The sequence below is a fragment of the Vicia villosa genome, linkage group LG2 (genome assembly GCF_029867415.1).
Source record: "Vicia villosa cultivar HV-30 ecotype Madison, WI linkage group LG2, Vvil1.0, whole genome shotgun sequence".
Taxonomy (NCBI): Eukaryota; Viridiplantae; Streptophyta; class Magnoliopsida; order Fabales; family Fabaceae; genus Vicia; species Vicia villosa.
In genome coordinates this window covers 7,640,720-7,784,898 of record NC_081181.1, presented here as the reverse complement: position 1 = coordinate 7,784,898, position 144,179 = coordinate 7,640,720, and the positions used below count along the sequence as shown (strand labels likewise).

At 33.8% G+C, this 144,179-nt stretch overlaps 7 protein-coding genes, 1 long non-coding RNA gene and 7 other non-coding genes across 17 annotated transcripts; 2 read left to right on the top strand and 13 right to left on the bottom strand.

Annotated features, from left to right (window-relative positions):
• Positions 1 to 22,338: 22,338 nt before the first annotated feature.
• LOC131645814 (uncharacterized) lies at positions 22,339 to 25,116 on the bottom strand. Its single transcript, XR_009297198.1, has 6 exons — positions 24,636 to 25,116; positions 24,443 to 24,560; positions 24,183 to 24,315; positions 23,884 to 23,940; positions 23,092 to 23,148; positions 22,339 to 22,490 (listed from the first exon to the last, which is right to left on the bottom strand). It is a non-coding gene; the product is annotated as an uncharacterized LOC131645814 (long non-coding RNA).
• Positions 25,117 to 25,634: 518 nt separating this feature from the next.
• LOC131649014 (uncharacterized) lies at positions 25,635 to 26,404 on the top strand. Its single transcript, XM_058918763.1, has one exon. It carries the CDS (start codon positions 25,704 to 25,706, stop codon positions 26,283 to 26,285), a length of 582 nt encoding a protein of 193 aa, XP_058774746.1. The 5' UTR covers positions 25,635 to 25,703; the 3' UTR covers positions 26,286 to 26,404.
• Positions 26,405 to 26,585: 181 nt separating this feature from the next.
• Positions 26,586 to 40,380, bottom strand: LOC131649013 (SAC3 family protein A-like). Its single transcript, XM_058918762.1, has 14 exons — positions 40,025 to 40,380; positions 39,857 to 39,928; positions 38,185 to 39,039; positions 37,387 to 37,878; positions 35,988 to 36,089; positions 33,655 to 33,752; positions 31,582 to 31,756; positions 29,737 to 30,222; positions 29,493 to 29,633; positions 29,165 to 29,224; positions 28,265 to 28,395; positions 27,438 to 27,571; positions 27,096 to 27,331; positions 26,586 to 26,887 (listed from the first exon to the last, which is right to left on the bottom strand). The coding sequence occupies exons 2-14, from the start codon at positions 39,914 to 39,916 to the stop codon at positions 26,786 to 26,788; spliced, it is 3,072 nt and encodes a 1,023-aa protein (XP_058774745.1). The 5' UTR covers positions 39,917 to 39,928; positions 40,025 to 40,380; the 3' UTR covers positions 26,586 to 26,785.
• Positions 40,381 to 47,131: 6,751 nt separating this feature from the next.
• LOC131649012 (nifU-like protein 4, mitochondrial) lies at positions 47,132 to 50,900 on the bottom strand. The gene is made up of 6 exons (XM_058918761.1): positions 50,590 to 50,900; positions 50,352 to 50,513; positions 50,095 to 50,270; positions 48,558 to 48,661; positions 48,128 to 48,239; positions 47,132 to 47,677 (listed from the first exon to the last, which is right to left on the bottom strand). Exons 1-6 carry the CDS (start codon positions 50,774 to 50,776, stop codon positions 47,609 to 47,611), a joined length of 810 nt encoding a protein of 269 aa, XP_058774744.1. The 5' UTR covers positions 50,777 to 50,900; the 3' UTR covers positions 47,132 to 47,608.
• Positions 50,901 to 56,590: 5,690 nt separating this feature from the next.
• On the bottom strand, positions 56,591 to 62,275 carry LOC131649011 (uncharacterized). 3 transcript variants are annotated; one of them, XM_058918760.1, is made up of 5 exons: positions 62,129 to 62,275; positions 61,336 to 61,575; positions 59,564 to 61,235; positions 58,309 to 59,404; positions 56,591 to 58,212 (listed from the first exon to the last, which is right to left on the bottom strand). In XM_058918760.1, the coding sequence occupies exons 2-5, from the start codon at positions 61,357 to 61,359 to the stop codon at positions 56,844 to 56,846; spliced, it is 4,161 nt and encodes a 1,386-aa protein (XP_058774743.1). In that variant the 5' UTR covers positions 61,360 to 61,575; positions 62,129 to 62,275; the 3' UTR covers positions 56,591 to 56,843. The 3 variants fall into 3 exon arrangements, with proteins under 3 accessions (XP_058774743.1, XP_058774741.1, XP_058774742.1); XM_058918758.1 differs by having other exon boundaries at positions 58,309 to 61,235; XM_058918759.1 differs by lacking the exon at positions 62,129 to 62,275 and adding an exon at positions 61,986 to 62,094 and having other exon boundaries at positions 58,309 to 61,235.
• Positions 62,276 to 79,210: 16,935 nt separating this feature from the next.
• On the bottom strand, positions 79,211 to 79,283 carry TRNAK-CUU (transfer RNA lysine (anticodon CUU)). The gene has a single exon. It is a non-coding gene; the product is annotated as a tRNA-Lys (tRNA).
• Positions 79,284 to 79,357: 74 nt separating this feature from the next.
• Positions 79,358 to 79,431, bottom strand: TRNAI-AAU (transfer RNA isoleucine (anticodon AAU)). Its single transcript has one exon. It is a non-coding gene; the product is annotated as a tRNA-Ile (tRNA).
• Positions 79,432 to 86,101: 6,670 nt separating this feature from the next.
• On the bottom strand, positions 86,102 to 86,174 carry TRNAK-CUU (transfer RNA lysine (anticodon CUU)). The gene has a single exon. It is a non-coding gene; the product is annotated as a tRNA-Lys (tRNA).
• Positions 86,175 to 86,248: 74 nt separating this feature from the next.
• TRNAI-AAU (transfer RNA isoleucine (anticodon AAU)) lies at positions 86,249 to 86,322 on the bottom strand. The gene has a single exon. It is a non-coding gene; the product is annotated as a tRNA-Ile (tRNA).
• A 6,671-nt stretch (positions 86,323 to 92,993) lies between these two features.
• TRNAK-CUU (transfer RNA lysine (anticodon CUU)) lies at positions 92,994 to 93,066 on the bottom strand. The gene has a single exon. It is a non-coding gene; the product is annotated as a tRNA-Lys (tRNA).
• Positions 93,067 to 93,140: 74 nt separating this feature from the next.
• On the bottom strand, positions 93,141 to 93,214 carry TRNAI-AAU (transfer RNA isoleucine (anticodon AAU)). The gene has a single exon. It is a non-coding gene; the product is annotated as a tRNA-Ile (tRNA).
• A 3,701-nt stretch (positions 93,215 to 96,915) lies between these two features.
• LOC131649010 (eukaryotic initiation factor 4A-3-like) lies at positions 96,916 to 99,561 on the bottom strand. The gene is made up of 7 exons (XM_058918757.1): positions 99,168 to 99,561; positions 98,499 to 98,739; positions 98,225 to 98,413; positions 98,014 to 98,133; positions 97,703 to 97,870; positions 97,340 to 97,426; positions 96,916 to 97,220 (listed from the first exon to the last, which is right to left on the bottom strand). Exons 1-7 carry the CDS (start codon positions 99,467 to 99,469, stop codon positions 97,107 to 97,109), a joined length of 1,221 nt encoding a protein of 406 aa, XP_058774740.1. The 5' UTR covers positions 99,470 to 99,561; the 3' UTR covers positions 96,916 to 97,106.
• Positions 99,562 to 116,036: 16,475 nt separating this feature from the next.
• On the bottom strand, positions 116,037 to 116,110 carry TRNAI-AAU (transfer RNA isoleucine (anticodon AAU)). Its single transcript has one exon. It is a non-coding gene; the product is annotated as a tRNA-Ile (tRNA).
• A 1,210-nt stretch (positions 116,111 to 117,320) lies between these two features.
• LOC131649008 (fructose-bisphosphate aldolase-lysine N-methyltransferase, chloroplastic-like) lies at positions 117,321 to 124,349 on the top strand. The gene is made up of 13 exons (XM_058918755.1): positions 117,321 to 117,661; positions 117,748 to 117,858; positions 117,957 to 118,016; positions 118,133 to 118,240; positions 118,914 to 118,983; positions 120,921 to 120,961; positions 121,040 to 121,120; positions 121,996 to 122,031; positions 122,540 to 122,623; positions 122,774 to 122,907; positions 123,519 to 123,607; positions 123,706 to 123,854; positions 123,938 to 124,349. Exons 1-13 carry the CDS (start codon positions 117,416 to 117,418, stop codon positions 124,079 to 124,081), a joined length of 1,353 nt encoding a protein of 450 aa, XP_058774738.1. The 5' UTR covers positions 117,321 to 117,415; the 3' UTR covers positions 124,082 to 124,349.
• A 172-nt stretch (positions 124,350 to 124,521) lies between these two features.
• On the bottom strand, positions 124,522 to 125,505 carry LOC131648515 (uncharacterized). The gene has a single exon (XM_058918266.1). The coding sequence runs from the start codon at positions 125,503 to 125,505 to the stop codon at positions 124,522 to 124,524; it is 984 nt and encodes a 327-aa protein (XP_058774249.1).
• Between the last annotated feature and the right edge of the window lie 18,674 nt (positions 125,506 to 144,179).

Below are 144,179 nucleotides of genomic sequence, written 5' to 3'. Positions count from 1 at the left end.
ATTATAAACTTTTTTAATTTGACTAATACAATTTTTCCAAAAAAAAAAAACTTTAGTATTTTTTTTTAAATTTCACTTTGATATTCCCATAAGTTAATTAATTATAAAGATCAATACTCCATCCAACAAATGCATGTGCTAAACTCTATTTTTATTAATTCTATTATCTTGGCCAATCTAAATGGGCAACTATATGCAACCATTATTCACCATATTTGAATGATTGGTTGGGATTAGGTAACTTTTAGCAAATCAAATGCAATAGGGTGAGCAAATGGGACAAAAAGGAAGGTCAAAAAAATGAAGAGAAAAGGACCCAAACTAATAAAATTTGTTCCATTTGAGACTCTTTTCTTCTATTGGGTGGCTTGTAGTAATGAATGGAGGACAAGATAAGAATTTTTACTTTTCTTTTATTTTGCTCAAAATAGAGTTTTACATTTTTAATAAAAAGATCACATGGCCACGCCAAATTATTTTACATAGTGTTGTTAAGTTTTAAAATTTACTTTGAATTCAATCCAAAAAAAGAATTTGAGTTTGATAAGTGCCCATAGTAGTATAAAATACTTTCAACATCATCTAACTTCTATTTGTTTAGTAAGATATCTATTATTTTCTATTTTTAAAATTTATATTTATTTTAATGTGTTGAAAAACAAAAGATGATACTCGTGAAATAAAATATTATGACGAAGAAAATATAAATTAATTATTTTTACCTGAGACGAAATAATAGTTAGAAATGATGTATTTCAATGATAAAAATAATTCTTTAGTTTTTATTTTTTAAATCTATGCAAACATTCACTTTAAAATCTTATTATCTTCATATTAAATAATAAACTATATATATTAAGTAAGACTAGTATAAATTTTAAAATATATATATTTTTATAAAATAAACTATGTATTATCTAATAAAAACTTGTAATATTGTAACGTGTAAACCAATTTTGTAATATTAATTTAATAATAAATAAAAATATTTATTTTTTATTGAACATTAATTAATTTAATTATAATTACTTATCACAAAAATAAACCTTACAAATATAAAATGTCTGATCAATTACTTTAGTAAAAAATATTTCTCATTTTTTATAGGATTGTTGTTTACACTCCCCCCTATATGGATCTCCTAAATCTTATAAATTTTTTAAATAATCTCTTTCGTCTTTTGTCTTATCTAGATAGTAAAATTTGAGTGCACCCTATATATTTGTTAGGACAATATTATTTGGATAAATACTTTAGTTAATTAATTATTATGTTTAGCTATCATATTTCATGAGGAAGATTTTCATTTTTGATCTTGACTAAGATTTTGATGAAGACAAATACATTTATAAAAAAAAGAAAAAGATTAAAAAAATATCAATGATCATTAAAGAAGATAAAGATAAGACTATGATTGATCAAAGCGTTTGGCAAAGATCTTTAATGTTTAGGTTAAAAGTCTTAATCTTTAAAATATCATAATTCATCTCTTATATTACTTAAAAGCTCATAAAAGATCACTCAAACTTCATTTTAAAATTTCTTTTAAAAAATGCATAAAAACCATAGAAGCAAAGAAATCAAAATTGATATTTTTCAACGGAAGTATGTGGTTATTGATTACCAATAAGTTGTAATCAATTACGTATATTTTCGTAAATTATGGCAGTTGAGACCGTCATAAAACACTTTCAAAATTGTCGAAATTTTCTTATTTTTTAATAGCTTTCAAAGTTCAAAAAAATCTAGTTGTTGGACATTGGTAACTGATTACCCCTTTTGGTAATCGATTACCATGCGAAAATCATCACTCTTTCATCAAGAAATGACACATTTGAGATGGAAAAGCTTCATGGAACTTTTTTATTCTTTTACATTTATTTACATGGGTTTCATAACATGTATTTAAGGCTTTCAACATTAGAACTCAAACACACCTCTTTTATACATATAATTTAATTCAATTCAAATCACTTTTCAAGTGTTTATACAACTAACGATGAAATTGTGCATAACTTTCTGACCACTTGATTATAGAAGTGTGAATAGTGATCAAGAGAAAGAGAATAATAATTTACTTGGAATACAAGATAAAACAAGTTTATTCAAATTATTAAAAGTGTATCGTGACTTAATCATCAAATTTGTAGTGATAAGTTGTTTGTGCCAAAAGTCATTTGAATTGGGTTGATTCAAAGTCTACCATAGTGTTTAGTGTTTTGTGAAAAAATTATTTTTTGAATTAGATTGATTCAAAGCCCACCATAGATTTAGTATATGTGTATGCTTTATAAGGTTGTAAAGCAGTTTTGGCGTGGGACTTGTACAATGATTTAAATATAGTGAAAAACTTTCAAGGTAATAATGGACTAAATGTACCCTTTATTGATAAGGAAAACTATTATAAATTATTGTGTTATTTATATTCTAGTACCTAAGTTTTTTCCCTATTATTATCCTAAGAACCAAAAGATCCACTACTTACATTTTAAAGAAAAATTAAGAACATTGCGCATAAACGAGAAAATTTCAGCAACACTAATTTAACCCCCTAGTTTGCCTTTTGTAGTTACATATTTTACACTTAGATTATAAGTTTGTCCAAATAATAATGTTCAAACAAATCCAATTTTGAGAAATGTGACAACTGAAACTAGCGTAATATTCACATTTAGATTACCATAATTTACTTGTTTTTTATTGTTTATCTGGATAATAGTATCCAAACAAACCCTTGACTCAATTAATAATCATGTTTAGACATCATATTTTACATTTATATGTTTATTTGTATTATATTGTATTATCATGACAAATCCCTAACTTAATTAACAATTATGTTTGGATTAACAATTGTTGTTTTTTAGTACATTGATTGTTGAAACCGCCACAATTTACTAGCTTTTTTGTAGTATTTTTTAGATAACTATTCGAACAAATCCCTGACTCAACTAATAATTTTGTTTAGACTTCATTTATTGTGCCTATATTTTGTCCGGATAATACAATCCTAACAAGTCTCTGACCAAGTTAATAATCATGTTTAGATTGAGAAGCGCCTTTTTGAAAAATTAGGGTTGTTGAAACCGCCATAATATTCACATTTAAGCCATTATAATTTATCAATATTTTATAGTGTTGTGTGGATAATACTATCAAGGTAAAACAAATTTTTGACAATTTAACGACTGAAACCGTTTTAATATTCACATTTAGATTGCCACAATTTACCTAGTTTTTTTAGTGTTTGTTCGGATAATACTATGCGGACTAACTTAGATTTTTAGTGTTTGTTCGGATGATACTATGTGGACAAACTTAGATTTTGAGAATTGTGGTTGCTAAAGCTGTCATAATATTCACATTTAGACTGCCATAATTTATCCATTCTTTTGTAGTTTTTTCCTGAATAATATTATTCGAACAAACAACTAACTCAATTAATAACCATGTTTAGACATCATGTTTTACACTTTTTATATGAACAAGACGAAAGAGATTATTTTGGAAGTTCATAGGGTTTAGGAAACACTAAAGGTATATTGAACAACTTTTTATTAATCATGATTTGGTTATCGGTGTGTCATGTAACAACGAGTGTATATCTTCAACAAAAAATGAGACATTTGTATGCTTACAAAAAATTGGAAACAATTTGGTCCGTAAATTTTTTTATTCAAAAAAATAAGGTTTATTATCGTTTTTTGTCTTGAATTTTGTATTGATGATTTATTTTAGTCTCATAACTTTAATAATAATCATTTGGATCCCCCGACTCTTTAAAATATACATATTTATCCTTTTTATTTAGACAAAGTCAAAAAGATAGTTTATGTGACAATGAAGTGAAAGTCAGAGATCTTTATTTTCAAGTATGTTTATTGAAAATTTATCGGTCTTTAAATTTTTCACAAAACCAGATATCTTTATACATATAAAAAGAGAGAGATATTTTAAACACATTTCAACTACGAATTATTATGTTATATTTAACTATTGTGTAGTGACAAAATATTTTTGAGTTTTTATTTAATTACTATTTAATTGTATATTTTAGATTTTGTTGTCTTATATTATCTCAAAGCAATCATGCAGCTATTTATTTTTAAAATATAGTTATTTATATAAAAAAAATTATCAATAATTTTACAAATTATTATTTATTAATAACATAAAAATGGGGAAATTAATTTTGTTAAGTCACTTAGTACGTAAAGAGAGATATCCAATTGCAAAATGTGAATTTGAAGACATCTCTTACTTATCCATCCTTAAAAAAAAGGTATAACTTAGTCTTTTAATACGGCTTCAAGTTCAACGCCCATCTTATTTTCCACTATGCCCATCTATAATCTTGATGATGTAAGTGTGGGTAGAAGGCAGATCTTAAATATGGTGGCTTGAGGTTTAGCAAGCTTTGTAATAAATTTGAGTAATATCAAATCAAGTTAGCCAGCGGGTGATATTAATGTGAGGGTAGGACCCTGAGAAGGAAGTATCATAAATTAGGAGAGATACACTCCAAAAGATCAAGACAAAATAGGTGATATTTCACTGTCAACCAATTATAATTATGAATTAGGATAAATTAGACTGTAAATTTTAAAAATTTATATAACATGTCAAAACAATTTATTTTTATTGGATGAGAATGTAAAACTTTTTATAATGTCAATGTGCTTTTAACCTCAAAGATCAAATATGAATAATTTGTACTTTGTATATGATAAAATTTCAACTCAATGTACTTTAAAAATCTATAACGGAGAAAATTTAAATATAATTTTTTATGTGTGATTATTAATAATTTTTAATAAAGCTTATCAAAAAAAAAATTTTAATAAAAATTTTATATATATATATATATATATATATATATATATATATATATATATATATATATATATATATATATATATATATATATATATATATATATATATATATATATATATATTTTATCTTTTAAATGATATTTAAATATATTTGTCATATTTTTATTGAAAAACAGTAAACACGACACTTAAGAAATTGAATATAAATTTTCTCTATCTAAAATCAGAGTTTTTATTTTTTATTTTAAAAAGATGATGTAATTTTTTTAAGAAATTTTAAGTTCTTTTATTCAAGAATTTAACTCACATGTATTGATAATATAAAGATATTTTATACTATTAAAATTAATTATGATTATTAAATTTTTATTATACTTGACTTTCATTTTAATTATATTTAAAATAATATTATTTATGAATAGTTGTGATGCACCGACAATGAAAAAAATATATATTATTTGAATATATCAATTAATTTTTTATTTAAATTTATTACTTGAACGAAAAAGTTAGATGAATTTATTAATGATGAGATGTTAAAGTATTTATTTTAATTTAAATTTATATGATTTAAGATAATATATAAGAATAAAGAATTTGAAGGAAAAAACATTTCATAAAATTTAATTTCCAAACTAGTTTTTAATAATACTTTAAAATTTATAAGTGGTACCCATATTTAAATATTTTTAATTTGACACATACAATTTTTTAGATTACAATTTAATATGTATATTTATTATCAAAAATTGGCCTAAAACTTTTAACATGATTCAAAAAGATCAATACTCCATTCAACAATTGCATGTGCTAAACTCTATTTTTATTAATTCTATTATCTTGGCCAATCTAAATGAGCAACCATATGCAACCATTATGCACCATTTCAATGATTGGTTGGGATTTGGTAATTTTTAGCAAATCAAATGCAATAGGGTAAGCAAATGGGACAAAAGGGGAGGTCAAAAAAATGAAGAGAAAAGGACTTAAACTAATAAAATTTGTTCCATTTGACACTCTTTTCCTCTATTGGGTGGATTGTAGTAAGGAATGGAGTACAATATAAGAGTTTTACAAACCAAAAAAAAAAAATTGTTCAAAATAGAGTTTTACATTTTTAATAAGAAGATCACGTGGCCACGCCAAATTATTTTACATGGAGTGTGTTTGTTTCGGTGTTAGAAAAAAGACATCTGGGAACTTAAGGCTAGAAATAGTTATTCCTTTGGTAGATAGGAAAGAAAAAAAAGTGCCTTGGAATAAATAATTTCCAGAAATATAAGTTATTCACAAAACTTTAACTATTTATTCTCATGTCAAATGGTGGGAATTATATATGGAAAATTCTTTGGCCACCTCCCTACCTTCTAGTCCACCTCTAGTGAAAACCCCATACTACCCCTGACTTCGGAAATGCATTTCCGAAATGCAAGAAAAAGGTGTTTTCGGAGATGCATCTCCGAAAGCGCCTTTTTTTTTGAAAAAATTGTCTTATTTCGGAAGTTCATTTCCGAAAACAGCATTTCGGAAGTTCACTTCCGAAATACTGCGCGTTCTGCAGATTTATCAAAACACTCCCCCTCCCCCATTCATTTACCCTAACTCAAATCAAAAACAAGCAAAGGCGAAAATTTGTGCAAACACACTTCCAAGGCTGCATCAAGGCTCCAATCACATTGCTATACAGCATTCAAAAGCCCTCAAATCACTCAATTTGTAAGTTTTGAATTTGTTAGATTCATTATTCAAATGCATGTTATTTAGGGTTTCAATTACATAAATGATATATGGGTAGGTTGTTAGTAGTATTTAGGCTGTTTAGAAGCATTTTGAATTGGTTTTATGTTTGGTTTTGGGGTCTGCCATGGAAGTTGCAGAAAACTCCATCGCAGGGGTGTTTCGGAAGTTCATTTCCGAAAACACCTCCATCCCAGTTTTCGGAAATGAACTTCCGAATTGTATCAGAAGTTCAAATTTTTTAGTTTTTTATTTTGTCTCGCATATTAATCGATTTCAATTGTTTACAGGAACATGTCAGGCAACCAACCAGCACGCATCAGACAGGGTAGGAAGACTAAGACTGCGTCGGCTAGACGCGAGCGAGCGGCGGCGCAGCTGGTGTCGACACAGGGACGGGGGCGGGGCCGCGGACGACGTGTGCGAGTACCCGAGGACGTGGGAGAGGGTACCTCTTCATCTGGATCTAGGAGTCGGCTGGCTCGGGTATCTTCTTCCCGCCAGCGAGAGGAGGATGAGGAGGAGCAGGAGGAGGAGGTGCCAGTGCCATACCACGAGCCGGAGGGGATACCGGATGTTGACCCTCCAGCCGGGGAGGAGGATGAGGAGGGGGACAGCTATCCGGGAGGGCCCTTTGACACTTCCGTGCTGATTCACTACCACGATCACGTCGCTCTGCGGATCTGGGGGGGAGAGGTATTTTTTTTAATTTAACCGTTTATTTGTCACCATTTTTTATAATTTAACCGTTTATTTGTCGCTTATTTAATATATGTCGCTTATTTGTTTTTTTTTTGTAACAGGAGAGAGAGCCGTTGAAAATGGTGAACCACGCCCGCAAGATTTTCAGTCTGTTTAAACCAGCAGCTGAGTGGTTTAACGACCATGTGCGAGGTTCAGGGCTTAGCGGGCTCCTAGGCCAGCACACAAGGAGATCCTGGAGAACCAGCAGGCCGAGGATGACCACGCCATTGATCTCATGCCGATCTGCCAGCGGATAAAGATGCTTGGGCGGGACGCGTTGGATTGAGGTATCGTTGATCAGGGCGGTCCAGAGGCAGTCGCTGTGATGGAGATGATCGTCACTGATGCGGACCGTGCGGCGGGGTACAGGCGGCAGAGGAGGGCCCAGGGTGAGAGGGTTAGGCACACCCAGTAGTGGTCGGGTTTATTTTGCACAGTGTTATTATTATTTTCGGTTTGTATATATTATTTGGATTGGATTTATCATATTAGTATTTTCAGTTTATCTGTTGCTTATTTTATTTGGCGTTTGCGTTTAATTAAAATGCGAGACTGTTAAGAAAAAACATAAAAAAAAATACAGTTTCTGCATAATTCGGAAGTTCATTTCCGATTCACCCCCCGTGAGGTGTTTTCGGAAGTTCATCTCCGAAGACACCCCCCATGAGGTGTTTTCGGAGATGCACTTCCGAATTGTGGAAATTTTTTTTAAAAAAAAAAAACGCTTCGGAAGTTCATTTCCGAAGCAGGGGTATTTTGGGGTTTTCGATGGGGGTGACCCCATAGGGAGGTGGCTAAAGAATTTTTCTTATATATTTCCATAGAAAAAAAAAAACCAACTCAAACTATCCACTATCATATCACTTCAACATATTATTTTATATTTTTAAAATTTTAAAATTATAAATAAAATAAAATTCAAAATTATTTCTTTGAACCTTAATTATTTATCAAGCAAATCGATAGAAATAAAACTCAGATTAGCATTCTAAAAAATAACATTTTTAGAATTGTAACAAACACGCCCATAATATTGTTAAGTTTCTAAATTGAGTTTGAATTCAGTCCAAAAAAAAATGAGTTTGGTAAGTCATTTTTCAATTGGTTATTTTTCTCATTTTTTAAAGGGGTTGCTCATTAAGGTCACTTATATACTTCTCTCAAATTTTATAAATTTTCATTTCAAAATTATATTACTCTTAAACTCTATAAATTTTAAAAATTATCTCTTTGTCTATATAGTAAAAGTTAAACAATGATGAGCAATTCTGGTCTATATGAAGTAGAAAGCAATGGGGAATATTTTACTTGGTCAAATAAACAAGGGGAGAACGCCATATACTCACGAATTGATCGAATGCTAGCAAATGTTGAATGGATACAAAATAATGAAGATGCTGTTTTAACCAACATGATTCCTAGTGTATCAGACCACTCCATGTTAGTAATGCAGGATCAGGTGCATGAAAGAGCCAGATTTACCAATTTCAAGTTTCTAAATAGCACGGCTGATTTAGACAATTTCCAGGATGCTGTCAAAGAGAACTGGAATATTCCGTTGAAGGGGAGGCCAATGTTTGTTGTGTGGAGAAAAATGCAACGACTAAAGCCCGTAATTAAGAAATTAAGTAAGCCAATTACTGATGTCAACAGGCACATTGTGGCAGCTAGAGAGGATTTGCATAAGGCGCAAACAGAATTGATCACCGATAGGATGAATGTTACAAAAATTGACAAAGTGAAGAAATACTCAGAAGAGCTAATAAAATGGCAGGGGATTGAGATTAGTGTACTGCGACAAAAATCTAAAATCGATTGGTTGCGAATGGGCGATGAAAATAACAAATACTTCCATGCTACTATTAAAATGAGACATAGATTCAAGACTATGAACAGCCTTCAGAAAGAGGATGGAACTATAGTGACAGATCCGCAAGAGATTGAAGAGGAAGTGCTGCAATTCTACAAAAATCTCATGGGGACAGCCGACACCGAACGCGAGGGGATTGACATAAGTGCCATGAGAGATGGGGCGCAAATTAGTGCTTGTCAAGGTGAACTTCTGGTTGCACCTATAACATATATTGAGATTATGACAGCGCTCAAAAGCATCGGAGATACGAAATCACCAGGGGGAGATGGTTATAATGCATGCTTTTACAAGAAAACATGGCACATCATTGGCAGAGACGTCGTAGATGCTATTCAAGATTTTTTTATTAATGGAAAGCTGTACAAAGCCGCTAACTGCTCGATTGTTACTTTAATTCCAAAGCATAGTGCTGCAAAATCAATCAAAGACTATAGGCCAATTGCTTGTTGTAGCACGTTGTATAAGATTATTTCGAAGGTGTTGGCAAATAGAATGAGTCAGGTTTTGGGCACTATCGTGGGTCAGAATCAGGCTGCATTTGTTAAAGGGCAAAAAATTCACAATCATATACTTTTGACATATGAATTGATCAAAGGATATGGTAGGATCGGTGGCACCCCAAGATGCTTTATGCAGATGGATATTCAAAAAGCTTACGACACAGTTGATTGGAATGCGTTGAAAAGTATTTTGAATGAAGTCGGTTTCCCCATAAAGTTTACGAATTGGATTATGATAGCGGTTTCATCTGTGTCATACAGATTCAATATCAATGGACAGTACACCAGTATTATGGAGGCCAAGAGAGGGTTACGGCAAGGCGATCCAATATCACCGTTACTCTTTGTTATCGTAATGGAAAGCTTGAACAGATATCTGCATAAGATGCATAAAACAGACAGAAACTTCAATTTTCATCCTAAGTGCAAAAGGCTTAACATTACTAATCTGTGCTTTGCCGATGATTTATTGTTGTTTTCCCGTGGTGATGAAATATCTGTAAGCAGGATGATGAGCACCTTCAGGAATTTCTCGAAGGCTACCGGGCTGAAAGTTAATCCGCAGAAGTGCCACACCTATTATGCAGGTATGGATGGAGAAAAGAAAGAAGTCCTGGGTAGAATCACTGATTTCAAGGAAGGCCAATTCCCATTTAAATATTTGGGAGTTCCTGTAACTAATAAGAAGTTATCAATCCATTACTACATGCCATTGATTGATCGAATTGTAGGGAAAATAAAGCATTGGAGTGCTCGTCTACTATCATATGCTGGGAGGCTACAATTGATAAACAGCATTCTCTTCGCACTTACAAATTATTGGCTACAATGTTTTCCTTTCCCCAAAGGAGTCATCCATAAGATAGAATCTATTTGTCGTATTTTCCTTTGGACAGGAGGTTTTGAGGGCAGCCGTAAAGCTCCGATAGCTTGGAAACAGGTTTGCAAACCTAAGAATTTTGGTGGCTTGAATATAATTGATATTGAAATCTGGAACAGTATAAACATGATAAAGTTGTTATGGAACTTAAGTGGCAAGGCTGATTCTTTGTGGGTCAAGTGGATCCAGGCGTACTACTTGAAAAACCGGAGTATCATGAAATTAGAGCCTAAACCTTCTCATACATGGATTGTTAAGGCTGTGCTTAAAGAAAGGGATCGCATCGAGAATATGTCAATGTGGGAGGACATCAGTAAGAAGGACACTTTCAAAATGAAGGAGGTATATAATAGTATGGTGAAATATGGCCAAAAGAAGGATTGGAGAAACTTAATGCATGGTAACATGGCGCGTCCTCGTGCAAGCTTTATTTTGTGGATGGCTTGTCATGGAAGGTTGCAAACTAAGGATAGATTAATGAGGTATGGTATGATTGATAATATGACTTGCTGCTTCTGCACAGATAACGAATCAATGGATCATATTTTCTTTATGTGTCCCACTATGAGACATATTTGGATGGAGGTGTTGAGCTGGATACAGGTTCAACATTCGCCCAAACATTGGACTCATGAGTTGCATTGGTTGATACAACAGACAAAAGGAAAAGGTAACAAGGCGGCCATAATCAAGACTGCCATTGCAGAGACCGTTTATGAACTATGGACTCTCAGAAACAGGAAGTGCTTTGGAAACAAGGTGGAAGATAAAGATATAGGAAAAAAGATTATAGATACAATTGTTTATAGGGCATGGAATAACACGAAACTTAGGAAATATTTAGCTATCCTTATGATAGACGGGTAATTTATCTCCTCGTTTCTCTTGTTCAATAGTCTTTCTATTATTTTGTTTTTTTGTTGCTGGATCCTCAGGATCGCTTGTACTTAGTGACTTTTTGAATTAATCAAAGTTTTTAATTTCAAAAAAAAAAGTTAAACTAGCATTTTATGTGTTTATTTGAATAATATTAGAAAATTTCTTTACCCACCTTCCTATAGGGGTCACCTCCAGCGAAATTCTAAAATTACCCCTGCTTTGGAGATGCATCTCCGAAGTTATTTTTTTTAAAGATTTTTCATACATTTCGAAAATGCATCTCCGAGAACACCAAAAAAGTGGTGTTTTCGGAGATGCATTTCCGAAGTCAAAAAAAATTCAAAACCGTGAATATTTCGGAAATTCATTTCCGAAAATATTCCTGCATATACAATTTTCCCTCCTTCACTATTTCATCATTTTTTCTCCAAAACTTCTCCAAACCCTCTCCAAAACTCAATCAATCTCCATCCATTTTTTCGTCTCAAAATCAAGTTTCAAACCGTTGATCACGTTAAAGGGGGCATAGAAAGCTACAATTTGAGGTAAACATCTCTCATTTCATCCCCTATTTCACTACATTGATTCAACAAATTTATGCTGAAACCTGCGATGGTTAGGAAGTTCATTTCCGAAATATATTACCTAACAAATTTCGAAAATGAACTTCCGAAATATGCCCTGGCAGTTAAAAAAAACAGTTTTGGCCAATTTTGCTAATTTTTGCATATGTTAGGTATGGTGCATCCGGACAACATTGTGCAAGACGATGACGTAGTAGTTCCGGAAGGTGTCAACGTTAATAACGATCCGGTTATCGACGTTAAATCTATGATCAATGCGGTTGATGTTCGGCAACAATTTACAAATGATCGGAGCTTCGGTAGTCGCGAACAATTGATTGATTGGGTTCGGAACGAAGCTAGTAAACTTGGATTTGGAATTGTTATTTTAAGGTCCGACAATGGAAATAGTAGGCGGAAAGCTTTCGTTGTTTTGAATTGCGAAGGGGGTGGGAGTTATGCACAATCAAACCAGGTGCTAAAACACGAAGACACGGGATCGAAAAAGTGCGGGTGTCCGTTTAAATTGCGCGCGACTCGGAGCGTTGATGATTTGTGGCGTTTAACCGTAATTTGTGGAATTCATAATCATGCCTTCGATGCCAAGTTACACGGACATCCAATGGCGTGTCGTTTATCCCGCGAAGAGAAGAATGTGATTTCGGATTTAACGATAATCAAAGTGGCGCCTCGCAACATACTTGCCGATTTGAAGCGTAAAAAACCGGATAACGTTTCAAATATCAAGCAAGTTTACAATGAACGACACAATATCAAAGTTTTGATAATAGGCCCTCGCTCGGAAATGCAACAACTTTTGAAACTATTAGGCGATAACAAATATGTGTCAAGCTTCCGAACGTCCGAGGACAAAGTTACGATACGTGATATTTTTTGGACTTATCCCGAAATTATCAAATTATTCAACACATTTCCAACCGTTCTTGTCATGGATTCGACATACAGGACAAAAAAATATAGGCTTCCTCTTCTAGAGATAGTTGGTGTGACCTCGACGGACAAGACTTATTCGGTCGGGTTTGCTTTTTTAGAGTGTGAAAAAGAAGAAAACTTTACATGGGCTTTGGGAATATGCAATTCTTTGTTAGTTTATCAAAAGGTTATGCCAGACGTCATTGTCACCGACCGGGACAATGCTTTGATGAATGCGGTTGATACCGTCTTCCCGACATCGACCGTGTTACTTTGTCGGTATCACCTAACTTGCAACGTGAGAAGTAAGTTGAAACCCGCGGTTGGGACAAAAGATAGGCCGGATGAAAACGATAAAGTTATCAAAGCCGGTGTTATGGTTGATAGGATAATGGCGGCATGGAGGGAAATTTTAGATGCATACTCCGAAGAGGTGTAAACCGAGAAATTGGTACACTTTAGGTCTTTGTGTGGTTCCATTAAGACTTTTTGTCATTACGTCGAATCCACCATTCTTAACAAAGTCAGAGAAAAAGTCGTGTGCGCTTGGACAGATCGAGTTAGACATCTTGGTTGCACCACGACTAACCGAGTTGAATCCGCACATGCGGTCTTCAAGAGGTGGTTGGGTGATAGCAAGGGAGATTTGTGTCGGGGATGGGACACCGTGAACCAAATGCTTGAAAATCAACACAATGAAATTCAAACATCGTTCGGTCTGAGCAAGACGGTTATGGAACACCGGTATAAGGGCCAAATTTTATTCTCCCAATTGATTTACAACATATCCCGATCGGGTTTGAATTTTTTGTTTCATGAAGCGAAGCGGTCGGAGACCACGGGACCGGATAGTTCTTTATGTGGGTGTACCATTAGAAAGACATACGGCCTTCCATGTGCTTGTATACTTTCAAAAAAGAAGAAGTTGAATTCACCAATATGCATGGATGAGGTAGCCGACCATTGGAAGAAGCTTCATTTTGATGATTTTGACCCGCCGAAAGAAAATGACTCCAAAATCACCATCTCCGACGAGTTGGAAGTGATAATGGAGAAGTTTGCTAAAGTGGATGACACAATGAAAATGCACATAAAAGAACAACTGCGAAAAATTGCATTTTCGAAGACCACCGATTTGAAACCGCCATCTCAACCGGTTAAAACGAAAGGTGCACCGAAAAAGTCCAAAGTTACACAAGAAGACACATCAACAAAACGATCTCCTTCCTACTTTAAACATGTTGATGCATCATTCCCGGATTCACCGACACCGAAGTCCAAGTGTAGTGGTAACAAGGGAGCCCGTATTTCGAAGCCACCTCGCACACCGCCGATCAAAAAATCACCGATTGTCTACATTGATGAGATGCCACTTTTTATGCACAAATATATAGATAACATCGTTGATGTTGGAGGCGACGGCAATTATGGAAATCGGGTCGTTGCGGGTTTGCTCGGTAAAGGGGAAAATAATCACACTTTAGTCCGACGGGAACTTATTGCGGAGTTGACTTCGTATCGGGACATCTACGGCCGACTATATGAAAATCAAAAAAAGTTTGCGAAAATTCATGATTCACTTGTTCCATCACTTACCGGTATCGCTCCGGTTTCGAAGTGGATGTCATTCCCCGATATGGATCATCTAATAGCAAGTGCATATGATATGGTGTGTGTCGATTTGACGAGGTTTGGACTAAGTGAGACTTTCTTTCCACTTCATAGTCGACCGCCATTGGACGCGTCGAGCCGCATCATATGCATCGGGTATCTACGATCGCGGCACTTCATCCAAGTGTTTTTGAAACCGGGGTGTCCTATACCGGCTACTTCTTGTCAATGGACGACACATCGTTCAAATGAGACGGAGACTTGGTCGGATCCTTTCGTTTCAAGAATGGCGGAGTTTGAAGAAATGATGAGCCAAGAGCGCGAGCAAAATAGAGAGCGGTCGAAGAACGTACCTATTTGGGACTTAGGATCCACCGATTGGTTCGGTGAATTTTAGTTTGTTCCGGATCGTTTTTTGTTTGTAATGACCATTTTTGTATGTATTGTTGTTTATCATGTAAAATCGGACCGATTCAATACATATATAATATAAGTATGTTTTATGTCATCATTGTCTAATTTATGTCTATTTTGAATTCATTTTGTATTTTTTACACAAAACATCAAGCAATCAACAAAATGCAAAATTTACATCTGTTTCTGCATAATTCGAAAATGAACTTCCGAAATATACTAGTCTGCCTCCAATTTTCGGAAGTTCATTTCCGAAAAGTCCACTGAGCAGGATAAGGGTTATTGGGCCATCATTGCTCCAATAAGTCTATAAATACAACACACTCTTATTCATCCTCTTCACACCAGAAAACACAAATGACACAGACCTACCCCTACCTAGCATTCGTCTACTTCACCACCGGCTACCCGATGCCGTTCCAATTTCGCTTCTCGCGCGACACGCCGTTTGCGGAGTTGATAACGCCGCTCAACACACTATTGCAATATCCCGAAAATCGAAAGGTTGTCAAGCTCGAGTATTGCTCGCCATCGCTTAACGACGAGGGAGACATTGAGTTCACACCTTTTGAGATCAAGAACGACGAAGATTTAGCGGTTTTGTGGACAACGTTCGACCGATTTTCTTCGAAGGGTCCGATCGAGTTGGACGCGAAACTTCAAAGATCGGGGGCCGACGTTATCAAAATGTTGACTCATCCTCACCTACCCGTGTTTAACAATATGTAACTTTAATCTTATGTGATATGATCGATGTAATCTTCATCCGATTAAATAAAGCGAATCGTTGTTGTTTGTTATTTTTCTTCTATCCAGACCTTATTTCGGAAGTACATTTCTGAATTCCTCCAAGGGGGGTGAATTCGGGGATGAACTTCCGAATACACCAATTTTCTGAAAAAACAACTTTATTTCGGAGATGCATCTTCGAAATCAATATTTTTCATTAAAATATTCACCTTTTCGGAGATACATTTCTGAAAAACACCTTTTTTTCAATAAAAGTACGTTTTCGGAAATGAACTTCCAAAACAAGGGGTATTTTAGTAAATTCACCAGAGGTGACCAAGAAGGTTAGGAGGTGAGTAAAGAAATTTCCTGATATTATTCGCACTAGACATCATATTTTGCTCTTATAAATTCTAATGTTTATCCCGATAATACTATCCGAACAAATTTATAGTTAAACTAAACATCATGTTTAGATATCATATTTCACACATATATCTGCATTATATTATCAGACAAACTCTTAACTAAATTATTAATGATGTTATTGTTGTTTTTGAGAACACTGGCGACTAAAACCGTCACAAATTTTCACATTTAAACGGCCACAATTTACAAACTTTTTATGGTATTTTTCTAGATAATTAGGGCTGACAATGAACTAAACCAACTCGAAAATAGTTCGGAATTTGATTTGACAATTAAATCGTTGAACTAGGTTCATGAACCAAATAAGTCGAATATGAGCTAAAAACTAAGTTCGTTAACTAAATGAGTCGAACTTGAACTATACATAGTTCGACTCATTAGGTTCATGAGTCAACTCGATTATATATGAGATGAATTATATTGTCTTTAAGAGTAAGTTTAAATATTTGCTCTAAATCTTAACTCTAGAGAGCAAATTATTTCAAAAAAATATTATACAAATAAAATCAATATCGTATAAATTTCAATCTTATACATTTTATTTTATTTCTATATTTTTTATTTTAAAAATATTAATTTAAAATATCATATATATATATATATATATATATATATATATATATATATATATATATATATATATATATATATATATATATATATATATATATATATATATATATAGTCTGAAAAATAAGCGAGTTGAATCTAACAAGATAAACCTAACGAGTTGAACGGAGATATTCGTGAACTCCTAACAAGTCGAGTTTGAGCTGGAAAAAAGTTTGAGATGAGCTCGAACTCGAACTCAAACTCGACCAATTCTTAACGAGTAGAGTTTGAGCTGGAAAAAAATTCGTGATGAACTCGAACTCGAACTTGATTAATTCTTAACGAATCGAACTGAGTTGAGGCGAGTTTGACTCGACTCGACTCATTTCCAGCCCTATAGATAACTATCCGAACAAACCATTGACTCAAGTAATATTTTTGTTTATATTTCATATTCATCACATATATGGTTGTCCCAATAATACTACCTAGACAAACCTCTAAACCAATTAATAATCATGTTTAATAATTAAGGAGGTTGAAAACGTCATAAGATTTGCATTTAAACCACCGTAATTTATCAATAATAGTGTTTGTCTAAATAATACTATCAAGATAAATTCAGTTTTAGAGAGTTGTGGCGGCTGAACCCGTCATCTACGAAAATTTACCAGATTTTTTTAATTTTTGTTCGAATAATATTATCCGGGCAAACTTAGTTTTTGAGAATTGTGGCAGCTAAAACCTCTATAATATTCACATTTAAACTATCATAATTTATATTTTTTCGTTGTGTTAGTGTGAATAATACTATTCGGACAAACCCCTAACTAAATTAATTAGACATCATATTTTGCACTTATATATTTGTTTGAATAATCTATATGAACGAAACAAAAGAGGTAATCTTGGAAATTTGTAGGGTTCAGGAGAAACACTAAGTGTATATTGAGCAACCCCTTTTTTAATCGTGATTTGGTAATCTGTTGTCATGTAATAATGAGTATATATTGTAAATAAAAATGTGTGACATTTATATCCTTACAAAATATTTGAAACAATTTAGTCCCTAAATTGTATTCCCAAAAATATAGATTAATATCCTTTTTCTTTTGGATCTTGTAGTAGTGTTGCGCACTTAACAAACCATCATAGTACAAAATTATTCTTTATACATTTTATGTTTTGTTATCATCAAAACTCAAGGATTAGTTACAAAACCAAACTTATTCCAACACATGTCAATATTTAACTGTATGCATCATGGTTTAAAATGTGGTTCAATGAAAAATAAATATTTAGGACTAAACTCTCTCATTTTATATTTAGGATGCTTTTATCACATGCGTTCAAGATAATAATACTTTGAGACTTTGAATCTCGAGGAATATGGAGTAGTTCGCCTTTGTGACAATAAGGATTGTGGTGTTTGTAAGGTCAAACGTAAAAAGTTTGATGATTGTGAGTTCCTTCCTTTTATACAAAGTGAGGTATTTTCTTGAGTTCAGTTAAAGTATGGTGTCCATAACCATGTTTGATGATCTAGTCTATTGCATTGAAGTTGAATGTTGAATATTTTTTATGATGGAGTGATCATGGCTAATGGGGCTAAAATATATTGTTTAAATATTTTAAAAGGTTTCAATGTTATTTGCTATTTATCATTAGCTAGTGAAGAATTTCCATGACAATAATAAGATATGGGATTTGAGATTATTGCATGGTATATGTTTGAAGGTCGTTTCAGATCACTTTATTAAGTTTTATAGGAAACAATGGATAAAAACACATTTGGCCGCTTCTGGCATGATGCTAGAAGATGAGCTGTCATGGAGTCTCTAGAGTAAGGTTGATGCCAAAGCAAATTACATGATCTACATTTGTCCATTCATATAAATAGAATTCGAAACACTTATGGAGTTTATCATTTGCGGGTTAGTTACTTTTTGTGAGTCCCAAAATGGATATGAGAGAGGAAATTATCAAAAACTATGGCGGAGAAGAATGGTGTTGGTTTATCATTTAACTCGTGATACAAAAGAAATTATACCATCTCAGGAATACGGTTATGCTAGCCTTGGTTGTTATTCTTTGTAATGGCTAAAGGGCTACAAAACTCATAAATAGGGATCTTCGGGAATACATTAAAAAAAGGATTCGAAGATGGTTGAAGAACTATACTCGGGGCCTTTTTAGACTATTGAAGAAGGAAAATGTGGTTTGAAACATGTGGATGTAAGTGGCAAGATCAATGCTCAAGCGTGACTTGGACTTTATCAAGGTTGTTGAATAGTGAATTCAATATGATAGAGATTCGCAAGGTGGTTAACGGATAAATTGGTATAATTGCATTTTAAAGTCAAGTAGGAGAATATTGGAGAATAGTAGAAATATGTTAGAATAAGAAATGTTCTGATCAATATTCTTTGTTTTGATGATAACATTATGTATGAATTTTGTATAAGACAATGTAGTACTCTAATCCTTTGCATTTTTCATTTCAGGAAATATATAAAGAGTATGCACAAATCAACGCTCAGAAGCAACTGACTCAGAAAATTCTGGATGGCTTCATCAGAACATGCTCTGGCAAGACATCAGAAGATGGTCATGTAGAATCAGAACATGAACTGGAAAGCATCAGAAGAATGGAAGTCAGAAGAACAAACTCTGAAGTTCTGATGGTATCACGCTCAAATCTCTTCAAAGTCAGAAGACAGAAGATGCTCTGCACCAAAGCTGATGGCTCTGATATTCAAACGTTGTTATCTACAAAATCTGAGTCCAGAAGAAAGTACAAGATGAAAGGTTGTAACGTCTAATCTCTGACTGACAAAAGGAACGTTAGAAGCTACAAAAGGCAAAGTCAGTAAAAGCAACAAAAGCAAGGCTCGAGGTAGTTGACAAAAGTGTGAAACATTAAATGCAGTGTTGTACTATTCACGCAAAGCATTAAATGCATCCCAACGGTCATTTCCTCTCAACGCCTATAAATAGAAGTTCTATCTAGAAGCTGAAAACAACACTTGCGCAAAATATACAGAAACGTTGTCAAATTCAAAAGCTTACGAACTTCATCTTCAACCTCACAAACTCTTGTAATATTTAGTGAGTGTTAAGTTTAGAACTTAAGAGAAATATCACAGTTATGATTACAGCTTTATTAGAAGCATTCAAACTCTTGTAAACTTTATTTTACATTGATTGTAAAAGGATTCCTAGAATGATCAAGTTGTGATCTGTAGACTCTAGAAGACTTAGAGGTTATCTAAGTGGAAAACTATTGTAATCAGTTGGATTAGTGGATTAAATCCTCAGTTGAGGTAAATCACTCTAAGGGTGTGGACTGGAGTAGTTAGGTTAACAACAAACCAGGATAAAAATCATTATGTTGATTGTTTTTATCTTCCAAGTTTTTTTGAGATACACTTATTCAATCCCCCCCCCCTTTCTAAGTGTTTTTCTATCCTTCAAAATATTCCTTAAAACCTCAAGTGATGAAGAGAAAGGAAACATATTTTAAAATTTTTAAGAAAACTAGAATACCACAAAAGTAGATGGGAAGTCGGTTGAGGATGTTGAAGCTATGGAGAGGTTGTCGAGTAGGATGGCAAGGCATCGGTAACTGTGACAGAGCTCCAGCGATCGGCAATAGTGGTTCGGTTGACGGTTAACAGGGAGGCGGTCATAGCCAAAGGACGGTGATGTGGTCACCAAAAAATAAGTCGATTAGTAGGTCGTAGTCCAGGAGCAATAGGTCTTTCTATTTATCCAGGAGCAATAGGTCTTTCTACATATCGATCTGGATTATATGTTTTTGTAGTAAAGGTACATCATAGTTTCTCTCATGCTAGAACTTTCTTATAGATAATTATTCTGGAAAAAAAATGTTGTCAGTCATTAGAGTGACAGCATTATTTGTGTTGTTTGATTTGACGACTTATAGGTGTGTTTTTAAAATAAATAAAAAAACTTCATATCCAATATTATTGCCGACTAATTCAAATTATTGTCGACTAATTCAAATAAACAAATCTCATTATCCCCTATAATCTTATTTATAAAAAAAAAATTATTTTTTAGATTCATTGAATAATCAATATATTCGAGCTATATAATAGATCAAATATATCAATTATTCAATAAATTTAAAAAAATCAACTTTCTCTTATAAATAAAATTAGAAAGAGTGTTTACTAAAAGATTTCACTATTGTACTAGTAAGAGACCCGTGCTCCCGCACGGGTAATTTAATTATAATATTATGTAATCATGAAATAAAAAAATAAAACGTAAATGTAATAATACATGAATGAGTGGTAATGTTATAACACTTAGATAGTATCAAATGGAAATGTAAAATTTTAGATATAAATACAAAATTTGAAATGATTTACTTTTTTTTAAAATGAGCAATCACATAGATTTAATTATATTAAATAATTATACACAAATAAAAAATTGTGAGATAGAGAAAAATTAATATTTAAAAATAAAGATTTTATCTCTTAAATTAAAATAATGATTGATTTAACTAAAATAAATATTATCTTGTTAGTGACCCGTGAGATATATATATTTTTAATATTATTAAAATTAAAAAATACATTTTATTATCATGCAATCGATATGGTATAAAATTATTTAAATACAAATAAATTTAAAATAAATTACTTAACTATTAAATAATTATACAAAAACAAAATTTACCTATGAGATGAAGAGAATAAAAAGAATTTTAAATTTGAAAATTAATCAAAATAAATCATCTAAGAATTTTAACAATTGATAATGGTATAAAATGAATTACTTAACATTTGAGAATTTTTCAGTTCTCCACTACTAAAAATGATATTAATTTTTAAATATTAATTTTTCTCTTAAATAATGGTATAAAATAATATTGTCTCTTAAAGAAGAAATAATGATATTAACATTTGAGAATTTTCCAATTCTCCACTACTAATAAAGATATTCTCAACACTGAAGTAATCAGAATCTTGGTCAATTATTGGGCCTGAGTTTTATTTATGCACCCCTAAATACATGTTCATCAGTTAAATGAAATAATAGCAATAAATATATATAATATTATTGACCAATCAATTACACACAAATAATAAATATGATGATTGTGTTGTAGAAATACATTTATGTCTCATAATTCATTATTAACTAAGAGATGACCATTATGTGAAATTGAATTCAAAATTAGTGCCAAATCTTAATTGAATTTTTTTTATTCGTCACAACAAAGTCAAGTTCCATGTTCACACTGTCTTAGAACCCAATATGGAGAATATCGACGACTCTATTTATTTTCCTAACAACCATTGCAATTTTGTGAATCTCTTTATCTCTAACATCCTTAAGGGTATGTTTGGATATCATGAAATGAGCGGAATGGAATGGAATGGAGCGGAATGGGATGGAGCGGAGTGGAACGGAGCGGAATGAATATACCATTCCATTGTTTGGAAATTTTAGAACGGAATAAGACAAATTATTCATTCCGCCCAAATTGGAGGGGAAGGAATATGGTGGTAAGTGATGGAATGGAATGGAATCCATACCACTCCATTCCGCTCCGCTCCATCCGTTTTTAAATTATCCAAACAACGGAATATCATTTTATTCCATTCCATTCCGCTCCGCTCCATCCGATTCCATCAATCCAAACAAAACCTAAGACAAATCATGTTGTCAATGGTCTTGACATCCTTAATAAAGGAGAAACTTCTGTCTTCAAATGCACCCTATGAACCAGAATTGAATGACAGAGTTTGCGGTTTCTTGTATGGTTTCTTTTCCCTGCCAAGAAATAATATAGGCACCGAAAATACATGACTTACTTTGTACCAACGCATATTCCTCAATCTTATATGGATAAATATAATCCCTATCCTGAAGTGTACTACAACCAAAATGAGCATAAGAAATAAAATTTAGTGTTTGAAAAGATATTGAATTCAAACAATAACTAAATTTCACTAAACCTTAAACTAAGGTGAAGCAAAGTAAGTAAAAAGTTAAAATTGACTAAAATAAAACACAACATAGTTTGATAAAAATGATGGCTTACTAAAAGCATGCTAATTTTACTCTAATCATAAAGCAAAAAATGAAGTTACTAATTATTTCTTATAAGTTGCAACAGTAACCTCATACAGCATAAATCCTTTTCATTAGTTTGAAAAATGCATAAATAAATGCACAAATCTGTAGCAAAAGAGGGATCACAGTCAAAAGATTCATCGAGAAAAGATGAGTAAGACTAACTAATTGAATCATTAACTGTTTCATTACACTTTTCATACCTCTTTTTCTATTAACAGGATAGCATCGACAAAACATACCATATAGATTTGTCATCAACAGAAACAAAACAAAATCAGAATTAAGAAATACTAACCATATTGCTCCACTAAGTTCAAATGGGATCATCCAAATAGCCACTGATGTATTCAAACTGGATTGTATTATAGAGTAGAAAGAAAACTAAAAGAAAACTATAAGAAATAATGAAATCAAATGGTTAAAAAATGTGCACATCTAAAAGGTAAACGTAGGTTATGAAATCAAATTGTCACCTATTTTAAGTGAAGATAAAAGCATGTGCAAACCATAAAACCTGTGAAGTTTATAAAACCAATATGCAGAGAAGACATTTTGAAATCAAATTGAAAACCATAAAACCATAAAATCTATGAACCATATAAGATTTATAAACATTAAACCTATCTATCATTTAACAAACAAAAGTTGATGAAAATGCATTGTTAACTATTTTAAGTGAAAATTGAATGCAGAACATGAATTTTTGTACAACACCCACAAAATATACAATGATGTGTTACAAAAAAGTTCTAAAAATCATAAAACCAGAGAGTCGTAGAATCAGTGACGCATAACACCATACAAAAAGAAGACATTTTAACCGGAACTGATAACCATAAAACCAAAAAATCTATGAACCTTATAAGATTAATAATCATTAAAACACAGATATAAGACATTTTTATGAAACAAAATTGAAAGAAGTAGATGTTTGAAACAGTGATAATAGTCTCTTCCAAACTCAAGTATAATGATTTTACAGTAGAGAATTATACAAAAACGGGAGTGGAAACTTGAAGATTTTATTTCATAGATTCAATCAAAGAATGCTTAAAAAATGAGGGGAATCGAGAGAGCGAAACAATACCTTGAGAATGGTGGAGCTTTCATTGGGAAACAGAAAACTTGAAGTTAAATAAATCACCTGCAAATGCACAAATAGGTCACCCGTATATGTATAAAAAAGAAGATTACAGGATCAGTGTTGCCAAACCTTTTGAAATATATAATAACTGAAAAGCTATAGCATGTTTTCTTTGAAACGAAAAAAATGACATTTTTAGGAAACAAAACTAAAATAAAACGCTTAATTCAAAACACTAAAAAGTGAAAACCTTTAACTTAGAAACGAAAAAAGATAAAATCGTTTGAAAGGTGAAGACTAACCGGTTAGCGTTGAAGCATGAATCAGTGAATGACATAATAAGGAAAGAGAAGTGTACTGAAGTGATGGAAGAGAACTAAAAAAGTGTGGAGGGAAAAGAAATTCTTCAAGTACTGAAAGAGCAAATTTTCCATCCTGAAAATGAAATGTGATAAGAATTCAATTCTCCAAAATAACAGCGCTATAAAATATTACTTGTAGAAATAAAGGCCTTGAATTAAAGCAGCAAATACAATAAGCTATTAAGGAAACTGAGCTCTACCTTGTATTCCTTCACCCAGGCTGCAAGGTGATCTGGTTCCAAATTGGGCTTGAAAAATTTCTTGCCATCAATCTGCTGAATAATGATTAGAGGTACTATCTTCCTTAAGTCCAAAATACTGCCAAGAAAAGTCATTCAAAATGTCAAATATCACTAATAAGAAAATAAAAACTTCAAATATTTCGATACAAACCTGGAAGGCACCCATTTTTTTCAATCGAACTCCACCATAAGATTCATGCCTTGCTGTTGTAAGTTTGTTGCAGTCCCGGGTAGTTTGTGTCAAAATCATCGAAAAGCATTATACAAAAATCAAAATAAAAAACTAAAAAATACATATCCAATGCAAAATATTGGAAGTCATCCAATACATATCACTTGTCTTTAGAACATAGAACATCACAAATAAACAACCGCAAGAATAGTGGTTTACGAATCTGAATGAATGAGTGAATGTGTCTGAGTTTTACTTACTTGGTTGTAATGTAGAGAGTGTTAGGTGATTCGCGAAGAAGATTGGCGAGGGCTATGTCGATGGCGGTTAGACGTGCATAAGATCTTCACCGTTCTCTATCGATTGCTAGATCTCCGGTTATCGATCGAGACCCTAATGCCATTTGTTGTAATCTTTTTCGGTTCTTTCTTTGCTTGAACTTTGGTAACTCGGCGGCAGATAAGGGTTTCAGGAAAAAGTGATAAAAGAGAAGACGAGAGAGAGAAAACGAAAGTGAGGAAGATAAAGGGATGGTTTTGAAATGAATAATGTGGCCAATGACAAAGTGACAAGTGTTGGCTTATTTGACATAATACACCACTTGTCAAGTTCTTATTAGTCCAAATTAAAAGTGTTTGGTTAATTTGTTAATTACGTAAATGTCCAAGTTGTAGTGTAGATTTTTTTGGGTGAAAGGGCAAATAAAGAAGATTGGTCAATTGTTTAGTGTTAGCTTTATAGTAGATAGTAGACTAGATCATGAGTATTTGGGGCTCGAGACCCGGCCAAAGTCGGGCTGGAACATCACTTTTTTATTAAATCGAGCATTTGGATCATGATTTTAATAATTAATAATAAAAAAATAGTACTTGGTATACTAGCTAACGTGTTTCGTGAGGAGGTGAAAGAAAAGAAACAAAATAGCTTTATTTTTCGTATTAATTTTTTTTAATGAAATAAAAGATTTTTCCAAAAAAAAAGAGTGAAAGGAGAGTGAGAATTAAACCACAAAATAAAGTGTTGTTATCCGAAACTAAGGAGAGAAAAATGGCGAACATAGCATCAGCTTCTGTTCAACTCTCAAACCCATTTCCGCTATCTTCTTCTTCTTACAAACCTCTCATCCGCAGAAACTTCCTTCTCTTCACCACACGAGCCAACGATCCTCAAACACCACCCTCTGATTCGGACCCATCCAAACCCGATTCCAAGATTACCGCCACCGGAGAAGACTTCGATGACCGCATTAACCGCCTCCGTAACCGGAGGGGCACTGGCAAGAAGGCGGAAGTCCGTAAGAGCCGGAAGGCGAATAAAGCTACTTCAGGAGCAGCGCCGGGTTCCGGCGTGTATCTACCGCCGGTGCCACTGAAAGAACCGGTTTCCGGTGGGTTGAAGGTGGAGTTAGGGTTTAGTAAATTCAGCGAGAGATTGAACGGTCGTGTTGCGATACTTGGATTGACGGCACTGTTGCTGGTGGAATTGGCAACAGGGAAAAGTGTTATCAATTACCATACGCCTGGGACTGTGCTTATTCAGTTTTACTTTATGGCTGCACTTACTGCCATCTATGTCAAGTTTCAGAAGGAGAAAATCAGTATTTGGCCTGATTCTTCATCATCAAGCTAATGTTTATCTCTATTTTCAAATCTACAGCAATGCTACTTGTTATATATTATTATTATTGTTGAGCGTCAATTTGTACAATGAAAAAAAATACTACTGCTTTTGGCAATTGTTTTGCTTCATTTGTTGAAGTGTTTAATTGAAACAAATGTATTTTTTTCTGGTAATAATGTGATTTTAAACTTAAATTTTCTTTAAGTATGTAAGTCACTCTTCTGAATTGATAAGATACGAAGAAATGGAGATTTTAATGTGCTTTTATTACTTATATTCTGAATTAAATTACATCTACAGTTCTGTTCATTCCCAGAAAAGAATAGTTACCACTCCAAAACAAATGAATAACAAAGGCCATTACATCATGTATTATTTTTTCCTTGTATACTTCCACTACACTGATCCCAGATTTGAGACTTGGTTCTGGGACTCATTAGACAACCTATTTCTATTATGATTGCAATATAACAGGTCTACAAATACAACAAGGGTTGCTACATTTTTCGCTATAAAGGTGCCTTGGCTAAAAAATCATTAACATCAAGGTAGGCATCTCCGTGGGCAACAGCATCCTCTGGCTCTGGCACAAACAAACTAGTGGATGAGACCTGCAAAAATAAACATTCGTTAGTAAATGATCTATTAAAATATGGGTTGTTGCATGACGGAATTCTAAATTAATACAGGTAAAGCATGATCATAGAGCAAATCTAGGCCAACTCTTTAAATGGTACGAGAGTATTGATTCAATAAAGTGCAAAAACTCAGCTTTAGACTAAAATCTACAGCTAACCCAAAGAGTAGAATCAAACATACTTTTGTATCAAGCATCATGTCTCCGTTGTTATCAGCTATTATACTGGCACCATGCGCTTTCAACCATTCTAAACAGTCTTCCAAAGCGGCAGCCTCTTTCTCATTGTTTGCTTCATTTGAGGGAACGGTATTTGAGAATCCAAGAATCTGAGAGACGTAAGAAACGGTTAAGGTTGGCCGGTATGATCGGCACATGCAAGTCACGGCTTTATACCGCATCTTTTCAACATATAGATCTGTAGAAATTAGAGACAACAATTCTGTTAGTCACCCGCTTACAATATTAGAATATATATGTTACCAACCAGATGCACGTGCAGAAAAGTAATTGTCCATACTCACCCATAAGGCATGTGTTTAGGTTAGGAGCTGCTTTGTACAATCTAAAGAATGCAACATAATTTCCCGAAGTTACAGCTGCACGAACTGCCAGGGCATGTTTTACAGCTTCATCCTTCTTTGAATCTGCAGATAACCTACCATAGACAACACAATAACGCATAAAAATTAATGAGACAATTAATACAACTAGAGGCAAAATATCAATATGTAAATATAGAAAGACTTAGTTATGTCCATCCAATTCTCTGGTTAGATGTCAACATGGAATCACTAATTTCCACCCAAACAGTCATAAATTTTAGCCTTATGAGCCCCTCATATATCTACCAAACTAACCTTACCTAGACATAATTGCAATAAATGTTCAAACCACCACTTTTCTACCAATAAGAATTTCAAGGTAAACTAACTGACAGAACATTTATTTTTAAGTGTGACCAAAGACCTCAATAAATCAGGTACCCACCATTAACGTTTCACCTAGGCTGATAATGTTAAACATCACTTTTTCTCAATTATAAAATAAAAAATAAAAAGCCCAAGAAGCTACAAAATGGAAGAAAGCAAATGGGAGAGAACATGGGAGCAACAAACACCACAGCTATGGGTGTTATTTCTGAGGCAAAAGAATTAATACCATATTAATATATTCAAAATTATTATCGTATGTTTATGGGACCTAACTCCCCAAGGACTAACTAGAAAACTTTAAAACCCAGTCAACATTGCGGAATTTATAATAGCACAGAATTCTGATGCATAATAAAATTTCTGCCAAGATTTTTGAAAGCAGAAGAATTATATAAGCATTTAAACATGGGGATCACCTTGCCATTGATGACAGGAGCTCTCTGTAATTATTTGAATGCATAATAACACAAAGCAAGTTGTAAGCAGCAAATTCCATATACGACCCCTCAATCCCTTCAGCATAAAGAGCCTTTAGCTGGGACTGACACTGAAATCACACAAATGGAGTCAATATCTTAACATCAATAGTACTAAGTTAAATAACATCCATAACATCTATATAATAGGCCAATCACATTTCCAAAACAAAATGTACCTAGATTTCTTTAATGATTTGAAGTCTATATGATAATAACTTATCCTCACTTTTTCTCTGCCTGCATGTATCCTCACTTTTAATATTTAATTTATTATCTAATTTGCTTGAGAGGAGGAAAATAGGAATGGTGAATTGTTTTGCTCTCTCTCTATCACTCTAATTAATTGTTTACCTATTTTTACAAATTTTAAACGTAATTAATTAATATTTGTCTATATGTATTTTTTATGCATTAATGTATGTATAAATACAATATTTCAAGTAGGATTAGTAGGATCTTAATCTTATGATTCGTGTTATGATCCTCGAGTTACAAACTTTACAATGCCTAATTCAAGGTAGAATCTCGAGTTTAACAACATTTCTCTGGATGCAAATCACATACGCATCATTATGTAGCTCATTGTTCAATAACCTTCAAAATATAGAAAGACTCCATTATAGACCCTAATCTCAAAAGACCTCCTATGCTCTAGAAAGACTTCATTATATAGAAAGACTTCAATATATAAATCATATGAATGAATGATTTTGAATGAAATATAAAAATCCCTATTTTCAGAAAGAAAAAAATATGATAGCTACATGACCGGTAAAAAAATAGTCAACACATAAAATGAGTTAATATAGTGTAGTCTCTTTAACATACAAAACTAACCTGATTATATTCAGGCAGGTCCCCAACTTCCAGCGCCAATCGGGCGTGAGTTTCATACACCTGAAACATCATTTCAAGTGTTAACGAGTTCAGGAGTAGTGGAAAACACAACATGCACTTAATATACAACCACCACCACCACCAAAGCCTTTCCCCTATATGTGAGGCTGATTACAGGAATCAGGAGATGCATTATGTTTTGTCAAAAACCAATTTTTATATGGATAGGGAAATTTAAAGATATGTACAGAAATCATTACTGAGAAATATTATGAACAAGAAGAATTGGCAAAAGAATGTGACCAGAACACACGAGACTTAGTAGTACCTTGACTGTTAGTTGATTGTGTATTCTTTGCACAGTTAGGTCTTGGCGAATAGACTTTAACTGGTCACATTTATAAAGGTAATTCCTTTGGGAATTTTGAACCATTAATAGTGCTTTTTCAAGAATCTCTTCAGGTCTAACCTGTAAGTTCACAACATTGTATAGATATTATTAGTAAAGGAGGGAGAAATAAGAAAGACAGAAATAATGGCATGCCATATAAATTCCTAAAAGGAGATATTACAGTGGCGGGATCTGGTGCCGATGTTAGGCGCAGGTATTTCTTTTCAATTTCCTGGCAAGTACCCTTTACAGTAAGAGCATCCCAGTCAATATCCTCAACAGCTTTACTGACACCATCATCAAAGCTTTTGCTAAGCACCAGAGCACTAGCCCTTCTATTGTACAAGTTTCCAGCTCTAGCATTTTTTTTCCTCGACTGGTTATTTTCTGTTCGTTGTGCTTGCCCCAAGTCAAATCGCTTAGAACGAATCTCACGTCTTTTCAATTCCTCGGGTGTACCATTAACAGCAGAATAATTTGCTGCCAAACTTTGTTCCTTGTCACTATCACTAGATGCATTACCATTTTCATGAGCAATAGAAACATCGGCAAGACGCTGCTTCTTAAATGGCCTTTGGGGAGCCTTACTTGATATTCTCTGCAATAATGGAGAAAATTTTGTATTCCTCCAACTGTCTTCCTTGCTCTCTTTGTTTTCAACTACCACCTGTGTGCCATTCATTTAGGTGTATTAAAGAAAATCATCTATGTAACTGAATGACAAATACTAATCATTGTCAACATAATTGTACTTGACAAGAACCTTAAGGGGGATAATACTTAGTCCGCTCTATTCTTGAGTATAAGCAAAAAGTATCCATATTCAGGTGGTCACAAATAAATGCAAATTTAACTACTTTCACTATATTTAATGATGACACTCCTAAAATACCCTAAATCAATATAAGTTTTATTTTTAATGACTCTAATTCTCATGGAACAAGTTTCTATAAATGAAACTTATAGGAATGTGCATACTCTTTGTACAAGATCAGGAAGATTAATTATACTGGTATATATTAAGTGAGATTAGGTACTTTTAATCCTGATTGAGATTAGAGAGAATACTTTCAGATGAAAAAACCTATCTAAACAGGACATGGAAGAGAGACACAAAAATAAATCCATAGGACAGACATGCAAAAATAAATCTATGAGGTTCTTGCAAGGAAGACAACCAAACCCAGGACCTAACAAAGAAGAAATGTTATGCTATCTGTCAATAATGTCATGTCTTAAAGAATATTAAAAAAAACTAAACTAGCATGTTAGATTAAATATAATAGAAAGAAAATTGAAAAGCTCTTGCACAAACAAACTAGTTTCTATATTATAAAAAAAAAAGGCGCATCAATAAACTTTTCAGTTGGTATTAGCTCACTCGCAAAAGCCGCCATAAAAATTGTAAAATATACAAAGACAAGTTGAAGAACAAAATCAAACCATAGCACATGAGTCTCCTATTTGTCAAAAAGACAAGAAAAAAAAATAGATGTATTTAACGTTCCAAGTAAAGCAAAGATCATATTAACAGTAGGACCATGCTGCAGTCTCGATCCTACTCTTATCACACTTGCATTCATACGACACAATGTGAAGACAAAATGGGAAGACAAATGCATCATCCAGATCACAATAATATATATCCTTGATCATAAGCATGCACCTCAAATATAGACTAAAAGTAAAACAACATGAAATGAAATAAAACTGGAAATCCAAATAGTGGTTATAATACTTGCATTTAGACACCACCATGTAATGCATATTGTTTAACCAAAATGGGAAGACAAAATGCACCATCCAGATCACAATAGTAAATATCCTTGATTATAAGCATGCACCTCATATAGACTTAAAATGAAACAGCATGAAATGAAATAAAACTAACAATCCAAATAGTGGGGAAAAAATAAAGTGAACTTGTTAACTGCTGTTGTACTTCACACAATATTCATAAATAGAAGGTTAAAAGGATATCTAGCTTGAACATTAAAAAAACATAACTTAATATATCTATAAATACCTTCCTATCCTTTTCATTAGGTACCCAACTACTGTATTTTACAGTATCATTACTTATTGGCGCTGGACGGTTGACCGGCTTCTCCTCTGGTAATGGCTCCCATCTACTCTTAGACCGTCTAGGACTTTTTTTAGATTTTTGCAATACAAAACCATGGGTGGAAGACAGTGAATTACTGCATGAAATGATAAACATTATAAGAACGTTACAATAATTGAATCACTTAAAAAAAAATATGCATTGATTGGCAAGATAATTAAATATAAAAATATTCATGGTACAATATTAAATGAAATGGATGATACACAGAATTGTTAAATCACTAAATCGCACAACTTGGCAATTAAGCTTGCCCTTAGTGGTATACGCAGAATTGTATTTTGGTGGAATTGGGTGGAATCCACCCTGTTAATTATGGAATTGTATGATCTGCGACCTTCGAAACGTTTCTGCAATTCTAGTTGCAGTAGTGCAGTGACAGAAGGCAGCGCACTAGGATTAGGGAAAAGACAGTCTGTTTTCTATACGTGGGTCAGAATAAGGCCAGATTATAAAATAGAGTTTTTTAAAGCTTAAGAAGAGGTGCTCATTAACTGTGCAGTAACTGATGCCTCGAAAAAACACAGTAGTAAGTGCAACTGCAACCAATAAGATTGGAAGAGCCACTGACATCTCCATATCGCCTCTCTCACTGGCATCATTTATTTCCTTCCTTGCAACCATTTCTTTCCTTCCCTGCAACCATTTCTGTTTATTTATGCTACGACAGTTTCATCTTCTTCCCTCGTGTCCTTCTATTTCATTTCCAAATTGCTTCAAAATCTCATGCTACTTTCTTATGCAGCTATATTTAAAGGGTGTTTTAAGGTTTTACTCATCTAGTTAGCTATGCTTATGAATTTAAATTTACAAGTATTTCAAGTATGGTTTTAAGGTTTTCTTTTCCTTGTTTATATTTATTCCCTCCGTAACAAATTATAAGCAAATTTTGCTTTTTAGATTCATTAAATAATTGATGTATCCAATCTATATATAGACCAAATACATTAATTATTCAATGAATCTAAAAAGCAAAATTTGCTTATAATTACGGAGGGAGTATATGCATGTGAGTTTTGTAAATTTTGTATGATCCTACAATTAGTATTACAATTGCACGATTTACGACTTTACTTATATGCAAATGAGTTTTGTAGATTACGTACAATCTTACAATTAGTATTACAATCGCACGATTTACGATTTTACTTCCCATTCCGATTCCGATTATGCGTAAAATCTCTATTTTAACTACCTAAAAACTTCAGTACATATTCAAGGATGCAGAATATTCAAAAATGTTTAGTATGACAGGTGGACTGCATCAGCAAATATTCATCAAAAACAAATTTTCAGTTAGTATGTGCAATTGCATGCTCGCGGGGAACTCCCAATCCAATTTGGTGACAAGGTTGAACTTCAATGTGGTACTGGTAGGCGGAAAAAAAATATATGAGGCAAAGCAATAGAGTAGTTACAGTATTAGTTAGGTGGGTCCAGGTAGTGATTAAATTATCAGGTGATTAGAGGAGCAGGGATTTAGCTTAAATGGTAGGAGGTAATACAGCTGTACAAAAAGTTCATTCCAAATTAACAGCACAGAGAATTAGAGCAGTAGCTTAGTTGTAAAAGGAGAAACCAATGGATTAAAAGTTATCCTTTTAAAAAAATATACATTCACATCAGTTAAATGAACGATACAGATACTCTGCAATTTTATGTTAACTATAAGTGCTTGGCAACTAAAGATTTTAACTTCTTTGGGGGGAATAATAACAGTTCCTCTGTAATAGAAACACAGGTGAGCCCCAGCACTGCAGACAGTCTGAATTGAATCAAAGTTATCTTCACATTGGATAACATCTAAAATCATATGGCTGCTTACATGCGTAAATTTAATCCAGTTAAAAGAAATTAAAAAAAACACAGCATTTATCAAATCCTGAAGATCAGTAAAATTTAGAAGCACCTGAAGTTCACAAATTAATAAGAATAATATGCCAACTCGAAGAAAGTAAACAAGAAACAGCTTACTCTGTATTGACTGCATCTGCATCTGGCATTGGGAAAAGTGGTTCCATATCCCAATTTCGTGTGCATAGGGTACAATCAGCTGTAGCCCTAGTGATCATCTGAAAAGGAAGTCAAGGAGTATGATAAGATTATGGAAAAAAACTGGTAAATGAAATCCTGGAAACAAAACTACTATTGTTGACGCGAATGAAAGGAAACAAGAAGCACAACTACAGTGCAAAAAATTAAATGCCTGTTATCCACGACAGAGAAATCCCTGTAAACTAATATGCTAAAATAGGTATAACCTATCCTGGCTAGCTGATGATCGGAGAGCAAATAAAAATGTATTCCAATATCTGTTTATAGTTTTCAGGGAGTGTATCACAAAAAATTAATGTTTCTGTTTGCTGATTAGAAACTAGAATGAATTTCAGTTATGTTATATCACGCACTGTCAAAACACTAGTGCAGATGATTAATGGAGCACTGAGAATATTCAAACTGGGATCTGGTGAGCAATCTGACTTTTCAGCAATTTGCATGAAAAACAGAATTATGGTACCAACCAAAGTATAGTTGCATGAGTACTAGTTTCATAGAAGCAAAATGGAAGTCGCAACAAAGACTCCTTTAACAACTCCAGGCTATGTTTCAACATTCCATTTTCTATTACAACTTATACCCAATTTATTGTCGTTTTCTTTGATAGCTATCTTTTTCATTAAAGATCACGCACATAAAGGGAAAGGAAAATTAGACAGATGAGGATGAAATTCAATTCAAGAGCTTGGTAAACATTTCTCCTCGTGTCATTTCAGTACATTTGGATGCAGTACTTTGAAGAGAAAATTTATTTCTTTCAAGTTACGGTAAGGAAATATAGGGCTTTTATATTTTATGGTGGCAATATGTCTCTTTTTTAAATCTTCCATTTGTTAATTATGAACAGTGAACAATGTGTGTATGTGTGTCTATTTCTATTTACTTATATATCAGCTATCACTTGCCACCAATGATGCACGGATACTTCAAAAACTCAGCCGAATCGTATCCGATATGCCGATACGCTCCGATACGGCGCCGATACGTATCGAAGAAGTATCCGAATTTATTTATTTAAAAAATTAAATAAAAAAATTCCGATACGGCGGCGATACGCCCCCAATACTCCGCAGATACGAGACTCTTTAGTTTTTCATCATATTCTTCTTTTTAATGACCTTTTATTTCTCTTTTTAATAACCTTTCATTTTTAGTCATTCTCTTTAATATCCTAATTAATTCTTTGAGATAGTTATCCTTTTTCAAAATATTGGTTTGATTTTCCATAACTCCTTGTCAATACACATTTAAAACTTCATTTACTAATTATTACTCCTTGCAACATTTCTTTTTTTTTTCTTCCTTTCTGCAAAGTCCCCCCTTCTTCTCCAGACTTGATGGACTAACTAAATATGGAAGGTGCTCTACTTATTTACCTATGAGAATGAAGAAGAAGATTTACCTATGATGGTGAAGAAAGTGATGACATTGATACTAATTCAATATCTTAAATTTAATATTTTTCAACAATCTAGTAATGTTAAAATTTGTGTTATGAATTAGGTTTTGTTAAATTACAATTTAACTAAATATTTAATTATAATTTTTATATACGTATCTTAAACGTATCGTATCATGTATTTTCCAATTAATGACGTATCGGCGTATCAAATACGTATCGTATCCGATACTCGTATCGTGTCTGTGCTTCATAGCTTGCCACCAACGCTATATGTTGTGTGTACAAATCAGTTTACTTATTCTCAATGATGCCTTCAAAGTCACTTATCAAAATACAGGCAGCTTATACAATTACAAAGTTGTAAACTTCTGCTCAGAATAACAAAAGACCAAGACCAAGACCAAGATATCACGCTCTGTAATTTTTGGTAGTTCCACAAGGGCGGAAAAATAATAATAATAATAATAATAATAATAATAATAATAATAATAATAATAATAATAATAATAATAATAATAATAATAATAATAATAATAATAATAATAATAATAATAATAATAATAATAATAATAATAATAACAACACATAAAAAGACTTCATATTCTGTTTGATCCCAAGGTTATAAAGATACAGAAAACAATTTAGGCAGTTGCAGAAATTAGTTGTCAAGATTATCAAGAAGAACAATTCAAAAGTATTGTTTGTCATTATGCAAAACATAGAAAAGGGATAAATAAAATCTAGTAAAATCATTAAGAGAAGAATTCTAAGAAGTAAGAACTGATAACTAGCTATAAGAAATAAGAGCTTCTTTGTTCACTTTTTTCAAAATAAAAGTGAAACTCACCTCTTTCATGACAGCCTGGCATGCTGCCATTTGTTTATCATCTTTACAACGAGCCAAGGCTCTTTCAACATAGCCGCGCAGAGACTTGGGAAACATACCGGGCTGTGCGCAAGAATAATTCAATGATTATTAGAACTAAATACGTAAAACTAATGTTATCAAATCGTGACTCAAATTGTAAATCTTACTCATTTTTTTGAATTGCAGACTTAATCTTATCATTAATCGTAAGATATACAGCAATAACGTTATGTTATTTTCAAGTAAAAAAGAGTGACATGTGAAAAACCATAAGCTTTATCATGTCATAAAATTATTCATAATTCAAGCCTTAGATCAAATAAAACGAGAAGTGGACAGCTATACAAAGCTGGCAAAAACTGGCTGGCTAGTAGTGGCTACACAATGTTCAAGTCTTTCTATTACACATATCCATTTTCCAAATAACCAGTATTTGAGTATTTTTGTTTGAGCCGTACGAGATGAAATTCTCATATACGGTTCTCAGGGGGGTCCCTTGGTTTACCTATCTCAATAAAGTCTATGATTGGTTCGAAGAACGTCTTGAGATTCAGGCGATTGCCGATGATATAACTAGTAAATATGTCCCTCCTCATGTCAACATATTTTATTAATGAATCAAGATTTATTATTGTATGTCTAAAATATATACGCACAACGATTCATATCAATTGGGTTCAATTTTTTGTTAAAAATCAAGATACCTCGTTGACTAAGATGCCGATAACCTGTCATAAAACCATCATAATTTGGTTTGCAATATATGAAAAATTCATGCATGTATCAATTCAAAAAAATTACTTCTATAAATTCAAAAGTAGGTTCTTGGTGCCTACACGTTGCAATTTCACTAAAAGGTCTCCGTATACTAAAGCTCCAAAATAAGGTCTTGTACTATTTTAGCCTGAGTTAAGATCTATAAACAAAGAAAATATTTAGCAAATATATTTGCGTAACAGTTGATCTTTTTAAGGGGTTTTCCCTCACAGATTGCATAGTTTAGCTTTGTTGGTGTTCTAATTTTGTTCCTTATCCTCCAAACCCTTTATTTTTTCTTTTTGAAAAATCTGCCCACAGTTCAGTAAATTCAAATGCTAAATTGTTTGATTTGAGAAAACATTTTCCAGTTTCGTTCCTATTTTCACTAATGATAACAAAATCGTTACACCTTATTTTGACTTTCTTCGCATTTTCAAAAAACTTTACCGGTGAAATTTTCACTACTCCAATTCCTTAATTATTACCAACACTATATGGTGTCATATTTTATGCATTTTTATTTTCCATTAAAATGAAAAATAAATGAATTGGCGGGCAGGGTGAGAGTAAGTTTGCATTATAGTGAAATAAAATCAGTGAGATTATTGTTTAATTCTACCTTAAGTATAGAATTAGCAGCGTCATTGGATGATACTTCCTCAGTTGGTTTTGTCATAGAAACAGCAATATAAGCAGGTTTCATTGCTGCGCTGGATGTGGAGCTATCTTTCTCGGTCTTAGACTGTTCAAAGGCCAAATTTGAAGCAATTCGAGGATTTGTTGGAATCTGAAACTTGCTTACTTGTTTTGTTTCCAAAGATGGAGCACTTTGTAAGGGCGCCAGATTAACCTGTTGAGGGGGAGGGGGAGGGGGAGGAGGAGGCAAGTACAAATTGGTTCCTTGAGAAGATACTGTCTTCTGTTGATCCTGAAATTTATCATAAGAAGAATTTAAATCCAAATGACTTTGATAGTTTGGTTGAATAGGATTAGTTTGGTGAATTTGAGAACTAGTTTGGTGAATTTGAGAACTAGTTTGGTGAATTTGAGAACTAGTTTGGGCGCCATGTTTCCAGTAACCGTCATATTCACCACTATTTACTGCAGCAGGCTGACCACCAAAAGAAACAAACATGAAGTTAATAAGTTAATTAAGCTAGCAAAACTACAAAACAACTGACTAATCAAATGCAACAATCTTGTGCAACTGAAGCATGACAGAGATTAGATAACAAACATACTAAAATATGAATAAAATCGCAACACAGAAGACCTAACGTAAAGGATTAATTTTGTAATGTGAGGGCTAAAATCATAACAAAATCAATTTGGCATGAACAAATAGCAATTTATCTGTTCTTTCAAGCCAAACTGTTACACTGTTGGTTTGTCCAAACTTTTTCGGTGATGTTCAAACCTGAAAAGAAGGCACAGCAGGAGTGCTGGACTCTTGCCCCCAATATTGTGGATATGATTGTGGAGGCTGGTTATTTGGAGTTGCATAGCCACTAGTAGCTGCAGAAACAGGACATCCCAAAGTAGATGAACTTGGGACAGACAAGTTCTCTGTCCCTGGGGCACAATTGACTTCTGTTTGGCTGTAATAGTCTGCCCATTGTGTGTATTGTTGCTGATACTGCCCCGAAGTTGCTGCAGCACCAGAACTATAAGAGCTATTGGAATCTGGGGCGTAACTTGTATATGGATGAGAGGAGTAACTTGAATAACTGCCATTGTTCCACACCGGCGCTTGATTTGCGTATCCATTGCTGTTTTGGTAACCTCCAGTAGTCTGATAATCAGCAGGATTGTAATAAGTGCTTGAATAAGTTGCGGATCCAGCATAAGACCCAGTACTCTGAAAGGAAGAAATAGGCTGATAAGGAGCACCTGTATTTTGATATGCTCCTACAGGCTGTGAATAAGCATGATTAGGTTGCGGCTGCTGATAGCTGTTATAGTAGCCTGAGTATCCCGTACTGCTGCCATAACCATATGGATTAGAAGAATTTGCATATGATGTGTATGCATTGTAATCTTGTGGTGCATTAGCTGTTCCCAAATTTGATGTATTACCAGCAACTGTTGATACACTTTGACCATCTTGAACGCTTCTTCCAGGTGGCTGCGGATGCTGATCATACTGGTATGTTGGATTAGGATAAACTCCATTCGCCGTGGAGCTCTGAACAGTCCATGATACAGCTTCAGGCCCAGATGTTGTGGGAGCATATGAAGCTGTCTGATGTTGGCTAGCATCAACAAGCCGATTCTATAAAGACAACAAAAAATGAAAAGTGAGTAACACATTTGAAGCATAACCAATATGCAGAGCAGAAAGACAAATCAAAGTTCCACTATTGAAAGTTCCATGATCGCAATTACGACCACGTTGGCGGCATAGTTTTAAATTGTAAACTGCAACAACCACAATTGCGACCGCAATATAAAGATTGGGAGATCTCCAAGATTGGAATTGCGACCACATGTCCATAACTCACTTCAATATCAAGAATCGTAACATAAACCCAACCGCAATTTAAAGCCTTGGTTGAAACACATGTACATTAAATGACAAAGACAAAATAGTAGCTTTTGGTTCCAAATATTTATTAAAACAAACTGTCCAAAACCAGAAAAAAATACCGGCACGAAAAACAATGATAACTAAACTAAATTAAATTAAATTAAATAGTATACATTTATGTCTAAAGGCTTATGATAGTACAGATTCCAGAAATAAAGTCATGTATATATATATATATATATATATATATATATATATATATATATATATATATATATATATATATATATATATATATATATATATATATATTGTATTATTTTCTAAAAAATAACTGTTTATAGAACAAAATCAGATATTTCTCCAGATAATGTGTATGAACTACAGAAAATATCAAAACAATAAATTCAAGCTCTAAATAACATAAGGTATTAAGGATCACAATTTTTTCAATTAAATGCAAGGTTTAGATGAAGCTTAACTAATTAACAATTTCACATAACTTCATTACATTTACAAACCTATACTAATTGATTCAAAACAAACATTGCAATGGATTTACCTCGAATAGATGCGACTCCACCGGAGCTAAGGTCTCAGTATGCGTACCTTCGTTAGCCATATCTCAAAAACCCTAAATATTAATCAAAACAACAAAATCAATTAGTTTAATCGACACAAATCTCACAAAAACCCTAATTAGTTGATAACGAATGTTAACAATACGAACCTTTGAAGTTCTCGGAGAAAATCAAAAGGAATTGAGAAAAATTCGGCGGCGGAATCAGAAGAAGAGAGATTGGAATCGGAAGAAGCAGAGATGAGAAGAAAAAAGAGGAGAAAATTGAAAAGAAAAAGAAACAAATGATAAGATATTATTATATATGAATATGAATTAGTAGAAGTAATAAAGAGGAGAAAAAGGAGAGATGGAAAAAGTGAGGACTTTTGCAGTAAAATGGTTTGAAGGGGTTATTGGCGAAAACGACGGAACAAAACAGAGAGAAATATAGTGTTTGGGTGGTGCGTGATGCGAGAAGAAGGTAGGGAGGAAGAAATATAAAATTGGTTCGGGTCGGGGTATATAGGCATAGCAAAGAAGGTTAGTTTTATTTGGGTAAGCTTTTTATAAACGGATGATAAAGTTAGATTAAATATTTTGTTGGATACTCTAGTTGAAGTTTATAAATTTTAATTCAAGTTTATTAACTTAAAAATTATTGAATTTAATTATTAAAGAGATAATTTTAAATTTAATTATAATAAAAATAGTATATTTAATAATTGAATAGTTTATATAGATTCAATTTATCTATAATATAAAAAAAATATATTCTAAAAATGTGATAATATATTCATTATAATAATTATATTTTTTAAAAGTATTATAATTCTCGCGATCACTCTTAGTATATTAATTAACTTTTTTTATGAATACTATATATTAATTATTATAATAATTGGATAAGTTGGCTAATTTGAATAGATAGATGTGAGTTGTTATAAGCGGATAATATCGGACATTTATAGTTTTTTATATTTTGTATATTGTATGAAATTAAATAAGTTGTTTGATATTTAATCAATTATTTAAAAAATATATAATAATATGTATTAATATATTTATAATTTTTTCAAGTTTTAGTAAATTCACATGACTATCACTTTATATGATAGTATTAATTTGTTTTTATCAAATATTATAATTATACATTAATAAGCAATTTTTTGTCATTAGTTTTAGTTCTCATATGTATCAGATGATTCATATGGATATTTAAAAATTTATAGATATTTATTTTAGAGAAAAATGATGATACATTCACTCTGAAAAGGGTTTACATTCTCAATATGTGATGATCCTGTATCTCGTCAAGTTAGACGGTAAATTTTTAGTTAATTGCATAATATGACATATTGGTATATTTTTATTTGATGACAGTATAAAAAAATTTATACACTGTTAGTGCGTCTTCATTAAACCCTTCATTTTATACAATGGTGCTGTTATTTTTTAATTATTTTTGACATATATTTTTTTGTTAAAAGCTAAATTTGAAGGAAAAACTTACATTAAAAAGTTTATTGAGTATATCTCTACTTAAACAATTTTGCTTCTTCATTTCGGTTTGTTCTGATATGGATATCTTTAATGGTTGTGGATATTAAATTGCTTCTTCATTTATGTTTGTTTTGATGTGGATAAATTGCAATGTGAATTACACAGGATGCAACATAAGTTGGCTATGGATATTTTCAATAGTTATATGATGATGAGGTGGATGATAAAGACTAGTTTATGAAGAAGCAAAAGAGTAGGTTGGAGAAGCTTCAAAATGAACTTGATGCAGCAAAAATAGAGGTGGAGTCCTTAGAGGCAACAAATGATGGACGAAAGATACGGATAAGGGACTTAAAAATTCAAATGAAGAAGATGATGAATTCAGAAAAAAATTGGAGAGAATATTTTATATTATTTTAGTTGTGGTCCCATTTAGAATATTGTAACAATTGTATCACTTTGAATTAGTTTGGGTCAGTTGTAACAGTTTGTTTTAAAATATGGTGGTACTTAGAATGTTGCAATAGTTATAACAATTGTATCAGTTTCAAATTTTTGTTATGAATTAATGTGTTTGCTTTCAAGTATTGTGTATCTTTGTATTCAATTGAATATGTTTGCTTTCATTTGCAGTTGGTTTATACCATTATTATCAGTTGGTTTATATCTCAAACATATAGACATTCAATTGAACAAAGCATTTAATTTTGGTCCATTAATAATGCGGTGTGAACTACAAATATTCAAACATTACATTATAGGTTCAATACACCTTACATTACAGGTTGAACAACAAACTTAACTTAACAAGTTGCAACTTAACTAAACTTAGCACAACTTAACTAATCAACGGCTCTAACACTAAACTAAATTTTCCGAATTGGTGTGGATCTCTTAATAGGTGTTGTCCTTGTTGGTGTTGGACCACCAACAGTTTTGGCTACATTCAACCTAGTTGTTAGACCAGGTGGTATAAAAGGTGTAGTTGATCTTCTGACCGGTAACTTCTTGGATTGTTGAGTCACTTGCTTGGATTTTTGAGTCACTTGGTTGGATGCTTGTTGTGATGTTTGTTGGGATATTTGACTAGGAACTTGTTGGGATGTTTGACTAGGAACTTGTTGGGATGCTTGAGTAGGAACCTGTTAGGATGCTTGAGTGTGAATTATTGGGATGCTTGACAAGTCGGTGTCACCTTGCAAATAAGCTTGTCGTGACCTTGTTTCGTACATCTACTACACTTGACATTGAATCCATTTCTTCTCATCTTTCTATCAGAGCCATCAATCTCACTATGCTCTAAATTCCTCCTCTTTTTTGGCCTTTCAGGAATGTTCCTATACTTTAGGGGCAGAACATCAGGATACTCTATTCTTACCCCTAGATTAGAGCCATTAACAGGAAGAATTACAAGTTTGTAAGCTTTCATATGTCTTGATTTCATATAATACTCAGGGATATAGTAATCAACCTTATGGTTCCTAATCTTCATGGTTGAAAGTGAATGAACACAAGGTAGGCCTGTCAGCTCCTATCTTCTGCAGGAATAAATCTTTACCTTCAAGTTGACTATAAATTTTTCTGCATAGTTTTCTAGATGCCTCACTTCAAAGATATGCTCATCAGACATCCTAACACAGAACAATAGATAAAAAAAGTCACAAGGTCATCACAAACAAAGTATGATCAGTAGAAAAACAAAGTCGCAAGGTTATCACAAACAAGTATGATCAGTAGACAAACAAATTCACAAGGTAATCAGAAACAAAGTGATCAGTAGACAAACAAAGTCATTAGGTCATCAAAAACAAAGTATCATCACAAAACAGACAAATATAAGTATTAGGATTAAAGGTATGTACCTGACAAGACACAAGTTTGTGTATGAACTTGTTTTCTCAATTTTCCTTCTAATGTTTAGTAAAACTTCAACATATGCCAATTTTTGAAACCTCAATCTATCTGTAGCCCATCTCTCCATCATGTATGTCCTTATTTCTTCCATTAGGGTTATCAATGGCTTGGCCTTAGGCTCCAGGATAACACTACTAAATGTTTCAGACATATTATTACGAATAGCATCACACTTGTTATGTGTCTTGGAGTATGATCTACTCCAAAATCTTGGAGGGGTGCTTATCATATGATTGTATGTTTCTGCATTGATCTCCTTCATTACTTTCATCTCATTTTCCCAAGCTTGGTAGTATGTTTATTTGAAAGCCTTCCATATGGTTTTCTTTAACTTTTTTTCCATGATACCTCTTCTTAAAGTTATTTTAGAGATGTCTGAAATAAAACCTTTGTTCAACTCTAGGCACCAATTCATCTATTGCATGCAATAACCGATAAGTCATCAAAATTATAACATAAGAACTTTAAAAAGTACAATACTTATAACTTGAAAATTATAAAGAGAGTAATACATTTTGTTGATCAAAAATAAAAATGTATGTGAGGCACTCTTCTCTTCCACCGAGGTCATCAATAAACAGCTCCAAGAACCATGCCCAACTATCCATGTTTTCACTTTCCACTACTGCAAATGCTATTGGTAGCATTTGATCATTAAGATCTCTACCTATGGCTGCAAGGATTTAACCTCCACAAAGACCTTTCAAGAAACATTCATCAAGACCTATGAAATGTCTGCATAACTAGAAGTTTTCCTTACAAGTTGCAAAGCATATATATAGCCTTCTGAAATTTAATCTCTGATCATCAATACCTTCTTGTGTAGGTTGAACATTCTTTTTTACAGTTGACCCTGGATTTGATCTTAATAACTCATGGCAATAGTCATAAATCCTTGTATAATCCCCTAAGAAAGACCCATCAACCATGTCTCTAGCTACAAACCTAGCTATTATGATCTTGGTCTTATTGACTCCCACATTTGACTTCTTTTGTACCTCTTCCTCTATGTCCTTAAGCTTCATTCTAGGGTTGTTTTTAAGTGAATTTTATATTCTTTTGCTCAACCATTTAGTTTTCAACATCTTCACATTATATTCTCTACTGCAACTATTAGTGTCTACTACCTTTCCTAGTTGCCAAGAATCCTCATTAGAAAACTTAGCATAATAAGTTTCCCATTCACATCCATCTTTACACCTAACTATAACCCTTATCTTGTCATTTTTAGTGTACCTTAAACTTTTTCCAGATTGGACTGCATAAGAGGTAATTGCTTCCTTGAAATAATCTTTTGTACTAAAATATATTTCCACCTCTCATTTGAAATTGGAAATATCCCTTTGTATCTTGAATATTGGATTTTTTTTCTCCTTAATCTACTACTATCATCACTATCACACTCACTTTCAAGATCTTCACTTTCATTATCACTATCTATAAACTCTTCTTTGTTTTCTTCCCTTTTCTTTACCTTTTTTGCTTTTCACCTTTTGATCATCATCTTTAATGTCATAGTCAATAAGATGACGCTCTTTCTTATCCAACTCGGTATCATACTCATCAGACTCATCATCAAATACTACCTCCATTGTGCTATCATAATTAAAACTCTCATCATCACAACTATCAAAACTAACATCATCATCAACCTCACCAACCCCTTGCCCATTATCATCAGTTTCCATTGCCTCATTTTTTCTTACATCACTCAGCCCAACATCATTTTCCCCTATCCATTAACATCAGTATCCTTTAACTCAGTTTCCTTCAACATCTTCTTAAGCACAACTTCAATCCCAACTACTATCTCATTAAGGGGTATCTCATCAAGGGATGTCATCAACGAGACCTTAAGCATAATCAGGTTGCGACAATGTGTGTTGAATAAAGTTGTCAACACTAAGATGAATCCTATAAAGATCATCAATCTCTAAGGCATTTTTGTCATCAACCAACATATTCATCCCAACAATAGGATCTCTATAATATATCTATATGGCCTCATAACCTAGTTCCTTAGTAGAGATCAAACTTACCTCTACTAAGCATTGTTGTGTTCGCTTTCACCTTGAAGATACGATTATGTATTTGCTTCGCTCGCAGCAAGTTCACATTGGAGATACGTTATAGACTAATTAAACAATGTGAGTTTCCTAAGGTTATGTTTGGAAGTTTGGAGGGAAAGGGAGGGGAGGACTTTGGAAAATAGGAAGAATTTGGTGAAAAGAATAAAAGGATTTTGGGAAGGAGGGTTTTGGAGGGTTTGATTTTATTCATAACACCAAAAACCCCATAAAAAGGGAGAACTCAAAAATTGGATTTTTTTTTTTAAAATAACCATGTATTAAAAAAAATTACGCAAATAACCACGTTTCGGAAAAAATTACGCAAATAACCAGATTTTAGAAAACCTTGACACCAAGGCGCCATGTGAGATGGCGCCACCATTGTACCAGATGAAGGGAGGTGTCATGTGGGATGGCTCATACGTCCAGATTTTCTGCAATAAACCATCTCAGATGGCGCCTTGGTGCATTTGTTGAAGACACATATACAAGGAGGAGCCATATGAGATGACTCCTCCTCCTAAAAATTGAAAGGAGGCGCCATTTGACATGGCTTATTGGACTGAGTGTGCCATGTCAGATGGCGCCTAGGGCTAAAAAAAGGAATAAGTCATGTGAGATGGCGCCTTGGTGTTAAGGGTTTCCGAAACATGGTTATTTGCGTAATTTTCTTAATACATGATTATTTAAAAAAAAATCCAAAAATTGTATTGAAGGAGGATTTTGGAGGACTTACATAAATTTTTCAAATATCTTTTAGGTTGTTATACTATTTTGAAAATTTAAAATTTTGTAATGATAATGACTCTTTTATCATTCTAAACAAAATCATTTTTTCAAAAAATGTCAAATATTTTTTTTGCTAAAAATTAGTTTTCGGAATCCTTCTCCTCCCCCTCCCCTCCAAACTCCCAAACATAACCTAAGTAGTTTGACTGTGCATTAGCAACACATGAAAGGTGAAAGGACGTATAGAAAATAAAGAAGGAAAATGCAGATAATGGGAATGAGGTGTTAGACTAGAGAAATAATGATAAAGAATAATTGAGACCTGTGGAAATACATACGAAGAAAAGGAAAAAGAAAGTGAAGAGCACGTGATTATGTTAAAGATGTGGATGATAAGAATTTCATCTCTGGTTATGTGTTTATGATGGGGATTGATTTTATTTCTAGGTGCTTCAAAAAACAACCAATAGTCTTTTATCAACCACAACAGCAGAAGTTTGTAGCAACTGCTTCGGAGGTATAAAATGTTCACCTCAAAATGATTTTTCATATCTCCGAATTGTAATCAAGAGGCGTTAAATGTTTACTTCAAAAAGAGAATGAACATACTCTATATAAACTTTGTATAATATAATACAACTTGAAAAGCTTATGAAAACAAACTGAAACAACTCATGGATACATAACTATTTTTATAAACACTTAAACGAATAATCATGGTATAAGATATGCATAAATAATTCTTCCAAATTTACTAAGCATCAACGCGAATTAGAAAACATAATTATGATGGAGTGTAATTGAAGAAACCTGGTTTTGCACTATTAAATTATTCAGTAAAATAACATTCCCTGCTTAAATAAGGCATATAAAAGAGGTACTGTATAATAAATGTCGGAAGCAAACAGCATTTATATTAGTATCGGTCAAAACTCAGCAAAAAAAAATAGCACTCCAGACTCCTTAATGCATGGAAAGACCTGTTGGCTGCTAAGAAATCAATGCCACAATTTTATTTGGCTTGGAGTATATGTGAACCAAAGGTAGAATCAGAATACCAATAGGCAAAACAACAACAATGATCCATGCCTTTTTTTTCTTCTTGTTCTTCTTAACATGCACATATATCAATTTGAACACGAAAAAAAAAGCAGAAGTTATTAAATCCTAAACCTAAGTGTATCCTCAATACAATACCAATGGGCAAATAATGGCTTGTACTTTTGCAGGAACCTTGATTCAGAAAGAAAGACCAAGAACCATTGCAATGCTGATAAATAGAGGTTCGGCAAGCCGCCATTCTGCAATGGACATTGTGTTAAGAACTACCATCATACTATACCAGAGATCTAACCAGCTGGGAACAACAATTTCATGTCATACCGCAATTTATCCAACTCACAACTTATTAAATACTAATATTCTTTGTATACACTCATTTGAGTCTCCATCATGTACTGCTGTCATACATTGAAGTCTCTGTTGATTGTGAAATGTTAAGACTAATGCAGTCCGTAGCTATAGAAAAATACAAGACCAACTACTCCACTTGTCCACTTAATTCAGCTTCCTCATCCTCGGCATCCATTTCTTGTTCCACACCTTTGACCTGTAAATGCAGCAAGTGGTATTGGAAGAATGTTTCTCAATATAAATATAATTGAACCATTCTTATAAATTGGAACTTGGCCTGTTAATGCTGCTTTAAATAAACACTCAATAATTAAAACAGTTTTCTCCATACTAGAAAGTACACGCTAAAAGATAGTATTAGGATGGACAGTGACAAATAGGCATGTTTAACCTATATTTTGACAACAGACAACTAATCATGAATCATGTTAAGACAACTGGAGAATTTAATTCAACGTAGTACAAGAACAACTAGCAAATTCTAGAAGTAAATTGGTATATAACTTGAGTACTGTCATAGGAAAGACAAAAATGCTTCATTGTGGAAGATAAGTTGAGGATTCCAATCAATTCCATTACCATAAATATAAATGGAAACAGAAAATGGATCAGTTTCATCAGAAAAAGATACTGCCAAACTTTTTACCTCAGGTACATAGTGCATCAGCATATTCTCAATGCCTGATTTCAGAGTCACCGAAGAACTTGGGCAGCCACTACACGCTCCTTGCATTTTAAGTTTGACTATCCCAGTATCTCTAGAGAAAACCACAATATAAAAACCAAGTAAAAAAGTCATTCTATGATGTATAACACTAGCATTGTCAACACTGATATTGTCTTAGATTTTTACTCATTTAATTTTTGTTTATTTTATTAATAGTTTGCTTTATTTGCATGTTGTCACCTATTATGATTTATTCTTTAACACATACATCCCAGCATAAAAAGAAAAAGCTCTGTGCAAATAGCAAAGGAAGAATGAAATTTCTATTTGTTAAGAGTGTATATTATTCCTTGAGGTTTATTGCAAGTGCCATAAAACCAAAATAACAAAAGTTTGAAAAAAAACTTACGCGTCAAAACCACAATATACAATGTCCCCACCATCATCTTGTACAGCTGGTCGAATACGAGTCTCTAAAAGTTCCTTGATCATTGCAACTGTTTCAGAATCATCCTGTATGAAAACAGGTAAGGTTAGCATGCCATTTAGTTTTGGCATCTCCAAGGTGCCATAAGCTAGTCAAATCTCATAATCTGTGCACTTGGGTCACCCAAAAAAATGTTTAGGGAAACCTATTGGAAAGTATTTAGACTTGCAACTTAAAAGATACAGGAGAATGCCGACCGTTTTTTAATTGACGCAGGGATGGAGGGACGAAGTAAGTACTAAGCAACAGGGGTTCCAGCCCCTCCTGAAATTTTTTTTAAAAAAAAGGTTGCATACTTAATATACTATAATCTCTTTTACCCATTTGAGGCTTCAACCCTCCCATTCATCAATCATCCATCTCACTATTCAAGCATTGTGTTTCACTTTCCTTTCGTTTCAGTTATACATCCTCTCAATCTCTTATTTTAATTTCATGTTTTTATTTTATTTGTGAGGGGCAATTATTAAGGAAATAATACATTTAAAAATGAATTAATATGTTTTGTGATTTTGAAAAGATAATTGCTAAAAAGTTTCAAATAGATCTATATTATTTCTTTATAGGTAAATTTTAGAATGTTAGTGAATTAGTGTGTTATGTTAGTTACTAGGATTTGAACTCTGGAGTTCCTAGTTAGTACTCCTTTGATGTTCCTCATCTCACAAATCGAGCTGCAAGCTTGTGAGAATTGATTTGTAATGTAACTATTGTTTGGACCATTATGAATACTAACTAATAACCTGATAAATATCATTTGTTGGATGAGTTTTAATTTATAAAGCTAGCTAGCTAGCTCCCCTAGTTGCCCAATCCTGGCTCCGCCCCTAAATTAAGGTCAGGTCTTCTGTTAGGAACAGGTCAGGTCTTCTGTTAGGAACCCAAGAATTGGATTATAAAGAAAGAAGACTTTTATTTATAAGAAATAGGAGAGAAATCTCTCCTCAAAGAGTTTCCCCTTCACAATAGAGTAGTCACTATATTCACAAATGATTTCAATACCCAATAATCCTCAACTCTACATTGTATTCTCCTATGTATACAAATAGTCCTATAACAACCTCAACTAACTAACCAACCAACTTCAATAACAACTCTTAACAACTTTAACAATTCTAATTAACCATTATTCTACACCCTATCATATTCTATCAACTCAAGTCTCAACACATTCACACAAATTTCTTATTTGAATATGTAATATACAAGGACTCCAACCAATAAAAACATAAAATAAAATAGAATGCAAATTACAGAAACAGAGATGAGTGTGAACCGAAGCTCTTAATGCTCAATATAATTAAGCAACATTATTACGGAAGCTCTTAATGCTCAATGTAATTAAGCAACATTATTACTACGCAAAAAAACTCACCAGAAAGAAAGAACAAACTAGGATAATCAAAATAAAGATTTAACAAAGTTTAAATTAAAAACAATGCAGAGAACTTAAACTTACATCGTGAATTGCAGTGTCTTTGGATGCAGCAGCTTGAGTATCTAGAAAAAGAGGTTCACCAGAAGAGTAGAAATCCATAATAGCAGCAAAGATTTCCGGCTTAAGAAACTCCCAGGAAGCATCTTCCGATTTAGTAACAGTAACAAAATCGGATCCAAAGAAAACGCGAGTAATTCCTGCAATAATAATCATATAAAAACACAATCAGAAAACACATATAAAATTGAAGATAGATACATAAAGAGCGAGGGTAGTACCGTCAATAGAAAAGAGCGATTTGGCGAGAGGAGAATTCAAGGCGGACCGTGCGTTAGGGAAATCGGCGCTTCCGATATCCATAACCGGCTTACCGGGATGAAACATGAGAGATTCTGGATTCGGAGTGGATTGCGTTTGGATAAACATACTCCTCTTTTGTCCTGTTTCAACGCGAACAGTTCAATATTCGAAGAAGATGAAGAAAATTGGAGACGATGAAGAAGCAGAGAAACAAACCGGTGGTGGAAAATGGAGATGGAAACGGAGAGGCGGAGGAGGAGAAAGAGAAAGCATTGTTGTGGCGGTTGCGGTGTTGAAACGACGGCGTTGCGGCGAGGTATCGTGAACGAATTGTAATTAGGTTATTATTGGAGAGTAGTGATCGTAATCGTGTTCCCAATCGGAAAATACTACTCCTCGCCATGGTTCTTCACGAATCACGATTCAGGGTTTTCTCTTCTTTCCGAATGTTTTTGTGTATTGCTCCAACAAAACCTCACGCTTCTTTCATCCACCTCAAACGAAGTCGTTTGGTTCGAAAATATTACCAATTTTTTCTCGAAAATATTACCAAATAAATACATCTATATTTAGAAAATTTATCTTGCCATCCCATTAATATTATACATGTCACCTCCCATATTTTTTTTATTTCAATTTTATCTCTAATGAGATGCAAAGAATTTTCGGACGAAATTTCCGATATATTCTGCTAAATTTCCGGTGCGACATATCAAAAATTTAGGTATAACGAAGTCGTTTGGTTCAAAAATATTACCAATTTTTTTTCTCGAAAATATTACCAAATAAATACATCTAAGATTTATCTTGCCCAGATATTACGAAGGTGGCAAAGTAAATTTATCTTGCCACCCCATTATATTATACATGTCACCTCCCATATTTTTTTTTTTCAATTTTATCTTTGATGAGATGCAAAGAATTTTCAGACGAAATTTCCGGCATATTCTGCCAAATTTCCGGTACGACATATCAGAATTTTCAGTTATAATAAAATTTTCGGTATGACATATCGGAAAGTTAAGTATAACTGAAAATTCCGGTATACAGTAAATTTCAAAATTTTCGAACAGTATCGGAAATTTCAGTATAACTAGAATTTCCGGTATGTTTCAATATTTGATTTTTCAACGGTTGAGATTTTACCGACACTTTTGGAGGATCCTGGTTGCACCAACATATATGTGAGGTCCATAATGCACCACCATTTGTATAAATAGGGGTCTTAAGGTTATTAGATAAAATATCATTTCAACAAAATGACTCATCCTCAGTATTTGATTAATGTAGAAGTGTAGTTCAATGGCTGCAACCTTGTTGTTGAAACTAAGATTCCAGATGGGCCTGATTCCTTTGCCACCTTGAAAGAAACGTTGAATAATTTGCTGCCTGATTCCGAAAACAAAAGGGTGACAGATCGAGTTTCAGAAGGACTAGATTGATACAAATGGAAGAGTGAAATACAACCTAATTGAATTAAAGAATGATGAATGAAGGCCATGTGGAAATCATTTCGCCGTAGGATAACTAAAGGTCCGATCGAGTTAGACGCACAGATCCGAAGATCCGTGGACGACATAATGAAGTGTTTGAAACATCGAGAGTCATCCGTTAGAGCCTAGGTTTTCATGTTTCGGAGTAGTTATGTTTGTTGTTTGTCATATAATGTTTGTTAACTATGTTTGTATCGATGTTATTTTATTTTCTTTCTAATCGACACATGTATTAGCAAAAAAGATTATGCAATAAAAAAGATGTTCGTACAAAATATACATATAATACAATCATAAAAAAAAAAATCTACATAGGCCCTCCACAGACAACATCGGAAGGATGACGTCTCCGGGTGCCACCTCTCAACAAAAGCTAATAACAGGGAGGCGTCTAGCATCGTCAACGAGCATCCAGCAAAGTCCATCAGATGGAAGTCCCGAACTATCCTGCTCACCTGCTCACCTGCTCAGGCATCGGTCTCTCGGGGAAGTTCTTCAACTTCGACCCGTGAGAAGCGACCTTCAACACTAAACGCTCTTGACAAAAAAAATACAATTAAAACAAATTATTATAAATAATCTCGCGTAATAAAAATTAAGCACTTAAGCAATGTTACATACCTCGCTTTGCCATATCCTATAAGCGACATGGTCAGCGAATCCTGTCAACACGGACCTGTCAGAAGGTCCTCCGGGGAAAGCTCCATCAGTGTGTACTAATGGCTCCGTAGATGCACCGGTGGTGGTGCCATGTCTAATTTGGGGGGTGGCATGTTAATTTCTCCAGCATAACAGCTGCGAAAACCCGTATATGAGAAACACAAGTATTTTGATGAACGATTTTTACTCAATAAATAATCAACTAAAAATCATATTTAGGCTTGTAAGTTTCCCCTGAGTTTTAGACCTTCAAAATTTTCGTTATCTTATGTATCCATGGTGAGGTTTGCAAGCTCCCTCTGAGTCTATGACTATCAAAATTTTCTTATCTCAAGTATCTAGAGTGAGGTTTGCAAGCCCTCCCTGAGTTTATGACTTAGAAAATGTATAATTAACAAAAAAAATCAATTAAGCACAAAAAACTCATAAATTAATATGTGGATTTATTTTAAATGTTTGTGATTTATCAATAGATAAAAATGAATCAAAATCATATCCTTTGTCCCCTTTTGTCATCAATCAAAAAAATAGATAATCAAAGAGAAATAATATTGATTGACATTGACAAGAAATATTTTTCATTAATCAGTCAAAATTACATAAAAATACTAAAAGAGATAAATATAATATGAGAGAAGATGGTTGAGATAAAAAAGAAAAAGGTGGTGATTGGAAAAGGAAGGGTTAATGTGCAGATGGTCCAGCTCCAAACTCAATCTTTATAGCTTCCGCCTATGACCTTCAGAGCTTTCAGCGATTTTCAGCTTTGAGCAGCAAGAGGTTACAAGAACATCAGTTAAGCTTGCTTATTGCACCTTTTTAACTATCCCTTCGTGATAAAGAAGTTCTAAAAGAACTCGTCCATAAGGAATGAAGAAAGAAGCTCCTTCGCAAGAGGTCATGATTTTTTACTTCATGAAGTTGAAGATGGTGAGGGACAAATTGACTTTAACCCTTGTACGCAGAAAGTATAAGAAAATATAGATCCTCGTCTCTTGGCAAAAAAATTGTCACCAGTAACTGATGTCAGATTTTAGCCAAGGGAGTGAGAGTGAAGATGCTTGCAAGTTTCTCATGACTGTCATAAATACTCTTAAGAATGTTGTCAACAAAAGGGTTGTTGCTTATGAACTGCTCAACGCAAAAGCCATTCTCTTAACACCTTATTGATTTAGCAATAAGTGTTTGAGTGATGGTGATAGGGAACTTGGAGACTTCGGACTGTAGTACACTAACATTTTGGCCAATTTGCTTAATAAAAGTATTTACCCACAATTATTTTACAAGAGCGGGATAAATGGGTCCATGGAACATGGCAAAGCAGTTGTTCCATTGTTTTTCTGAGACAGATCTTTGAAGATTCCACCCTTGCTCCATCATTTCTTCAACGTTGACAAAACCTTCATTGAGAGTGAATAATGTGTTTTCATCTCCTTGAAAAGTTTTGCAAGCCTACTAAATTAGGATTAAAACAAAAGAGAAAAGAAAAAAAATTACCCGAAGGCCTGAAAATACAAAGGAAGATTATGATATGATAAATGAATAGTGGATACGGTGTTTAAATTCAGCGGAGGAGAGGAAGTTTAAATGATTTGAACAAATCGAAGTTTAGGAAGAGAACTCAAACGATATCTTAAAAACCAAAAAAAAAATTATACGACACGACACGTTTAAAAAGGGGTGATCATTATTATTATAATGAATTAATGACATAAGGAGCATCAAAACATAAATTTTATTTTACCCAATAAAAAAATCTTCAAAAGTATTTCAAGTGTTTTTTACGACTTAGAGAAGTTGTGTGACAATTCTCACGCTTCTCAGCCACAACTAGGGGTGTGCATGGATCATAAATCAAACCAAACCAAATTATATATATGGTTTAGTTTGGATCTTAAAATTGTTTCTATAAAACCGGTTTACATACGGTTCAATCCAGTTTTAAACCGGTTTTTAAAATAAAAATCAATTTTTAAAAAACTGATTTTAAACCAGTTTTTCTCAAAATCGTTTTTTTACTTACTTTAAAAAAATAGTTTTAAAACCAATTTTACAAAAAAAAATATTTAAAACCAATTTTTTAAATACAAAATATCACAAATAAATTAAAAAAGAGAATTTTTAATCTACATAAACTAAGATAGACCACAAGTCTATCATTAATACATGTAACGTGTAACGTATGAATTATGAAATTTGGTAACATAAATAAAATTAAACACACAGGAACTATTTCAAGAACATACAAGTTGTTGTCAAACAATATAGATTATAATTTGTTAACATAGTTGTCTTAGTTTAATAAGCTAAAAGTTGTTTCTACTTCACAACTAGAGATAAACATTACACATTGGATTAACCAATTAGAATTCACATTGAAATAAGCAATGCAAGTGGGGGTTATCTTAGTTTATGTAGATTAAAGTTGCTGCTACTTAACAATGGGTTTTGGAGTATACTCATACTTAAACCGGTTTGTAACCGGGTTTTTTAATGGGCCACCAGTTTGTAAACATAAATTTGGGTTGGACTTTTAAATGTGGTTTTATTTGGATAGTAATTTGATTCTTGGTTACAGGTTATTTTGCACACCCCTAGCCACAACAAAAGAACTTGAATCTAACCATTAATAACTCATAGTCCATAACACATAAAGTCCCAGAAGGATTGTGACTTAGGACCTTCTGACCAAGAGAACCTTCTAACTTTAGAAGACTAATTGATTCATAGTCAATTATCTCGGAGTCACATTTTACCATCTAGAGGTTACACACTGAGATTTATCATTTATTTAGGATAAATCCATTTTCAAATCCCTTACTACTGTTTAGAGCATATAAATAATTACCTTTTTAGATCACATTAACATTAGCAATTTTTTTCTACATTAGAATTTACCTCAGCTCTTTAATAATTAAAAATTGTGTTACCTTTTCTTGCTTTTGAACTATATGGCTTCTGAAGGTTTTCCACATATGACCTAGTGTATTTCTATGATGTGGCGTGACCGTTTGCAATGATCTCATTAGAGGCGGAATTTCCCATCGTATGAACTAGTTAGAAAATATCCAATCTTCATCTTCAACAATTTATCAATTTTTAAGTTGTCCATGATTCAACTACGCTAAATTAAACATGATACAAATCATATTATGATACCATGTAAAAATATATTTTTATATTTCATATTAGTAAATAATACATATATTATGATACCATGTAAAAATATTTTTTCATATTTCATATTAGTAAGATGTATATACAATTAAGATGACAAACTAAGTGTGATAAAAACGACACACGACACAAATACATAAGATTCTATGAGTTGTCCACGGCATGAATCTCTTGATATGCATAGCAAATTCTTTGCTGATAATCAATACTCGTCTAAATATGGTTGGACTATAGTATAGTCTATGTATGCTTTTTTCTAGAAAAATATTCCGCTACAAGCGAGAGTTTACAATGGTTATGAAAAAGTAAACAAAAAGAATCATTAACATCACGCGTTTCAAACTCTCATTAAGAATAACGATAACTTTTTCTTTATTTTGAGCATCTTCTAATAATAGTAACTCTATTAAGGGTAAGGTCAGGTCATGATTGTCATGGGCATTGGGGCAGATAAATCTTTATTTATGTGAAAGATACTACTTGGTCAAATACAAGACAACAGCAAATTTTGCAACTTACCCCTAAAGTCACGTATTTTATTTTGACTAATCGCGTTAAACAGTGCATTGGGGCAGATGTTTTCTGTATGTCTTAATTCGTTATCATCACGTTAAACAAACGTCTAAAACATGTCATTAGTGAGAGATTTATCGGTGCATTTATCATATATTATTTGCAATCTCATTTAAGATTCCTTTATTTATTAATTTAGCATTTATTTCCACTGACTAAGTCATACTATTAATGATAACGGCACCACTCCAATAAAAACATAAATTACTTTAAAACGACAAGAGCCTCACTTAAATCATGCGACCTACCCTTTCAGATTTATTTATTGGTTCTGTTTGTTGTAGAGAATGGTCCCATACCACCAAAGTCTCAACTAAGGTTCAAAATTTCTTCCTTGAAAATCTGCCCACACTTTCTGTTTTTACTACAACCAGAACTTCATTTCTCCGCCACTTTAAATGTGGCTTAAGCTATAAGCTATGCAGCAAGGGATTTCACTAATGACTATTTTTTTTTATTACTACTCCTGAAAACTAGTCTAATTCTGTAGGGTGGTGAAAAAACCAGCAATACAAATTCCTTTGTCCTCTAGCAGGAAACTTTTCTGATTACAAAAAGAGGAATCATTCAAAATCTTTTCCTTTTCACACGGGAAATATCATCAAAACCATCATCACTCCAAACTTGTCCACCGTGTCTGAAATTTTCTTCTTGTTCATCCATGTTTCTTGTTCTTCTAGGTGGTCCATTTCCAGTCCTACCTTTCATCCGTCTGTCAAAGTCCCTTTCCCTTAAGTTGCTACCTCTATCATGAAAATCCGACTCGTCTGAACAGAATCTATAATGTCTAGGTCCATCTTCAGCATTTAGGTGAAAGTTCTCACCAACGTTATTATTAGAATTGTTATAGGAAGGCCTGAAAGTTCGAACAGGACCTCGTCTCTCGCCAAATCTTCTCCTCTCCTCACCATTTCCTTCACTATTATTATGCTCTATCATCCTGCCAGAATGCATAGGACCACCACTACCAAAGTATTCATCATCATTATCTGCTCTGTCTCGGGGATCTACAACATCAAATCTTCTATTGTTCCTGATTAAAATCCTACCAGATGGACTCCTATTGGAAATGCCAGGTCTTGAATGACCATGGTCCCTTGCAGAATCAATGTCCCTCATATCATTAGAAGGTCGTGATATAAACTGGGGCGAGCCATGTCTCCTAACCACTCTCTCCCCAGTGAAAACGGGTCGATCAGGGGATCTCATTCTGTCAACTCTGTATAATGGTGATCTTCTATGAGTCATTTCAGGATGGCCACCAAAACCATCTGGGGATCTTCTTCTGGGGGATCTCCTTCTTGGAGATGACCATTGACCGGGTGAACGACTCCTTGATCTGACAGGTGACTTTGAACGCATTCGAGCAAGACCACCCCTTCTCTGCATTGAAGAAAAATTCCTACCCCTTCCTCTTGAAAACCGACCATCCAGTCCTTCAAATTGTTGTGGGCGTGAATACTCAAGACTATCGGGAAAACCCCTCATAAATTTCTCACTGTGCCTCATACCACCTAACTCTGAACCATCCCCCCCAATACATCTATTATTCGGGCTAACCGCTCTTGGATTTCTGTGACCCATTTGGATGCCATCTCTTCCACCTGCAGGTGACCTTCTTCTTGGTGCAATGTAAGAGCCATCATTCAATGGCTTTCTACCTAATCGTCCATTGACAACATATGAGTCATCTGGTCCAACATTATTGTACTCCATATCAGTATCATCAATAGCAGATGCATATTTTGACCTCGAGCCACGGAACTGTTGACTCGGACCATTGTAAAATTCACCAGAATATTCACGCTCAGATTCCCAATCACCGCGAATTCGATTATTAACTCTTCCTCTACCACGTCCAAAATTTAATCTAGAGTTCCTGTCTTGATGTCTTTCTCTTGAAAATCTATGGGGAGCATCAATGTAAACTTCATCTCTGAAAATCAAAGCAAGAGAAAACACATGAGCAACAGAATACAGCTTAAGTAATATAAGGAGGAAATTATACTATATATAGGACTAAAAAGCTCACCTTCCTCTGTATAACTTATCCCCTTCAAGTGAGTCGGACAAAACATCTCTTCCAGCTCGAGTCGGAAGAGATCTGCCTGAAATAGGTCTAGTTTTACTAGGGGATGATGAACTAGCAGCTCGTGACAGATCTATTATTCTTCCCTGATTACCACTGTTACAAACATCTTTAGTTATATCTTCAGCATTTGCATATCCTTCCATCTTAGGAAAATCAAAGTCGGTTTGTCTAACTGTGTCAGTTGTCTTCACAACCTCATCAGCACATTGGACATCTATCACATGGCTTCCATCAATGGCATGATCGGAAGACTGTACAGTCTCCTGAGTTTCAGATACAATTATTCTTTCTGAAAGATCTAATTGTTTTCTTTCCAAAACATTAACTGGTCTCTTGTCGGCAGCAATATCAGATTTTTCACCATCCAATGACTCTGGCACACAAACATTTTTATCAATGACTTTACCAAGCTTCTCATGCATTGGAATGTTCACACCATCCTTACTAATTATTTCATTGTGGATTACAGCCGTATTGTCATTTTCTACCCCACGAGATGAAGTGGGATAATCATTACTCACAACTCCTTTCTCCACTGGTTTATTATCATAATTACCTAAGTCGGGATGTTCTACTTCTCTTACCTCACATATGATGTCCTCCACTTTGGAAGGCTCCAGGGGTTCTCTAACCTCACCATCCTCGTAATCATCATCTTCAACATATCGCCCAATGTCAACAGCAACAGTTACAGCATGGTTGTCATCTGACTCTAAATCAGAACCATAAGAATCATCCTCCAACATATCAGCAGACAAGGTTATCTTTTCTTCATCACTAACACAGCCTTCACCACTGCCTCGTGGATCAAAAGGCTCATTCATGAGTTTCAATCTACAACCATCAAGATCATCAGCCACGTCTTTCTTGGTTACAACAGAAGAATATTTCAAGCCATGATTAGTCAATTCTGTAGCAGTACCAACCATAGGAAAAGCAACTGTTACCAATGGAACGGGCTCAGGATTTGAGCAAACTTCCTCACATGCTTTTTCAACATTGACTCTTTCTGCGCGACTACAATTTTCCGGTTGACCTGTTATATATTTACTGGTAGTTAATACTGGTGTACAGACAGCTTTCACAGCAGGATGAGTTCCCTTGGCAGAAACTTGTGTAGAATTCAACACAACTGACCCTGTAATGGAAGCAGAAGAACTTAATGATATTTGTGGCAATACTTTACTCAACTGACCTGTAGCAGTACTCTCGGCTGCTTTGGATCTTTCCTGACTACCCTCGTGGCTTGGTTCGGATTTAATGACAGTAGAATCAACCAACTTTGAATTGCTAACAGTTGAATTAGATGGCTTGATAATTGAATGCTGAATAAATTCTTGTTTGACAGCAGCAATGTCTAATGAACCTACAGGACCGGCACTAGCTTCTTTCAAATTCTTTTTTAAGTTATCATCGCATGGCTCTGGTTTTACCAACCTAAAACTAGCAGTATTTGCATCACCAGCAGTACCTGCCAGACTTGGCAAACCAACAATGGGAGTAGCACTGCCTGAATTTAGTTTAACTGATATTCTAGACGGCTCCTCAACATATTTTTGAACATTAGATGAAAGACAGAGATCACGTGAATCCACGCATTTATACTGCGACCCATGCAGACTTGGGGAAGTAGCTTTGTTTTGATTCTCTTTAAGTGTTTGCATTTCAGATATAACACTTGTTGGTGGTGTCATCCCAGTGTTGCTCAATAACTGTTTCTCATCATGTGCATTGTGAGTAGTATTCAGTCCATCGGTAGAAGTTTTAACAGAACTGGCATCACTCCCTTCATCCCATGCATCCATTGTAGTATTCAGATCCCAGTTAGCCCTGCTATTAACACGAGTAGTGTCACTATCACTTTTAGCATCAGTATTTGAACTATGAGTACTGCATTCCTCCTTGCTTAAAGATAATTCCAAGGAGACAGGTTCTCCTTTGTCGAGAGGATTTATCTTGTTAATTTCCGGACTTGTAACAGATGCAAACAAATGCTCCTTAAAGCTCAGAGATAAGCTAGTACTACCAGAAACTAAAGGACTCTCTTGTTTAACTGTGTCTTGGACAATTTGTTTGCTCACATCCGCTCCACTGCCAAGTGCAATACCTTCTTTTGCAGCCAATGAGAGTTCTGTATTTGGCTTAATTGTTGGGGATCCCAAATTTTTATCATTACCTTCAGTGAGGACAGTCTTCTCCTTGCTATTCACAACAGCCAAAGTACATGATGGAGTTTCAGGGTTGGATTTCTCCTGTTTGGGCATAAGCAAAGATTTTTTTTGCCCCAAGTCAGCATTGGTAACTTCCGAACTCGGTTTCTTCTCTTCAAATACAGGCTTTCCAATAGTAACATCAGAACTTGATTTCTTTTCTTCAAATACAGGCTTTCCAACGGTAACATCAGAACTTGATTTCTTTTCTTCAAATACAGGCTTTCCAACGGTAACATCAGAACTTGATTTCTTTTCTTCAAATACAGGCTTTCCAACAGTATCAGATAACCCAGCAGAACTTGTGGAAAGGGTTGAACCCAGTGACGTGCTTGAATGATCTTTTCGCAAAGCATGACTTTTTTCTTGGCGCGAAGGCTCTTCCAAAGAAGGTGAAGAAGCTTGGAGTGAAGAAGGAAACCTCCTTTTCTTGATAGGTGCACCTGCAATACTAACATTTGATAGAGTCGATCCTTGAGAAGTGCTTGAGTTTTCTTTTCGTTGTAACTCAGTTTCTTCAGCGATTGAACACGGTTCTTCACAAGGAGGAGTCGGAGGAGGAGAAGAAGACCTAAACAGAGGTGGGTACCTCCTTTTCTTGATTGGCACACCTGCAACTAAATCACTAAATTGACCAGCAAAGGACTTTACCCCACTCTGTCAATATAATATCAAGTAATCAATATCCAAAAAAGAACAAATTCGCAATGGTTCTCTAATCGTAGATAGAGCTGTAAATCAGAAAGGAAATAAACACCTCTTCATGTCCTGAAATCGGCATGGTTCCAAACTTCGCAACAATCAACTCAAAACCTTTCTCTCACAAACTTCAGCTATTCAATTTCAATAGCAACAAATCTTCAACAAAAATTATAGAAATCGGCAAAGAATTCCTGCACCGAATAAACTATTCATGAACATTTCACCAAAACACATCCAATTTCCAAGTAAAGTAGATCATAGCCTTTAATCTCACTTCAAACAAAGTAGAGTGAACCTGCCAAACAACAAAACAAAATATGTAACGTAACATCTTAAACCACAAATTAAATGAAGTTAAATATTAGATCCAAAACTAACTAACCACGTAATCACAACAATTAACAAAACGGATGAAACTAACTTCGGAAAATATTCAGAAGAAACTAACTACCGACAGTTGATTTCTTCAAATTTCTGAACAAAATCAAACTTCACTATCCATATATATAAATCAAACGCTGAAATTAGATCCGTTTCTTCATTGACAAAATAAATATTGATGAAATCTCGTATCAAAAGCAAACTAGAAACCTAACAGTGAAAAATTCACAGAATCAAGTTGCGTGGAGCGAGAAAAACTATCAATGAAGAAACAGATCTAAAACTGTAAACAATCAAAAAAAATTGCATAGGACAAAGAATCACCGTAAATTGCAGGCGAGGGAGGAATCAGAATCAAACAGAGTAATTAAAAACAAAAGCAACAGAAAAATTTTCAGATCTCGACGATGAAAAAGAAGAAGAAGATAAGAACGAATAAGAACGAAGAAGAAGAGGGAGAAAAATACCTGATAAGAAAAACAAGGTTGTGGAAAAAGGGTTTTGCAACTTCGCCGAAACAGCGAGAAAGAAGAGAGATTATAAACGAATAAACGAATCTATTTCTCTCTCTAAAACACTCTCTCTCTCTAGAAATTAGGGTTTGCAATTTTGCGCCGAATTAATTGAATTATTTGACTTTATAAAAGTGTGGGCTTATTCTTTTCTATTCTTACCGACGTGACGCGTCAACTAATGTGAAGCCATGTGTTTTTCTTTTGACGTGGCGGGTTTTCGTTCGTTGATTTCTTATCTTTTGACGTGGGCCGTTGGATGAAAAGTAAAGACTTTTTGATTTTGGATCTATTCTCGCTGGACCCTCGTGTCGCGTTTATTATTGTACCTAATCTTCTTACGTTACGTTCCACCAGAAATATCATATTTAGTTCAATGTTTTACGGACCAAAAATTAAATAATAATAATAATAATATTACAATAATTTTGATGTATGTGTCAACAAAAATAGAAAATCAAAATAACTTTTTCAAATTCAATTAAAATATAATTTGAATATAAAAAAATTAATATGACATGACAAGGATAAAGATTTTGATTGGATATATGTGTAAAGTTAATTTATTGTCAGTGCACTACTTTTAAACTGTAAGTATTATTAATTGAGATTAAAGGTAGTGCATTTTAGAGTAAATTAGTTTTATATTATAATCTAATCAAATTATAACATTTAGTCGTGTATCAATATTTTAAAATTAAAAAAAAATATTTAAAATGTGACTTGATGAATTAAGGTAATTGATTGACATTGTAAAAAAGTGCATATTTTTTTCTTAATAATTAAATTTAAATTAACATTTATTAAGTTTTGTAAATATAATAAAATAGTAATTGATTAAATTTAATTTGTGTTTTGATATAGTGATTCTTAAAAATTAATATTTTAGGTTAGAAATATAAAAATTTAAATTAAATGAGAGTATTAATTAGTAATTATTATATAGATAATAATGTCATTAAATGATAGTAACTGAGTAGTTGAGATTTGTTTATACTATTTCATTTCAATAAATATTAGCATTTCTTTTTGTTTGTAGTCAATATTATCTCACAATTTAATCTCTTTTTTAAATATGAAAGTGGGTCAATTAAGGACTTAATTAATTAATTTTATTACCAAAAGGAAAAGGGCACATTATACATAGGGGTGGGAATAGGCTAGGCTAGGCTAGGCTTTATAAGGCCTGAGTCTGGCCTACGATAAACTTACAAGGCCTGAGTCTGGCCAATGGCCTACTATAGGCCTGTTTTTTCAGCCTGGCCTGGCCTTTTTAAAAGCCTGGCCTGGCCTGAAAGCCTATTTAAAAGCCTCTTTCTTATTAATATTTTCAATTAATTCATATTACTTAAGAAGCCTTATAGGTCGCATATATATGAACATTTAGACCGACCTATTTAGCATTTTTTCTAATATATATATATATATATATATATATATATATATATATATATATATATATATATATATATATATATATATATATATATATATATATATATATATATATGCATATATAGACCAATCTATTTAACACTTTTTCTAATATATATGCATATATAGGCCAACCTATTTAGACTAATTTTAATATATATGAAAATATAGGCCGGCCTACAAGGCTTTATAGGCTTTTTTAATAGCCTGGGCCTGGCCTATTTTATTAAATAGGCTTTTAAAAAAGCCCAAGCCTGGCCTTTTTATCAAATTGACCTGGCCTGGCCTGGCCTTAAGTAGGCTAGGCTATAGGCCCCTATAGGCCGGCCTGGCCTATTCCCACCCCTAATTATACACCTTTAACAGAATATTTATTTTATTTTTCTCAAATTATTTATTATTTTAGAATATTTATTATTTATTTTTACTAACTTATCTTTATTTATTATATTTTAAATTATTTAACTAAACCACTGTCTATTATTAATAAGATTATTTTAATAAATAATATTTATTTTATTATTAAAATTAATATTATTAATCATTATTTTAAAAAGTGTGAAAATCTTAAACAAAACATCTATTGTAAGACGAATGAAGTAATATATTAGAATATAAGAGGTGTTGTCTACAATACTACTTTACAGTTAAATTGGCTCTCAAAAGGCATGTTCTTAAGAATAGATCTAAGTTCATTTTTTACGGGTGGTAAAATGGGCCCGGCCCGTTGTACATACCCGTTTTACCCGCACTTTAGTGCAGGGCGGACCAAGGATTTAGGCCCTCATCCTCTCTAATGTGTCTGTCCCACCCCGCTCCGTTTATTTCGCGGGCTTTTACGGACATGGTCATTTACATAAATTTTTGTGTTTTTAGGCCTAAAATATACAATGCCTGCGGGTTTTCCCCGCTCCGCCCTTATTTTTTTCTGGGTGGGTCTATGTTTTAGCCTCGCATCCTCAACTATGCCCCGTTTGTCACCCCTACATTTTTGTAGTAGAACCTTGGATGGTCTTTAAGAAGTTTTCTACCAAATGGCTAGGGAGGCTCCATTTAAAAATGATAGTGGTTAATAATAAAGCTAACTTAGACCCAAACCTCTAATACTTTTGTGACTCCGAATTAAGCTATGAAACCTTATATACCCATATATATATATATATATATATATATATATATATATATATATATATATATATAAAAGGAGGGTTATATTTACTCCAAGAGTAACTTATCAACACTTACTCCCCATCTTGACCATTAATTATTTTCAATCTAATGGTTAAAATTAATGAGTAATTAAATATGGAGAGAGAAAATCAATACTCATTAATTTTAACCATTAGATTGAGAAGAATTAATGGTCAAGATGGGGAGTAAGTGTTGATAACTTACTCTTGGAGTAAATATAACCATCTCTCTCTCTCTCTCTCTCTCTCTCTCTCTCTCTCTCTCTCTCTCTCTCTCTCTCTCTCTCTCTCTCTCTCTCTCTCTCTCTCTCTCTCTCTCTCTCTCTCTCTCTCTCTCTCTCTCTCTCTCTCTCTCTCTCTCTCTCTCTCATATATATATATATATATATATATATATATATATATATATATATATATATATATAAGGAGAGATCAAATTACACCCGAAAAGTTACACCACGAGTTACACTCGCTTAATAACTTCACATCGGATAAATATTTTTTAAAATCAATCGTTGGATTAAAACATACTATCATATAGATTTTATCTTTAAAGTTTGAGATTAATCTATAATGATTTACTATACCATCGAGATATCAAAAAATTAACGTCAAAATAAACTTTCATATAACGTTAATTTTGATGTAACTCAATGACATAATAAATCATCATATATTAATCTCAAACTTTAAAGATAAAATCTATACGATAGTATGTTTCAATTCAATGGTATATTTTAAAAATATTTATTCAAAACGTTGATTTTGAACGAGTGTAGTTTGTGGTGTTATTCTAAGATATAATTTAAAAGATATACATATGAGAAGTATTATAAAATGAATTTGTCTATTAAATTATAATAGCAAATCTCCATAAAATCTTTAAAAGATATGATATGTCTCAAGCTTACACTTTTAGATAATGATATAAATATATTTTTGGTGGTAATCAACTTTTTCAAGTTTATGGAAGATAATTTAAATATTATTAATAATACTACTAATAATAATACTTACAATAAAATATGTGGTGTATAAAAATAAATAAGTAAGAGATAATATGTTTTCATGTAAGTTGCCACGAAACAGCAAAGTGAAAGAAACGTCTTATGACAATCACCTATGCATATCGTATTATTACTAAATGTGTGGTGTTCCACTAATGCCCCCTCCATTTTTTAAAAGTTTATGGCTCATAAGTGGTTAGAAACTTCCTCATTGAACTCGATAAATTGAGAGTGAAATAATGATTAATTAAAATTAAAAATAAAGGGAAATAAGGAAAGTTGGGTATAAAATATATTAAAATATTATATGATTTTTTAAATTGTTATATTTTAGATCACCTAATATCTTATGGATACAAATTATAATTACATTCATTAACAAATATATTGAAACTAATTTTTCTCATGTGAAGTGTATTAGCTTCATCAATAATTAAGAAGTGTATTAAAAAAATTATGAGGCAGAGAGAGATTGACCTTCTTTTGATTTAAAAGAATTAAGAGATGTATTACATTAAAATTTTAAAAGGGTATTTGCAAAGTTATCACTCTGACACTCAAGTCAGTATGTGAAAGAGTAGAAAGTATTCAAATTCTGTTTGAGACTTGTTACTTGAAATGGAAGCATTCCCTATATATATATATATATATATATATGAGATAGGAATAACAATTTTGCTATCCTTTAGGTGTGGAATCCAGAGAACCATTAGAAGTGTTTCACGCTTAAATTTCCTACAGCGAGGTACATGATGACCCAGTGCTCAAAATAATATTTTAGAAGTGAGATCGGGCAAACGGTTGACAGGCTGTGTCTTGTCAACGATCTATCTAGAGGTGGTCGATCGAGGAGAATGTGGTCAACCCATAACAGTTGCCCCCAAAATTCGATGGAATCCCCGCATACCGGAAAGTCTTTAGTAGCTGCGGTCGGTTTTGTTTAAGACTTATCTTGGTCGTTTTTTTGAGATTGAAACGTTTAGAGTACGTCGCAGAAACAATGAAGGACAAACGCATTAAGTGATTTGTTGTCACCTTAAATTTCAAACACGCCACTTTAGGTATGTAGGTTAGGAATCGATTACCCTACCTGAGTTACTCAAGTGTTTTCTACCCTAGTGCGAATTCATGATACAAGATGTTGGTTACCCTCGGATTTTCCCTTTGTTACTCGATATAACTGTTGATTTTCCCTCGGATATTCTTGTCTATTATCCTCGTATCGTTATGCTTCGTTTAGCGAACTTAGGTATTTGCTTAACAAATTAGTTTGATGGCGACGATCACGGCAGAAGGGTACTATTGGGTCGAGCCAGAGTATTTTGGCCATAAATTTGCTTTCATTCAAGAGAAATAAATGTCGTCAGGTCCTTTAGAAATAGGAGCTCCTTCCAATTGGGATATTTTACCGGTTTCGACCGAGAAAAGGATATTTCATAAATTTGAATAGTTCTATATCCCTTTTTACTCATGCCTTTTTCGAGATTTGGGCATTCGTCTTCTGCTTATCTCTTGAGAATGAGGTTTTGGGCCATCTTGGCGTTTACCTTTCGCAATTTCATCCTTATGCCTAAGGTTTCGTTCGAGTATTCAAATATTGGTATGAGTACTAGGGAGAGTCGGGTTTAACTTCTTGAGATATTATTTTAACCCTTTTGAAGTATGTCCCATTTTGAAGGGTGTTGTTGTTTATGGGCTCGTTTCTATTTGTCGTGCTAGAAACCATATCTTCAAGGTCTAAGTCAACAGTTGGATCAATTTAAACCTAATTATTATTTGTCTAAACCTCTCTCTTCTCTTGCACGAGAGGGATTTTGTGTTGTTTCTTCCACTCCCACCGAACAAGATGAGTGCACAAATCAACAACAATGATTATGGTCGTTGGATCATTTTTCTAAAAAAGCATCGAGATCATCGATCTTTGAGAATCGTTTTTCATTCAATTACAAATTCAATTAGAATGTATAAACTATATCTTTAGTAAATAAACTAAATTATATCTTTAGTAAATAAACTAAATTATATCTTTAGTAAATGAACTTTCATATATCACTTTATAAACCACATCAAATGAAAAGATATTATTTTTCATTTGTTTCTTTCATATTCAATATGGTCTTAAAAGTTCTTAGTGCTTCTATTTCTTTTTAATATTTTCATTGGAATTCTCGAGGGGGGAAAAATACAAGAAAAGGAGGTTTGAATTGTTCCCGAGTTAAAAAGTACCACCTGGAAGTTTAAGATAAATATTGATTCATGATATGTTGACTAATAGTTTTGTGTATAGATGCATATTTTATATTTCATTTTATCATATAATCAATTACACAAGTTTATTTTTCATGATTTTATCATTTATCTCTCTGCGTTGCTTTTATTTATGTATTTTTTTAGTTTAGTAGGGGTGTTCGCGGGCCGATTTGGTTCAGTTTTGAGAGAATCCGATGCCCAAACCGATCAAAAATATATGGATTGGTTTGGATTAGATTTTCACATTTTTGCGATAAAACTCAATTCGAACCAAACCGAAAAATAATAGGTTGGTTTGTGTTAGGTTGATCGGATACACTAAAAACACATGTGCACAAATATTTTTAAAAAATATCTAATTTGCATCAACTAAATTTCAATAATAATATAAAATCCCTAATTTTTTTTCGTTTTTCAACATAGATTGTGAATGTCATAAATGAAATTTCATTTTTTTCTTCTTGAAAATGAATACTTCCAATCCCTTCTAGCCATAGCCCTTAAAGCTAAATACTTCCCCCAAACTGACATCCTCTATTCTAAACTCGGGCCTAATCCCAGCTATCTTTGGAGAAGCCTTCATAGTAGCATATGAATAATAAGACAAGGAAGCTACTAGAACATAGGAAAAGGAAACACCATAGAAATATGAGAGCATAACTGGATTCCCATTCACAAAATCCTTAAAATTCAAACCACCAAACCTCCTACCAGCTATATGGAGAAGGTTGACCAACTTATAGACAACCAAACTGGTACCTGGAAGGATAAAGTCATCATGGACCATTTCAACAATAGTGACATCCCTGATATTCTTCATATCCCCCTGGATAACCTGGGGGAAAATGACACTTTATGTTGGAAAGCTATTAAACAAGGCGACTACTCGGTAACAACTGGCTACCATTGCATAATGGAATGGATGGAAACTAACAACTCTGCTGGCAACAGTGAATACACAGATAAAACCTTGTGGAAAAGAGTTTGGGATAATAAAGTCACCCCTAGACAACAAATTCTCATAGGGAGAATCCTGCACAACATCCTACCTATAAAAGATAACCTCAACAATAGAGGATTCCATTGCAACCCCCTCTTCCCTAGATGCTCCACAACTATGGAAACCACTAACCACTGCCTAAAAAACTGTCATTGGGCAAACACATCATGTATGGATCCCCTCTTAATCTGAAATTTCTAAATAGACAAGGCAACATCACTGACTAGATCTACAACAACCGGCAAAACCTCACAAGCCAAAACCTAGCTATGTGCACAAACATTGTTGATGGCATATGGACTTCTAGAAATAGGAAAGTCTTTGAGGACCAGAACATGTTAGAACAAGATTTGTTCTGATCAATATTCTTGTTTTGATGATAACAATGTATATGAATTTTGTATAATACAATGTGGTACTCTAATCCTTTGCATTTTCCATTTCAGGAAATATATAAAGAGTATGCACAATTCAGCGCTCAGAAGCACTGACTCAGAAGGTTCAAGATTGCAACATCAGAACATGATCTCGCAAGACATCAGAAGATGGTCAAGCAGAATCAGAACATGGTCTATGAAGCATTAGAAGAACATGAGATCAGAAGCAGAAACACTGAAGTTCTTATGGTATCACGCTCAAGCACTTCAAGGTCTGAAGACAAGAAGATGCTCTGCACCAAGCTGAATGACTCTGATTATTCAAATGTTGTATTCACAAATATGAGATCAGAAGCAAGTATAAGATGACAGGCTACTCTGACTGACAAAAGGAACGTTAAAAGCTACAAAAGGCAAAGTCAGTAAAAGCAGCAAAGGCATGGCTCGAGGTAGTTGACAAAAGTGTGAAACATTAAATGCAGAGTTGTACTATACACGCAACGCATTGAATGCTCCCAACGGTCATCTTCTCAAACGCCTATAAATAGAAGTTCTGATGTGAAGCTCTAAAATAACACTTGCGCGTTATACAGAAACGCTGTCAAAATTCAAAGCTCACGAACTTCATCTTCAACCTCACAACTATTGTAATATTTAGTGAGTGTTAAGCTTAGAACTTAAGAGAAATATCACAGTTGTGATTATAGCTTTCTAAGAAGCAAATTCATACTCTTGTAAAAATTTATTTTACATTGATTGTAAAAGGTTCCTAGAGTGATCAGTGAGATCAATAGACTCTAGAAGACTTAGAAGTTGTCTAAGTGGTGTATTCCTAGAGTGATCAAGTTGTGATCAGTATACTCTAGAAGACTTAGAAGGTATCTAAGTGGAAAACCATTGTAATCAAGATTTATTAGTGGATTAAATCCTCAGTTGAGGTAAATCACTCTAAGGGGGTGGACTGGAGTAGTTTCGTTAATAACGAACCAGGATAAAAATAATTGTGTTAATTGTTTTTATCTTAAGAGTTTTTAAAGTCACACTTATTCAAACCCCCCTTTCTAAGTGTTTTTTTATCCTTCAATTGGTATCAGAGCGCCGGTTCTAGGTGCAAGCACTTAACCGTGTTAGAAAAAGATTCAGGAAGAGAAAAACACTAAGTCAGTATGGTTGATCCATCAACTGCTGCATCAACTGCTGCACCTGTTTCTAATGATCAAAACAACAATGGAAATGGATATTCTAGACCACCAGTATTTGATGGTGAAAACTTTGAATACTGGAAAGATAGATTGGAAAGTTGCTTTCTTGGTCTAGATGGTGACTTATGGGATTTACTTGTGGATGGTTACAGACATCCTGTAAATGCTAGAGGAGTAAAGATGTCAAGGCAAGAAATGAGTGATGATCAAAAGAAACAATTCAAAAATCATCACAAGTCAATGACTATTCTGCTGAATGCTATTTCTCATGCTGAATATGAGAAGATATCAAATAGAGAAACTGCCCATGACATCTTTGAATCCTTGAAGATGACTCATGAAGGGAATGCCCAAGTCAAGGAGACAAAAGCTCTTGCATTAATCCAGAAGTATGAAGCCTTCAAGATGGAGGATGATGAAAACATTGAAGCAATTTTCTCAAGATTTCAAACTCTAACTGCTGGATTAAGAGTGCTTGACAAGGGATATACAAAGGCTGATCATGTCAAGAAGATCATCAAAAGCTTGCCCAGAAGATAGGGCCCAATGGTGACTGCATTCAGGATTGTTAAGAATCTGAATGAAGTCTCTCTTGAAGAGCTGATCAGCGCCCTGAGGAGTCATGAAATAGAGCTGGATGCTAATGAACCTCATAAGAAAGGTAAGTCTATTGCATTAAAATCTAATAATAAAAAATGCACTAACGCTTTTCAGGCTGAAGAAGAAGATTCTGAAGAGTCAGAATCAGAAGAAGAAGAAGAAGATGAACAGTCTATGATCTCCAGAAGGGTAAACCAACTCTGGAAGAGCAAACAAAGGAAGTTCAAAAACTTCTGAAGTTCCAAATAGCCTGAAAGAGGAGAATCTTCTGGTCTCAAAAGATCTGACAAAAAGAAGGTCACGTACTTTGAATGCAAGGAGCCAGGTCATTACAAAAATGAGTGTCCAAAGCTTCAGAGGGAGAAGCCCAAGAAGAAGTTTCAAAAGAAGAAAGGCCTTATGGCTACTTGGGAGGATTCAGATTCATCAGAATCAGAATCAGACTCTGAAGATGAGCAGGCAAACATTGCGCTCATGGCCACTGTTGATGATGGATCATAATCTACATCAGAATCAGACTCAGACTCTGAAGAGGTATTTTCTGAACTATCTAGAGAAGAGTTAGTTTCTAGTCTAGCTGGAATTCTGGAACTCAAGGCTCAACTTAGTATCAAATACAAAAAGCTGAATAAGCTATTTGAATCTGAAACTAAGAAGCTTGAAGTAGAAAATTCTGAACTTAAGGAAAAAGTTTTAAAATTATCCAAAGATGTTGACTCATCTTCTGGTTCAGAAAAGTCTATTCCAAGTATGAATAATATTCTTAAGGAATATGACTTGAGTTTTAGAAAGTTTTTATCTAGAGGTATTGGAAGAAGTCAACGTGTCTCTATGATATATGCAGTTAGTGGAAACAAGAGAGTTGGCATAGGCTATGAGGGTGAAACCTCATACAAACTTGAATCTGTGGATGATATGAAAATCACATATAAGCCCTTGTATGATCAATTCAAGTATGGCCACTCCCATGATATTAGGCTCACATCACATGCTAAAAGCTTTCACATTACACACATCTCCTCAGAATCTGGCTGAAATTCTTCTGGATTTAGAGAATTCAGAAGCTGAAATCCCTTCTCCTGTGTTTGATGAAGATGCTTCTGAATCAAAAGCTGATGCTGGAAATCAAGAAGATGAAACTCAAGATGCTGAGAATCATCCTGCTATGCAACCTCCTATTAAGGAAAATCAAGCTGATGTTCTCATGGTCGATGTTGCTGCTGAGAATCCTCAGGTCATGGACAATAGCTTTGACGCTTCTTCTGCTGGACCTTCTATGCTGGCAAACACCATGAAGGCTCTTCAACAGAATCAAGCTGATCTTGCTTCTCATCTGGACAAGCATGAGGATACTCACAATGAGTTCAGATCTTTTATAAAGACGTAGACAGAAAGCACTGCTGAGATTAAAAACCTTCTGGCCAAGTTGGCTTCTAAGCTAGGCTAGTCGTAGTGTGTCTTGGTCTTAGATGTTTTCTTGTTTTATGCATCTGTTTCTTGCATCTGCTTCTATCCCTCTTGTACTTCTGATATATTTTGTTAATCAATGGAATATTATCTTCTTCACTTTATGTGTCTTTTATCATCTGAATCTTTTAATGCTTTTTGATGTTATGACAAAAAGGGGGAGAAACATCATAATTGATTTGGTTTATTATATAAGTTGCTGGGATTAAGTCTCAACATTCCTAACATTATTTGCAAGATCTATGTCTTTGAGATTTTTTGCAAGATTGAAGATATTCTGAAAAAGCTCAACATGAGAAGCAAATACATGAGGAAAAGCAATTCTATAAAGAAGCATGTTCTTGGAAAATTGAAGCAAGCTTAGTGCTGTGAAGCTTCAAGATCAGAAGCAAGAAGAAAGTTCTGATATTCTCTTAGTAAAATATGCTCCGATACATTTTCTTCTCTTAAATGCTCTGATACATGTTATTTATTAAGAATCTATCAAGAATGCTCTAATACATTCATGTTCTAATATCTTGTCTAGTATGTTATGAAACATTTCAGGATGTAAAGATGCTCTGATACATTCAAGAATGTTCTGATTCAATCAAGCATGTTATAACAACAAAGAAGAAATTCAAAGCTCTGAAGCTGTCCTATGGAAGCAAGAAGCAGAAACTCTGAATATTCTGAAGTTCTAGGCAAAGTGAAAGTCTCTGCTGAAATGGAAAAATTCTCAGGGAAGTCTTTTATTTATAAATTCTTCTAGTATTTATTTCAGGGGGAGATTGTTAATCTCAGGGGGGAGACATATTCACACACTCTGATTATATGCTTATGCTATATCTGTGTAATTGTCTTTTGTCATCTGATATTCTGATTGCAAATTCATATCAATTATATATGTTTTTGTCATCATCAAAAAGGGGGAGATTGTTAGAACAAGATTTGTTCTGATCAATATTCTTGTTTTGATGATAACAATGTATATGAATTTTGTATAAGACAATGTGGTACTCTAATCCTTTGCATTTTCCATTTCAGGAAGTATATAAAGAGTATGCACAATTCAGCGCTCAGAAGCACTGACTCAGAAGGTTCAAGATTGCAACATCAGAACATGCTCTCGCAAGACATCAGAAGATGGTCAAGCAGAATCAGAACATGGTCTATGAAGCATCAGAAGAACATGAGATCAGAAGCAGAAGCACTGAAGTTCTTACGGTATCACGCTCAAGCACTTCAAGGTCTGAAGACAAGAAGATGCTCTGCACCAAGCTGAATGACTCTGATTATTTTAACGTTAGATTCACAAATCTGAGATCAGAAGCAAGTACAAGAGGACAGGCTACTCTGACTGACAAAAGGAACGTTAGAAGCTACAAAAGGCAAAGTCAGTAAAAGCAGCAAAAGCATGGCTCGAGGTAGTTGACAAAAGTGTGAAACATTAAATGCAGAGTTGTACTATACACACAACGCATTGAATGCTCCCAACGGTCATCTTCTCAAATGCCTATAAATAGAAGTTCTGATGTGAAGCTCTAAAACAACACTTGCGCATTATACAGAAACACTGTCAAAATTCAAAGATCACGAATTTCATCTTCAACCTCACAACTATTGTAATATTTAGTGAGTGTTAAGCTTAGAACTTAAGAGAAATATCACAGTTGTGATTATAGCTTTCTAAGAAGCAAATTCATACTCTTGTAAATATTTATTTTACATTGATTGTAAAAGGTTCCTAGAGTGATCAGTGAGATCAGTAGACTCTAGAAGACTTAGAAGTTGTCTAAGTGGTGTTATCCTAGAGTGACCAAGTTGTGATCAGTATACTCTAGAAGACTTAGAAGGTATCTAAGTGGAAAACCATTGTAATCAAGATTGATTAGTGGATTAAATCCTCATTTGAGGTAAATTACTCTAAGGGGGTGGACTGGAGTAGTTTCGTTAACAACGAACCAGGATAAAAATAATTGTGTTAAATGTTTTTATCTTAAGAGTTTTTAAAGTCACACTTATTCAAACCCCCCCTTTCTAAGTGTTTTTCTATCCTTCAGAACATACCTGCTGAATTCATTATACAACAAGCCATTAGAAACACCAAGGATTTCAACATGGCGACAACTAAATCCCCCCCAAACAAAAAGCAAATCCAGCATCTCCACCAATCCTCGTAACAACCTTCAAACTAGCAACATCAACAAAGACAATCAAGGACATAATAATAAAGGAGGCACCAAGGAGAAATCTAGAAGCAAGGATGCCAGCTACACAACCGATCAGATGAAACATCAAGATGAAAACTCTTTGAACAAGCATAATAACAAACAAACCACCAATTACCTCAATGTCAGAATGATAAAAAAATCCTCAGACAAAGAGATAAGCAGAAAATATCGAACATGCCAGAGAATAACCATGACACCGACTATCAATCTACTAGAACTAAGGCTACAAGAAATGATAAGAGAATCAGAAGCAAGAACCAGAACACAGAAGAATATTCCACAAGATATAAGAAGAATAATTCAAAGGAGAAAGAGAAAGAGATAGCATACCGTAACACTTCGATCAATGTGCAAACCCAAAGCAACGAACAAATCACCACAACTAACATGCAAAAGACAAACAAAGAAGCAAACAACCAAAGTCAACAAAATACAAATCAACAAGCAAAGGAAAATCAAACAAATAAAGGAGAATCTCAGTACCAATCTAACCTGAACGGGGACATCAGAATCAACACCGACGCAAGTCTCTACTACGAAGGTAGATGGGGCTTAGGAGCCATATTCACTAATGAAGACGAAGATGTCAATGAGGAAATTATATGGAGCAGAAATGGAGCTAATGACCCTCTAGCAGCGGAAGCAATGGCGGTGAAGTTAGCGGTGGATCATGCATCCAAAAGGGCTATCGGAGAATAACAATCTACTCGGACAACCAAACCATAGTGTACCTTCTCAACCACAAAAGCGAGGAAGACACGTTTACAGGCTCGTTTCTATTCGTCGTGCCAGAAACCAACTCTTCAAGGTCTATATCGATAGTTCGACCAATTTAAACCTAATTATTTTCTGTCTAAACCTCTTTCTTCTCTTCTCCGAGAGGAATTTTATGTTGTTTCTTCCACTCCCACCTAATAAGATGAGTGCACTAATCAACAACAATGATTAAGGTCGTTTGATCATTTTTCTAAAGAAGCATCGAGATCATCGATATTTGGGAATCGTTTTCATTATATTAAAAATTCAATTAGAATATATAAACTATATATTTAGTAGATACTAAACTATATCTTTAGTAAATGAACTTTCATATATCACTTTATGAACTACATTAAATGAAAGGATAACATTTTTCATTTGTTTCTTTGATGTTCCATATGGTATAAAAGTTCTCATTGCTTCTATTTCTTTTTAATATTTTCATTGGAATTCTTGAGGGGAGAAAAATACAAGAAAAAAAGGTTTGAATTGTTCCCGAGTTAAAAAGTACCACCTGAAAGTTTAAGATAAATATTGATTCGCGATATGTTGACTAATAGTTTTCTTCATAGACGCATCTTTTACATTTCATTTTAACTCATAATCAATTAAACAAGTTTATTTCTCATTATTTTATCATTTATCTCAGTGTTGCTTTTATATATGTGTTTTTTTAGTTTAGTAGCTTTAGGGGTGTTCATTGGTTCGGGCAAACCCGAATCAAATCGGAATCCAACCAAACTATAGTGGTTGGTTCAGACATTTTTCTTAGTTCGGGCAAAAATCAAATCAAACCAACGAAACTCGTTGTTAATTGGTTTGGACGTCGGATTTCAAAAACTCTACCCGCGTGCCCTTTTACTCGAACCAACCATAACTAATTTGTATAATTTATATCATAATTATCATAGGAACTAGTATAAAGTATTCAACTTCAAGAAAAAAATGAAATTCCATTTATGACATTCACAATCTATACGGGGAAACAAAAAATTAGGGATTTTATATTATTATGGAAATTTAGTTGATACAAATTAGATATTTTTAAAAAATATTTGTACACATTTTTTTAGTGTATCCGATCAATCCAACACAAACTAACCCGTTATTTTTCGATTTGGTTCGAATTGAGTTTTATCGCAAAAATATGCAAATCCAATCCAAACCAATCCATGTATTTTTGATCGGTTTAGGCATCAGATTTTGTCAAAACCGAACCAAACCAGCCCGCGAACATCCCTAAGTAGCTTATGGGAAAAAAAACTAAATTCCATACTTAACGTTCTTGGGAGAAGCTAAGGAATTTATAGTCGAGAGACATAATTAAGCGATATTAGTTAATCCACCTCTCAACGTTCAAGTTTGATATCAATATTACGAGTGCATGTGAATTAAATCCATTTTGTATAATTATTTGTTCTTTCATGCAAAAATTAGTTGTTGTAATTTTTTTTTATGTAAATGTTATTATATTTTATTCCATAGCTTCTTCGAAAAATTTCAAGATTCATCTCTAGTTTGATTTAATTAATTGTTCAAATTTATTGAAAATAAAATGAGAATATTTAAAAGCCTCTTCCATATTTTTAAATAAATAATTTGATGGACAAGAAAGAAAAAAAAGACAAAGGCAATGAGAGAATAATAACAATAAAGTGTTATAAATATTGAACTTAAAACACACAAATCAAATAATATTCATATCAAATCAAAATTATTGAATCAAGAGAGACTAGTGACTAAAATTAAATGAAAGACACAAAATAACATGATCCAACACATACCTCTGTGGTTCACACGAAGGGGGTGATATGAGATTTGATGCTGAATTTGGTTAAAGATTTTGATGCTCTTCACTTTGGTTCGGTGGTGGAAGTCGTATCTGCATCACTCTGGCATCAAAGTTTGTAACTGTCATAAGTTAGAGGTTTTAATGTTAAAATAATGTGTACTTGAGGGTCATATGTTTTACTTTTATGTCTCACTAGGACAAGATCATTTTATAGCAGTGGCGGAGCCAGAAATTTTATGCAGCCCGGGCAAAAACTTTACACCATTGATTATTCATCTGTTTTAATTTTCACACTCTATTTTTACTAATTTTGCCCTTAATTTCCCCCTGGTTTTGTCTAAAAACCGGCTATTAAATTGAGGGAGTACAAAGAAAATAGGAGTTGAGCCGGGGCGCGTGCCCGGGCTAGCTGGGCCTTGAAACCGCCCCTGTTTTATGGTATTAAACTCTTTAAGTCATTCAAGAATGTAGATATTTAGATGGACCTTACATGATCTGTTAGATTGAATCTGACGATTTCTTTCTAGGATCTTTGCACCGTAAAGTATTAAATCCAATTCCATTGATCACTGACCCATGTTAGAGGACACATAAAGATAAAAAAAACTTATAAAACCACATGAAGTAATTAAAACAAATTCATTACAAAATTAAAAAGATTCTTATCTGATGTAACTAATATAGATGTTTTGGTGGATCTTACATGGTTTGTCAGATTGAATTTGAAGGTCTCTTTCTAGGCTCTTGTGTAAACACCTTAAAGTAATGGACCGAGCTGCATTGGCCATTAGCCCATATTAGAACAACATAAAGACAAAAACCTTAAAAATAAAACCAATGAAGTGATTAAAATAAATTCATTACAAGAAAAAGAAAGGATTCTCATATAGTAAAAGGGTAGTAAAATATTTCATATAATATCAAAGTCAGGGCATCGATTCAAACCCTCACTTTTCAATATTTAGTATTTAAAAAGAAACCACCACCGATATTTCAACGGACCTTGCATTATCTGTTAGATATAATCTGACGGCCTCTTTCTAAGCTCTTTGTACCTTAAAGTAATAAATCAAATCCTATTGGACATTGACTCGTGTTAGAAGACAACATAAAGATAAAAAAGGACATTGGCCCATGTTAGAAGACAACATAAAATAAAAAAAATAAAAATAAAACTACACGAAATAATTAAAATAAATTCCTTACAAAATTAAAAATATTCTCATATGATTTAACTAATATAGATATTTTAATTGATCTTACATGGTTTGTCAGATTTAATTTGAAAGCCTCTTTCCAGGCTCTCGTGCAAACACCTTAAAGTAATGGATCGAATTGTATTGGCCATTGACCCATATTATAACACAATATAAAGATTAAAACCTTAAAAATAAAATCATGCAAAGTAATTAAAATAAATTCATTACAAAAATAAAAGGATTCTCATATAGAAAAAGGTTTGTAGCATATTTCATATGATTATCAAAGTCGGGGCATTGATTCAAACTCTTACTTTTCAATATTTAGTATTTAAAAAGAAACTCCCATTGTAAATATTTCAATGGACCTTGCATGATCCGTTAGATTGAATCTGACGACCTCTTTCTAGGCTCTTTGTACCTTAAAGTAATGCATCGAATTATACTCTCCATTAGTTCATCTTAGAAGACAAAACAAAGATAAATAAATTTAAAAATAAAACCACACGAAGCAATTAAAATAAATTCATTACAAAATTAAAAACAACGCCCACCGTGGGGCTCGAACCCACGACCACAAGGTTAAGAGCCTTGCGCTCTACCAACTGAGCTAGACGGGCTTGTTGTTAAGTTTTCTGTCAAATAATTTAAGTTTGTTATTATTTAGTATTTTCTTTTTAAAAGAACAAAAACTTGGCCCATGCAGGTCTCGAACCTGCGACCTTCGCGTTATTAGCACGACGCTCTAACCAACTGAGCTAATGGGCCATTTGGTTTTCATAATAACTAACAAATGTATTTATCATGAATAAAAGAAGCCATAACTTCACATTATCATTGTCATAGTAATACTTTTGAGAATTATATAAATATACGAAGATGATAGTGGTGAAAAATGATTAAATTAGAATATTTAAAAGCGTAATAAAGTTAGACATTGAAATAAAAAATAACGAGGTGAAAAATGTGAGTTCAAATAAGGCTATTTATTGAAAAAGGTCACCATTAATGATTATTTGTGCCGTATCATCACTATCATTGAAAAAGGTCACTATTAATGATTATTTGTGTCGTATCATCACTTAGATAATTTTTAAAACAATACAATTTAGAGTGAATTTGTTACACCTACATGTAAGTGAAAGTTAGTCGGAAGCGAGTTAGGTGAGTATTTCTTAAAGTCTATTAAGCTTTGTAAAGGGCGTAGAAATGTCAATATCATTCAAAGGGATATGGAACTTGATAATACAACCTTAAAACTTATCTTCCATGATTATGTCACTATCTTTAGATCATTTTTTATGGTATAACAATTCTTAAAGTTTATTCTTTGATAAACTAACTTAGTTATTTATGCTCTCGACGTTCAAGTTTGAGAAATGATTAAGCAATAGTACACTAGGTACAATAAACACAAATGATGATGATAAATATCCTAATACAAAAATAAAAAGATTGCAATAGTTCTTTTATCAAAGAGCAAGATCATCAAAAGATTAACAAAAAAGAAAATATATAAATATTCAATTTCTTACTGTTTTATTCACCATATTAAATCACGCTACATAACATTGAAACAAATTTGTAAATAAACTTTTGAGAATCAACTTGAGTTGAATACAAAAGAAAAAAATTATTTTCAAAGAAATAATATATAGAGAAGAAGCTATATTGAAAGAAATATACACATAAGTAAGTGAGTTCATTGCATAAACTTTTTGTTTAAAGATTCAAACACTTGTGTTTGTCCTTAGAACTGTTTACATCATTTGCTGATGAAAACTTGTAAACACTCAATAATTCATTCATTTTTTTAATTGTATTCCTCCATTATTCAAAGAGATCTAATTGGGATAATTTATTTGTGTTTGAAATATAAGATATATGCCAGGAAAAACTCTGGAAATTTAAACAAGTACATGAAGGAGAAATAAAGCAGAAAATGAAAGTGTATAACATATTCTAACTATAGTGGAACTACTCTTCTTAAATATCATCATGACAAAATAGATATGGTGGTAGTTGGCTTGAGTTTGGTATGAAGTGTTACATTATAAAGTCGATTTTGTCATTGAGAACATCCATCTTTTCACTAAGTATTTTTATATGGTAAAGGATTGTGAGTATGTGACGGGAGTCATCCGAGCAATTGATTTTTATTATGGATTTTCTCTTCCCTTTGTTCGAGGGTGTCTTTTTGATTATTTTTACTTCTTTTAGCTCAAATTGCATTGAGGGTAGGACAGAGGTTCCTATTTGTGTTGATCCTTCTTTATATTTTTCTTCTTCAAAGTTGTATATGGTTTTCTCCATAATCTTTGTGATTATGTGTCCATAAGAAATATGTGTTTCTTTTGTTATGATATTTATCATGTAATAAATTACTTGTTGAGCCCAATTGTTATTGACTTTGTTTTCTATTAGTCAGACGGTTTTATACATTTGTTTGGGTTAGGAGAGCAAAGTTTTCTTGCTTAAGGAAGAAGATGTGAGTTATCACATAGTGAGTCATCCTACTTCCAAGGAAAATGTACTTGACTGTGAATGGATAAGGTATGTGAGTTGAAGGGTTTCTCATTAGGGAGGATGCGATAGAGGCATAGTTATACCTATTTGTTTTATCTCCAAGCTCAGGAAGTTTATCTTCGTAAGGGAGATTTTGTAACTTTTCAAATTCTTCTACTGTAAGATTTATTCTATGCTTTCTTACTTCACTCTAAAGTATTCCACCAATGAGACGAAGATTTGAGAAGAACATTTTCACAAGAGAGGCGTAAATCTTTTTAGAGGGGGTACTGAGAAAATCGGTGAGGTTGAGTATTTCAAAGTTTTTGAAGAATTTGAACTCTTCTAGAGATATGGTAGGAATTCTTATGACAATTTAGTTTGTTAATTGTGCAAAATAACATACTATTTATAAGCAACCGCTCTAATCTGACTAACATGTGGGTCGTAAAAATGTAGTAATAATAAGAAAGATTCATGAGAGTGTATATGTTAATGTATAGCCAAGGAGAATATAGCCAACCCAGAAGAGTTGCCCCCAAAAATTTGTGGGGATCCTCGGATATGGAAAGTTTTTAGTAGCTGCTGTCGGTTTTATTGAAGACTTATCTTGGTCATTTTTTTGAGATTGAAACATTTAGAGTACTTCACAGTAACAATGAAGGACAAACACATTAAGTGATTTCTTGTCATTGATTTGTTGTCACCTTAAATTTCAAACACGCCATTTTAGGTATGTAGGTTAGGAATCGATTACCCTACTAAGTTACTAAAGTGTTTTCTACCCTAGTGCGAATTCATGAGACAAGATGTTGGTCACCCTCAATTTTTTCCTTTGTTACTTGATATGAATCGTTGATATTTATTTTCCCCTCCCTACAAGAGCTTAGGCGATGTTCTTCAATTTCTCACATTCTTATATATTCTCCTCGTATTGTTCTGCTTTGTTTAGCGAACTTAGGTCTTTGCTTGACGAATTAGATATATGACGATGATCACAGAGGAAGAGTACTATTGGGTCTAACTAGAGTATTTTTCCCATAAACTTGTTTTCATTTAAGGGAAATAAATGTCGTCTCGTCCTTTAGAAATAGGGGATCCCTCCGATTGGGATATTCTACCATTTTCGACCGAGAAAAGTATATTTCATAAATTTGAATGGTTCTCTATCCCTTTTTACTCCTTCATTTTTTGGGAGTTGGGCATTCATCTTCTCCTTATATATCGAGAATGAGGTTTTGGACCATCTTCGCGTTTCTCCATTACAATTTCATCTGTGTGAAGGTTTCGTTCGAGTACTCAAATATTGGTATGAGTACCAGGGAGAGTCGATTTTAACTTCTCGAGATCTTATTTTAACCTTTTTGAAGTATGTTCCATTTCGACGAGTGTTGTGGTTTACAGGCTTGTTTCTATTCGTCGTGCCAAAAACCAACTCTTCAAGGTCTATATCGATAGTTCGACCAATTTAAACCTAATTATTTTCTGTCTAAACCTCTTTCTTCTCTTCTCCGAGAGGAATTTTATGTTGTTTCTTCCACTCCCACCTAATAAGATGAGTGCACGAATCAACAACAATGATTAAGGTCGTTGGATCATTTTTCTAAAGAAGCATCGAGATCATTGATATTTGGGAATCGTTTTCATTCTATTAAAAATTCAATTAGAATATATAAACTATATATTTAGTAAATACTAAACTATATCTTTAGTAAATGAACTTTTATATATCACTTTATGAACTACATCAAATGAAAGGATAACATTTTTCATTTGTTTCTTTGATGTTCCATATGGTATAAAAGTTCTCATAGCTTCTATTTCTTTTTAATATTATCATTGGAATTCTTGAGGGGAGAAAAATACAAGAAAAAAAGGTTTGAATTGTTCCCGAGTTAAAAAGTACCACCTGAAAGTTTAAGATAAATATTGATTCGCGATATGTTGACTAATAGTTTTCTTCATAGACGCATCTTTTACATTTCATTTTAACTCATAATCAATTAAACAAGTTTATTTCTCATTATTTTATCATTTATCTCAGTGTTGCTTTTATATATGTGTTTTTTTAGTTTAGTAGCTTTAGGGGTGTTCATTGGTTCGGGCAAACCCGAATCAAATCGGAATCCAACCAAACTATAGTGGTTGGTTCAGACATTTTTCTTAGTTCGGGCAAAAACCAAATCAAACCAACGAAACTCGTTGTTAATTGGTTTGGACGTCGGATTTCAAAAACTCTACCCGCGTGCCCTTTTACTCGAACCAACCATAACTAATTTGTATAATTTATATCATAATTATCATAGGAACTAGTATAAAGTATTCAACTTCAAGAAAAAAATGAAATTCCATTTATGACATTCACAATCTATACGGGGAAACAACAAATTAGGGATTTTATATTATTATGGAAATTTAGTTGATACAAATTAGATATTTTTAAAAAATATTTGTACACATTTTTTTAGTGTATCCGATCAATCCAACACAAACTAACCCGTTATTTTTCGATTTGGTTCGAATTGAGTTTTATCGCAAAAATGTGCAAATCCAATCCAAACCAATCCATGTATTTTTGATCGGTTTAGGCATCAGATTTTGTCAAAACCGAACCAAACCAGCCCGCGAACATCCCTAAGTAGCTTATGGGAAAAAAAACTAAATTCCATACTTAACGTTCTTGGGAGAAGCTAAGGAATTTATAGTCGAGAGACATAATTAAGCGATATTAGTTAATCCACCTCTCAACGTTCAAGTTTGATATCAATATTACGAGTGCATGTGAATTAAATCCATTTTGTATAATTATTTGTTCTTTCATGCAAAAATTAGTTGTTGTAATTTTTTTTTATGTAAATGTTATTATAATTTATTCCATAGCTTCTTCGAAAAATTTCAAGATTCATCTCTAGTTTGATTTAATTAATTGTTCAAATTTATTGAAAATAAAATGAGAATATTTAAAAGCCTCTTCCATATTTTTAAATAAATAATTTGATGGACAAGAAAGAAAAAAAAGACAAAGGCAATGAGAGAATAATAACAATAAAGTGTTATAAATATTGAACTTAAAACACACAAATCAAATAATATTCATATCAAATCAAAATTATTGAATCAAGAGAGACTAGTGACTAAAATTAAATGAAAGACACAAAATAACATGATCCAACACATACCTCTGTGGTTCACACGAAGGGGGTGATATGAGATTTGATGCTGAATTTGGTTAAAGATTTTGATGCTCTTCACTTTGGTTCGGTGGTGGAAGTCGTATCTGCAACACTCTGGCATCAAAGTTTGTAACTGTCATAAGTTAGAGGTTTTAATGTTAAAATAATGTGTACTTGAGGGTCATATGTTTTACTTTTATGTCTCACTAGGACAAGATCATTTTATAGCAGTGGCGGAGCCAGAAATTTTATGCAGCCCGGGCAAAAACTTTACACCATTGATTATTCATCTGTTTTAATTTTCACACTCTATTTTTACTAATTTTGCCCTTAATTTCCCCCTGGTTTTGTCTAAAAACCGGCTATTAAATTGAGGGAGTACAAAGAAAATAGGAGTTGAGCCGGGGCGCGTGCCCGGGCTAGCTGGGCCTTGAAACCGCCCCTGTTTTATGGTATTAAACTCTTTAAGTCATTCAAGAATGTAGATATTTAGATGGACCTTACATGATCTGTTAGATTGAATCTGACGATTTCTTTCTAGGATCTTTGCACCGTAAAGTATTAAATCCAATTCCATTGATCACTGACCCATGTTAGAGGACACATAAAGATAAAAAAAACTTATAAAACCACATGAAGTAATTAAAACAAATTCATTACAAAATTAAAAAGATTCTTATCTGATGTAACTAATATAGATGTTTTGGTGGATCTTACATGGTTTGTCAGATTGAATTTGAAGGTCTCTTTCTAGGCTCTTGTGTAAACACCTTAAAGTAATGGACCGAGCTGCATTGACCATTAGCCCATATTAGAACAACATAAAGACAAAAACCTTAAAAATAAAACCAATGAAGTGATTAAAATAAATTCATTACAAGAAAAAGAAAGGATTCTCATATAGTAAAAGGGTAGTAAAATATTTCATATAATATCAAAGTCAGGGCATCGATTCAAACCCTCACTTTTCAATATTTAGTATTTAAAAAGAAACCACCACCGATATTTCAACGGACCTTGCATTATCTGTTAGATATAATCTGACGGCCTCTTTCTAAGCTCTTTGTACCTTAAAGTAATAAATCAAATCCTATTGGACATTGACTCGTGTTAGAAGACAACATAAAGATAAAAAAGGACATTGGCCCATGTTAGAAGACAACATAAAATAAAAAAAATAAAAATAAAACTACACGAAATAATTAAAATAAATTCCTTACAAAATTAAAAATATTCTCATATGATTTAACTAATATAGATATTTTAATTGATCTTACATGGTTTGTCAGATTTAATTTGAAAGCCTCTTTCCAGGCTCTCGTGCAAACACCTTAAAGTAATGGATCGAATTGTATTGGCCATTGACCCATATTATAACACAATATAAAGATTAAAACCTTAAAAATAAAATCATGCAAAGTAATTAAAATAAATTCATTACAAAAATAAAAGGATTCTCATATAGAAAAAGGTTTGTAGCATATTTCATATGATTATCAAAGTCGGGGCATTGATTCAAACTCTTACTTTTCAATATTTAGTATTTAAAAAGAAACTCCCATTGTAAATATTTCAATGGACCTTGCATGATCCGTTAGATTGAATCTGACGACCTCTTTCTAGGCTCTTTGTACCTTAAAGTAATGCATCGAATTATACTCTCCATTAGTTCATCTTAGAAGACAAAACAAAGATAAATAAATTTAAAAATAAAACCACACGAAGCAATTAAAATAAATTCATTACAAAATTAAAAACAACGCCCACCGTGGGGCTCGAACCCACGACCACAAGGTTAAGAGCCTTGCGCTCTACCAACTGAGCTAGACGGGCTTGTTGTTAAGTTTTCTGTCAAATAATTTAAGTTTGTTATTATTTAGTATTTTCTTTTTAAAAGAACAAAAACTTGGCCCATGCAGGTCTCGAACCTGCGACCTTCGCGTTATTAGCACGACGCTCTAACCAACTGAGCTAATGGGCCATTTGGTTTTTCATAATAACTAACAAATGTATTTATCATGAATAAAAGAAGCCATAACTTCACATTATCATTGTCATAGTAATACTTTTGAGAATTATATAAATATACGAAGATGATAGTGGTGAAAAATGATTAAATTAGAATATTTAAAAGCGTAATAAAGTTAGACATTGAAATAAAAAATAACGAGGTGAAAAATGTGAGTTCAAATAAGGCTATTTATTGAAAAAGGTCACCATTAATGATTATTTGTGCCGTATCATCACTATCATTGAAAAAGGTCACTATTAATGATTATTTGTGTCGTATCATCACTTAGATAATTTTTAAAACAATACAATTTAGAGTGAATTTGTTACACCTACATGTAAGTGAAAGTTAGTCGGAAGCGAGTTAGGTGAGTATTTCTTAAAGTCTATTAAGCTTTGTAAAGGGCGTAGAAATGTCAATATCATTCAAAGGGATATGGAACTTGATAATACAACCTTAAAACTTATCTTCCATGATTATGTCACTATCTTTAGATCATTTTTTATGGTATAACAATTCTTAAAGTTTATTCTTTGATAAACTAACTTAGTTATTTATGCTCTCGACGTTCAAGTTTGAGAAATGATTAAGCAATAGTACACTAGGTACAATAAACACAAATGATGATGATAAATATCCTAATACAAAAATAAAAAGATTGCAATAGTTCTTTTATCAAAGAGCAAGATCATCAAAAGATTAACAAAAAAGAAAATATATAAATATTCAATTTCTTACTGTTTTATTCACCATAGTAAATCACGCTACATAACATTGAAACAAATTTGTAAATAAACTTTTGAGAATCAACTTGAGTTGAATACAAAAGAAAAAAATTATTTTCAAAGAAATAATATATAGAGAAGAAGCTATATTGAAAGAAATATACACATAAGTAAGTGAGTTCATTGCATAAACTTTTTGTTTAAAGATTCAAACACTTGTGTTTGTCCTTAGAACTGTTTACATCATTTGCTGATGAAAACTTGTAAACACTCAATAATTCATTCATTTTTTTAATTGTATTCCTCCATTATTCAAAGAGATCTAATTGGGATAATTTATTTGTGTTTGAAATATAAGATATATGCCAGGAAAAACTCTGGAAATTTAAACAAGTACATGAAGGAGAAATAAAGCAGAAAATGAAAGTGTATAACATATTCTAACTATAGTGGAACTACTCTTCTTAAATATCATCATGACAAAATAGATATGGTGGTAGTTGGCTTGAGTTTGGTATGAAGTGTTACATTATAAAGTCGATTTTGTCATTGAGAACATCCATCTTTTCACTAAGTATTTTTATATGGTAAAGGACTGTGAGTATGTGACGGGAGTCATCCGAGCAATTGATTTTTATTATGGATTTTCTCTTCCCTTTGTTCGAGGGTGTCTTTTTGATTATTTTTACTTCTTTTAGCTCAAATTGCATTGAGGGTAGGACAGAGGTTCCTATTTGTGTTGATCCTTCTTTATATTTTTCTTCTTCAAAGTTGTATATGGTTTTCTCCATAATCTTTGTGATTATGTGTCCATAAGAAATATGTGTTTCTTTTGTTATGATATTTATCATGTAATAAATTACTTGTTGAGCCCAATTGTTATTGACTTTGTTTTCTATTAGTCAGACGGTTTTATACATTTGTTTGGGTTAGGAGAGCAAAGTTTTCTTGCTTAAGGAAGAAGATGTGAGTTATCACATAGTGAGTCATCCTACTTCCAAGGAAAATGTACTTGACTGTGAATGGATAAGGTATGTGAGTTGAAGGGTTTCTCATTAGGGAGGATGCGATAGAGGCATAGTTATACCTATTTGTTTTATCTCCAAGCTCAGGAAGTTTATCTTCGTAAGGGAGATTTTGTAACTTTTCAAATTCTTCTACTGTAAGATTTATTCTATGCTTTCTTACTTCACTCTAAAGTATTCCACCAATGAGACGAAGATTTGAGAAGAACATTTTCACAAGAGAGGCGTAAATCTTTTTAGAGGGGGTACTGAGAAAATCGGTGAGGTTGAGTATTTCAAAGTTTTTGAAGAATTTGAACTCTTCTAGAGATATGGTAGGAATTCTTATGACAATTTAGTTTGTTAATTGTGCAAAATAACATACTATTTATAAGCAACCGCTCTAATCTGACTAACATGTGGGTCGTAAAAATGTAGTAATAATAAGAAAGATTCATGAGAGTGTATATGTTAATGTATAGCCAAGGAGAATATAGCCAACCCAGAAGAGTTGCCCCCAAAAATTTGTGGGGATCCTCGGATATGGAAAGTTTTTAGTAGCTGCTGTCGGTTTTATTGAAGACTTATCTTGGTCATTTTTTTGAGATTGAAACATTTAGAGTACTTCACAGTAACAATGAAGGACAAACACATTAAGTGATTTCTTGTCATTGATTTGTTGTCACCTTAAATTTCAAACACGCCATTTTAGGTATGTAGGTTAGGAATCGATTACCCTACTAAGTTACTAAAGTGTTTTCTACCCTAGTGCGAATTCATGAGACAAGATGTTGGTCACCCTCAATTTTTTCCTTTGTTACTTGATATGAATCGTTGATATTTATTTTCCCCTCCCTACAAGAGCTTAGGCGATGTTCTTCAATTTCTCACATTCTTATATATTCTCCTCGTATTGTTCTGCTTTGTTTAGCGAACTTAGGTCTTTGCTTGACGAATTAGATATATGACGATGATCACAGAGGAAGAGTACTATTGGGTCTAACTAGAGTATTTTTCCCATAAACTTGTTTTCATTTAAGGGAAATAAATGTCGTCTCGTCCTTTAGAAATAGGGGATCCCTCCGATTGGGATATTCTACCATTTTCGACCGAGAAAAGTATATTTCATAAATTTGAATGGTTCTCTATCCCTTTTTACTCCTTCATTTTTTGGGAGTTGGGCATTCATCTTCTCCTTATATATCGAGAATGAGGTTTTGGACCATCTTCGCGTTTCTCCATTACAATTTCATCTGTGTGAAGGTTTCGTTCGAGTACTCAAATATTGGTATGAGTACCAGGGAGAGTCGATTTTAACTTCTCGAGATCTTATTTTAACCTTTTTGAAGTATGTTCCATTTCGACGAGTGTTGTGGTTTACAGGCTTGTTTCTATTCGTCGTGCCAAAAACCAACTCTTCAAGGTCTATATCGATAGTTCGACCAATTTAAACCTAATTATTTTCTGTCTAAACCTCTTTCTTCTCTTCTCCGAGAGGAATTTTATGTTGTTTCTTCCACTCCCACCTAATAAGATGAGTGCACGAATCAACAACAATGATTAAGGTCGTTGGATCATTTTTCTAAAGAAGCATCGAGATCATTGATATTTGGGAATCGTTTTCATTCTATTAAAAATTCAATTAGAATATATAAACTATATATTTAGTAAATACTAAACTATATCTTTAGTAAATGAACTTTTATATATCACTTTATGAACTACATCAAATGAAAGGATAACATTTTTCATTTGTTTCTTTGATGTTCCATATGGTATAAAAGTTCTCATAGCTTCTATTTCTTTTTAATATTATCATTGGAATTCTTGAGGGGAGAAAAATACAAGAAAAAAAGGTTTGAATTGTTCCCGAGTTAAAAAGTACCACCTGAAAGTTTAAGATAAATATTGATTCGCGATATGTTGACTAATAGTTTTCTTCATAGACGCATCTTTTACATTTCATTTTAACTCATAATCAATTAAACAAGTTTATTTCTCATTATTTTATCATTTATCTCAGTGTTGCTTTTATATATGTGTTTTTTTAGTTTAGTAGCTTTAGGGGTGTTCATTGGTTCGGGCAAACCCGAATCAAATCGGAATCCAACCAAACTATAGTGGTTGGTTCAGACATTTTTCTTAGTTCGGGCAAAAACCAAATCAAACCAACGAAACTCGTTGTTAATTGGTTTGGACGTCGGATTTCAAAAACTCTACCCGCGTGCCCTTTTACTCGAACCAACCATAACTAATTTGTATAATTTATATCATAATTATCATAGGAACTAGTATAAAGTATTCAACTTCAAGAAAAAAATGAAATTCCATTTATGACATTCACAATCTATACGGGGAAACAACAAATTAGGGATTTTATATTATTATGGAAATTTAGTTGATACAAATTAGATATTTTTAAAAAATATTTGTACACATTTTTTTAGTGTATCCGATCAATCCAACACAAACTAACCCGTTATTTTTCGATTTGGTTCGAATTGAGTTTTATCGCAAAAATGTGCAAATCCAATCCAAACCAATCCATGTATTTTTGATCGGTTTAGGCATCAGATTTTGTCAAAACCGAACCAAACCAGCCCGCGAACATCCCTAAGTAGCTTATGGGAAAAAAAACTAAATTCCATACTTAACGTTCTTGGGAGAAGCTAAGGAATTTATAGTCGAGAGACATAATTAAGCGATATTAGTTAATCCACCTCTCAACGTTCAAGTTTGATATCAATATTACGAGTGCATGTGAATTAAATCCATTTTGTATAATTATTTGTTCTTTCATGCAAAAATTAGTTGTTGTAATTTTTTTTTATGTAAATGTTATTATAATTTATTCCATAGCTTCTTCGAAAAATTTCAAGATTCATCTCTAGTTTGATTTAATTAATTGTTCAAATTTATTGAAAATAAAATGAGAATATTTAAAAGCCTCTTCCATATTTTTAAATAAATAATTTGATGGACAAGAAAGAAAAAAAAGACAAAGGCAATGAGAGAATAATAACAATAAAGTGTTATAAATATTGAACTTAAAACACACAAATCAAATAATATTCATATCAAATCAAAATTATTGAATCAAGAGAGACTAGTGACTAAAATTAAATGAAAGACACAAAATAACATGATCCAACACATACCTCTGTGGTTCACACGAAGGGGGTGATATGAGATTTGATGCTGAATTTGGTTAAAGATTTTGATGCTCTTCACTTTGGTTCGGTGGTGGAAGTCGTATCTGCAACACTCTGGCATCAAAGTTTGTAACTGTCATAAGTTAGATGTTTTAATGTTAAAATAATGTGTACTTGAGGGTCATATGTTTTACTTTTATGTCTCACTAGGACAAGATCATTTTATAGCAGTGGCGGAGCCAGAAATTTTATGCAGCCCGGGCAAAAACTTTACACCATTGATTATTCATCTGTTTTAATTTTCACACTCTATTTTTACTAATTTTGCCCTTAATTTCCCCCTGGTTTTGTCTAAAAACCGGCTATTAAATTGAGGGAGTACAAAGAAAATAGGAGTTGAGCCGGGGCGCGTGCCCGGGCTAGCTGGGCCTTGAAACCGCCCCTGTTTTATGGTATTAAACTCTTTAAGTCATTCAAGAATGTAGATATTTAGATGGACCTTACATGATCTGTTAGATTGAATCTGACGATTTCTTTCTAGGATCTTTGCACCGTAAAGTATTAAATCCAATTCCATTGATCACTGACCCATGTTAGAGGACACATAAAGATAAAAAAAACTTATAAAACCACATGAAGTAATTAAAACAAATTCATTACAAAATTAAAAAGATTCTTATCTGATGTAACTAATATAGATGTTTTGGTGGATCTTACATGGTTTGTCAGATTGAATTTGAAGGTCTCTTTCTAGGCTCTTGTGTAAACACCTTAAAGTAATGGACCGAGCTGCATTGACCATTAGCCCATATTAGAACAACATAAAGACAAAAACCTTAAAAATAAAACCAATGAAGTGATTAAAATAAATTCATTACAAGAAAAAGAAAGGATTCTCATATAGTAAAAGGGTAGTAAAATATTTCATATAATATCAAAGTCAGGGCATCGATTCAAACCCTCACTTTTCAATATTTAGTATTTAAAAAGAAACCACCACCGATATTTCAACGGACCTTGCATTATCTGTTAGATATAATCTGACGGCCTCTTTCTAAGCTCTTTGTACCTTAAAGTAATAAATCAAATCCTATTGGACATTGACTCGTGTTAGAAGACAACATAAAGATAAAAAAGGACATTGGCCCATGTTAGAAGACAACATAAAATAAAAAAAATAAAAATAAAACTACACGAAATAATTAAAATAAATTCCTTACAAAATTAAAAATATTCTCATATGATTTAACTAATATAGATATTTTAATTGATCTTACATGGTTTGTCAGATTTAATTTGAAAGCCTCTTTCCAGGCTCTCGTGCAAACACCTTAAAGTAATGGATCGAATTGTATTGGCCATTGACCCATATTATAACACAATATAAAGATTAAAACCTTAAAAATAAAATCATGCAAAGTAATTAAAATAAATTCATTACAAAAATAAAAGGATTCTCATATAGAAAAAGGTTTGTAGCATATTTCATATGATTATCAAAGTCGGGGCATTGATTCAAACTCTTACTTTTCAATATTTAGTATTTAAAAAGAAACTCCCATTGTAAATATTTCAATGGACCTTGCATGATCCGTTAGATTGAATCTGACGACCTCTTTCTAGGCTCTTTGTACCTTAAAGTAATGCATCGAATTATACTCTCCATTAGTTCATCTTAGAAGACAAAACAAAGATAAATAAATTTAAAAATAAAACCACACGAAGCAATTAAAATAAATTCATTACAAAATTAAAAACAACGCCCACCGTGGGGCTCGAACCCACGACCACAAGGTTAAGAGCCTTGCGCTCTACCAACTGAGCTAGACGGGCTTGTTGTTAAGTTTTCTGTCAAATAATTTAAGTTTGTTATTATTTAGTATTTTCTTTTTAAAAGAACAAAAACTTGGCCCATGCAGGTCTCGAACCTGCGACCTTCGCGTTATTAGCACGACGCTCTAACCAACTGAGCTAATGGGCCATTTGGTTTTCATAATAACTAACAAATGTATTTATCATGAATAAAAGAAGCCATAACTTCACATTATCATTGTCATAGTAATACTTTTGAGAATTATATAAATATACGAAGATGATAGTGGTGAAAAATGATTAAATTAGAATATTTAAAAGCGTAATAAAGTTAGACATTGAAATAAAAAATAACGAGGTGAAAAATGTGAGTTCAAATAAGGCTATTTATTGAAAAAGGTCACCATTAATGATTATTTGTGCCGTATCATCACTATCATTGAAAAAGGTCACTATTAATGATTATTTGTGTCGTATCATCACTTAGATAATTTTTAAAACAATACAACTTAGAGTGAATTTGTTACACCTACATGTAAGTGAAAGTTAGTCGGAAGCGAGTTAGGTGAGTATTTCTTAAAGTCTATTAAGCTCTGGAAAGGGCGTAGAAATGTCAATATCATTCAAAGGGATATGGAACTTGATAATACAACCTTAAAACTTTACAAATAAAAAGATTGCAATAGTTCTTTTATCAAAGAGCAAGATCATCAAACGATTAACAAAAAAGAAAATATATAAATATTCAATTTCTTACTGTTTTATTCACCATATTAAATCACGCTACATACCATTGAAACAAATTTGTAAATAAACTTTTGAGAATCAACTTGAGTTGAATACAAAAGAAAAAAAATTATTTTCAAAGAAATAATATATAGAGAAGAAGCTATATTGAAAGAAACATACACATAAGTAAGTGAGTTCATTGCATAAACTTTTTGTTTAAAGATTCAAACACTTGTGTTTGTCCTTAGAACTGTTTACATCATTTGCTGATGAATACTTGTAAACACTCAATAATTCATTCATTTTTTTAATTGTATTCCTCCATTATTCAAAGAGATCTAATTGGGATAATTTATTTGTGTTTGAAATATAAGATATATGCCAGGAAAAACTCTGAAAATTTAAACAAGTACATGAAGGAGAAATAAAGCAGAAAATGAAAGTGTATAACATATTCTAACTTAAGTGGAACTACTCTTCTTAAATATCATCATGACGAAATCGATATGGTGGTAGTTGGCTTGAGTTTGGTATGAAGTGTTACATGATAAAGTCGATTTTGTCATTGAGAACATCCATCTTTTCACTAAGTATTTTTAAATGGTAAAGGATTGTGAGTATGTGACGGGAGTCATCCGAGCAATTGATTTTTACTATAGATTTTCTCTTCCCTTTGTTCGAGGGTGTCTTTTTGATTATTTTTACTTCTTTTAGCTCAAATTGCATTGAGGGTAGGACAGAGGTTCCTATTTGTGTTGATCCTTCTTTATATTTTTCTTCTTCAAAGTTGTATATGGTTTTCTCCAGAATCTTTGTGATTATGTGTCCATAAGAAATATGCGTTTCTTTTGTTATGATATTTATCATGTAATCAATTACTTGTTGAGCCCAATTGATATTGACTTTGTTTTCTATTAGTCAGACGGTTTTATACATATGTTTGGGTTAGGAGAGCAAAGTTTCCTTGCTTAAGGAAGAAGATGTGAGTTATCACATAGTGAGTCATCCTACTTCCAAGGAAAATGTACTTGACTGTGAATGGATAAGGTATGTGAGTTGAAGGGTTTCTCATTAGGGAGGATGCGATAGAGGCATAGTTATACCTATTTGTTTTATCTCCAAGCTCAGGAAGTTTATCTTCGTAAGGGAGATTTTGTAACTTTTCAAATTCTTCTACTGTAAGATTTATTCTATGCTTTCTTACTTCACTCTAAAGTATTCCACCAGTGAGACGAAGATTTGAGAAGAACATTTTCGCAAGAGAGGTGTAAATCTTTTCAGAGGGGGTACAGAGAAAATCGATGAGGTTGAGTGTTTCAAAGTTTTTGAAGAATTTGCACTCTTTGAACTCTTATGGAGATATGATAGGAATTCTTATGATAGTTCGGTTTGTGAATTGTACAAAATATCATACTATTTACAAGCAACCGCTCTAATTTGACTAACATGTGGGTAATAAAAATGAAGTAATAATAAGTAAGAATCATCAGAGTGTATATGTTAATGTATTGCCAACCTCTACTCCATTAACTTATCTACAGTTTATCACTGGCATTACAAAAACATATTCCTTGCAAAATAATAATATAATAACTATCAACAAAATCAAGGATTATTAAATCCATGACAAGTATATGATAAAATAACAATATCAAAACTTATTATATACTTTAAATAAACCGTTAATGTATTGTTTATAGTAACCGGCATTTATGATGCAATAACTTAATCACTGACCTGAGGGATATTAAAAGTCTTTTAGGGATGAGCTCTATGATATATTTGATTTGTGATATTAAAAAGATTGGACAGAGAAAAACATATCTTTTAAAATTATTTGGCTTTTATTGCTAATACCAAGTGCAAAAGGGAAGTTAAATATGTCAACACCAATTAGTTTTTATGATAGCATGCATATTAGATGGTTCTTCTTTTTTATCTCCCATGCTTAATCACTAACCGTTGTTCCAAGTTATTATGAATACAAGTAGATGGTTTAAATTCATATTAAAATGTATTTTATTGAATTGTTTGCATGTAATTTTGAAGATTAATATTTGGAGCTATTATAATCAGAAACTAGTGCATTCAATTGACATCTTTGAAAAAAAATTATAGGAGCTAAATTTGAATTATAAATTATTTATAAGGACAAAAAACACATTTAATCATATTTGACATGAACTAAAATTATATTTAATTTATAATTTTAATATAAATAACATATCAATAATTATTAATTTTATTACCAAAACAAATTTTAATTTTGTAGAATTTAATTTTTCTTGCGTTAGTCTTTCTTATATAAAAGGCTTCAAAAAATTAATAAATAAAATATTTTAATTTAACCAATATAGTATGAGATAATTGACAATAAGACTCCTCATAGAAAGAGAATTTCCTATTTGATTTCAAAAATTGTTCATTTGAAGGATAATTCAACCTTGATAAAAAAAAAAGCCAAATTTCTAATTGCAAACTTTAATGTTAATTTGATAGTCTATCCCATGATATTTCTTTATCCAATTGTCATACAAATGTTTAATACACAACCTATACTCAACATATTGGCTTGTATTTAGAATGTCCAGTATCAATCCCTAATGTGAAGATAACTAAATTTGGTATTGTCTTAATATAATTAAAAAAATGTAATAACATAAATATATCTCTGTTGATTTGAAATGAATCCATACTCTTTGTGTTCGTTGCTTTTTAAGTCATTAAGTAATAACTTTATGAACCATTTCTATGTGTTCTTTGTTTCGATTTTCACAACTGCATATAATATTGAAATCATCTTACTATTTCCATCCTTATCAATTGCAGCCATTAACTTGTGTTGCAGTGAGTATTGTTTTCTATTAAAAAACAATCCAAAGCTTAATTGTGAAACCCAGTAAACTAAAAACTAGACTAAGTTGGACCTTAACCATGAAAGTTGAGTGATAACAAGAGTTTGTAAAAGTAACAACATCTATCATAGCCTATTATTCCTCACATCTTTTGGTTACATTTTCATTGCATTTTAAACTACGCAAGCGAAATAAGTAACCAAATCAAAACAAGATGTGTAATTTGAATCGGAAATTTAGACATCAATATCAAATGTAAGACAACGGACAAAGTAACTCAGCCAAATTTAAAAATTTATCTGTCATAACGACAAAGAAAAACGTTATCTCTAGTTCAGTCGAGCGCATAATAGACCGAATGTCAAAGTGTTATAAGAAGTTCGTAAAATAAAAAGTAGTTAAACCAAACCACAATCAAACACTAGTTCCCAGCATAAATTTGACAAACACACTCCAACCAGCATACCGCATGCCCTTTCATATAAGATCACCAAAATTCATTGGAAGATCATCAATCTGAGTACTGTAATATTGCTCAATATCTCTCAAGATCTTTGTATCATCGCTCTTCACAAAATTGATTGCAACACCCTGCAAAAACCATTGTTAGGATTTAGGACCAACTATAAGTAATGAGTAATATAAATTGAAAATCAGATTTACTACTTAGTTAATCAACATTAATTCAAATGATTTGACGTTTCCCATACCTTTCGTCCAAAACGTCCAGAACGACCAATCCGATGAATGTACAGCTCTCGATTATTTGGAAGATCATAATTAATAACCAGAGAAACCTGGTAACAAAAGAAAGCGCATGATCAGTATCAACAGATAAAAGGATCAATGCAGGGTATGTCTGAAGATTTTTAATTATCAAGTACTAGTTTAAGCATTCATGAATTGTCATATTGATTGCTGTATGTGATAGAGAATCTGTTCAGGTCAGCAATTATTTTCTATATGATAGACTGTGTTTTGTGTGAGCATTTGACAAATGGGGTTTTGAACAAACTTCAGACTGGTAAAATAACTTGTGTTAGGAAAACATGAATAAACTACTAACAACGTACCTGCTGTACATCAAGGCCACGAGCCCAAACATCTGTTGTTATTAATAAACGGGTTGTTCCAGTACGGAATTCCTCCATAATTGCATCTCTTTCTCTCTGAGGCATGTCACCGTGCATTGATGAAACTGTGAAATTATTGTTGCACATTTCTTTGGTTAACCAGTCAACCTGATCCAAGAAGATATACAAAATAAGACACTAACTCCGTTCTCAAAAATATATGCCTAAATTGACTAAATATAGGAAGATAGTATATGGATACACCTGTCGTAAATTCGTAATCTTATGTAACCATGACAATTTTCATTTACCTTTCGCTTAGTGTTGCAGAATATAACAGCTTGAGCTATAGTAAGTCTATCATAAAGATCGCACAGAGTATCAAACTTCCATTCCTCCTTCTCAACCTCAACAAAGTATTGCTTAATGCGCTGTAATCAGGAAGCAAAGTAATTGCATCAATAACAATATCCTGTTAAAGATGAAAAAGCATAAATACAATGAAACCAATTGATTAATTACCTCTAAGGTCAATTCATCACGTTTTACTAGAATCCTTACAGGATCCGTCATGAACTTATTTGTCATCTCCAGTACTTCATGGGGTAAAGTAGCGGAAATCAAGACAACCTGAAGATTAGGTGGGAGGTATCTGTACACATCATAAATTTGATCTTTAAACCCTCTGCTCAGCATTTCATCCGATTCATCCTGTAATCAAAAAGAAAAATATAAGATAATCTTCGACACGACTACAAAAGGAAAGAAAAAGTAATCAACAGAAGTAACAAACTACCAGAACTAACAACTTGATAGCCCCCGTGCGCAACGTTCTCCTTTTGATCATGTCACAGACTCGACCAGGAGTTCCAGATACTACATGAACTCCGTGTTCAAGTTTCCTTATGTCTTCTCCCACACTTTTGCCTCCAATGCAAGCATGCACTTGTATATTTAGGAAATCTCCAATAGCCAATATAACTTTTTCAGTTTGTGATGCCAGTTCCCTCGTCGGAGACACAATTAAAGCCTGCAACCTGTACAGAAATTACAAAGTTAGTCTCACAAATTAATAAATTTATGTACTCTGTTCAGAGAATACAACATTTTTAAAATTATGTTTTAGCCGAAACTAATAATGGTCAAGTAAATGTACCTGTAATGATCATAGGATCCGTCAGCATTTGGAGAAGGTCAGAGTTGCTGCCCTCTTTTCTTCTAACCTAAGTCAGAATTTATATTCCAAGCATGCTAACCAAAACAACAGTCCAAAATTATTCATATTTTAAAATAAATACATTATTAATAAAAGAAATCCATCAAATTCAAGTTCAACATGCCAAACCTAAAAACCCTAAAAAAATCTCCAAGCATAGAAAAACCCTAATTGATAAACTAAACCTAAAATTCTAATCCAAAGAAAGTAAGATACCAAAAAAGAGAAGAAAGTTTAAGAGAAACTCACTCTCTTACAGAGGTATCAACAACCTGGCAAACAGTTAGAGCAATCATGGAGGTCTTGCCGGTACCAGATTGAGCCTGAGCGATGACGTCACGGCCCTGAACGATAGGAAGAACGGCACGCTGTTGAATTGGTGACGGTTTCTCGAAACCGTATTGGTAGATTCCGCGGAGTAATTCGTCTTTTGTTATCATCTCCTCAAAGCTTCCAATCACCTTCACGCCCTCCGTTGTTTCGAAATCCGTGTCCTCAGAGACGGGGACCGTTCGCCGATTATGCGCCGCCGCTATCGACGATGTTGCCATTGCCGATGAGTTACGTGGAGAAATTAACCTTTTTTCTTTGCGCTGAACGATAAAATCTCTGTTTATAGGTTTATGGATCCAAACTATACTGTGTTTAAATATTAAACCCTTGATCCTATTTTTAAGTAAAAATCTGTTTAAAGGTAACAATTATTTAAATATTAGACTTATTAACCTATTTTGTCATTTATCAAATTAGTCTCTTATTTCAAATTTAAATAATTTTAATTTTTTTTCACTTAAAACGATGAGATGTTATTTTTAATTTATATTTTTTATCTATCAATTTAAAAAAAAATAAAAATTGCGGTCTTTCAGACAAAAGACTATGCGAGTTTTCATAGATTTTCTTTTTAAGAAGATTTTAAAATCACTTAATTCATCATTGATTTAGCATTTCATCAAGGACAAGATTTGTCGAGAATTCATATAGTTTTTTATGGACACCATCATTAGAGGATGTTTAATTAGAGATTTTGAAGGACTCCGTCGAACATTGTTTGCCATTAGATGTTCTCATCATCAAAACCACATTGATCATTTACAAATAGGTATATGAACAAGTACATAGATCCACAATTATGACCATAAAAGAGTCTCCTACCAATTCTAATTTTTTTCCCCATAAAATTCTCTAGAGTCCGAGATCACTTTTTTCGACAAAGACGTCATTAAGATTCACATCCACAACGACTATCTCATGGTTTTAATTGTACGGTGTGACGATTCAGAGATCAAGAGAGTGGTGATAGATCAGGAGAATTCTGTAGATATTCTTTATTAGGACGTGTTCAAAAGACTTTAATTAAGTCTATATGCTCTTTAGGAATTTCTGGGTTCAATACTCAGCTTCTCGAGCGAGCAGGTACAGGTGAAGGATACATCATCCTCGATATAGTATTTGGGCTGGATGAAAATGTAAAGATGATCAAAGTCAGGTATCTTGTGATAAACGCCCATTTATCGTTTAATATAATTATAGGTAGGTCTGCATTTAACCTTTTAGGCGATACCTTATATTTATGCATGAAGTATTCGCTACTAGACAAACGCATTGGGGCGATCCAATGAGACTAGGTGACTGCTCGAAGATGTTATCATGACAATATGAGAGTAAGGAGCGTGACAATGGTTATAATCAATGCTCTATCATCTACCGTACAAGGAACGAACTTAGTAGACCTGATCCCCATAATGGAACCCATTAAGGAAAGGCACATGTCTACTCAAGATCCATCGGAGATCTATGTTAAGCTCGAGGAGCTTCACACTATCAAGGAAGACACCATTGCAACAAAGTATGAGTTGGTTGTCGTATTCGTGAATAATGTGGACTTATCATGTATTAATGTCAAATGTCATCCAAGGATCTTGAAGCTTAAATACTAATATAATGTATTATGTTAACTAGTTGTTTTGATGTTTTTGATAATTAAGGTGAGGCATTCTAGCCCTTTATTTGTATGAACATTCTTCCAAGATGGATTTTAAATTAAGGGGTAGGCCTTTTTCCCATGCAGATGGTGGTTTTTTTAATGAGTCGTTTTATCTTCTTGACTATTTGATCATTGCAAGTTGCGTATGAAATTTTAAATTGGACCTTCGATGAAGGATCTTTGTCGCTCTAAGAGACAACTTTACGTTGGATCTTCAATGGAGGATTCTTGCCGCCATAAGAGGTAATTTTACAGTGAAACTTCAATGAAGGACCATTGTCGCCCTAAGAGGAAATTTTACTATGGTCCTTTAATGAAAGATCTTTTTTTTCCTATAAGGCAACTTTACGTTGGACCTTCAATGAAGGATCTTTGTCGCCCCTAAGAGGCAATTTTACATTTAACCTTCAATGAGGGATCCTTGCCACCATAAGAGACAATTTTTGTTGGACCTTCGATGAAGATTCCCTGTCGTCATAAGATGAAATTTTATGTTGAACCTTCATTAAAGGATCCTTACCCTCATAAGAGGTAATTTTGCGCTTGAACTTTAATGAATGATCCTTTTCGCCCTGATAGGCAATTTTGCTCTAGCCGTTCAATGAATGATCCTTGTCTTCCTAAGAGGAAATTTTACATTGGACCTTGAGGCAAATCCACGTTGGACCTTCAATGAAGGATCCTTGTCTCCCTATGAGGAAAATCTATGTTGGACCTTCAATGAAGGATCCTTGCATCCATAAGAGGCAAACTTATCTGGACCTTTGATGAAGGATCAGTGTCGCCCTAAGAGATGGTGTACGAGCTGGACCTTCACTAAAAATGTACTATTCAATAAGATGATCGAAGTATACAACATACAAATAAAAAAGAACTTTTTAAAGGGATTAAAGAGAACTGTGTTAATATTAAAACCTCTGAAGGGCGTGTTTACAAAGACCGCGAAGGACATGATTTCAAAAAGCCCACGAAGACAAGAATTACATAACAAAATAAAAATAAAACTATAAAAGCAGCCTAGTGAGTGTCATCCTTATTAACTTGCCCCTCGTCTAAAATATGGACATTCTTTTCTATGGGAGCCTTTGCTTCCTAAGTATGCGTAACACCCCATTTCTACCCGGCAAATATATATAAATCGGAGTTTTTTTTCAAAATTTCTCAATAAACAAATGAGGTGTCACATAATCAAAACAAAACAAATCACCTCGTCGCATAAAGCGGATACATAGCACCTTTGAAATAGAATAACTTATTTTATTAAAACACAGCGGAATCACTTAAGAATGTATTCAATAAAATATCTTCAGTTAACTTAACATTTTGTCCAACCAAAATTAAACAATTATATAGCAACATCAATAATAGTATAAATCGTTCCCCCCAGAGTGCTACGTATCAGAGCGACAACCGACTCGAGTAACGGCAACTAAATCTTCATACTTGAATACCTGCACGTTGCCAATATAAAGGCAACGGCGAAACAAGAAAAAAGGGTGAGATATCAAATCATATAAGTGGGCGCATGATAAATTGCATGCTAGGATTCAGACATATAAAATCATTACATCGCAATTATCAACAGTTACCATACACATCATACTTCCACATTTCATTAATCTCTCATACTTTTCATCGCACAACAAGTCATAATTATGTAAATAGTATCATCTAATAAATTTCACATATTCAAGTAAGCACAAAATTCAATAGTATAATACTCAAAAGATTCAATACTATTATCCCAAATATATACACAATCCATCATTATCACATATTCACACGTTTAACCAATTATATATCAAAACATCACCAATATCAATTATCACATCTCATGTACACATGACAATCACATAAATGCATATATTCAAACATCACTTAACCTCAATGTGACTCAATGCAAGACATGTGACTCTATGCATGTGGTACCCAATATGGACCCAAAGTTCCACCGCTTCCGATTCATATAGAATTTAGCCACGCTTCAGATCCGGACAAGACCAAAGCCACCGAATGTAAACATATAGTTTACCGCTTTCCGATTCACTCTAGAATCCAAGCCACGCTTATGTTTCAAAGCAAACCACCTTTGTCTCAAGGCATCCATGATATGAATGTATGTACAATATTAATCAAACATATGCAATTAAGATCATCTCTACCATCTTAATATTTAGCATATCACAATAATTCAACTCGATGAATTATCCACCAATTGTACACAACATTCACAACACATACATATCATTCACATATAAAAGGTCAATTAATCAATTACGATTCACAAAATCCAATTAACACTAGTAACCATACTATCTCATGTTAATTCTCATTTTGCCCAGTATATATGAACATACACATTTAAAATCAAGCAATTAATCATTAAAATTAATGCTATCCAACTACCCACAGAGAATCAATATCAAAACAAAATCATTGACATAATAATATATATTTCTCAACATACATATTCAATCAAAACACAATTACGGATAAATTCTCAAAATATCGTAATTTATCGACAAACCAAATAGTTAATCTAATTCCAAATTATATTCTAATCAATTAAACACATTGAAATTAATTCAACTATTAATTTAATCAACCAATTAATAATCACACTATATTAATTTAATTCACTTCTATTTCTACTCCATTTCCAATTTTCTAGCATTCTACTGCTCAAGACCATTTTTATTAAAAAGAATATCGCGTTAGCTTTCTAACGCCTCGAACGGAGACTCAAACGGAGTTACGGTCCAAAAGATATGAATTGTTAAAGTTCCAATAAAAAAACAAACACCGACGTTATACACTGACAACTCTAAACATGTCAGAATTACTCAAAACAAATAAAAATATGACTCTTAATAATTCAAAACAACTCTGACAATTTATTGTCGACTTTAACAACTCTATTGACAACTCTAACAACTCTATTGACAATTCTATTAAGTTATTATAATTTATTTATAAAAATATTTAAACCAAACACAATTTCAGTCGATTCGTAAAATATCACAATTTCAACAAAATAACACCACCATGTTAATCTACTAATTAAACTTAGCTACCACGTAAATTTTCATCAAATTCCGGACAACTAATTATACCGCTTAATTCGGCTATTTCGATCAAACGGGACCATTTCCATTTTATTATACTGCTACTGTTATGCATATAAAATATAAAATAAGTGAATAGTAAACAGAAAATAAAAACATATAGTTCAATTCAACAAGAGTACATTCTTTATTTCTTTTCTCTTTTATATATGTAATGCAAATGTTCTTTTTCTACTTTGTTAGTGTGAACACAATTATATAAGTAATGCAGTTGCTACTGTGAACACAATTATTTATTTAGCTACTTTGTTCATTTTCATTTTCTTAAATTCCAATGCAAATGTAGCTAGAATCTAAACTTGGACAACAATTATCAATAATTTACGTATCAACTCAACAATCTGCCAGTCATCGTGATGAGGTAGTGACATCCGTCACTTGTTCTTCTCATTTTCACGCACAGCAACAAACAGAAACGGCGGAAAAGAAATAAAGGATTATTCTAGGTAACCAATTCAATCTCCAATTCTATGTAAAATCAATTAATAACAGCAAGCATGCTTCCTATTTACGGAACAGTAAATTCAAACAATCAACAATGAACATATATGGTTTCTAGCAATGACTAACACAGCAAGACAATAAATTTACACACCCAACTCCCCACATACAAATTGTTCATGAGCCCCATTATAGGAAGAGAACCCCACCCTTACCTTATTCAATGGAAGCACTCAATGGGTATCTAATTGCATCTTCAATTTGGCACCATGGATGAAAATTTCTAAGCTCCTTCTTCTTCTTCATTGCTTGCCTCTTTCTCCTCTATTCTTGATTCCTCCCAAAATGACAACTACCCTTTTCCATCTCTAAAACCCTAATATAAAACCAATTGGGCTTAGTGTTTAAATCCTCTCTTTATTTAGTATCCTCCAAAATCAATTTAGGCCCAATAAGAGATATATCTCAAATAATCAATTATATCACTTATAATAATAATTTCTTCAATATAATAATTCCGACTTATAAATAATATTATTCTTAATATTATTTTCTGACTATCCGACTTCGATTTATATAATTCCAAATACGCCCTTAAATAACACCGACGATCCAATTTCGACTAAATCAAATATTTAAATCCTTCAATAATTTAATTAACCAATTTAATTAAATTCGGGGTGTTACAACTCTCCCCCACTTAGAATATTTTCGTCCTCGAAAATTGGCTCAACACCATCCAAACACAAACCTCGTATCCAAATATCAATCTCCAAATCGCGCTGGGTAACACTTCGATCACTACCTCTTCGTTAAGACAACGATTCTCATGAACACTAACACATTACAGTTCTTACCAGTTTTGCAATAATCAACGACTCAATGCAGTATTCTGGCGCATCACACTTATTCCAACAGTCTATCAATCCAAATATCAAGATAACTCATCTTTACCGACTTGTGACATATAATTTCTTACTCCCTCAAGCCTTACAACAACAATGTCACCTAATGCTTCCGCTGATCAACTCTGATAATTCTCTTTTAAGTCACCATTCTCGATAAAATCCCGTCTACTTATACAGTTCACAAATTCTCGATCCAATACAAACTTTCTTCAATACTCATCCTCACATCGTTATTTACTTGATATTTCCAATCTTTCATTTTGCGACACTCGCTTGCATAAAACGTACCACAATGATTGTTAATCTCATCTAATTCTAACTCATCCATTCTTCTTACCAAGCTACACAAATTGATGGGCGATTATCTTCACGATAAAATATAGACTCTTTCTACACTATTAAGACAACAAGACAAATCTATAACGTCCAACACGAGTTTCGTCTACCATTAACAATAGATTGAGGGTGATCAGTTCCCCAATTTGCCAATTAGTATCCGACAACCTTAGTGGAGTATAAATCGTTGTTACATCATAATAGTGTTCTTTCCGAATTTCCACTTAAATCCAATAACACGACGTAATCCAATGATTCACTTTGGGTTTTCACAACTTCTACAACATCTTACCTTATCAATCAATCTTGTCGATGAGACACCGACATCCAAACATAATACAAAAGTCTGATTCATAATCACTTAGCATCACATAATTTGTTTCGTCTCAACCGAAGTCCTCCTCATGATAAACTGGCAATAGAAATTCCATACAACCCTTCTTTTATGCATACCGCCACTTTTAGCATCCCAAATACGACTTCTATCATCCCTAAGTCTGACTTTTTCTTCGCTACTACTTCACTCTTCCTTAAAAGTCATCAGTACTCAAATCATCTTTAATACCGAACATCTCGTTCTCTCATCTTAATCATCAACAACAAGTTCTGCTTAACTTCGCTTCAGACATTTGCGGTTATAACCATTCTTATTCAACAGGATTACACATTTCCATAAGGTAGAATACAACTTCACCTCTTCGTAGGCTCAAACGGTACGTCCAACTGATACTCGAAACCCAAGATACAAATCTCTAACGTTATTCGAATTGTAAACATCAACGTCAAGCATCGACAATTTTTATGTTATCTCCCAAACTCCTCAAATAACTTCGACGACAAACTACACTCCATCCCAACATCATCACGTCAAAATCAACTCTATTACGGTTGCGGAAATCATTCTTATAATACACTTCATCTCGTTATCTTTCTGATGCTTCAAACAGAGTTCAAATCAGATATCCGAAACTCAAGCTACGCGCATTCTCGAGTTCCAACTCGGATTTGCGATTCACAACACTTCACACATCGACTACGTCAATTAATCACTTATGCGAGTCTAACATAAAGTCTACCGCAGCTTTATCACTTTAACACTTGTCAAACACCGGCATCAAACGCAAAAGTTAAACACACCGACAAGTTCTCAGTCCTCAACCGTGCTGAACATCGCCACTCAGCATACTTGACCGTCCCTTACAACAGAAACATCGTCAAGAAGTAAAACTTCTCCCCCACTTGTAATCAAACCAATCCCTACAACAAAGCAAACAAGTGCTGACAGTGTTTCACACACATGTCGCGTACTAAGAAATAAAACACTGACAGCATTCAACTGTCACACAACTCAACTGACTCGACAACTAGGCCGGACGGACCGACCTGCTCTGATACCACTATTGTAACACCCCATTTCTACCCGGCAAATACATATAAATCGGAGTTTTTTTTCAAAATTTCTCAATAAACAAATGAGGCGTCACATAATCAAAACAAAACAAATCACCTCGTCGCATAAAGCGGATACATAGCACCTTTGAAATAGAATAACTTATTTTATTAAAACACAGCGGAATCACTTAAGAATGTATTCAATAAAATATCTTCAGTTAACTTAACATTTTGTCCAACCAAAATTAAACAATTAGATAGCAACATCAATAATAGTATAAATCGTTCCCCCCAGAGTGCTACGTATCAGAGCGACAACCGACTCGAGTAACGGCAACTAAATCTTCATACTTGAATACCTGCACGTTGCCAATATAAAGGCAACGGCGAAACAAGAAAAAAGGGTGAGATATCAAATCATATAAGTGGGCGCATGATAAATTGCATGCTAGGATTCAGACATATAAAATCATTACATCGCAAGTATCAACAGTTACCATACACATCATACTTCCACATTTCATTAATCTCTCATACTTTTCATCGCACAACAAGTCATAATTATGTAAATAGTATCATCTAATAAATTTCACATATTCAAGTAAGCACAAAATTCAATAGTATAATACTCAAAAGATTCAATACTATTATCCCAAATATATACACAATCCATCATTATCACATATTCACACGTTTAACCAATTATATATCAAAACATCACCAATATCAATTATCACATCTCATGTACACATGACAATCACATAAATGCATATATTCAAACATCACTTAACCTCAATGTGACTCAATGCAAGACATGTGACTCTATGCATGTGGTACCCAATATGGACCCAAAGTTCCACCGCTTCCGATTCATATAGAATCTAGCCACGCTTCAGATCCGGACAAGACCAAAGCCACCGAATGTAAACATATAGTTTACCGCTTTCCGATTCACTCTAGAATCCAAGCCACGCTTATGTTTCAAAGCAAACCACCTTTGTTTCAAGGCATCCATAATATGAATGTATGTACAATATTAATCAAACATATGCAATTAAGATCATCTCTACCATCTTAATATTTAGCATATCACAATAATTCAACTCGATGAATTATCCACCAATTGTACACAACATTCACAACACATACATATCATTCACATATAAAAGGTCAATTAATCAATTACGATTCACAAAATCCAATTAACACTAGTAACCATACTATCTCATGTTAATTCTCATTTTGCCCATTATATATGAACATACACATTTAAAATCAAGCAATTAATCATTAAAATTAATGCTATCCAACTACCCACAGAGAATCAATATCAAAACAAAATCATTGACATAATAATATATATTTCTCAACATACATATTCAATCAAAACACAATTACGGATAAATTCTCAAAATATCGTAATTTATCGACAAACCAAATAGTTAATCTAATTCCAAATTATATTCTAATCAATTAAACACATTGAAATTAATTCAACTATTAATTTAATCAACCAATTAATAATCACACTATATTAATTTAATTCACTTCTATTTCTACTCCATTTCCAATTTTCTAGCATTCTACTGCTCAAGACCATTTTTATTAAAAAGAATATCGCGTTAGCTTTCTAACGCCTCGAACGGAGACTCAAACGGAGTTACGGTCCAAAAGATATGAATTGTTAAAGTTCCAATAAAAAAACAAACACCGACGTTATACACTGACAACTCTAAACATGTCAGAATTACTCAAAACAAATAAAAATATGACTCTTAATAATTCAAAACAACTCTGACAATTTATTGTCGACTTTAACAACTCTATTGACAACTCTAACAACTCTATTGACAATTCTATTAAGTTATTATAATTTATTTATAAAAATATTTAAACCAAACACAATTTCAGTCGATTCGTAAAATATCACAATTTCAACAAAATAACACCACCATGTTAATCTACTAATTAAACTTAGCTACCACGTAAATTTTCATCAAATTCCGGACAACTAATTATACCGCTTAATTCGGCTATTTCGATCAAACGGGACCATTTCCATTTTATTATACTGCTACTGTTATGCATATAAAATATAAAATAAGTGAATAGTAAACAGAAAATAAAAACATATAGTTCAATTCAACAAGAGTACATTCTTTATTTCTTTTCTCTTTTATATATGTAATGCAAATGTTCTTTTTCTACTTTGTTAGTGTGAACACAATTATATAAGTAATGCAGTTGCTACTGTGAACACAATTATTTATTTAGCTACTTTGTTCATTTTCATTTTCTTAAATTCCAATGCAAATGTAGCTAGAATCTAAACTTGGACAACAATTATCAATAATTTACGTATCAACTCAACAATCTGCCAGTCATCGTGATGAGGTAGTGACATCCGTCACTTGTTCTTCTCATTTTCACGCACAGCAACAAACAGAAACGGCGGAAAAGAAATAAAGGATTATTCTAGGTAACCAATTCAATCTCCAATTCTATGTAAAATCAATTAATAACAGCAAGCATGCTTCCTATTTACGGAACAGTAAATTCAAACAATCAACAATGAACATATATGGTTTCTAGCAATGACTAACACAGCAAGACAATAAATTTACACACCCAACTCCCCACATACAAATTGTTCATGAGCCCCATTATAGGAAGAGAACCCCACCCTTACCTTATTCAATGGAAGCACTCAATGGGTCTCTAATTGCATCTTCAATTTGGCACCATGGATGAAAATTTCTAAGCTCCTTCTTCTTCTTCATTGCTTGCCTCTTTCTCCTCTATTCTTGATTCCTCCCAAAATGACAACTACCCTTTTCCATCTCTAAAACCCTAATATAAAACCAATTGGGCTTAGTGTTTAAATCCTCTCTTTATTTAGTATCCTCCAAAATCAATTTAGGCCCAATAAGAGATATATCTCAAATAATCAATTATATCACTTATAATAATAATTTCTTCAATATAATAATTCCGACTTATAAATAATATTATTCTTAATATTATTTTCTGACTATCCGACTTCGATTTATATAATTCCAAATACGCCCTTAAATAACACCGACGATCCAATTTCGACTAAATCAAATATTTAAATCCTTCAATAATTTAATTAACCAATTTAATTAAATTCGGGGTGTTACAGTATGAGCCGCTATGGAGGAGGCAGTTTCGTCTTCCTCATTTATCAACTATCCATCCTTAATCACCTTGAACATATTAAGTTGGCTCAGGTCCAAGCCAGGATTCAAAAAGGCCACATGCTATTTAGCACGCTCGAAATATTTTCCAGAGGTCTTGACCAATTCATTTTGATTCTTTGATGATTTGCCTTCCAACTTTTTCTTGGAAGATGAGGGCCGTCTTCAGCTTAATCTTTACTTGGGGTAACTTATCGCCAGCTTGCTTGGCGTGTTTCTATAACTTCTATAGGGTTGCCTCCAACTTCACCTATGAATGTTATGACTTGTCATGCTCCTTATTGACAGTCTTCAGAAACCCATACCCTTAAGCCAAACGCCTCCCTTACACCATTTAAGTCGGCCCTTAGCTCATCGACAAACATGTTCGCCTGATCACGAGTACTAAATAACACATGCTTTAACATCAATCCCAGATCAAATGGCTCTTAAATATATTTGATAAATATATGGTCCTCATTCGACTCATGACCTTGAAGTTGTTAGAGAAATCTTCAGCAAATGGGAGGTGAGCACTAGTGTAGCTTTTGACACCATAAAGCTTGTTCCATAATGACATATGGGTTACACCTACAGATTTGCATTTAGTGGCCTCCTCCCAAATTGAAGACCCGCTCGGGTCATCACCATGAAGCTTGTCTTCTAAGATAACAATCACCATTTATATTGGTCCTTATTCTTTTGATTTGGGGAGGTGGAGGAACTCCTTTCGAGCCCCTCAATTTTCATGATCTACACAAATTTAGGACTCACATATAATCCCAAGGGCCTTTATTTCCACCTTTAATCAAGAAACCATCTGAGTGCATTTTAGGGTTATCAGTTCATTGTTCACCCGAGCGACCTTCTTCTTTTCCTGACATGTTTTCCTTTTGACGGAATTTAAAAGGGCCATCTTTTCTGCAAAAAATGGCATAATGCACCATATACTAACCATCAACCATATTAATAATGTATGTATGTTACTATTAATTTTCAACATGGTTATTGTAGCGTATCTCATGCGAGTGATACATATCTACACCTCTACCACCTTCAAACCTTCAACTTGTTGTAAAAACATTGGGGGACCATATTTGAACTCTAATAAAATGATATGCAATTAACCATGGTTCCTCAAAAAGAGCATGTTGCACCATATACTAACCATCAACCATATTAATAATGGTTATGCCTCTACTGTGTATTTATGAACTTATGCCATATTAGCTAAACTTTATTGCCAAAATATTGAAGAGTTTCTCCTTGTAGAAAAAATCAAGAGTACTAACTATCAACCATATTAACTATGCTTAAATACACTTTTAGTCTCTGTGTTTTTATCAACTCACGAAATTGGTCCTGCTTTTTCCAAATCAACAAAATTGGTCATTAACTCCATTTTCTCCCTTTACAAACGTTGATGTGGTAAAAAAATGCATACGTGGGAGTGGTTATTTGGAAAATCACATTTTAAAATTCAGAATAATTAGTTTTTAATTATGGTAAAAACTTTTTAACATTATAATATTTCATTAATACCTTAAAACATCCTTAAAATACATTCTAAAATACACTAAACCATTTTAACATTTCACAAACACGATCCATATAACCCAGGAAGAAACTTTCTCCACAAAGTTGTAACAAGTTTCTTCCTTCCATCAAATCGTTGTAACAAGTTCAAGTGAAGAGAAGAGCATGGCAGCCAAGGGAAGAGCATGGTCCTTTGGGTAATGATGTCAAAAATGAAGGTCCTTTGGATGATGATGTTAGTAATGTTGAGAATGAAGGTACTAATGAAGTAAGAAATGATGATGAAGAAGTTGATAGGAATATTGGAGCCAATTTTGATGTTGAAATAATTGTTATGGAGGAGGTCATAAGTGAGAAGGAAGGTGTCAATAATGAAGGTGTTATGGAAGATGGTTTGAATGAAGGTACTAATGAAGTAAGAAATGATGAAGAAGTTGATACGAATGCTGGAGCTAATTCTGATGTTGAAGAAGTTGTTATGGAGGAGGTTATAAGTGAAAATAAAGATGTCAATAATGAAGGTGTTACGGAAAATGGTTATATTAGTGATGAAGAAGAAGACTATGTTCCAACCGAGGGTGAAGGTAAAATTGAAACTGACTTTGATATACCTATTGAAGGAGAAGAATAGGATTGGACACACGAATTACCTAATAAGACATTTTCTGGCAATAATCAAGAGGGTGGTACTCTGAATGAAACATAAGTTACCTATGAAGAGTCTGATTGAGATGAAAGTGATGATGAAGTTGTTCACAAAAGGAAATCCCTACTTTCAAAGTGCCTGATAATGGTGATCCTGTTAGGTTTGATTTGGGTATGCAATTTGTCTCAAAGTTGATCATCTTGGATGTTGTGAAAGATAATGCTATGGAAACAAGGACAAACCTACGGTTCAATAAAAATGATGCAATTAGGGTGATTGTGAAATGCCAATCAAATTGCCCATTTCATATGTTAGTTTCTAAAAGGAGTGGAAGTCAATATTGACAAGTTACAAGTTTAAAACCAAATCATGAACGTGTTAGGTCTGCTGGAAATAAATAAGCTAAAACTAAATGGCTAACAAAGAAGTATATTCCATTGATTAGGCACACTCCTTATATCAAACCAAGTGGATTGGTTGTTGATGCATTTCTAAGGTGAAATGTTAAGCTTAACCATTTTCAAGCATATAGGGCAAAAAAGAGAGCAATGAAGTTAATAGAAGGTGATGCAAGTGAGCAATATGCACACTTAAAGAATTATGCTGAAGAGCTTAGAAAGTCAAATCCTAATAGCACATTAATCATCAAATATGGACAATATAAAATATGACCTGTTTTTTTAGAGGATTTATATTTGCCTGGAAGATTGTAAGGCTGCATTTGCCAGCACATGTAAACCATTAATTGGATTGGATACATGTTTCTTGAAAAGTGAGCATGGTAGTCAACTTATATTAGCTATAGGAAAGGATGGAAGCAACCAGATGATGCCTATTGCATATGCTGTGGTTGAATATGAAACAAGGGGTTATTGGAAGTAGTTTAAGGACCTATTATTGGAAGATCTTAACCAAATTATCCCTAAATAACATGCATTTATATCTGACTAACAAAAGGTATGTATATAACTCTATGTGACTGATTATATTTTTTCTTGCATATAACTCTATGTTTATAACTCTATATGATTTGTCAGGGACTTGTGGAGGTTATTAAAGAACTAGGTGAGAATATGGAACACAAGTTGTGTGTTAAGCATCTTTATGGAAATTGAAAGAAGAGATTCCCAGGAGCATACATGAAGGAAATGTTGTGGAAAGTTGCTAGAGCTACTACTCTACCAAATTGGAACAATGCAATGCAAAAAATGAAGGACATAAGTGGAGACCCATACATTGAAATGTCCAAGATTCAACCTGCACAATGGACAAGTTCAACATTTAGCACTAACACAACATGTGATTTGCAAGTTAACAACATGTGTGAAGCTTTCAACAGGGAAATACCTAGTATAAGGGAGAAACCAATAATCACTTTACACGAGGGTGTCAAGCATTATACAACATTTAGGATTGTGAAGCAAAGGCAAATGCTTGAAAGGTACAATGGTGATATATGTCATAAGATTCAGGCAGTAATTGAAAAAAAAACACAAAAGAGCAGTATGGGGATGGAACTTGGCTTGGTGATGTAGAAATGACTCAGTTTAGTGTATCTAACGAGCTTGATACATATATTATGAATTTGGCACAATAGTCTTGTGCTTGTTGTAGGTGGGACCTAACTAGTATACCTATGCACGTGCTATTGTTTGCATTTGGCATAATGGACTGGCTGTTGAAAGTTATGTGGCATCTTATTATATATATATATATATATATATATATATATATATATATATATATATATATATATATATATATATATATATATATATATATATATATATATATATATACATATATATATATATATATATATATGTGTATTTTTTATGTTTAATTGTTTTTGGCACAAGACTGTGGCTACTTACTTAATGTTTAATTATATTATACATCTCATTTATTTGTAGGAAATCACAATGTCTGGCTACTTACTGTCACATTGTGCTACCCTGAAATGGACCACCAGTTATGAGAAGGGCACCAGGAAGGCCCAAACAGTTAAGGACCAAGTCCAATGATGAGCCAAAAAATGGTGGTGTGCTACCAAGACAGTTGAAAACAGTGAAATATACACATTGTAACAAGTATGGACATAACAATAGGACTTGTAAAGGCAAAAGTGCTGATGACAGACAGATTCCAAAAGAAGGAAACAAGTAGAAAAAAAACAACAGGAGATGCTAGTTCAATTGGACCATCTGGACAGAAAAAGAAGAAATAGAAGGCAAATGAGGCTGAAGTTATTGTGTCTCAAGGATCACAACACAAGCTCCACAGACACAACCATCTCAGAATTATATTAAACTTAAGTTACTTTTTTGTTTTACGTGGATGTAATTTATAGGTTAAATGTGTTATCAATGTATGCTCCACAAACATGTTTTTCAGCTATAATTATGGTACTATTTTGGTGATGTAATGACAATTATTTTGGAGATGTACTCACAATTATGTTTAATTGTAATGACATATATGCTTAACTGTAATGACAATTATGCTTAACTATAATGACAATAATAGTTTCAATTAATCCATGTTTGGTTCAACACAATTCATTCATTCAATTTTCATTTTCATTCAAACATCATTGAAGTACACAAGAACATCTCCACATAACACCTAAACAATACTAAACATAACACCTAAACAAGAACATCTAAACAATCATTCCTAGACCATAACATCCAAACAATCCTTACTAAACATAACACCTAAATAAGAACATCTAAACAATCCTTCTTAGACATAACACCTAAACATAATAAGCAGAGATAAATAGTAGCCTTCAATTCTTCAAGGTAACAATGCAAAGCAATCCCATAATGACCACAACAGATGCAACAACCAATCCTTGCCAAAAATTTAGTTTCTTCTTCAAATCCTCATATTGTTTCAGCTTTATATTATCCTTCTTCATAAGTTCATCAATTCTCATCATTAGTGACAAAATCACCTCCTTTGCACGCACAGACATTTCTTCATCGTACGAATTAAAGAAACTGCATCCCTTTCTTCCCTGCAAAAGCATTCACAAACAAGATTGACATTGTTAAACTTACGCCCAGATTCCTAGACAACACATTCACAAACAAACTAACAACTGTATTAACCTTGTATAACCTACAGCCATTAAACTTCCTCCCAGGATTCCCAGTAGTCAACGAAGTAGTGAGAGGTGAATCAAGGTCACAAAAGCAACAAAGTTTCTTCTTCGTGATGCACACCTATTACTCGACACAAAATATGCTTGTGATTGATGAAGATGGAGAAAACAAGTAGGAGATAACGAGGAAGACGAGGATGTAGAACAACGTTTCTGAAGAAGATGGCTTGGCTTGGGGAACCAAGGAAAATGATGGGAACTGAAGGAGATGAGGAGGAAAACCACGTTTCTGAACCAATTTAGGGATTAGGTTTATTTAAATTTTTGATTTAGAAAAGGCATATATTGATTTTTTTGGCCGAAAATACTGGAGAGTTTCTATTAAAAATGTATTTTCAGTTTCTATTAAAAATGTATTTTCTTTTAAAAGAATTAAAAATATGGCCCATGCAGGTCTCGAACCTGCGACCTTCGCGTTATTAGCACGACGCTCTAACCAACTGAGCTAATGGGCCATTTGAAATCTTGTAAGGTTTTCCCATATTTATTTATAAAGATATAAAAACTTAGCAATAAAATTATCGTATTTGTGAATTTTATATATATATATATATATATATATATATATATATATATATATATATATATATATATATATATATATATATATATATATATATATATATATATTAAAATAGCATAAAAAATAATAAACTTAGAGATTGAAAGTAATAAATAAATAACAAGATGAAAAATGTGAGTTAAAGTAAGACTATTTATAGGAAAAAAGCCATCAATAATTGTTATTTATGTCACATTATATCTCACTTAAGTTTAACTAATAATACATCGTATTGAGAATCTTTCACACTTACTTATAAATTAAAGCTATTCAAAAATGAGTTACACGAGTCTTTCTCAAAGTCCATTAAGATCCGTGAAAGTCATATAAGTGCAAGAATCAGTCATAAACATGTGAAACTTGAAAATATAGCATTAATTAGAATATATGTTCCTTGTTTATAGACGTAGTAACCAAAAAACTATGTTTATACATGCATAATCTATAGTTGTAATGCTCGTGTGGATAAGGAAAGTGAAAATGCCACGAGATATGGGAGAACGACCCAAACTTATGACGCCACATACAATAATCAATAAGAAGAATCACATAAAAGAATACTCGAATGAAGGAGAGTAATAGCTAGCTTTTGTTTGTCATGATGTTTTGATCAATATGATTAATTTTTCCTATAAACATCTCTTTTACATTTCATTTTAATACACATAATCTTTCAAACATGTCTATTTACCGTAACTTTGTTATTTATCTTCTTGCTTTACTTTTTCTTATGCATTTTTTTAATTTAATAGCTCACAAAGAACAAGAAAAAATCATTTTTATCATCTACGAACACATCTTCCACAACATAAATATCCAAGTCATATTCAATATAAGTTGTAGCCACATGAAAAAGATCTTCATATATCTTCATTGGTGTTTTGATCTTGTAGTCGAACACATTTTCTACCACTAAATGAATAACTATTTAAAAATATATGTAAAACTTTATTATGGTGATAAGTGATGAAATAAAATGAAATTCATATATTCAATCTATTTTTGAATTATCAAAACAATAGAATATTATTTACTCCTTTTCAATCCGTCTCCTTCCATTCAATTCCATCCATCCAAACAAAACAAAGCCTAGTCACTTTCTTTCTTTTAACATCCATTCCTCACAAACACACACAATTCCATTTCCTATCACACTGTGACTGCAATTGCCTAACCATTCAGTACCCAAACCATTGCAATGCCATTTCGAGCATTTCGCGTTATAACCCTCACTCGTCGCTCGCATCACCGTTTTTCCACTCCCCTTACCTTCTCCTCTCTTCCCCAATTTCAACCCCACAATTTCTTACCATGGTTAGAGAAAAAAGCTAATTCCACTATTTCTTCATCACTCTCCATCGCCAATTCTCCATACGGAAACTCCTTGTTCGCTTCCAACTCAATTCAAACCGGAGATTGCATTTTACAAGTTCCCTACTCTGTAGTACGCTTCTTCTTAGCATCGTATCACTTTCATTTTCACTCCTCATTATTGCATAATGATTAATTTCTTTGTAATTGATTTTGCAGCAAATAACTGCTGATAATCTCGCTCCTGAAATCAGAACTTCGATCGGTGAAGATGCAGGAAACATTGCAAAACTTGCCATTGTTCTTCTAATTCACAAGAAGTTGGGTCAGGTACTCTTATAGCTGTTTTCATCTATATTATGAAGTTCATGAGATCTTGAAAATTTACAAAACAACGCGCCATTGTTATATCTTTGCATGTATTACAGGATTCTGAATGGCATCCTTATATCAGCTGCCTTCCACCACAAGAGGAGATGCATAATACTGCAAGTTTTCTATTTTTTTCTTCATATTATTTTTGTATTGTATGGCAAAATCAATTATTCTAAGCTATTTCGAATTTTCGATACTAATATTTTTTTTTTTTGTGATTGTGTTTTAGATATTTTGGAATGAAAGTGAGTTGGACATGATTCGCGGAAGTTCAGTTTATCAGGAAACTATTTATCATAAGTCTCAAATTGAGAAGGACTTCCTGGCAATCAGGCCTGTGAGAACTTTGCATACTTATCTTTGTCTCTTGAATGCATAATTTTGAACAATTTATGTTTGAATTATTGTTCTATCGTAAAATATTATAGTCTACGAAACACTGTTACTGGACACGACACTGACACTGGTAATAATTTGAAAAAATGAATAAATTGAACATAATCACAAGTGTCAGTGTTGGTGTCTGACACTGACATGGATACACATTTGTTTATAGGTGTCGGTGCTACAGAGATTATAGTGTGTGAAGACAATGTTTCCTCTATCTGTAGTGGTCAAAGCATAATTTGTGCATGTCTGCCTGTATTTACATTTGTAGTTGTAGTTATACAGTTGGCTAGAGTAATCTTATTACCTATACCTATTTCGGGATAAAGCAATGTTTCTTCCATTTATAGTTTTACGCTTTGATCTCTCTTTTTCTCTCTCCCTAAAGATCTTTTTAGTGAGATATTTATCTCACTCTTGCACATGTCCCAGATCATATCTGTTGGTTTATCATTTGGGAGTTTGAAATTGGTTCACAACAGGGTATTATCGCGTTATTTGGATCCATGTAGCCAAGCTCAGCTAGTGGGAAAAAACTCAGCTGTTATTTATTTTATTCTATGCGAGTTGAAGGATGGTAGCTTTGAATACTGGTTATGACCAAATTTGTCCTTTAATTTCAGGTTCTTAAATCATTTTGTCAAAGTTTTGGAGATTTTACTTGCAAGGACTTCATGCACGCATGTACACTAGGTAAGGCAAGCACTTAAAAATTTGTACTTCTCTACCGTGCTTTATAGAGTACACTCTTTATGCATGAAAATATGAAGGACCTGCAAAGAACAACCTTGAAATTGAATTAATTTGGAGGGTTGTTTATTATACTTTGTTGTTGATACACCTGTCTATACTAATAGACTTATGTGTATGATTGCTCCTTGCGTATTTTTATCCAGTTTGATATGCTTAGTTAAGGCTCTCTCCTTGTGATGTCTAGATATATATCATGACATGTGAAACCTCAAACACAGGCTTGGAATTTGTTGCCACTGTAAATCTTAATGATCATTTTTTCATTCACTACTTTATTTGCCGATCACTCCCTATCATCTACCCTCCCTTGTTGTGCATCTTGACTTGGTCATTTCCAGAAAATATGACTATTTAAACAGCAAATTGACTCAATATTTTCTTAACTTCTAGATTAAGTTATATTTTCTCAAGCATTTTATTAAGTAATAGGCTCAGATTTGTTTGAGAATTGTCATTTTATAACCAGGTTTCAACTTTTCAATTCTCTTTCTATTCGGTAGCATTGATGATCATAAGGGATATAGTATAGAAAACTCATTTGTGTCAACTTGTGCTGCTGTGAACTTTTTCAAATCTCGGGACACCAAGTTTCTTGCAAGACTTTCTTCCCCCCTCTTATCTGCCAGAGGACTGAATATCCGTTTATTTTAGATTTTTATAGAACTGATTTTGAAAGACTCAGTACAAAGAATTGATTATGAAAGAACTGAAGTTAAACAATAGTTGTATTTGAAAATGATATTTTAAAAAATGAATTTAAATAATTGGCTACTCCTACATTTAGTAAATTATATTCAACGGAAAACTTAGAAGTTTGCATTTCTCTGAAAACAAATTCTACTATCTACAACATGGTTTTTATCAATTTGACCTTCAACAACAAACCGTTTATGTCACAGTGCAAGTCTATTTCACCACCCAAACGTGAGTTTCTGGCATCAAACAGACTATAAGTTGTATTAGAACTCACATTTTAGATGGCTTATTTGGTATTCTTGATGAATATGATGAACAGTAATTATTTCTTCTTCTCGCTCCAAAAGCCAAAAAAGGCTAAAAGTATGTTGAATCTTGATAAATTATGAAATTCAGTAGTTCTGGATCTCATTATCCCGTGTCGGCTCTCAGGACTTTTTCTTGAGCATTAAATTTTCAACAACATAAACATTGAGTTGGAGGGTTTCCCGAAAGCCAAAATGTGTTGTTGGGTAAATCTATGATTCAAAACGGGGTAGTTTAGTCTTAGTGTGTGTGTGTGTATATATATATATATATATATATATATATATATATATATATATATATATATATATATATATATATATATATATATATATATATATATATATATATATATATATATATATATATAATATATATATATATAATATATATATATATATATATATATATATATATATATATATATATATATATATATATATATATAATATATATATATATATATATATATTTATATATATATATATATATATATATATTTATATATATATATATATATATATATATATATATATATATATATATATATATATATATATATATATATATATATATATATATATATATATATATATTCTCTTTGGAATTCTGGTTGAGATTTCTTAGACAATTCCCTTAACAGATGCCCGTTAGTGATTCTTAGTCTTCCTACTCATCGGTCTTTTGATCTTTTATAGCACGGCTTTTATGGTGGTATCTTACCATCCTGATCCTAATGCTAATTGTATATTTTTGGCTCTGGTTTATGTATATCTTTACATGGGCTGTGCTTATAAACATGATTTATTGTTATGTTTAGTTGAGAACAAAATTTTGTTTAGTTCTATTTGATCACTTCAATTTCAAATGATCAGTTGGCTCTAGAGCATGGGGAAGCACAAAGGGTTTATCTCTGGTATTACTACTGAATAGAGATTTATTTTATTTTTTATGTTTAATCTCTAGCAATTAATTTGTTAACACTATTTTATAGATTCCATTTGCAGATTTCTTAAATCATGATGGGATTTCAGAAGCCATTGTAATGAGTGATGATGATAAACAATGCTCAGAAGTAATTTCTCTCTTCCTGCCTTCCATTAAATCTATCAATGACTATCGGAGCCTCATTAACTGGTTAACATTTTTTCCCACTACATACAAGTCAAATTCCATTGTTATGGCCATGTACATTAATATTTCACTGTTGTCATATTAAGTCTCGTGTTACACAATTATTCTTGTTCTATAACATAGGTCAAGTATTATTGTAATACCACCACTACAAGCCTAAGCTAGCTAGAATAGACTCTTGAGCCTATTCTAATAAGAAATTACACACGATATTTGATGAGGATCAATCAAGAGAGTATGAAGAAAATATGATGTAATAGTTTTACTTTAGAATTAGTTGATGTTTGCTTCCTTGCACTTATTTTAAGAAAATATGGTGTAACTCAATATGAGTCTAGAAAGTGGTGTTTATGGCTCATTTAGGTTTATGAGAACTCTAACTATAAGTAAAGCATTTTGTAACATCTTTTTGTCAAGTTTGAAATGAGTTAAGTTTTCTCTTTTGGACAAGTTTGAAATGAATTAAGTTTTTAATTTTATGAGAATGGTGAGTGAGCTTTGTCTTCTCTTTGAGTTCTTGGATTAGAATTTGCTTGAATCTTATCAATGGCCTCCTTACCATTATGGTGATTCCTCTTGACTTATCAATCTCTATGATTGTGGTGCCTTCCTTTTCATCTCATTCCCCAAATCCATCTTTTTGTTATTTTTACCCTTTGGTTTATCACTTGCTTACATTTTCTTATCTCACGAGGAAGCAACTTTGCCCCACATCAATATTGCTTCTCAATTAAATGACAAATAGATTTACATATGTGATATGATGTTGTGAAGATATTCCATCACTTACAATTTTTATTTTGCAATTATGTGCAGGTTACTGCTGATCGCGATTATGTTCCTGGTGAACAGGTCAAATACTATTTTTTTCATCGAATACTATATGTATTGTATGTCACTCTTGCTTCGTTTGTAGTAGTAATTATGTAATAAAATTGCTTATCTTTTCCTAACCTGCAAGCTTGAATATTATTGTATGCCAAGCTAAAATATCAACAGCTCCTCTGTCACTCCAAGTATGTTGGAGACTTTTGAAACATACTCTTGCATAAGCTGATTATAGCTTAATAATAATGGTTTAGGAGTGAATGTCGTTTTCATAGAAAACTGGAAACTTAAAAGAAGAAAGCTAAATTTCATCACCAGTTTGGACCTTCACAAGCTTCTTACTGAGCTTCAAAAAGTTTGTTCTTACTTCAACTTAAATGGGGTTCCTAGATTAAAAGAATTTTGGGTTCAGAATCATGTTTTTTTTTCTTTACAGCAGCAATATGATATTCAAATTACCTGTCATTGTTTTGATTATCAATTTATAAAATTTCTTACCTAGTTGACAATTCTGTGCATTTTTTTGTTTCAGGTACTTATAAGGTATGGAAAGTTTTCAAATGCTACATTGATGCTGGACTTTGGCTTTACAATTCCCTACAACATTTATGACCAGGTTAAATTCCTTGCAAATGAATTTCAACTTTCAAGTATCTTACAATGCAAGCTGACACATTTTCTCCTCTAACTTTTTGCTTTTATTGTTTATATGATTGCACCAGCTATCTCTTTATTGATAATAATGCTAACCTTTCTCATTACTCAGGTTCAGATCCAGTTTGATATACCTAAGCACGATCCCCTGCATGACATGAAATTGGAACTCTTACAACAATACTTTGTGCCTCCGACCAACGATGCAAAGGGTTTGAAGTGTTCAGTGAATTCCTTCACAATCAAGTTTGCACTTACTCTTAATTTTATGTTTGTCTTGATGAATAATTTAGATAATGTAGTATTATTTTTGTTTACTGATTCTTGACTGTGGGTAGGGGTGTGCAAAAAAAGGGTTCTTTATAACCAAATTGATAACCAAATTGTTCCGGTTTTCTAAATCCAACCCAAATGCTAAATAGTTGGTGCAATCATATTAGGTGATTAGCATTGAGCACAAGTTGTCCGCAATGCTCATGCTCATGAATGCTGTTCTTTCAGCAAAGTATTTGATATCAATTGCTTCCCCCTTCCCCTTTCAATCAATATTGGGCTTGTGCAATGACCCAGAGCTACCGACCTCGATGGTTAAATGCAATGTAACTTTTAATCTTCTTTTTATGTCTCCCTCTATCACCGTTCACATTTATATGACATTTATATGCACCAGATACCTTCTGCTATCTAGATTGAGCTTTATCGAACTCGTCACGCATGGAACATGAATGTTAAATAGTTGTAACACTTAGTATATTTTTTATATTGGATATCATGGGCTTTCTGATGTGGTGTTTCTCTAAAGTGTTGCTTACATACTTGTCAGTATTTGGCAATCTGATGGAGCTGTGATCACATAGGGAGGTGAAGTCTGCTAGAGGAAAAGGGAAGGGAGTGCCACAATCACTTCGCGCATTTGCTCGTATTCTTTCCTGTACCACGCCTCACGGTGTGTTAAAGTTCTTATTATTTTGTAGTTCTTTGTACTGTGTGTTAATCAGAGCTTAACTATATTCAGTTTTGGAATTTTTATTGATGGATTATCAGAGCTTAACCATCTGGTCATGGAGGCTGCACAAACTGATGGTAGGCTGGCTAGGCGTCCTTTACAGGATATAAACAAAGAGATCCAAGCACACCAGATGTTGTCTTCATTATTCATCCAATTAATTGAAGAGCGCAATACAGCTGTTATGGTAACTGTTCAGGGACTTAATCTAATTTATTGTTTATTACGGGATACTGATTAAACATCTGCACTTTCCACACTTCCGTGCAGTCATTAGATTCTTGGGGTACATCCTTGTGCGAAAGAAGACTTCCTGTTAGAAGACAAATGGCTCAAAATCTGCTACACGGCGAGCTTCACATTCTCAAATCCGCTTCCATCTGGCTAGAGAACTACTGCTTTTCTTTGTCTTGATGGTTAAGTAAATGGCCACAGCTACAAAACTAAGCCAAAGTACGCCGGAATGAAAACAAAATGGAAGATGACATCTAGGCCTGCCAAAAATTCTTTTTAGTATTTTTTTTTGGAATGTTACACTATGTATCTTTGGATATAACGCCTTTAAGTCAACGAATATGCTGGCGGACAAAACTTTCATTTTCTTTCTTATTACATACATGTAGCAACCAACTTATATTATTCTTTTTTTAAGTATCAACTTGGAATTGTTGGACCCATTGTTTACAATTCTATACATTTTAATGCAACTTTCTCTTTATCAATTCAATGCCTAGCTCCACTATCCCATTAATGTAATCACAGGAAAGGAAATAAAAATAAATTAAAGCTAAAACAATAAACCTATGTAACTACAAATAAACCCAAATCGTTAATCTATAAAAAAAATTAGTAATTTACAAAGACGATGAAAGCGAAATACAATCAACATCTTGATCTGTCGTTTCGCGTTCTCTAACGGCATGGGGCATTCTACTATCACAATAAAAAACAGTTGTAACAACATAACTAAAAACCACCGTTAACCCATACGAACAAATCAAAACCGTTTTATCCCAAATACTCATCACCTCCGAATTCGAACCTTCCATTTTTCGGTTTATAAAACCCGAAACCATAACAAACAAAACCGAAATTAACCACCCGAATATCAATCTCTTCCCTCGCATCAAACCCGACCCGACACTAATTGCATTCCACCCGGATCTCTCTTCAACAACGGATACCACCAGGCCCAAGCCCATAACCGCCATCAGATAAACCTCAAACCCCGCACCAATCGCCATAACAACAAACCGCGATTCCCGCGTCACGAATACCGAAGCAATCACACGTGGCACTGGCGAAAACGTCAACAAGATTACATAAACAAAAATAGCCGTAACGAACGGGCGCTTCCAGTAATCTCTAACGGCGTTAACGGTTGAGTTAACAGTAACGGTTTTGCCATGGATAAAGGAGAATGTTGTGTGGACGGAGGATACAACGGCGGCGAGTGAAAGCGGGAAACAGAGGAGGAAAAAGAGTGATCTGACGCGGAGGAGATAGACGGCGTTGTCTCGAGACTCGTGCCAGACGTGACGCGCTTCCATGAGCGTGGAGGTGAGAGTGGCTAGGGCTTCGAGGTGGTAGATATGAGAACGGAGCGTGTGAGTGGTGATGGAGAGAGTGAAGAGGAGAAAAGAGAGAGGGAGTGTTGTGAATGAAGCGATGTAAAAGAATATGAGTTTGTTGTTGTGAATCACTCGAAGTGGTTCAAACACAACCCAGCTATCTTTTGATTTTCCCAACATTTTTTGTTTTGTTTTGTTGTTGTTGTTGTTAACGATGTTACCATTTACCAATGGGTGAGTGGGTTGAACTTTAATTATGAGATGCATTTATGAAGGAGGGATTGTGGTTTGTTCCACTTTGCAACTTGTCACGTTAAAAAGTGGTTCTGTTTCTTTCTTCAACTTTTGCTCTCTCAAGCTCACTCCTAAATATAAGAATTAATTTTTTTTAACTATATATATTAATATTTAAATTATTAAATAGGCTAATATAATTATTATTTCTATGCAAATTATTAAGTCAAACATTATGGTCGAGATTAATATAAGAGAAATTCATTTGGACCATGGATGGATCCTCCGTCCAATTTTATTTTAAAGTGAATTAATATATATATATATATATATATATATATATATATATATATATATATATATATATATATATATATATATATATATATGAGATCAAAATGTAGGTGTTAATATACAATGTAAAATAATATATTTAAAATTTGGTGTTCAAATGGTAATTTAAAGTTGGCGTTTAAAATGTACGATATAATATCTTATATCCTCTTAAATACTTTAATTTTTGTCAAATGAGACAAACTCAGTTCTTATATACTATATTACTTGTTAGTTGGGACAAATAGAATATTTAGTAAATTCATATGAGTTTAATTTTTACTCAGTTCAATTGACCTTTATTAATTAATAAAAAAGGAACATTTTGATAACATTGATAATTGATCCATTGCTCAATAGAAGATAAAACTTCATTTAAGATATTTTCTTTTCTCTCTATCTTACCAATCACTCTATCATTTTGTTAGTAAAAGAAAGAAGAAAAGAGAGAAGAAATAGAGAGAAAACTTGGAGAAAGAAGAGGAAAAGCTTGGAAGAAGAATAAAGAAACTTGGATCAATAAGGAAATCAACTCAATTTCATCATCATTCTTCTTCCTAGAGGTGGGTTGTAGGTAGTTTAGCTTTTTGAGGAAAAACTGTCATGAAATGAAAATTAGGATTTTGTGTGTTTTGCTATGATAATGGAAATTGATGTTGATACATGATGTTCTTGTTGTTTGTAAGTTTACTTGTGTCAATCCATGATATTTGGTGTTGTTTTGGAGTAACATAATGCTATATGATGTTATATGTTACTTATTTCCCAATTTGTTAGTATGTCTTGGGTGAGGAATGAAAGAGAGACAATATCATTTTTGATAATGAAATTGATATTGATATTCTTGTTAGAAGATAATGGAGTATTTAGACTTTTGGTTTTAACATAGTTGTTTTGAAGGGAAAGTTTTTTTTCTCCATAAGATTGGTTACAAGCGAGTTTAGAGCTACATTTCGTTTGAAGTTTTTGTGTTCTAAGATTTTTTCAAGTTTGTTGGGTGTTCCTAGGAAGAGTATTTCAAATTTTCTTCCAAATCGTTCTTTATGAATTGTTATCTTCACATTCTTTACTGATGATATTAGAGTTTTTTCTAAGAATGTTCAAGTCGGTGTAGAATTCGTGTATTAGATATGAAAAGATTCTATCAGGTTCTTTTATGAAGAATGCTCTTACCGAGGCTTGACAAATGTGAGAATATGGTTTGTATCCTCTCATGAAGGTTTCGCCATAAACCATGGCTATATGATCTTTTTCTCCAAGACCATCTTCTTTTCTTTTTCATGTTTATTCATCATTGCAGCTAAGATGATATCTCTTTTTATGGTGGCATTCTAGGTCTTTGACTAAGGGAAGTCACAGTGACTGTAACACCCCAATTCTACCCAAAGCATTTAGGCAAGAAAATATCAGAGTATTTAAAATTTCATACAACACAATTAGGATGTTACACTAAGTAACCAAACAAACACTTTGAAAACAAACGGACATCAGCGATGCCGAAAGCATACACACCTGCCAATAACATGATACATAACACACGGAAGGTATGAACATATATATATACATATAGCTCTCCCTCTCAAAGAGGAGTTTTCCAAAATAAAGTGTTTACAATATACTACAGCATGTTATCACATATACATATTCAAAAGAGTCATATACAAATAAATAACAACAGACTCCCGACTCCCCGGTGTTACGTATCAGAGCGATCGACAATACCAACTGGAGAACTACCTCTTCCAAAGACTCCCAAAGCGGCTAATCTGCAGGATGCCACTCAAGCATCAAATCAGCAGAAGGGTGAGAATATAATTCATAAAGAAAGCATGACAAATATAGTAATGCCAACAAGTATCATCAATAATCATACAACAAAGTAATCCACTAAGTCATCCACAATTAATATATAAGTAATGCGACACATGAATGATAACATAAATTATACAGACTGACGATGATGAATGAGACTCGACTATGCATATGCATGTGGTACCAAATCCGGAGTAAAACTCCTCCTTGTCAATATGACAAAAACACCTGCCGAGCAATATGCTGGGACTTTATTCCACTCAGAAAGCCCGCAGGCTGTCGTCATCGAGCACGCAGCTCCCACTGATGACCTCTTGCCACTCAGGCTAATATACATTACTGAGCATTAAGCTCCTACTTGTAACACCCCATATTTTCTAATTTTAATTTAATTGGAAATTAAATTATTAATTAGAATTAATTTGGTAATTGATTAAATCATATGGAAAATGATGAGATATTGGCATTGGGCCTAGAGTGGTGAGTAGCAGAATGGGAGGTGTTAACTAAGCAAGCCCATTATAATATTCTATTTTATTTTTCATAAAATAAAAGGAATTGGGAAATAGAGGAGGCAGAAGAAAGAGACAGACTCTGAGGAAAAAGAAGAACACGTGAAAGTGAGAAGAGCCAAAGGGGAAGAAGATCTTCGAAGATTCGACTCTGAGGTAAGGGGGGATTCTTCGGGTTAGTAATCCTTATGCGATTGTAGGTAGTATGATTGATTAGGATTGTTGTCTAGTTCAATCGTACGTGTCGGGTTTGGGAAATTGTGTTAGGTTTTGATGATTTTGCATGAATTACATGATTTTGTTAATACTCATTATATATGCTGTTAATACTTGTATAAAACTTGTCTGAATTATGTTTTTATGTGAAAATTGATGTTATATGTGTCGTATGTTCTATGTACCTGAAATTGGGGAAATGGGATAGGGTAAATGCTGTCAAAATAGTGAATTTGGCTGTGCAGGTACGTAGGAACCGGTTCCCATGTGGGACGAACCGGTTCCTACTCATAAAAACAGAGGGATGAGGATTCTGGGTTGCTGGGAACCGGTTCCCACATAGGGACAACCCGGTTCCCCATAGTAAAAATCAGAGACGAGGATTTGGAAGCTGCCAGGAACCGGTTCCCATGTAGGGACAACCCGGGTTCTGCAGCATATTTTCTAAAAATGTTTTATCTTTAAAAACCCATAACTTTTGATCTGAGTATCCGATTTATGTGCCGTTTTGGGCGTTGCGAAGCTAATGAGATGCTTTAACTGATGAATTGATAAATGGGCAGTAGCCGACTTTACTTTAAGAACTCAAATTAATTATTGATGAATTGAAACATGGTATACGTATATGTGCTTATTCATATGACTATTGATGCATGTATTTATGTTGGTGATGTGATTATAATATCCAATGAATGATGTTGGTGTATAACATGTCGTAAATGATACATGCTGTGTGACTTACTGTTGAGTTGTCTTATATAATTATTACGTGGTGTGTAATGATGATAGATGTACGAAGTATGATGATGATGATTGGTGATTGTGAATATTAATATATTGTTAATATTAATATGTTGGTTATGGTGGCAATTAACATTAATATGATGTGTATGTTAATTGTGAGGATGTAGTGTACATATGTGAATGATTGTATATGTATGATGATGATGATTGGTGATTGTGAATATTAATATATTGTTAATATTAATATGATGGCTATGGTGGCAATTAACATTAATATGATGTGTATGTTAATTGTGATGATGTGATGTATGGATGTGAATGATTGAATGATGCTTATACATGTACATACTTGTTGTGACCTTATTGGTAAGAGGTGATAAGCGATGTTAAGCATCGGAATGATGATGATGTATAAAGATGTAAGTATGTGTCATGTGTACATTATTCATAAATCATTTGCATTGGAAGGCTAATTCCCATTGTGTGGAGATTAGCGGGAAGTCATCGTGTGCCCATGTGGGGTGTGAGCGATGAGGCAGTAGTCGTGTGCCCATGTGGGGTGTGAGCGACTAGAGGGCAGTATCAAAGAGAGAAGTCCTGTGATATGATTCACGAATTTTTGGTACCACATGCATAGTGTCAGTCGAATCATATGCATTGGTTATAACATGATTGGATGAGATCCAGTGTTATGCCTTGGTGTGTTTTTACATGGTTGATGTATTAAGAAGATGTTGTTAATATGACTTGATCCTTGATGAAATTGATGAGTTGTGGGCCGATGGCCAATATTGTTGGATGTTGCTTGCTTGTTGTAATAATTCCGATTATATGTATGATTGAGTGGATGATAATTACTATGAGATTGTATTGCTTATGATTGCATAATGCTTATTAATTCGAATGAAACTCACCCTTACTTTGATGATTTCAGATTAAGGATGTAGCGGCGTCTTGATTGGGTGAAGATAGCTTGTAGGCTAGCCCGTAGTTCGTGTCGAGTCATGCTCTGATTGTAACACTGGGGAACGCTAGTTTAGAGACGAATTACTTTATTGGCTTTGTTGTTTTATAATTGTATTAGAGTAACTTGCATGAATGATGATGAATATGCAATGTTATGAATTATAATCCGCTGTGTTGAACATGAATTGTAATTATGTTAAGTGGTTCCTCGTGTAGCATGACAAATGACTATGGTATTTTCTGTTAAAGAAGTTGTGACATCCTTGTATTTCATGTTTACTCTGAATATTATTCTATTTTCCGCGGGGGTTTAGAAGGGTGTTACACTACTGGTAACCAAGCGCACACGCTGTCGTCATCGAGCACGCAACTCCCACTGATGACCTCTTGCCACTCAGGCTAATATACGTTACCGAGCATTAAGCTCCTACTGGTAACCATGCCCGCAGGCCATCTGTTAACAACATTCCGCCATTAACGTATTGAAATGTTATGCTGTGCAAATATATGACTCTATTACACGACAACAACCTCATCAGCAATATAACACGATCATACACTCACGTTACATCGTTTATATTCTATCCAAAAGGATACATCACCGATTAATAACATCGTTATCAATTACATCACACCATAATTGCCACTCAGGCGTTAATAAGCACACAACACACATTCATCGTCAAAACATACTAGCCACACCGGCATAACTGAACGTATAATACACATATACTCATCAAATTAATATTGGCCATCGGCCCACAACTTCATCAACAAGTTGTAATAACAACAATTCAACAATAGTAATACATCGTTCTCATAACAACAATTACTTGCCATAAGGCCACACATCATGTTAACAACAACAACCAAACATCGTCACATATCCACATCACACCGACTATATTAATCCACACGGATACATCACCAAAATTGCCACTTGGGCGTTCATAGTCACACAACACACATATACCGCCAAATCACACTTGATTAGTAAACATCATTTCACAAAATACATTTATGAATAATCATTCAACCACCAACACATCCTTCCTTATCATAAAGCATACTCAAGGGTTCTCATAATACTTCAAATAGCGCATAGAAACGACCTACGGTTCAAAAGATACAACAAAACAAAGTTTGGAAAAACAAAATTTAACACAGTCCGCTTGAGCTCCGCTCAGCGGACCCAGGCAGAGATTTTTCTGCAGAAGGACCTCCGCTCAGCGGACTCCAAGCGGACCCAGGCAGAGATTTTTCTGCAGAAGGACCTCCGCTCAGCGGACCCCCTCCGCTCAGCGGACCTGCGAAAACCTAGAAAAACCAGTTCCGTAACAGACCTACAAAACCCCATCCAAACCTCTCCAAACCTCAAATAAGCTCCCCTACACATCTTACACAATCCATACATTCATTCTAACAACCAATGATCCATGGTTTACTCACCAAATGTCAAAAACCTAATATTTCCTTCATGGGCAAGAAAACATGGATAGATGAAAAACAAACATGATCAACAAGGACATCTAGCATCATACAACACATACACACCACAAAATCAAGTTTATAACATCAAAACTCACAAAAAACCCAAACCACCATTGTTGGTCAAGCTTAGAAAAAGAGTAAGAACAAGAACAACACAAGCAAAACTACAAGAATCATACAATCTAGATAAACTACATTCACCCCCTTACCTTGGTTGGATTCTTGGCTCTAGCTTGGTTTGGATTTCCACAAATCTCTTCTTCTCTTCTCTTCACAAGTTTCTTTCTTTCTCTCACAAAATATCTCAAAATATCTCTTTTCCTCTCTATATCTCTTTCTATTTCTCTACTTCTCATTTCCCCCCACTCAACTCTCATAAATTCTAATTTTGGCTCAAATGTTACTAAACCTCTAATTCTAGCCCCTTTAACACCAAAACATAATAATTACACACATGGAAGTAATAAGTAAAACATTAGCATAATTAATATTTACCTACTGACTCGACTCAAAAACGGTAAAATTAGGGAAATGTAGCAAACATCACAATTAATCAGAAAAACACATTTACGGGCGTTACAACCCTCCCCCACTTAGAAGATTTCCGTCCTCGGAAATATCCCAAACACAAACAAACCTGGATACGCTCTTGTATCCGACTAACCAACTATCAAGCCACGAAAGCAACGACACAATCAGCGCCAAACAACGAACCACTCTAGCTAAAAGCAAAACAACCAAAACACAACAACGACAACTAGATGCACAGCCCATACAATGCACTTGTCAACCAAACCGCAACCATATTGTTACCGTCATCAGAGGCAACACACTTCTAAACCCCCATCCAAGGAATTAGCTACATGTACTCGAACCATCATCATGGAAATGAGACATCATCTTAGATAAGGACATAAAGCTCCACGACATATACAACTTCTGAAGAGCCTCTACAAAACTAGAATACCAACAACCCGGTCGCACAACATCCAAACAACCATGCCAAGACATAGCAGTCAAACATGTAACCAAAACATCTGGTGGTCTTATCATTCCTACCACATCAACTGTCCACAATTTGAACTCTAACAATTCATACACACACGAACTGCGTCATTTCACGCTTCCAATGCGCACTCTGATTTCCCTTAACAAACAGATTTACCAATTTCATAACCAACTTCCAACTCCTTCTAGTATTCACTAGAAACTCATTGTTCTCTCTTAACATACTCAACCTCTTCATATGTTGTGTCAGCTTGCACACCAGACAAAAGTTTTTGTATTATCCAATCAAAGGCAAAAAGCTAATCCAAACACATCCTTGTTTCACAACACAAGTCCTCATAGATCCTTAAGTGACCAAAATCGCCCTCTCAGTCTGACCATCCGTTTGAGGACAAGACGCCAAACCCAACGCAACTTTGTACCCAAAGTACTTTGCGAACCTTCTCAAAATTCTAGAAATGAACCTCGGATCTCAATCTAAACAATACCTTTCGAAACACCATGCAAACAAACAAACCAACAAACAATTTTATCAACATACCACTCGCCAGTACTTCCATTGGTTAATCCATTCTTATCGAAATAACGTGAGCAGACTTCGTCAATATATCCACAATAACCCAAATCACCTCACAATTACTCGATGTCCTTGGCAAACAAGAAACAAAATCCATAGAAATGCTATTCCACTTCTACTCAGGAATGGATAACAGTTACAGGAAACCAGACGACTCCTGACAAGTCAAACACAAATAAACAAATCCCTTCATATCCTTCTTCATTACTTTGCCACTAAAAATGACGTTCTCAAATCTTGATACATCTTAGTAGCATCAGGATGAATACTCAAATCACCACGACACACTTCATCCAAAGTCCCCTTTTCAAATCCGAACATTAGGAATACAAACTTGATCATGACATCCCATGACATTGCTCTTATCAATCCGAAGATCGCCATCTTTATCTTTGACTAATAAATGTCATCTTATCAACCCATTCAAATCCGATTTCCGACCTTTTCTAATCTCATCAAGAATACCATAAGTAAGCTTTCACATATAAAGCTCGACACTTGAAGAAGTCGCTTTACGAACCAAACTCAAATCTCACAACTGTTTCAACAATCACAATACTCGAATCATCAACATAGACGTATGCAATGGTTTCTCACATTCAACTCGTTCTGATCAAACAAATACTTCAAACTCTTGCAGTCACTTACACACACAAATCTCGATCCGAATAATTAGTGCCTTCAAATTCCCCAAACAGAAATAACAACTGCCAACTCCAAATCTTGCGACAGATAAATCCTTTCAAAAATCTTAACTTGCATAAAAGCATAAACCACCCCTTACTCCTTGAACATTCACGTCACTCATCCAAAAACACACACAAGGAAACTTAGCAAACAACTTCTTCTTCCCAACACGGACAAAACAATTCTCAAATACTTAGCATGATCATCTTCACACTGACGATACCTATACCTCAAATCAAACTTGCAAAACAAACAAGCTCAAACCAATTTGATCCATCAAAATATCGATCCTCGAAAGTGGATACTTTTCCTTAACTGTCACTTTTCTCAATTGTCTAAAATTGACACGAAGCCTCATAGAACCTTCCTTCTTAACCAACAAAACATGTGCACCCTACGGCGACACACTCGAACGAACAAACCTCTCCTCAAGAAAATCCTTAAGTCGACTCCTCAACTCTTTCAACTCAAAAGTTTGCATCTAATACGGAACCCTCGACACAACAATAGTTCTAGGAACTAAATCCATCAAAACAGAACTCTCAGACGAAATTCCCCTTTTTCTACGACGAATCACTTAAACCTTCGAGAAACACTTATACAAATGCACAACTATCCGCAATTCCCACAATTGCTCTTTCTCAAGGACATCCAAAGTCGTTGACAACATAAACAACGTCGTACCACCTTGCACCGACTCATTCACCTCCAATATTATCAAACTAGCCAGATAAGCCTATCACGTCCAATACGATTCCGTCTACTATCAACAAGAGATTAAGGGTGATCAAGTCCTCAATTTGTCAATAGGTAGCCGATAATCATAATAGAGTATAAACTATCAGTACTAACATTAATAATATTCTTTTCCAACTTTTGCTCATAGCACAGAAGCACTATGATTCCATAATTCACAAATCTCTCAAGATCATCTGAACCAGCCAACCCGACATCTTGTAGCTACGTACCAAAACACTTCTAACAAATCCCAAGAATAAAATTCCCGAGATCCTACTCAACTCTTCATACTCCTAATTCTCACTCGAGTTCCAAAACGTTTCTAACAACGTCAATAACTCCTACAACAAAGTCTACCACAATACTTTCCTTAATCATTGATCCAACAACGACACTTCACACAAGGCTACTCAAACAACAACTTCATAGTCCATCAGTAGCGTTAGAGCATCACAACTCTCTAAATTCCATTCCTTAGAATTAACCAACATCTACTCCGTGACACTCCAACTTGATAAACAACCAAAGTCTTAAGTCCAAGTCGCCTTCACTTCAGAAAACAACAAAGTCCAACAACACTAGTACTGCTGCCCTCAATAACATACTAACATCTTGCAACTGAAACATATCCGAGAAGCATATGTTCTCCCCCACTTAGCTGCAAACCACTCCTGCATACAACCGACTAGAGGCACAACAAGTACTGAAAGTGCTCCACACACTTATCACATACTAAGGAATTAAACAACATTAGACAACACTGGCCGGACAGATCGACCTGCTCTGATACCACTGATGTAACACCCCAATTCTACCCAAAGCATTTAGGCAAGAAAATATCAGAGTATTTAAAATTTCATACAACACAATTAGGATGTTACACTAAGTAACCAAACAAACACTTTGAAAACAAACGGACATCAGCGATGCCGAAAGCATACATACCTGCCAATAACATGATACATAACACACGGAAGGTATGAACATATATATATATATATACATATAGCTCTCCCTCTCAAAGAGGAGTTTTCCAAAATAAAGTGTTTACAATATACTACAGCATGTTATCACATATACATATTCAAAAGAGTCATATACAAATAAATAACAACAGACTCCCGACTCCCCGGTGTTACGTATCAGAGCGACCGACAATACCAACTGGAGAACTACCTCTTCCAAAGACTCCCAAAGCGGCTAATCTGCAGGATGCCACTCAAGCATCAAATCAGCAGAAGGGTGAGAATATAATTCATAAAGAAAGCATGACAAATATAGTAATGCCAACAAGTATCATCAATAATCATACAACAAAGTAATCCACTAAGTCATCCACAATTAATATATAAGTAATGCGACACATGAATGATAACATAAATTATACAGACCGACGATGATGAATGAGACTCGACTATGCATATGCATGTGGTACCAAATCCGGAGTAAAACTCCTCCTTGTCAATATGACAAAAACACCTGCCGAGCAATATGCTGGGACTTTATTCCACTCAGGAAGCCCGCAGGCTGTCGTCATCGAGCACGCAGCTCCCACTGATGACCTCTTGCCACTCAGGCTAATATACATTACCGAGCATTAAGCTCCTACTGGTAACCAAGCGTGCACGCTGTCGTCATCGAGCACGCAGCTCCCACTGATGACCTCTTGCCACTCAGGCTAATATACGTTACCGAGCATTAAGCTCCTACTGGTAACCATGCCCGCAGGCCATCTGTTAACAGCATTTTGCCATTAACATATTGAAATGTTATGCTGTGCAAATATATGAATCTATTACACGACAACAACCTCATCAACAATATAACACGATCATACACTCACGTTACATCGTTTATATTCTATCCAAAAGGATACATCACCGATTAATAACATCGTTATCAATTACATCACACCATAATTGCCACTCAGGCGTTAATAAGCACACAACACACATTCATCGTCAAAACATACTAGCCACACCGGCATAACTGAACGTATAATACACATATACTCATCAAATTAATATTGGCCATCGGCCCACAACTTCATCAACAAGTTGTAATAACAACAATTCAACAATAGTAATACATCGTTCTCATAACAACAATTACTTGCCATAAGGCCACACATCATGTTAACAACAACAACCAAACATCGTCACATATCCACATCACACCGACTATATTAATCCACACGGATACATCACCAAAATTGCCACTTGGGCGTTCATAGTCACACATCACACATATACCGCCAAATCACACTTGATTTGTAAACATCATTTCACAAAATACATTTATGAATAATCATTCAACCACCAACACATCCTTCCTTATCATAAAGCATACTCAAGGGTTCTCATAATACTTCAAATAGCGCATAGAAACGACCTACGGTTCAAAAGATACAACAAAACAAAGTTTGGAAAAACAAAATTTAACACAGTCCGCTTGAGCTCCGCTCAGCGGACCCAGGCAGAGATTTTTTTGCAGAAGGACCTCCGCTCAGCGGACTCCAAGCGGACCCAGGCAGAGATTTTTCTGCAGAAGGACCTCCGCTCAGCGGACCCCCTCCGCTCAGCGGACCTGCGAAAACCTAGAAAAACCAGTTCCGTAACAGACCTACAAAACCCCATCCAAACCTCTCCAAACCTCAAATAAGCTCCCCTACACATCTTACACAATCCATACATTCATTCTAACAACCAATGATCCATGGTTTACTCACCAAATGTCAAAAACCTAATATTTCCTTCATGGGCAAGAAAACATGGATAGATGAAAAACAAACATGATCAACAAGGACATCTAGCATCATACAACACATACACACCACAAAATCAAGTTTATAACATCAAAACTCACAAAACACCCAAACCACCATTGTTGGTCAAGCTTAGAAAAAGAGTAAGAACAAGAACAACACAAGCAAAACTACAAGAATCATACAATCTAGATAAACTACATTCACCCCCTTACCTTGGTTGGATTCTTGGCTCTAGCTTGGTTTGGATTTCCACAAATCTCTTCTTCTCTTCTCTTCTCTTCACAAGTTTCTTTCTTTCTCTCACAAAATATCTTAAAATATCTCTTTTCCTCTCTATATCTCTTTCTATTTCTCTACTTCTCATTTTCCCCCACTCAACTCTCATAAATTCTAATTTTGGCTCAAATGTTACTAAACCTCTAATTCTAGCCCCCTTAACACCAAAACATAATAATTACACACATGGAAGTAATAAGTAAAACATTAGCATAATTAATATTTGCCTACTGACTCGACTCAAAAACGGTAAAATTAGGGAAATGTAGCAAACATCACAATTAATCAGAAAAACACATTTACGGGCGTTACAACCCTCCCCCACTTAGAAGATTACCGTCCTCGGATATATCCCAAACACAAACAAACCTGGATACGCTCTTGTATCCGACTAACCAACTATCAAGCCACGAAAGCAACGACACAATCAGCGCCAAACAACGAACCACTCTAGCTAAAAGCAAAACAACCAAAACACAACAACGACAACTAGATGCACAGCCCATACAATGCACTTGTCAACCAAACCGCAACCATATTGTTACCGTCATCAGAGGCAACACACTTCTAAACCCCCATCCAAGGAATTAGCTACATGTACTCGAACCATCATCATGGAAATGAGACATCATCTTAGATAAGGACATAAAGCTCCACGACATATACAACTTCTGAAGAGCCTCTACAAAACTAGAATACCAACAACCCGGTCGCACAACATCCAAACAACCATGCCAAGACATAGCAGTCAAACATGTAACCAAAACATCTGGTGGTCTTATCATTCCTACCACATCAACTGTCCACAATTTGAACTCTAACAATTCATACACACACGAACTGCGTCATTTCACGCTTCCGATGCGCACTCTGATTTCCCACAACAAACAGATTTACCAATTTCATAACCAACTTCCAACTCCTTCTAGTATTCACTAGAAACTCATTGTTCTCTCTTAACATACTCAACCTCTTCATATGCTGTGTCAGCTTGCACACCAGACAAAAGTCTTTGTATTATCCAATCAAAGGCAAAAAGCTAATCTAAACACATCCTTGTTTCACAACACAAGTCCTCATAGATCCTTAAGTGACCAAAATCGCCCTCTCAGTCTGACCATCCGTTTGAGGACAAGACGCCAAACCCAACGCAACTTTGTACCCAAAGTACTTTGCGAACCTTCTCAAAATTCTAGAAATGAACCTCGGATCTCAATCTAAACAATACCTTTCGAAACACCATGCAAACAAACAAACCAACAAACAATTTTATCAACATACCACCCGCCAGTACTTCCGTTGGTTAATCCATTCTTATCGAAATAACGTGAGCAGACTTCGTCAATATATCCACAATAACCCAAATCACCTCACAATTACTCGATGTCCTTGGCAAACAAGAAACAAAATCCATAGAAATGCTATTCCACTTCTACTCAGGAATGGATAACAGTTACAGGAAACCAGACGACTCCTGACAAGTCAAACACAAATAAACAAATCCCTTCATATCCTTCTTCATTACTTTGCCACTAAAAATGACGTTCTCAAATCTTGATACATCTTAGTAGCATCAGGATGAATACTCAAATCACCATGACACACTTCATCCAAAGTCGCCTTTTCAAATCCGAACATTAGGAATACAAACTTGATCATGACATCCCATGACATTGCTCTTATCAATCCGAAGATCGCCATCTTTATCTTTGACTAATAAATGTCATCTTATCAACCCATTCAAATCCGATTTCCGACCTTTTCTAATCTCATCAAGAATACCATAAGTAAGCTTTCACATATAAAGCTCGACACTTGAAGAAGTCGCTTTACGAACCAAACTCAAATCTCACAACTGTTTCAACAATCACAATACTCGAATCATCAACATAGACGTATGCAATGGTTTCTCACATTCAACTCGTTCTGATCAAACAAATACTTCAAACTCTTGCAGTCACTTACACACACAAATCTCGATCCGAATAATTAGTGCCTTCAAATTCCCCAAACAGAAATAACAACTGCCAACTCCAAATCTTGCGACAGATAAATCCTTTCAAAAATCTTAACTTGCATAAAAGCATAAACCACCCCTTACTCCTTGAACATTCACGTCACTCATCCAAAAACACACACAAGGAAACTTAGCAAACAACTTCTTCTTCCCAACACGGACAAAACAATTCTCAAATACTTAGCATGATCATCTTCACACTGACGATACCTATACCTCAAATCAAACTTGCAAAACAAACAAGCTCAAACCAATTTGATCCATCAAAATATCGATCCTCGAAAGTGGATACTTTTCCTTAACTGTCACTTTTCTCAATTGTCTAAAATTGACACGAAGCCTCATAGAACCTTCCTTCTTAACCAACAAAACATGTGCACCCTACGGCGACACACTCGAACGAACAAACCTCTCCTCAAGAAAATCCTTAAGTCGACTCCTCAACTCTTTCAACTCAAAAGTTTGCATCTAATACGGAACCCTCGACACAACAATAGTTCTAGGAACTAAATCCATCAAAACAGAACTCTCAGACGAAATTCCCCTTTTTCTACGACGAATCACTTAAACCTTCGAGAAACACTTATACAAATGCACAACTATCCGCAATTCCCACAATTGCTCTTTCTCAAGGACATCCAAAGTCGTTGACAACATAAACAACGTCGTACCACCTTGCACCGACTCATTCACCTCCAATATTATCAAACTAGCCAGATAAGCCTATCACGTCCAATACGATTCCGTCTACTATCAACAAGAGATTAAGGGTGATCAAGTCCTCAATTTGTCAATAGGTAGCCGATAATCATAATAGAGTATAAACTATCAGTACTAACATTAATAATATTCTTTTCCAACTTTTGCTCATAGCACAGAAGCACTATGATTCCATAATTCACAAATCTCTCAAGATCATCTGAACCAGCCAACCCGACATCTTGTAGCTACGTACCAAAACACTTCTAACAAATCCCAAGAATAAAATTCCCGAGATCCTACTCAACTCTTCATACTCCTAATTCTCACTCGAGTTCCAAAACGTTTCTAACAACGTCAATAACTCCTACAACAAAGTCTACCACAATACTTTCCTTAATCATTGATCCAACAACGACACTTCACACAAGGCTACTCAAACAACAACTTCATAGTCCATCAGTAGCGTTAGAGCATCACAACTCTCTAAATTACATTCCTTAGAATTAACCAACATCTACTCCGTGACACTCCAACTTGATAAACAACCAAAGTCTTAAGTCCAAGTCGCCTTCACTTCAGAAAACAACAAAGTCCAACAACACTAGTACTGCTGCCCTCAATAACATACTAACATCTTGCAACTGAAACATATCCGAGAAGCATATGTTCTCCCCCACTTAGCTGCAAACCACTCCTGCATACAACCGACTAGAGGCACAACAAGTACTGAAAGTGCTCCACACACTTATCACATACTAAGGAATTAAACAACATTAGACAACACTGGCCGGACAGACCGACCTGCTCTGATACCACTGATGTAACACCCCAATTCTACCCAAAGCATTTAGGCAAGAAAATATCAGAGTATTTAAAATTTCATACAACACAATTAGGATGTTACACTAAGTAACCAAACAAACACTTTGAAAACAAACGGACATCAGCGATGCCGAAAGCATACATACCTGCCAATAACATGATACATAACACACGGAAGGTATGAACATATATATATACATATAGCTCTCCCTCTCAAAGAGGAGTTTTCCAAAATAAAGTGTTTACAATATACTACAGCATGTTATCACATATACATATTCAAAAGAGTCATATACAAATAAATAACAACAGACTCCCGACTCCCCGGTGTTACGTATCAGAGCGACCGACAATACCAACTGGAGAACTACCTCTTCCAAAGACTCCCAAAGCGGCTAATCTGCAGGATGCCACTCAAGCATCAAATCAGCAGAAGGGTGAGAATATAATTCATAAAGAAAGCATGACAAATATAGTAATGCCAACAAGTATCATCAATAATCATACAACAAAGTAATCCACTAAGTCATCCACAATTAATATATAAGTAATGCGACACATGAATGATAACATAAATTATACAGACCAACGATGATGAATGAGACTCGACTATGCATATGCATGTGGTACCAAATCCGGAGTAAAACTCCTCCTTGTCAATATGACAAAAACACCTGCCGAGCAATATGCTGGGACTTTATTCCACTCAGGAAGCCCGCAGGCTGTCGTCATCGAGCACGCAGCTCCCACTGATGACCTCTTGCCACTCAGGCTAATATACATTACCGAGCATTAAGCTCCTACTGGTAACCAAGCGTGCACGCTGTCGTCATCGAGCATGCAGCTCCCACTGATGACCTCTTGCCACTCAGGCTAATATACGTTACCGAGCATTAAGCTCCTACTGGTAACCATGCCCGCAGGCCATCTGTTAACAACATTTTGCCATTAACGTATTGAAATGTTATGCTGTGCAAATATATGACTCTATTACACGACAACAACCTCATCAACAATATAACACGATCATACACTCACGTTACATCGTTTATATTCTATCCAAAAGGATACATCACCGATTAATAACATCGTTATCAATTACATCACACCATAATTGCCACTCAGGCGTTAATAAGCACACAACACACATTCATCGTCAAAACATACTAGCCACACCGGCATAACTGAACGTATAATACACATATACTCATCAAATTAATATTGGCCATCGGCCCACAACTTCATCAACAAGTTGTAATAACAACAATTCAACAATAGTAATACATCGTTCTCATAACAACAATTACTTGCCATAAGGCCACACATCATGTTAACAACAACAACCAAACATCGTCACATATCCACATCACACCGACTATATTAATCCACACGGATACATCACCAAAATTGCCACTTGGGCGTTCATAGTCACACATCACACATATACCGCCAAATCACACTTGATTTGTAAACATCATTTCACAAAATACATTTATGAATAATCATTCAACCACCAACACATCCTTCCTTATCATAAAGCATACTCAAGGGTTCTCATAATACTTCAAATAGCGCATAGAAACGACCTACGGTTCAAAAGATACAACAAAACAAAGTTTGGAAAAACAAAATTTAACACAGTCCGCTTGAGCTCCGCTCAGCGGACCCAGGCAGAGATTTTTTTGCAGAAGGACCTCCGCTCAGCGGACTCCAAGCGGACCCAGGCAGAGATTTTTCTGCAGAAGGACCTCCGCTCAGCGGACCCCCTCCGCTCAGCGGACCTGCGAAAACCTAGAAAAACCAGTTCCGTAACAGACCTACAAAACCCCATCCAAACCTCTCCAAACCTCAAATAAGCTCCCCTACACATCTTACACAATCCATACATTCATTCTAACAACCAATGATCCATGGTTTACTCACCAAATGTCAAAAACCTAATATTTCCTTCATGGGCAAGAAAACATGGATAGATGAAAAACAAACATGATCAACAAGGACATCTAGCATCATACAACACATACACACCACAAAATCAAGTTTATAACATCAAAACTCACAAAACACCCAAACCACCATTGTTGGTCAAGCTTAGAAAAAGAGTAAGAACAAGAACAACACAAGCAAAACTACAAGAATCATACAATCTAGATAAACTACATTCACCCCCTTACCTTGGTTGGATTCTTGGCTCTAGCTTGGTTTGGATTTCCACAAATCTCTTCTTCTCTTCTCTTCTCTTCACAAGTTTCTTTCTTTCTCTCACAAAATATCTCAAAATATCTCTTTTCCTCTCTATATCTCTTTCTATTTCTCTACTTCTCATTTTCCCCCACTCAACTCTCATAAATTCTAATTTTGGCTCAAATGTTACTAAACCTCTAATTCTAGCGCCCTTAACACCAAAACATAATAATTACACACATGGAAGTAATAAGTAAAACATTAGCATAATTAATATTTACCTACTGACTCGACTCAAAAACGGTAAAATTAGGGAAATGTAGCAAACATCACAATTAATCAGAAAAACACATTTACGGGCGTTACAACCCTCCCCCACTTAGAAGATTTCCGTCCTCGGATATATCCCAAACACAAACAAACCTGGATACGCTCTTGTATCCGACTAACCAACTATCAAGCCACGAAAGCAACGACACAATCAGCGCCAAACAACGAACCACTCTAGCTAAAAGCAAAACAACCAAAACACAACAACGACAACTAGATGCACAGCCCATACAATGCACTTGTCAACCAAACCGCAACCATATTGTTACCGTCATCAGAGGCAACACACTTCTAAACCCCCATCCAAGGAATTAGCTACATGTACTCGAACCATCATCATGGAAATGAGACATCATCTTAGATAAGGACATAAAGCTCCACGACATATACAACTTCTGAAGAGCCTCTACAAAACTAGAATACCAACAACCCGGTCGCACAACATCCAAACAACCATGCCAAGACATAGCAGTCAAACATGTAACCAAAACATCTGGTGGTCTTATCATTCCTACCACATCAACT

Bases quoted from the DNA above. Each gene is read 5' to 3' on its own strand.
- LOC131649010 (XM_058918757.1), bottom strand. From the start codon at position 99,469: ATGGCAACATCGTCGATAGCGGCGGCGCATAATCGGCGAACGGTCCCC. The intron at 97,871-98,013 runs GTAAATGAAAAT...TTCTTGGATCAG, and splicing joins TCTGCAACACTAAGCGAAAG to GTTGACTGGTTAACCAAAGA. The intron at 97,221-97,339 runs GTATGGGAAACG...TGGTTTTTGCAG, and splicing joins CTGGACGTTTTGGACGAAAG to GGTGTTGCAATCAATTTTGT.
- LOC131648515 (XM_058918266.1), bottom strand. From the start codon at position 125,505: ATGCATCTCATAATTAAAGTTCAACCCACTCACCCATTGGTAAATGGT.
- LOC131649011 (XM_058918758.1), bottom strand. From the start codon at position 61,359: ATGCCGATTTCAGGACATGAAGAG. The intron at 61,236-61,335 runs GTGTTTATTTCC...TTATATTGACAG, and splicing joins CGATTTCAGGACATGAAGAG to AGTGGGGTAAAGTCCTTTGC. The intron at 58,213-58,308 runs GTGAGCTTTTTA...TTTGATTTTCAG, and splicing joins GATAAGTTATACAGAGGAAG to AGATGAAGTTTACATTGATG.
- LOC131649012 (XM_058918761.1), bottom strand. From the start codon at position 50,776: ATGGCGAGGAGTAGTATTTTCCGATTGGGAACACGATTACGATCACTA. The intron at 50,271-50,351 runs GTACTACCCTCG...TTATTATTGCAG, and splicing joins ATCGCTCTTTTCTATTGACG to GAATTACTCGCGTTTTCTTT. The intron at 47,678-48,127 runs GTAAAAAGTTTG...CTGCATTTACAG, and splicing joins TGATGCACTATGTACCTGAG to GTCAAAGGTGTGGAACAAGA.
- LOC131649008 (XM_058918755.1), top strand. From the start codon at position 117,416: ATGCCATTTCGAGCATTTCGCGTTATAACCCTCACTCGTCGCTCGCAT. The intron at 117,662-117,747 runs GTACGCTTCTTC...TTGATTTTGCAG, and splicing joins TACAAGTTCCCTACTCTGTA to CAAATAACTGCTGATAATCT. The intron at 118,017-118,132 runs GCAAGTTTTCTA...ATTGTGTTTTAG, and splicing joins AAGAGGAGATGCATAATACT to ATATTTTGGAATGAAAGTGA.
- LOC131649013 (XM_058918762.1), bottom strand. From the start codon at position 39,916: ATGGCTAACGAAGGTACGCATACTGAGACCTTAGCTCCGGTGGAGTCG. The intron at 36,090-37,386 runs GTAGAATTAAAC...TCTTGCGCACAG, and splicing joins CTGCTAATTCTATACTTAAG to CCCGGTATGTTTCCCAAGTC. The intron at 27,572-28,264 runs GTGATCCCCATG...TGTCTATGGTAG, and splicing joins CTCCTGTCATCAATGGCAAG to GTTATCTGCAGATTCAAAGA.
- LOC131649014 (XM_058918763.1), top strand. From the start codon at position 25,704: ATGGCGAACATAGCATCAGCTTCTGTTCAACTCTCAAACCCATTTCCG.